The 144179-nt window shown below is 40.5% G+C and overlaps 5 protein-coding genes across 6 annotated transcripts in view; all 5 read right to left on the bottom strand.

Annotated features, from left to right (window-relative positions):
* Positions 1–28008: 28008 nt before the first annotated feature.
* cat (catalase) lies at positions 28009–55591 on the bottom strand. Its single transcript, XM_062993691.1, has 13 exons — positions 55463–55591; positions 51099–51270; positions 50885–50995; positions 50415–50545; positions 49000–49104; positions 48376–48501; positions 48112–48303; positions 46861–47013; positions 33138–33276; positions 31793–31923; positions 29890–29997; positions 29727–29810; positions 28009–29642 (listed from the first exon to the last, which is right to left on the bottom strand). Exons 1-13 carry the CDS (start codon positions 55526–55528, stop codon positions 29583–29585), a joined length of 1578 nt encoding a protein of 525 aa, XP_062849761.1. The 5' UTR covers positions 55529–55591; the 3' UTR covers positions 28009–29582.
* A 4090-nt stretch (positions 55592–59681) lies between these two features.
* Positions 59682–88746, bottom strand: syt12 (synaptotagmin XII). Its single transcript, XM_063003768.1, has 8 exons — positions 88676–88746; positions 71971–72027; positions 71650–71843; positions 71200–71565; positions 64667–64882; positions 63479–63599; positions 63079–63212; positions 59682–61019 (listed from the first exon to the last, which is right to left on the bottom strand). The coding sequence occupies exons 2-8, from the start codon at positions 72014–72016 to the stop codon at positions 60846–60848; spliced, it is 1251 nt and encodes a 416-aa protein (XP_062859838.1). The 5' UTR covers positions 72017–72027; positions 88676–88746; the 3' UTR covers positions 59682–60845.
* A 4634-nt stretch (positions 88747–93380) lies between these two features.
* prc1a (protein regulator of cytokinesis 1a) lies at positions 93381–112128 on the bottom strand. Of its 2 annotated transcripts, XM_063003750.1 has the most exons (15): positions 112006–112128; positions 107095–107227; positions 105574–105696; positions 105235–105468; positions 104625–104795; positions 104378–104527; positions 104079–104226; positions 103205–103341; positions 100956–101051; positions 100683–100829; positions 99806–99916; positions 99614–99712; positions 97698–97862; positions 96062–96099; positions 93381–93923 (listed from the first exon to the last, which is right to left on the bottom strand). In XM_063003750.1, the coding sequence occupies exons 1-15, from the start codon at positions 112014–112016 to the stop codon at positions 93875–93877; spliced, it is 1812 nt and encodes a 603-aa protein (XP_062859820.1). In that variant the 5' UTR covers positions 112017–112128; the 3' UTR covers positions 93381–93874. The 2 variants fall into 2 exon arrangements, with proteins under 2 accessions (XP_062859820.1, XP_062859828.1); XM_063003758.1 differs by lacking the exon at positions 96062–96099.
* Positions 112129–116299: 4171 nt separating this feature from the next.
* ubap1la (ubiquitin associated protein 1-like a) lies at positions 116300–126208 on the bottom strand. Its single transcript, XM_063003740.1, has 6 exons — positions 126192–126208; positions 124930–125062; positions 123909–124523; positions 122625–122804; positions 119165–119266; positions 116300–116534 (listed from the first exon to the last, which is right to left on the bottom strand). Exons 2-6 carry the CDS (start codon positions 125059–125061, stop codon positions 116400–116402), a joined length of 1164 nt encoding a protein of 387 aa, XP_062859810.1. The 5' UTR covers position 125062; positions 126192–126208; the 3' UTR covers positions 116300–116399.
* Positions 126209–138379: 12171 nt separating this feature from the next.
* The window catches only part of peak1 (pseudopodium-enriched atypical kinase 1), a 17100-nt gene continuing 11300 nt past the window's right edge, over positions 138380–144179 (bottom strand). The window contains exons 3-4 of the mRNA XM_063003731.1: positions 140522–141231; positions 138380–139530 (exon numbers count right to left, since the gene is read on the bottom strand). Coding sequence (XP_062859801.1) covers positions 138394–139530; positions 140522–141231 — 1847 coding nt within the window. The 3' untranslated portion in view covers positions 138380–138393. The remainder of the gene's footprint in view (positions 139531–140521; positions 141232–144179) is intronic.

The raw sequence follows: 144179 nt of genomic DNA, 5'->3' as shown, positions 1-144179 counted from the left end.
GGGCTTAGAAGGTACCCCCAGGCACTGTATAGTGGTTGGGGGCGTAGGTCTAGAAGCCGAGGTAAATAGGATTAGTATTTTTGGTTAAATATAGCTGGGTGCGATTTCGTGCAGTCCTTGCGCTGCAGTTTGTTTGGTACGCGCAGTTTTGCCGTTCGCCGGTTAGCCACTGGCTAACGATAGCGCTGCTTCCCAAACGCAGCAGTCTCTTAAAGCGCTTCCGGATCCCCGGGATCATCGCGGCGTGTTTGGCTTTATATATATAGAGCCGCGCTACTACCGGAGCGACCCGGGTTCGTATCTGCGCCTCGTCTTTTCACGTTGCGCTCCATTGTTTATGCGGCCGCTTCCCAGTCTACCGCTGGTGACAGTGCCGCTCGGGCTCTCCTGAAAGCCCGTACTTTTCCCGTTTTTTGGTCTCAGTCTCGCGGGCGCTTTTTCCCGAGACCTGCAGCGCTCGGCGCGCCTCTTAAGCGCCAGAGTCTTTTCTGTTCCCAGCCTCGCCATAGCGAGGTGTGTTGGTCTATGACCAGGGAGTTAGCGACAATGGTTCGCGACTCGCGCTTTGTGTTTTTTCTCTTTGTGTTCTCTGTTTTTCTTTCAGTTGCCAGACGTCTTCGGCTGCGTTCGGGATTCCCGAATTGTTTTCTGTTCATTGTTTATCGTTTGTTTATATTGTTTGTTATTATTCATTAAATAAAATCTCTTGTTTTTCTCTGCATCTTGGGTCCTCCCTCTCTCGCCTTGTAACAGTAAATACTACTTTTAAACAGAATAATGATACCCTCACCTGTTATCAATTCACCTGCTTTTTCTTTTATTTTGCTTGTCACACCTTTTTTTTCTCAGTGTGTTGGAGAGATCAAATTCAGAATTTGTTTATGGTATTTTAAAAATAAATTCAGTGGGTTTTTGTCAGTTAAATAACGGTTTAAGAGAATGAAAACATCACAGATTCTTGGAAATAAGGATTGTATAAACTGTAAAACGGTACTAAAATACGGCCACTCAGGTGGCGCAGCGGTAAAAACACATGCTGCAACCAGAGGTGCCACAACACTCGCCAATGTGTGGGTGATAAGATGCATACGGCTTGCTGCTCACGTGTCGGAGGGGACGTGGGTTAGCTTCGATCTCCTCGGTCAGAGCAGAGATCGGCATAGGCGGAGAGGAAGCATGATGCAATTGGGCAATTGGACGCGCTAAAATGGGAGAAAATGCATTTTTAAAAAAAGGTACTAAAATACAGAAACTAAAATATAATGAAGGTTATGAAAAACGAACAACACTGCTGCATGAAAATGTATTTCAAACTAGAGAAGTGCATTTCCTGAAGAAAATCTGAGTGTGTGAGTGTAATTGCAGCTCAGTAGTGGTAAAGAAAGTGGAAAGTTAAATACTTTTAGGTTTTCCTTCATAAGAGCATACCTGTCAAGTTTTGGATTTAAAAATAAGGGAAATTTTCCACCGCGCGCTTCGAGCCGTCCCACCAGCCCAACCGAGGTTCAGTATCCATTACATTTTAAGACAGGTTCACAAGAAATCTAAAATAACCACCTGTGAACCACTTACAAACTACAATTAGATGATCAGAATCTGATAGGCCTACCTTTGTTGACACTGAAATGCTGTGGACATTCCTACATATGTAATTCTTATAATACAGCCTAAATGAAAACACAAAAGGGAATTGAAGCACATTTATTTATTTTACATATTTTCAGCATATTGTAGTGAGTGTGGAGGTGGGGCTTCTGATTGGAGCGAGGCTGCACCTGTGGGTGATAAAAGAGGAGCGTGTGGGAGACGCGAGAGAGAGGAGAGAAGCCATTGTAGTATACGGATGAATGAGCGTCTGGGCGGCTGGAGGAGTTCGGTGCTGGTTCGGGAGGGTGTCGTTCGCTGTTGTTAGAACAGCCGGCGATGAAGATAGTTAGCTAGGTGGTTTAGCTGTTCCTGTGTGAGGAGGGGAGGCACAGCTGCTTCCTGTAGAAAGATAGGTCGGGGGTTAGGAGTTCCGCCGCCTATTATTCAGAGTCCAACCTGTGTGATTTCTAGACAACGGACAACGCTACAACCACGGACCTTAAAAAGGGAAGCTGGTGAACGGGAGTCCAACTTGTATGATTTCTTAATAACGGACAACGCCACAAGCTCAGACCCCGGGGGAGGGTCTCGCCGGCGGGCGAGTTAAGTAACGTTTTTATATTGTCTTTAGTGTTTGTGTTATGTGTATTTTAATAATTAATAATAGGGGAGGTAGGATTGTTGGCGGGTAGGTTCGGGGATAAGTTAAAAGACCCGTTGGTGTTTCAGGTTTGCCTTTAAATGAATTTTGTAGTGGTGGTTTTCTAGAGTGAATATTTATTAACTCCTTAAGTGTCGTGGATGTGTTTTTAGCGTGCAGTGAGTTACACGGGTGGGTTAGCTTGGCTATCTTCTGGATAATACTTGTCCGATTTACCTGAACCTCTTTTCCTTGTAATTAAGTGGTTAATAAAGATGAACTGAGTAACTTATCTCCGTTGCGTGTGTGGTTGTTCCAGTCCCTGATCCGGACCTTACCGGTTTAATAAAGGTGGTGGCAGCATTACGCTACCTAGTTACATCTAAAGTTTATTACATTGGTGGCAGCGGTGGGATTGTATAATTATTAATGATGTCTGAGGCTGAGAATAACCACCCTCAATCCGGGGTTGGTGTTATACAGGAAGAAGGAGGTAGGGTGAGTGGGGCTTCACGGTTATTATCAGTTTCCCGACCCGTGTTTATGCCAGAGATATTTTCAGGAGTAGGGCGTCAGTGGTCAGACTGGGCCGAACAGTTTGAGTTAGCCGCAGATGTTAATAATTGGGATGAGTCCCTTAAACTTAAATTTATGTCCCTACTGTTGTCAGGTCGTGCTCGTGAGGTTTATAGTGGTCTTTCAGGTGAGGCTAAGGGTAACTATGCTCAGTTAAAATTGGCTATGTCACGGTGTTTGGAGCCTTGTGATAGTGAGGATTGGAGTCGGGCAACTTTTGTAGGGAGGAGGCGGCTTCCAAATGAAACTGCCCGCGAGTTTGGTAATGCTTTGCGACGATTAGTAGTGCGGGCTTACCCAACAGCTGATGAACATACTCAAGATTTATTGGCTAGGGATCATTTCATTACACACTTTGCCACTGGGGATTTCCGTATTAGTCTTCGCAGTGCTAAACCCCGTAATCTTGAATCGGCTATAAGCTTGGCTGCTGAAATGGAGTTGCTAAAAAATTTAGAACATGCTCAGATCGCCTCGGGGGATACCCGGGTGAGGGAGGTTACAGAGCATAAGGTTAGAACTGATGGGCTTGATTCTCTAGTAGGGGTGGTACAGGAGTTACGGCAAGAAGTTAAAGAGTTAAGGAGTGCAGTGCAGGTTTTGAAAATTACTCCAGCTAAGCCCCGTTTTGGTACTTCAGAGAGTCAGGAGAGTTTAGGGGAGCCTCAGGTTGCAGTACCCCCCGCTAGTCGTTCTTTGAAATATGGAGCTCGTAATAATGGAGGTGGTTGTTGGGAGTGTGGGTGTGATAGGCACATACGTCGCAACTGCCCTTATTTGCAGGGAAATTAGGGGGGGTGGGCACAGTGGGCCAAATGCCCGCCCCCTCTTTTTCTCCATTTGTGGCCTCTGTTGGTGATGAGGGTAGCTCTGTCTTTTTGGCTGTTAAATTAGGTGGGGTTGATTCTGTAATATTGGTAGATAGTGGAGCTGCTCAGTCTGTGATCCCTAAGCAGGTGTGGTTAACCCTCACAGGAGGAGGGTCTGAACTTGGTGAATATCAGGGGGTTGTGTCGGCAGCTAATGGCGGTAGTATGGGGATTATGGGACAGTGGCAGACTGTGTGTCAATTTGATTCCCTGGCTTTAGTGATAGATTTTTTGGTGGCCGATATACCTTCTCAGGAAGTTCTTTTGGGATTTGATTTCCTTTCCAAATATGGGGTAGTCCTTGATTTTGCAGAGAAGATATGCCGCATTATGGGGAAGAAATTGTCCCTTTTAAACTCTGAGGATGTGAGATCTCCTCTGGTTGTGGTTCAATCGGATATTACAGTTCCCCCCCGTAGTGAAGTAATTATTCCTGGATCGGTTAATTGTGTTAGGAATGGTTTGGAGGGTATGTTGGAGCCATCTGCCTCCTTAATGAATCATTATAATGTTTTGGTAGCTCGAGTTATGTGCAGGGTGATTAGGGGGACCCTTCCAGTTCGTGTGATTAATGTTACTGAGGAGGAGTTATTGTTGAGGCGTGGGATGAAAATAGGTACCCTGTGTACCAGGGCTAAAGTAGAACAGGAGGGTAATGGGATTAGTGGAAAGAAAAATGAAGGTAGTTCACAGTGGTCTGTTGACTCTTTGGCTGAACAGTTGAATATTGCGCAGAGGAGTTTGGGGCAGTCAGAGAGGGCTGCTGTGTTTGAGCTACTTGAGCGCCATCAGTCAGTCTTTAGTATGGGTGAGACAGATTTGGGTCGGACCCATTTAGCTTGGCATCAGATTGATACTGGTGATGCAAAACCCATTAAGTTACCCCCACGGCGAGTTCCCCTTCATTTACAGGAGGAAATGGCAGAACAGGTAAAGAAAATGCAAGCAACTGATGTTATTCGTCCTTCAAATAGTCCTTGGGCCGCACCTGTAGTGTTGGTCAGGAAGCCTGATGGCAGTTTGCGGTTCTGTGTAGATTACCGCAAATTGAATGATGTTACAAGGAAGGATGCCTATCCCTTGCCTCGTATTGACGATGCTTTAGATAGTTTAAGTAAAGCTTGTTGGTTTTCCACACTGGACCTAACTAGTGGGTATTGGCAAGTGGAGGTGGACCCAAAGGATAGGCATAAAACAGCATTTAGTACACGGTATGGGACATTTGAATTTAATGTTCTGAGTTTTGGCCTCTGTAATGGTCCAAGCACGTTTCAAAGACTAATGGATGTTGTATTAGCTGATTTACAGTGGAATACTTGTCTAGTTTATTTGGACGATATTATTGTCTTTGGACGTACATTTCAGGAGCATTTATCTCGTCTGGATGAGGTTTTGTCCAAATTATGTCAGGCCCATTTAAAGGTAAAGCCCTCCAAGTGTAATCTTTTTGCCACGCAAGTGCATTATTTAGGCCATGTGATTTCAGCAGAGGGAGTTAAGGCCGACCCTGCTAAGGTTCAAGCTATACGTGAGTGGCCAGTCCCTAAAAACCAGACTGAGGTAAGAAGTTTTGTGGGCTTGGCTTCTTATTATAGACGTTTTGTAAAGGGTTTTGCAGAAATGGCTGCTCCTTTGCATCAGCTTACCGAGAAGGGAAGGCGATTTAAATGGTCTGAAGCGTGCCAAAAGTCCTTTGAGCGGTTGAAGTTAAGTTTGATGTCGGCACCCGTGCTGGCTTACCCAGACCCTAACAAGATGTTTATCCTGGATACGGATGCCAGTGATATGGGCATTGGGGCAGTGCTATCCCAGGGGGATCCAGGGTCTGAACGAGTGGTGGCTTATGCTAGTAGGGCACTGACTAAGCAAGAACGTAAATATGCAACCACCAAGAAGGAGTTATTGAGTGTTGTTAGTTTTACTAAGTACTTTAAGCATTACCTTTTGGGAAAGGAGTTTATGCTGCGTACTGATCATAATTCGTTAAGGTGGTTGCATAATTTTCAGGGCCTGGAGGGACAGATAGCTAGATGGGTAGAGCAGCTGGCCAATTTTCAATATAATATTGTTCATAGGCCTGGAAAATTCCATACTAATGCTGATGCCCTTTCTAGGCTCCCTGGGTATGTTGCTGATGCACCCTTTTTGGTGCCAGAGGATAGTGAAAATGCCTCGCCTGTAGTAAAACCAATAATTCGAGCAGTTCAAGGTTATGAGGTTGGGGGAGGAGAGTTGGATGAGATCGCCAAAGCCCAAGCAGAGGACCCTGAATTACAGAGAGTGATTCAGTTAAAACAACAGGGGGATGGAGGACGGGTAGAATTTTGGCAGAATCCTGTGTTGCAGAAATATTCTGCAGTGTGGTCCCAACTACAGGTTCAGGGTTCTAGGTTGGTGAGGGTATTGCCAGCTCACTCTGATGCTGCATTACAGGTTCAAGTGGTTCTGCCTCAAGTATTGGTGCCTAAAGTACTAGCTCAATTGCATGATTCAATAACAGGGGGACATCTGGGAGTACAGAAGTTACAGGCAAAAGTAAAAGATCGTTTTTACTGGCCTGGGTGGTTTGGAGATGTTAGACAGTGGTGTAGGGAATGTGTGGATTGTGCTTCTCGAAAAAGCCAGGGTGCCAAGCCATGTGCTCCCCTCCAGCCTTGTGTAGTGTCGCGCCCTTATGAGCGAGTTGCGTTGGACATACTTGGCCCCTTGCCTGAAACAGGGGGGAAAAATAAGTACATCTTGGTGGTGAGTGACTGTTTTTCGAAATGGGTAGAATCGTTTGCCCTTCCTAATCAGGAGGCTATTACGGTGGCCAAAGTATTGGTGGAGGAGTGGGTGTGTCGCTTTGGTACTCCCCGTAGTATCCACTCAGACCAAGGTCGGAATTTTGAGTCTCTGCTGTTTAAGGAGATGTGTGGGATGTTGAACATTAATAAAACACGCACGTCCCCATACCATCCAATGTCTGATGGCTTGGTAGAGCGGTTTAATCGCACACTTCTTGCAATGTTGTCTTTGTTTGTGGAAGATAACCAGGCTAATTGGGATCTGTTGTTGCCATATCTAATGATGGCATATCGCAGCAGTGTGCATGCTAGTACAGGATTTACTCCCTATAAAGTCGTTTTTGGGAAGGAGATGGTGTTACCTGTCGATGTAATGCTAAATTTGGATGGAGGGGAGAAGTTTTCTTCTGCTAGTGAGTATGTCTCTCGGTTGTCTGAAATCCTTTCTACGGTAGTCCCTGCAGTAAAAAGGCATCAGATCAGGGCTTCAGGTCGGCAGAAGATAGAGTTTGATTTTAAGGCCACCTGTCAATATTTTTCTGAAGGAGAGTTGGTATGGGTTCAGAATAAAGCTAGGAAAAGAGGATTGAGTCCTAAACTCCAGAGAAGATTTAAGGGCCCTTATAGGGTTTTGGAGAGGATTACTGATGTGTTGTATAGACTGGTGCCAGTGCAGGGAGGACCGGAAACAGTGTTGCACTTTAATCTGCTTAAACCATATCTCTCTCCCTGTCCAGAACCTGCTAAAAAGCGCGAGCCACAGCGACAACCTTCCAGGCTACAAAAGTCAAGACATCAAGGAGAGATGTCCTGGGGGTCTAGCTGGGTCCAGCGCAGACAGCAGATGATGGAAGGACAGAATAATGGAGAGTCTGCCCAAGAGGTTATGGGGGAGAGATCTCATTATGGTGGAGTGGAGGAGAGTCCAAGCGGAGGTCCCCAAAGAATGGATGAAGGAGGGCCGTCAAGTGGTGGAGCTGAGTTAATGCCTGTGACCGAACCTCTGCTGGGACAATCAAATAATGCACAAGAGAATTCGGGGAATAAGGAGTGTATGATGACTGAGGGAAGACGTCAGAGAAGGGCACCTGTGTGGGCTAAAGACTATGAAATGTTATAGTGGTGACTCGGGGACGAGTCTGTTGCGTTAAGGAGGGGGAGAGTGTAGTGAGTGTGGAGGTGGGGCTTCTGATTGGAGCGAGGCTGCACCTGTGGGTGATAAAAGAGGAGCGTGTGGGAGACGCGAGAGAGAGGAGAGAAGCCATTGTAGTATACGGATGAATGAGCGTCTGGGCGGCTGGAGGAGTTCGGTGCTGGTTCGGGAGGGTGTCGTTCGCTGTTGTTAGAACAGCCGGCGATGAAGATAGTTAGCTAGGTGGTTTAGCTGTTCCTGTGTGAGGAGGGGAGGCACAGCTGCTTCCTGTAGAAAGATAGGTCGGGGGTTAGGAGTTCCGCCGCCTATTATTCAGAGTCCAACCTGTGTGATTTCTAGACAACGGACAACGCTACAACCACGGACCTTAAAAAGGGAAGCTGGTGAACGGGAGTCCAACTTGTATGATTTCTTAATAACGGACAACGCCACAAGCTCAGACCCCGGGGGAGGGTCTCGCCGGCGGGCGAGTTAAGTAACGTTTTTATATTGTCTTTAGTGTTTGTGTTATGTGTATTTTAATAATTAATAATAGGGGAGGTAGGATTGTTGGCGGGTAGGTTCGGGGATAAGTTAAAAGACCCGTTGGTGTTTCAGGTTTGCCTTTAAATGAATTTTGTAGTGGTGGTTTTCTAGAGTGAATATTTATTAACTCCTTAAGTGTCGTGGATGTGTTTTTAGCGTGCAGTGAGTTACACGGGTGGGTTAGCTTGGCTATCTTCTGGATAATACTTGTCCGATTTACCTGAACCTCTTTTCCTTGTAATTAAGTGGTTAATAAAGATGAACTGAGTAACTTATCTCCGTTGCGTGTGTGGTTGTTCCAGTCCCTGATCCGGACCTTACCGGTTTAATAAAGGTGGTGGCAGCATTACGCTACCTAGTTACATCTAAAGTTTATTACAATATATACACATTGCTTGTCTTAAAGTGAAACACATTTTATTTTCTTCTCCTCTTTAGAAAGGTAAATTCGATGTCCCATTTCTCTAGATATTTACATGCAGTCTTTACTTTTTTGGCAGGAATGCCCTCTCTCTCCTTGCATCTATCCATCTCTCCCTGTTCCAGGTTTGTTCCCGCTGTCCGCACTAACTTCGCGAGAACTGCCACTTGCAGCAGCCTGGGTGGCAGTTCTCGCGAGGTTAGTGACATTTCAGTTTGGAGAGGCACAGGAATGTTTTTTAAAATTATAATATAATACGGGAAATTTACGGAAAAATACTAATACGGGAGGACGGCGGGAAAGAGGGGTAAAATACGGTAGTTTCCCGGACAAAACGGGAGACTTGACAGGTATGCATAAGAGATGTTTCTCATACTGTGGCTTGGGGGAGTCCTCAAAAAAATCTGTGACCCTGTCCAGATGGATTATTTTATGTGAAGTTGGATAACTGGTTTTTTTTTATGTTGTCTACAACTACCAATCAGCAACAGTATGGAAAATGTAAATGTAAAAAACCACAGTGTTTCAAACAGGTGGTGTGTGCTTTCAAACAGGTGGTGTGTGATTCCAGACAGGTGGTGAGTGATTTCAAACAGGTGGTGTGTGATTCCAGACAGGTGGTGTCAACAGGTGATTGTAATAATGATGTTTAAAACAGTTCTTTGAAAACAATCTTCCTCAAAGTAACAAATAAAAACTGGCCTTAAGATGTATTTTTAGAAGGAATGGGACAAAATAACACATTGGTTGGTATCCTCAGTGACAAAATTTTAAAGTGTTCTTTAAAGAATTCTTTACTGCCCTAAAAAAATTAAAAAGATCTTTTAAAATGTGTTGCAGACCTTAAATGCATGAATTGAATTATATAAACAAATAAAATAAAGTTGATCAGACAAAACATAAAAAAACTTGGGAATATTTAATTATTTGCATTTTCCATACTGATTTGGTATTGTAATAAAAGATCTACTTCACTGTATGTGAAATAGGCAATCTGAGACTTTGAAAAAAGATTTGTATTGTATGTATGTGCAATAAAACCCCATAACATCTGTAATATTCTTATTTCTTGAAAATATTTTAGTAACTGTAAAGTATTGTGGGTGGTTTCAGAGAACTGAGATCATTTCTGGTAAGTATCCTTAAACCTGTGGTTTTTGTGTGTGTGTGTGTGGGGGTTAAGTATGTGGTTTTTAAAAGTAACAAAAGGCACAAAAGTAGGTTAAACAACATGTATTGCCATTTCCTGTTTTCATCTTGTGCGTCTGCCATGAATAACAGCACAGCATACATTATTTATTGCTATGTGTGAAAGCCAGGACAGTCATCTGACAGTTCTAAAATAAAAATACTTATTTTAATTACTACAAATAATCTATCACAATGTCATTAATGATATACCCAGGCAGCACGGTGGCTAAGTGGGTAGCACTGTTGACTCACAGCAAGAAGGTCCCGGGTTTGATCCCCAGGTGGGGCGGTCCGGGTCCTTTCTGTGCCAAGTTTGCATATTCTCCCCGTGTCTGTGTGGGTTTCCTCTGGGTGCTCTGCTTTTCCTCCCACAGTCCAAAGACATGCAAGTGAGGTGAATTGGAGATACAAAATTGTCCATGACTGTGTTTGATATAACCTTGTGAACTGATGAATCTTGTGTAATGAGTAACTACCATTTCTGTCATGAATGTAACCAAAGTGTAAAACATGACGTTAAAATCCTAATAAACAAACAAACATAATGATATACTAAAATTTGGAAATTCAGTATTTTGTTCATATGCTGATGTATTCTAAACAGACATCTTTTTCTTAATACTGTTTGTATTGGTTATTGTTATTCGCCTGTTAGCATCTTCAACATGAAGATGGTTATGACGTTATTATTTACAGGAGCAAAAGCCCCCTCTGACACGTGGGCAGCAGCCGTATGCATCTTATCACCTACACTGTGACGAGTGCAGTGCAGCTCAGCGTTGTGTACAGAGAGACACACCCTGAGAGCACTCTTTTCTCATCTCTGTGCAGGCGCCATCAATCAGCCAGCAGAGGTCGTAACTGCACCAGTAATGAGAGAGAGAGAGACCCGATCCGGCTTAGTCCCGCCTATATCTGAACAACAGGCCAATCTTTGTTCATGTGGCCGCTCAGCCTTAGCCGGCAAGCAGAGCTGAGATTCGATACGATGTATTCGAGATCCCAGCTCTGGTTCCAGTGTGTGTTTTCTTTTTTTTACCGCTGCGCCACCTGAGCGGCCCACCTGCAACTTCAACATGAGGATGGTTATGACGTTATTATTTACAGGAGCAAAAGCACCCTGATTTTGAAAAGTCTACACAGCAATCGTCTCTATTTGGCCACCTAGCTATTGCAGGTAGTTTGAACAACCAATTGTTTTAATAACAGCCCAATCTCTGTCTCCTCTATTCTTCTCTGCTTTTTGAAGGACTCTAAAACATGTTTATATACACAACAAAAGGTCAAGGGGTCTGAATACTTTCAGAAATTACAGGAAATTTGTTTGCAGTACTATTTATTTTTTTATTTATTCATATATTAACATCATATTTGGTTACATTCGTGACAGGACAGGTAGTTACTGGTTACGCAAGTCTTCAAATGTCTTTTTTTAATATTTTGTTTATGCATTTTCTCCCCTTTTTCTCCCTTTTAGCGCGTCCAATTGCCCGATTGCATCATGCTTCCTCTCCACCAATGCCGATCCCCGCTCTGATTGAGCAGAACGAAGCTAACCCACGCCCCCTCCGACACGTGGGCAGCATGCCGTATGCATTTTGTCACCTACACTTTGACGAGTGCAGTGCAGATCAGCACTGTGTACGGAGAGACACACCCTGACAGCACTCTTTTCCTGTCTCTGTACAGGCGCCATCAGTCAGCCAGCAGAGGTCGTAACTGCACCAGTTATGAGAGAGTCCCTATCCGTCTTTTTAATATCCCACCCCAATCTGAACAACAGGCCAATCGTTGTTCATGTGGCTGCTCAGCCCAGCCGGCAGGCAGAGCTGAGACTCGATACGATGTATTCGAGATCCCAGCTCTGGTTCCAGCATGTGTTTTTACCGCTGTGCAACCTGAGCAGCATCTTTAAATGTCTTTAATGTCCAACACAGTCACGGACAATTTTGTATCTCCAATTCATCTCACTTGCAGGACTGTGGTAGGAAACCGGAGCTCCCAGAGAAAACCTACACAGACACAGGGAGAACATGCAAACTCCACACAGAAAGGATCCGGACTGTTCCACCTGGGAATTAAACACAGGAAAAAACTGCTTCTATAGGCTAAGGCAACAGAAGGAGCCTGGCTCTCTTAAACCCAAATTTAATGGAACCCTAAATAATGTCCCTGCTCACACCTGTATTTGTCCTACTATTTTAAATCTTGTATTTGTCCTCCTATTTCATGTCTTGCATTTGTCCTACTATTTCATGTCTTGTATTTGTCCTACTGTTTTATATCTTGTATTTGTCCTCCTATTTCATGTCTTGCATTTGTCCTACTGTTTTATATCTTGCATTTGTCCTACTATTTCATGTCTTGTATTTGTCATGTATCTATCCTACTATTTCATGTCCTGTATTTGTCCTACTATTTCATGTTATGTATTCGTTCTTATATTTCATGTCCTGTATCTATCCTACTATTTCATGTTATGTATTCATCCTTATATCTCATGTTCTGTATTTGATCTACTATTTCATGTCCTGTATCTATCCTACTATTTCATGTTATGTATTCATCCTTATATCTCATGTTCTGTATTTGATCTACTATTTCATGCCCTGTATCTATCCTACTATTTCATGTCCTGTATCTATCCTACTATTTAATGTTATGTATTTGTCCTTATATTTCATGTTCTGTATTTGTCCTACTATTTCATGTCTTTACAGTTTTTTTCCTCTTCCTTAACTCTGTACAGCAATCTTGGTTATGAGAAAGGCACTAAATGAACTAAAGTTTTATTTATTATTATATTCATCTTTCATGTTACAATGCTGCAAAAAAGTATTTGCATCTCACTCGAGTTCTTCTTTTTTTTCCTCATTTGTCACATGTTAATGTTTCAGATCTTCCAACTAATTTAATTATGAAAAAGGCCAAAATGAGTAAACACAAAATTAAATGTAATGCTCTTATAATTTTTTCAAGATAAAGATTAATTTAACCTAAATGGCCTATGTGAAAAAGTGATTAGTTAAAATTTAGTTAAATTTTCAGAACCTGAAACAGGTCACACACACTAATATTTGGTTGGACCGCCTTTAGCTTTGATTACGGCACACATTCACTGTGGCATCATTTCCACAAGCTTCTGCAGTGTCACAACATTTATTTCTGTCCAGAGTTGCATTAATTTTTCCCCAAGATCTTGTATTGATGATGGGAGATTTGGACCACTGCGCAAAGTCTTCTCCAGCACATCCCAAAGATTCTCAATGGGGTTCAGGTCTGGACTCTGTGGTGGCCAATCCATGTTTGAAAATGATGTCTCATGCTCCCTGAACCAGTCTTTCACAATTTGAGCCTGATGAATCCTGGCATTGTCATCTTGGAATATGCCCGTGCCATCAGGGAAGAAAAAATCCATTGATGGAATAACCTGTTAGCCTCACTGACAAGTGGTTTTCTTAAGGCTACACAGCTGTTTAGTCCCAATCCCTTGAGTTCCCTTCACATTGTGTATGTGGAAATGCTCTTACTTTCACTATTAAACATATCCCTGAGTTCTACTGTAGTTTTTCTATGATTTGATATCACCAAACGTTTAAGTGATCGCCGATCACGATCATTTAAGATTTTTTTCCGACCAAATTCCTTCCTCGAAGATGATGTTTCCTTACTGTCCTTCCACTTTTTAATAATGCGTTGGACAGTTCTTAACCCGATTTTAGTAGTTTCAGCTTCTCCTTAGATGTTTTCTCTGCTTGATGCATGCCAATAATTTGACCCTTCTGAAACAGATTAACATCTTTTCCACGACCACAGGATGAGTCTTTTCACATGGTTGTTAATCATAATACTACCCATGCAGTAATTATCCAATGGGAGGCTCTTACCTATTTGCTTAGTTAAATCCAGTTGGTGACCTTTTTTGGCCAGGCAGTGTATATTATATAATATTTAAATAAGGCTATGTGACAGACAGATCTGTGTCCAAACGTTAGTTTCACATTGTTACAACAAATTGTGCAAAGTTAGTATGAAATAAACAATATGAAACTACTCAGCAGTTAAAGTACTGGAAAAGTAATCAAAAGGTTGTTGTTCAGGCCCCAACTGTGCACCGTTGAGCAGCTGAAGTCTCATCAAGCAAGGATGGACAAAAATTCCACTCGCAAAACTGCAACAATGTGTGTATTCAGTTCCCCAACCATATCTCTCATTTGTATAACACATGGGTTAACATGCCTCTGTCCCAATATTTTTGGAATGTGTTGCCGCCATCAAATTCTAAATGTTTTTATATTTACAAAATATACAAAAACAAATATTGAAAACATTGGATTTTTACTTTTATCAGTTAAATAAGGATTTTATATATATATATATATATATATACACAGTATATACACAGTGTATCACAAAAGTGAGTACACCCCTCACATTTCTGCAAATATTTCATTATATCTTTTCATGGGACAACACTATAGACATGAAACTTGGATATAACTTAGAGTAGTCAGTGTACAGCTTCTATAAATAACTCAACACACAGCCATTAATGTCTAAATAGCTGGCAACATAAGTGAGTACACCCCACAGTGAACATGTCCAAATTGTGCCCAAATGTGTCGTTGTCCCTCCCTGGTGTCATGTGTCAAGGTCCCAGGTGTAAATGGGGAGCAGGGCTGTTATATTTGGTGTTTTGGGTACAATTCTCTGATACTGGCCACTGGATATTTCAACATGGCACCTCATGGCAAAGAACTCTCTGAGGATGTGAGAAATAGAATTGTTGCTCTCCACAAAGATGGCCTGGGCTATAAGAAGATTGCTAACACCCTGAAACTGAGCTACAGCATGGTGGCCAAGGTCATACAGCGGTTTTCCAGGACAGGTTCCACTCGGAACAGGCTTCGCCAGGGTCGACCAAAGAAGTTGAGTCTACGTGATCGGCGTCATATCCAGAGGTTGGCTTTAAAAAATAGACACATGAGTGCTGCCAGCATTGCAGCAGAGGTTGAAGACGTGGGAGGTCAGCCTGTCAGTGCTCAGACCATACGCCGCACACTGCATCAACTCGGTCTGCATGGTCGTCATCCCAGAAGGAAGCTGACGCACAAGAAAGTCCGCAAACAGTTTGCTGAAGACAAGCAGTCCAAGAACATGGATTACTGGAATGCCCTGTGGTCTGACGAGACCAAGATAAACTTGTTTGGCTCAGATGGTGTCCAGCATGTGTGGCGGCGCCCTGGTGAAAAGTACCAAGACAACTGTATCTTGCCTACAGTCAAGCATGGTGGTGGTAGCATCATGGTCTTGGGCTGCATGAGTGTTGCTGGCACTGGGGAGCTGCAGTTCATTGAGGGAAACATGAATTCCAACATGTACTGTGACATTCTGAAACAGAGCATGATCCCCTCCCTTCGAAAACTGGGCCTCATGGCAGTTTTCCAACAGGATAACGACCCCAAACACAACCTCCAAGATGACAACTGCCTTGCTGAGGAAGCTGAAGGTAAAGGTGATGGACTAAACCCAATTGAGCACCTGTGGCGCATCCTCAAGTGGAAGGTGGAGGAGTTCAAGGTGTCTAACATCCACCAGCTCCGTGATGTCATCATGGAGGAGTGGAAGAGGATTCCAGTAGCAACCTGTGCAGCTCTGGTGAATTCCATGCCCAGGAGGGTTAAGGTAGTGCAGGATAATAATGGTGGTCACACAAAATATTGACACTTTGGGCACAATTTGGACATGTTCACTGTGGGGTGTACTCACTTATGTTGCAGCTATTTAGACATTAATGGCTGTGTGTTGAGTTATTTTCAGAAGACAGTAAATCTACACTGCTATACAAGTTGTACACTGACTACTCTAAGTTATATCCAAGTTTTATTTCTATAGTGTTGTCCCATGAAAAGATATAATAAAATATTTGCCGAAATGTGAGGGGTGTACTCACTTTTGTGATACACTGTATATATATAATTAAATTAAATTAAATATATACTGTATATACTACTGTATATACTGTATATATACACCGATCAGCCATAGCATGAAAACCACCTCCTTGTTTCTACACTCACTGTCCATTTTATCAGCTCCACTTACCATATAGAAGCACTTTGTAGTTCTACAATTACTGACTGTAGTCCATCTGTTTCTCTACATAATTTGTTAGCCCCCTTTCATGCTGTTTTTCAATGGTGAGGACCACTACAGAGCAGGTATTATTTAGGTGGTGGATCATTCTCAGCACTGCAGTGACACTGACATGGTGGTGGTATGTTAGTGTGTGTTGTGTTGGTATGAGTGGATCAGACACAGCAGCACTGCTGGAGTTTTTAAACACATCACTGTCACTGCTGGACTGAGAATAGTCCACCAACCAAAAACATCCAGCCAACAGCGCCCCATGGGCAGCGTCCTGTGACCACTGATGAAGGTCTAGAAGATGAACAACTCAAACAGCAGAAATAGATGAGTGATCATCTCCGACTTTACATCTACAAGGTGGACCAACTAGGTAGGAGTGTCTAATAGAGTGGACAGTGAGTGGACACGGTATTTATAAACTCCAGCAGCGCCACCATGTCAGTGTCATTTTTAATGTTAATGTTTAATGTGTTTTGTCACCATCTGTGAGGAATTTGGCATGATCTCCCTATTTTTAATATGGCTTTTCTTTCATGTAAACACTACAAACATGCATAGGGTCAACTGGGTTCCTCGATATTGCCTCTTTGTGCAAGTGCATGTGTGACAGTCAGCTGCCATGTTTAGGGTGTGTTACTGAAAATGAATTATTAGTTGTTTTTAATTATAATAATAATAATAATACATTTTATTTATAACGCACTTTACATTTGAAAACAAATCTCAAAGTGCTAAAACATTAAAATCAGTTCAACTATGCAACATTTAACAAATAATTAACATACATACAAAACAACATACATACGCACCAACATATAAACATGTAAATCAAATAAAACCACAAATGGACTCAAATGCCAAAAAAACAAACAAATTACTTTTCAAATTTAACTTAAATGCATCTATTGTGTGGGACTCCTTTATGAAAAGTGGAAGACTGTCACCCTTGAACCTCATTTTGAGAGCGTGGAATAGGTAAGCTGGTTGGAAGATCGTGGAGCTTGTGGAGTGGAGTGAACACAGAGAAGGTCTGCGATATAGCTCGGAGCCAAGCCGTGTAAAGCTTCCAGACATGCAAATGCTGCGGCGGGATCCCGATAGATGTAACATGGGCGTCGTACTGTTCCCATAGCAACACAGCGTGTGTAAACCTCAGTAGGCAGGCGAGTGTTTGAATTTAAGCGCAGCAGCTCCGGTCCCGAGTAATAAGGCATATCACCGTATATGTGAAAGTATATGGCAGACTTTGAATCATTACCCGAGGCAGGGTAAAGTCCATGAATAAATCCAAACAGGACTAAAATTGCCACAGCAAATTCAGAGTTGGAGCAGGGCAGCAACGGCTCGTGTTAGGCAAGCGATAGTACAGATTAAGTCCAGAAAACTCCGGGTGCAATAAAATCCAATTCAGTCCAGACTGAATGTTGTCCTCCCGTTCCTGAAGGAGTAGCGATAATCCACCAATAAGATCATTTACTAATTAAAATTCAAAAAATAATAAAATACGGTAACGGTAGCGGCAGCCAAATGCGCCAGCGTTCACCATCACCATCCAGTACCCAACAGACGCCGAGACCATCCGATGAAAAACAGGAGCGGCAGAGACCACAAAAAGACGAAAACAAAAGAAAAACATGACAAAAATACAACAAAACACGGCAAAACATGACAAAATACAGCAACGGCAGCCAAATGCGCCAGCGTCCACCATCACCATGACAACCCTCACGACCTAATTAACACCAATTACAAGAACCTTACAATTTATGTGAGCATAGAAATAACTTATATTAACAAGATTCTAAAATGAAGTTTAAAAGTTTTAAAACAAAGTTCACTTAACTGCTCTAATATTATTATGATTTTGTTTCAATGCATTGTCTATTTGATAGTCTTACAATATGTAATATTAAATTAAAGTCAACAGTTACATATGCTGTAAGGGACATGTGAGTCATGATAGTCTTAGGATTCCAAATATACCATTTCACTTTTAGACAAAGTAGTATGTTACAATTATTCAGTAACAGAAAAAGAACAGTAAATTTTAAGACTTTTTTTATGACAGAGCTTTTACAACCTGCTTTAAATGTATCAACAAGGTTTTTTTTATTTATTTATTCATAACAACAACAAAAAAAAAACAAGGTTGGTAAATGGTTATATGCAAAAGTGCTTTTAATGTTGCTGGTTCTTACGATTCAAAGCACATAAAGACCTTATAAATTCTGACCTGTTAATCAGCTACAACACATCATTCTAACAATGACAAAAATCATTGCTCATAAAATATTTTTATTATCAGATTGTTTTAAAATGTGTTCGTTGCCTTCAATGAAATAACAGTGATGATGAAGACAATGGTGAGCGCAACCACAACACTATTAATCCAGCAAGCCTTCGTGGCATGTGACTGTGCACCGCTCAGGTCTCCCACCATCTTCCTGTCCCTTGACTGAAACACACACATATCATGCAAAATATCTCTTAAACATAATTTTACAACCACACATCTGAAGTCTATTACCATAATTCAGCCTGTAACTGTGAACTGTTTTCTAACATACTATTAATGGAAAACCTTTGATTATCAATTAAATATTTAGACTGAACATTTTCAAAGAAAAGGCATTTATACATTTATCCATTTAGAAAAATCTGATTTTATTTTTCTAATACAATACTTTTTTATTTCTAATGATTTTTAAAAGCAATTCAAAGAATACTCCTTTCTGCATTTTGTTGTTGGAAATAAGCTAAAAACTTTATATTACTTATGTTCACTAAAATAAAGGGGGAACATGGGATTTTGTCTTGTAAAAAAGTTAATTATATATATATACAGTGTATCACAAAAGTGAGTACACCCCTCACATTTCTGCAGATATTTAAGTTTATCTTTTCATGGGACAACACTGACAAAATGATACTTTGACACAATGAAAAGTAGTCTGTGTGCAGCTTATATAACAGTGTAAATTTATTCTTCCCTCAAAATAACTCAATATACAGCCATTAATGTCTAAACCACCGGCAACAAAAGTGAGTACACCCCTTAGTGAAAGTTCCTGAAGTGTCAATATTTTGTGTGGCCACCATTATTTCCCAGAACTGCCTTAACTCTCCTGGGCATGGAGTTTACCCGAGCTTCACAGGTTGCCACTGGAATGCTTTTCCACTCCTCCATGACGACATCACGGAGCTGGCGGATATTCGAGACTTTGCGCTCCTCCACCTTCCGCTTGAGGATGCCCCAAAGATGTTCTATTGGGTTTAGGTCTGGAGACATGCTTGGCCAGTCCATCACCTTTACCCTCAGCCTCTTCAATAAAGCAGTGGTCGTCTTAGAGGTGTGTTTGGGGTCATTATCATGCTGGAACACTGCCCTGCGACCCAGTTTCCGGAGGGAGGGGATCATGCTCTGCTTCAGTATTTCACAGTACATATTGGAGTTCATGTGTCCCTCAATGAAATGTAACTCCCCAACACCTGCTGCACTCATGCAGCCCCAGACCATGGCATTCCCACCACCATGCTTGACTGTAGGCATGACACACTTATCTTTGTACTCCTCACCTGATTGCCGCCACACATGCTTGAGACCATCTGAACCAAACAAATTAATCTTGGTCTCATCAGACCATAGGACATGGTTCCAGTAATCCATGTCCTTTGTTGACATGTCTTCAGCAAACTGTTTGTGGGCTTTCTTGTGTAGAGACTTCAGAAGAGTCTTCCTTCTGGGGTGACAGCCATGCAGACCAATTTGATGTAGTGTGCGGCGTATGGTCTGAGCACTGACAGGCTGACCCCCCACCTTTTCAATCTCTGCAGCAATGCTGACAGCACTCCTGCGCCTATCGTTCAAAGACAGCAGTTGGATGTGACGCTGAGCACATGCACTCAGCTTCTTTGGACGACCAACGCGAGGTCTGTTCTGAGTGGACCCTGCTCTTTTAAAACGCTGGATGATCTTGGCCACTGTGCTGCAGCTCAGTTTCAGGGTGTTGGCAATCTTCTTGTAGCCTTGGCCATCTTCATGTAGCGCAACAATTCGTCTTTTAAGATCCTCAGAGAGTTCTTTGCCATGAGGTGCCATGTTGGAACTTTCAGTGACCAGTATGAGAGAGTGTGAGAGCTGTACTACTAAATTGAACACACCTGCTCACTATGCACACCTGAGACCTAGTAACACTAACAAATCACATGACATTTTGGAGGGAAAATGACAAGCAGTGCTCAATTTGGACATTTAGGGGTGTAGTCTCTTAGGGGTGTACTCACTTTTGTTGCCGGTGGTTTAGACATTAATGGCTGTATATTGAGTTATTTTGAGGGAAGAATAAATTTACACTGTTATATAAGCTGCACACAGACTACTTTTCATTGTGTCAAAGTGTCATTTTGTCAGTGTTGTCCCATGAAAAGATATACTTAAATATCTGCAGAAATGTGAGGGGTGTACTCACTTTTGTGATACACTGTATATATACAGTGTATCACAAAAGTGAGTACACCCCTCACATTTCTGCAAATATTTTATTATATCTTTTCATGGGACAACACTATAGACATGAAACTTGGATATAATTTAGAGTAGTCAGTGTACAACTTGGATAGCAGTGTAGATTTACTGTCTTCTGAAAATAACTCAACACACAGCCATTAATGTCTAAATGGCTGGCAACATAAGTGAGTACACCCCACAGTGAACATGTCCAAATTGTGCCCAAAGTGTCAATATTTTGTGTGACCACCATTATTATCCAGCACTGCCTTAACCCTCCTGGGCATGGAATTCACCAGAGCTGCACAGGTTGCTACTGGAATCCTCTTCCACTCCTCCATGATGACATCACGGAGCTGGTGGATGTTAGACACCTTGTGCTCCTCCACCTTCCACTTGAGGATGCGCCACAGGTGCTCAACTGGGTTTAGTCCATCACCTTTACCTTCAGCTTCCTCAGCAAGGCAGTTGTCATCTTGGAGGTTGTGTTTGGGGTCGTTATCCTGTTGGAAAACTGCCATGAGGCCCAGTTTTCGAAGGGAGGGGATCATGTTCTGTTTCAGAATGTCACAGTACATGTTGGAATTCATGTTTCCCTCAACGAACCGCAGCTCCCCAGTGCCAGCAACACTCATGCAGCCCAAGACCATGATGCTACCACCACCATGCTTGACTGTAGGCAAGATACAGTTGTCTTGGTACTTCTCACCAGGGTGCCGCCACACATGCTGGACACCATCTGAGCCAAACAAGTTTATCTTGGTCTCGTCAGACCACAGGGCATTCCAGTAATCCATGTTCTTGGACTGCTTGTCTTCAGCAAACTGTTAGCGGGCTTTCTTGTGTGTCAGCTTCCTTCTGGGATGACGACCATGCAGACCGAGTTGATGCAGTGTGCGGCGTATGGTCTGAGCACTGACAGGCTGACCTCCCACGTCTTCAACCTCTGCAGCAATGCTGGCAGCACTCATGTGTCTATTTTTTAAAGCCAACCTCTGGATATGACGCCGAACACGTGGACTCAACTTCTTTGGTCGACCCTGGCGAAGCCTGTTCCGAGTGGAACCTGTCCTGGAAAACCGCTGTATGACCTTGGCCACCATGCTGTAGCTCAGTTTCAGGGTGTTAGCAATCTTCTTATAGCCCAGGCCATCTTTGTGGAGAGCAACAATTCTATTTCTCACATCCTCAGAGAGTTCTTTGCCATGAGGTGCCATGTTGAATATCCAGTGGCCAGTATGAGAGAATTGTACCCAAAACACCAAATTTAACAGCCCTGCTCCCCATTTACACCTGGTACCTTGACACATGACACCAGGGAGGGACAACGACATATTTGGGCACAATTTGGACATGTTCACTGTGGGGTGTACTCACTTATGTTGCCAGCTATTTAGACATTAATGGCTGTGTGTTGAGTTATTTTCAGAAGACAGTAAATCTACACTGCTATACAAGCTGTACACTGACTACTCTAAGTTATATCCAAGTTTCATGTCTATAGTGTCGTCCCATGAAAAGATATAATGAAATATTTGCAGAAATGTGAGGGGTGTACTCACTTTTGTGATACACTGTATATATATATATATATACTGTATATATATACAGTGTATCACAAAAGTGAGTACACCCCTCACATTTCTGCAAATATTTTATTATATCTTTTCATGGGACAACACTATAGACATGAAACTTGGATATAACTTAGAGTAGTCAGTGTACAACTTGTATAGCAGTGTAGATTTACTGTCTTCTGAAAATAACTCAACACACAGCCATTAATGTCTAAATAGCTGGCAACATAAGTGAGTACACCCCACAGTGAACATGTCCAAATTGTGCCCAAAGTGTCAATATTTTGTGTGACCACCATTATTATCCAGCACTGCCTTAACCCTCCTGGGCATGGAATTCACCAGAGCTGCACAGGTTGCTACTGGAATCCTCTTCCACTCCTCCATGATGACATCACGGAGCTGGTGGATGTTAGACACCTTGAACTCCTCCACCTTCCACTTGAGGATGCGCCACAGGTGCTCAATTGGGTTTAGTCCATCACCTTTACCTTCAGCTTCCTCAGCAAGGCAGTTGTCATCTTGGAGGTTGTGTTTGGGGTCGTTATCCTGTTGGAAAACTGCCATGAGGCCCAGTTTTCGAAGGGAGGGGATCATGCTCTGTTTCAGAATGTCACAGTACATGTTGGAATTCATGTTTCCCTCAATGAACCGCAGCTCCCCAGTGCCAGCAACACTCATGCAGCCCAAGACCATGATGCTACCACCACCATGCTTGACTGTAGGCAAGATACAGTTGTCTTGGTACTTCTCACCAGGGCGCCGCCACACATGCTGGACACCATCTGAGCCAAACAAGTTTATGTTGGTCTCGTCAGACCACAGGGCATTCCAGTAATCCATGTTCTTGGACTGCTTGTCTTCAGCAAACTGTTTGCGGGCTTTCTTGTGCGTCAGCTTCCTTCTGGGATGACGACCATGCAGACCGAGTTGATGCAGTGAGCGGCGTATGGTCTGAGCACTGACAGGCTGACCTCCCACGTCTTCAACCTCTGCAGCAATGCTGGCAGCACTCATGTGTCTATTTTTTAAAGCCAACCTCTGGATATAACGCCGAACACATGGACTCAACTTCTTTGGTCGACCCTGGCGAAGCCTGTTCCGAGTGGAACCTGTCCTGGAAAACCGCTGTATGACCTTGGCCACCATGCTGTAGCTCAGTTTCAGGGTGTTAGCAATCTTCTTATAGCCCAGGCCATCTTTGTGGAGAGCAACAATTCTATTTCTCACATCCTCAGAGAGTTCTTTGCCATGAGGTGCCATGTTGAATATCCAGTGGCCAGTATGAGAGAATTGTACCCAAAACACCAAATTTAACAGCCCTGCTCCCCATTCACACCTGGGACCTTGACACATGACACCAGGGAGGGACAACGACACATTTGGGCACAATTTGGACATGTTCACTGTGGGGTGTACTCACTTATGTTGCCAGCTATTTAGACATTAATGGCTGTGTGTTGAGTTATTTTCAGAAGACAGTAAATCTACACTGCTATACAAGTTGTCCACTGACTACTCTAAGTTATATCCAAGTTTCATGTCTATAGTGTTGTCCCATGAAAAGATATAATGAAATATTTGCAGAAATGTGAGGGGTGTACTCACTTTTGTGATACACTGTATATATATATATATATATATATATATGTATATATTTAATATGCTGGACTCACCTTGATTGAGAAGTGAAAGGCAATCAGGCCTAAGCAAAGGTTTCCACACAAATGCTGGCCATGGACCAGACAATATAATCTGGTGGATGCTCAGGCATGGCCACCACTACTACACCACCCTGCCCTCTTTGATCAGCTAAGGGCATGTTGTCGGGACCAGTCCAGTTCTGCATCTTGATTAGTATCAGACCTGTCTGCGCTGTTTAGGAAGCTGTTTGAATTTTATCTGTTCAGCAGGACAATAAGTGGCAAATCGAGTACAAATTGAGTACACTGAACAACCACAATGTTTTTCGGTTGGGTCATGTGACCATTTACAAGTAAACCAACCAATTTTAGACCTAATGAGTTTTTAGGTTTAAAAAAAAGCAACGCCTCTTAGTATTTGCCCCTCACCTGATTTCTTTGACTTTTACTAATTTAAACTGGCGGTCTGGGTCCTTTCTGTGTGGAGTTTGCATGTTCTCCCCGTTTCTGCGTGGGTTTACTCCGGGTGCTCCGGTTTCCTCCCACAGTCCAAAGACATGCAGTCAGGTGAATTGGAGATACTACATTGTCCATGACTGTGTTCAACATAACCTTATGAACTGATGAATCTTGTGTAAAGAGTAACTACCGTTCCTGTCATGAATGTAACCAAAGTGTAAAACATGATGTTAAAATCCTAATTAAACAAAACAAAATACTAATTTAAACACACATTTAAATGATTCAGATCTTATTTTAAGATAAAGACAACACAAGTAAACAAAAATGCAGCTTTTAAATGATAAGATAGAAGTCTTTTGTCAAAACCTATATCACCAATGTGAAAAAGTAATTGCCTGCGTAAACCTAATAAATGGGTGTGCCTCTTTGGACAGTGACAGCTACAATCTAACATATGCTATATCTTGCGATGAGTTTTTTACATTGCTGTGGAGGAATGTAGGCTCACTCTTTTTTGCAAAATTGAGTTTTTGAGCATGAACTGGTCATTTAAGGTTTTGCCACAGCATCTAAAAAGGATTCAAGTCAGAACTTGTACTTTTTTTGGCAACTTCAAAACATTATTATTATTTTGAGCCATTCAGATGTGGATTTGCTTGAGTGCTTCTGATCATTGTCCTGCTTCATAACCCAATTGTGCCTGAGCTTTCAACATTCATCTACAAGGTTTTTTGACAGAGAACAGAATTCATGCTTCCATCAAAAATGACAAGTCTAGACTATAACACTACCTCTGCTATGTTTAACTGTTTGTATAATGTTTTTATGGTTGAATGAAGTGTTAGCTTTACACAAGATGTAACCACATCCATGTCTTCCAAAAAGTTTTACCTTTGTTTCATAAGTCAACAGAATATTTGGGTCATTTGGATATTTTGTCATCCAGTCTATTGTGGAACCATGTAGACTGATATTTACTAAGGCAAGTACTGCAGTTCTTTAGATGTTCATCTGGGTTCTCCTGGGTGAATCATTGATGCATTCTTTGAGAAATTTTGGTAAGCCAGCCACTCCTGCGAAGGTTCAACAATGCTGGAGTCCTAGAGCATTAGCAATAGCTTTTTAAACCTTTTCCAGTGTTATATAAACACCATCAAGAGATTCAAGTGTCCAAGGTGTGTTGCAACCATGGTGAAAACAAAGGAGCTGTCACAAGCTGAGAGAGAAGATCATTTTATTACATCAAAAGGGCAATGGGTATAAGAAGGCCTTAAACATTGAGACACCATTGTGTTTAACAGTTTGTTGCATATGGGGTTGCATAGCCGCAGACCAGTCAGAGTGTCCCTGACCCCTGTCCACAACCGAAAACGCCAACAATGGGCACATGGGCATCGGGCACAGAGCAATGGAAGAAGGTGACCTGGTCTGATGAATCACGTTTCATTTTACATCACGTGGATGGCCAGGTGATTGTGTCATTTACCTGGGGAACACATGGCACCAGGATGCACTATGGGAAGAAGGCAAGCCGGTGGAGGCAGTGTGATGCTTTGGGCAATGTTCTGCTGGGAAACCTTGGGTCCTGCCATCCATGTGGATGTTACTTTGACACGTACCACCTACCTAAGCATTGTTGCAGACCATGTACACCCTTTCATGGAAACAGTATTCCCTGATGGCTGTTTCCCTGATTCCCTGATTCCCTGATCAGCAGGATAAAAAACAAAAATGGTTTAGGAATGGTTTGAGGAGCACAACAATGATGGCGCCACAGAGGTGGCTGCCTGTTGCAACAGTCCCTGCTCACGTTTGAGTTTTTTCTTACTTTTTTCCCTTCTTGTAGGTACTTAAGTTTTACTTTTGGTAGCGAAGTGTTTTTACTTGTTTTTTCAGATTTTTTCTGACTTTTTATTATTATTGTTATACATTGTACTTTTTATTGTCTATCTTTTGTACTGAGTGCTTTACTGTCCCTTCGCTGCTGCAACAATGTGAATTTCCCCACTGTGGGACTAATAAAGGATTATCTTATTTTATGAGTTTGGCCTCCAAATTCCCCAGATCTCAATCTAATCGAGCATCTGTGGGATGTGCTGGACAAACAAGTCCGATCCATGGAGGCCCCATCTCCTAACCTGCTAACATATTGGTGCCAGATGCCACAGCACACCTTCAGGGGTCTAGTGGAGTCCGTGCCTTGATGGGTCAGGGCTGTTTTGGCAGCAAAAAGGGGACCAACGCAATATTAGGAAGATGGTCATAATGTTATGCCTGATCAGTGTAGAAGAAACTGGACAGAGGGAAAATACTTTTTTACAGCACTGTACATAAATTGCACCTTAATTGCTGTGGAGGGGGAGGAGTAACAAACAAATGACAGACAGATACAGATACAATCTTACATTTTTAACCCCCAAAGAAAATAAGGATTTATTACTCTAAATCTTTCTGCATGAGCTAGATTTTGCTTCAATTGAACAAAGTAAATAAACACTGCCATGTCATAATTATTCAAACCTACATAATATTGCTAGTTTATATGACCTATAGCTGGGTTACGGCATTGGGAAATCACAAATTTCCCTTAATTTGCTTTAGCTGTATTGTGTTATATAAACACCATCGAGAGATTCAAGTGTCCACTGTGTGTTGCAACCATGGTGAAAACAAAGGAGCTGCCACAAGCTGAGAGAGAAGATCATTTTATTACATCAAAAGGGCAATGGGTATAAGAAGGGCTTAAACATCGAGACACCATTGAGAATATTGTCTAGAACTTATGGTGCAACAGCAAACCTGCCTGGATTCCAGAATTCATCCAACAGCCTTTGCAAAGTCATCAAAACAACAAAGGAAAAAAAAACCTGTGTTCCTGCGAAAACTTACAGGCTGGCCTAATGGAGGCTGAGATCAATGTCCCGAGAGAGCTCTCATTGCTGTGGTACCTTCTAGTTCTCCCATTTAGTTATGGTAATTAGAGATGCCAAGAGTGCTGTGCTTTTCTCCACACAAGTAACTACTTAACAGTACATATTTTGTTTGACTTTTTTTTTTTTTTTTACCCCATGGTAGTTCTGATGTAAACCTTTTCACCTAACTGAGACTAAAACCAATAGGTTTGAGGCTGCCATGCTAACAATGCCCTTCCTGCTTGATGTAATGGGTAACCGGAGAGATTGCGTTCACAATGCAACTCACAACTTACTATCCAACTTTACCACAGACTGAAAAATTTATTATGCCTAATTTGTTATAATTTTCTTTTATAACAAATAGAGAGAGAGCTTATAATCCAGATTTAGCGCCATCTGATTTCCACCTTTTTGGACTGCTCAAAGAAGCTTTAAGGGGAAGAACATTTTCATGTGATGATGTGAAAGCAGCAGTACATCAGTGGCTACATGCTTAACCTAAAACCCTTTTTTCTGATGGCATTAAAAAGTTGGTACGACTCTGGGAAAAATGCATCAAAAGGTGACTTTGTAGAAAAGTGATAATTCTTAATAAATAGAGTTTAAAAAGTGTGGAAACATTTTGAAGAACCCTTGTAATATTGTAGTTTTTCCTCATCACTGTTGTCCCCAGCTTGATCATTAGGAGTTTTCGGACATTAAAGCTTTGAAGTTGTTGAAATTGTCCATTGTAAAAAAAAAGTGATATTTTTAAATTAATTTGACTTGACCTATAGATGCTTATTCTTAATTTATCTTTTTAGTTGGAAGAAGTCAAAATATTTATTATATTATACCAACCAACATTTTAATTGAATGATTTAAAAGTTGACTGTAGTTGGCGTTGGGTTGTGGTTTAAGACACATTTATAATTCATATGATGAACACTATTACTTAAATAAAATTTTTACCAGTTTTAAAAAAAGTTTAACCGGTTTTACTGAATTGAAATAAAATAACCACAGGTTAAATCATTATGATTTATTTAATAGAGTTAAAGAACAGAGTTCTGTCAGCAAAACAAACATTTATTTTTAGTCACTTATATGCAGTAATAAACTGGACAAATTAAACAATTTGGTGTTTATTAAAAGCATATAACTCAAGAATTAAAGTAAATACAGCATGTTAATCCATAAAACATTCAACTTTGCTAAGGCACAATCACACTGCCAGCTGTTATTAATTCTTAAACAATACACACCAACAATATGTACGTCTCATTTTCTTCTGATTATTCAAAATAAAAACAAAAAAAAAATCAATAATTAATGGATAATTTGGTTATTGTTGAGTACTACAGCTTGATGTAACTACATGCATGCATTTAGGGAATGTCCAGCTAAAGCCAAACTTACATGGTCTCTAAACCATAATTATGCGAAGCTTATTCAAACGTTTTAACATCTGCTATTGCACAGATGGTTCTTGGTAATGTCATAGTTGTGCTTTATTTTATCTACTTGTTGATGACCACAGTGTTCTGTGAGATTCCTTGTAAGCTCTTTGTAGACCATGGCTTTTGCTTCTGTTGTTAATTAAATGGGAAAATCCTTAATTTAAACAGCTGAACTTTATATGGGGTTCATCAAAGTTAGTTTAATTGAAACTTGAGTTTAAATGTTCATTCTGAACACAGCCACATCCCCGTTTATAATTTCAGTTTGCTTTTTAATTAAATTGTACATAATATAGGTCACATTAAAGTGGGAAATAAACCTGAGGTTACTGATTTTTCACATGAAAAAAACCTGGCATTTTTACAAGGGTGTGTAGACTTTTTTATATTCACTGTTCTAATGACTTAAATACTGCAGTTTGTGTTTGTAATGATCTTTTTGTTCTGTATTACATTTTGTATAAAGACTTGAAGCCATTTAGCATGACAAGTGAGGTCGCAATCGCACCAGTCATGAGAGAGAGACCCCATCCGGCTTAGTCCCGCCCATATCTGAACAACAGGCCAATCGTTGTTCATGTGGCCGCTCGGCCTTAGCCGGCAGGCAGAGCTGAGATGTATTCGAGATCCCAGCTCTGGTTCCAGTGTGTGTTTTTACCACTGCGCCACCTGAGTGGCCGCAATTATGAAATTTTAATTATAGCAAAAAGCTTTTACAACTACAATTACAAAACCTCAGAAAGTCTGTTTACTTAAGAGGAATTTACCAAATTGTTTAAGTTTAAGGGTGATTATGCAGATATAAGCTGTATTAGTGTTTGGTGTTCCAAACCTGCAAAATACTGGGCTGAGTGTTTAGCACCCAGTCATTAAGGTAAAACTATTAAAAGTGCTGTGTAAATTACTGTATGCAAAAAAATAGAAGGTTTAAGTTTTATGTTTCACAGATTATTTAATTGTCTAAGAATTTTGTTAGCATTTCTTCAAAACAATTAACAGAACAGGACTACTAACTTCAGATCATGTTCAATTAATAGCTTTTCCTAGATGGATTGAAACTATAAAGCATTCATGAGCAAAGCAGTCCTCCAACAGCATGAGTGTTAAATTCAGTGAAAGAGAATCAACACGCCCTTGTTCATTACATCTTAGAGGCAGCCAGGGCAGATGCACCACCTTGTGTATACACATGCACAGAGTTCTAAACAAGAGACAAAAAAGAAAGATATAAATATTTATATATAACTATAATAAATTGATTTGTAGTTTTGGCATAAAGCCTTACCTTTTTGCCCTCTGCATTGTACCTGTCAAGCAGTGCTTGAACGCGGGAGCCATAATCCTGATGCACCTCCATAAGACGCTGCACCTGTAGGGTGAGAGAAATTCAGACTCGAATCATCCTGAATAAATTAGAGATAAACAATGATGCTTAGAAATGACGTTACCATGCGTTTTTGAATGAAGAGCTGTGCTCCCTTCAGATGGCCGGCCATATTCTGGCACAGGCGCTCACGTTCAGCCTCGTTCAACACTTCAGTGAAGAAAGTGCGAACCTACAGGAAAACAAACAATAAATGGTTAAAAAGTGGCATTCACCTATCACAAATCTACAAAATCAACTGGCCTAAGAATAAGAATTGTAATCCATGGTACATGGTACAATAATCTGTAGATTAAGTCACCTCACACATGTAGAATAAATAAGTTTATAGGTAGCTCCCCTGCATGCCTAAGACAATATATTTATTTATTTTTTAGGATTTATAATGGCATGTTTTACACACTTACATTCATGAAAGGACAGGTAATTCATCAGTTCACAAGTTTAATGTCGAACACAGTCATGAACAATCTCCAATTCACCTCACCTGCATGTCTTTGGACTGTGGGAGGAAACCGGAGCTCCCGGAGGAAACCCACACAGACACAGGGAGATAGGGCTGGGCGATTTTCACGATTAATTCGGTTAATTTGAGTGACCGTTTTCTCCCGATGTTAGAAATGTGACAATCGCGATTGTTTACATACTTTATATTTGAATTAAAATACTAACGTCACGAGGCAGAAACTGACCAGACGCTCGCGGAATATAAATCAAATAAGGTTTAATATCAAAAAGGCAAAAACAGTGTACAAAGCCAGAGGATAAAGTAAAACAGTAAACGGAAGACAACAAGGATTATACACGCTAACGGTTAGATTCAGAAATAAGGACCGCAAACACGATCGGCAAAACGAGACATAAACAGAAGAGTTTAATTAAGATTCACTGAATCGAACACAGCTGAAATGAATCAAAACTCCGGAGCCGATGAGCACGATCAGGATTGGCTGACCGGGGACATGTGATAGTCACGTGACACTCCGTGGGAGCATGGGAATTGTAGTCCATATTGTTAGAAGCAGATCTTAAGACCTCCATCCACCCCCCAGTCATAAGAGGACAAAATCAAAGCTGAGCAGACTGCTTACTCAATGTCCCCCAGTGTAGATACTGATACAGACTCACTTATATGGTGAAAACAGTAAACAGACTCGTGTTCCCTTTAAGAAACCTGTAAAGAACTTATGTGGTTTTGCACTTTTCTTAATGTAAGGAGGTTATGCTGCACATAATTTAAAGTGAGTTGTTTGTGAGTTATAGGATATAGCTAATTAAGATTTCTATTTTGTTTTAATTATTGTTATTGTTATAAAGTTTGACTCTGAATGACACCCAAATTGGTATAGCCAGATTACTTAGTTAAAATATCTCAAACATCAGTGACTGCTCACAGGCAGCCATGGTGAGTGCCCACAGACAGTGGTCCGAGAAAGGGCAAACCACAAACATGGTGTTGAAAGACTCATTGATGCCAGAAGACATGAATGATATGAAGTCTGGTAAAGACCAACAGAAGTGCTATCGTGGCTCAGATTGCAGCTAACTGTAATACTGCTGATGAGTTAGCATGGGCAATTTGACTTGCCTGTGACACACACAAACAGGTTTGATGTGCTGGTGGACAGGTGAATGTATCACACAGTGCATCAACCCTGCAATGAGCACACAGAAGTAAATGTGGATGGCTGGGTATGTGTACACTGTTTACCCGTGGAAGTTTATATGGGGTTAATTAGAATTACTTTGACTGACGGCTGGTACTGATTACTGTTTAACGTGAGTTTGAATGTGACTGGTTCATTCTGGTCACATCAACTGTAAGACACACTTATACAACCACATTTAATTTTTTCCCCTCTAAATGATTTGTACAGATATGTCAAATAAAAAGGTGAAAATATATTTAAAAACTGCAATTTTAACCAGGGTGTATAGTGTTTATCTAACTGTATATGGACTCCTACCTGAGTCACATTATCATCGTCTGAGCTGTTGTAGCGCCCAACATCAGAAGACACTTTAAACTTGGACTCCATAAAACGTGGCAGAGTTTCTGGGGCACTGAAGCTGTTAGGGAAGTAGTTGGGAGCTCCTCCTTCAGGAGTTTAAAGAATTTAGTCTTCAACATGACAGACCTTACTTTCAGCCAGATAGTGAGTCATTCACAAACATATTTGATTTTAAACTATTTGCTGTGCTCTTGTCTGGAGGATTCGAAAGTAGCTCATACTAATATGAAAACGGTACTGTAGGGTGAAAAAGAATGTAAAATATTCACAGAATGACTAGAATCATTTATAAGCATGTGAGCTGTTCTGACAAAGACATCGAAATGAATAGTTACTCATAAAGAGTAAATTAAGGCATATACAGGCACTGGAAGTGTGAGGCCCTGGGTTACTAAGATCCCACAATAAAAATTGCATGTGTACAATTGTGCACAGTTAAAATAAGGTAAAACTAAATTATTATGGAATGGTGGTGGGAATGGTCATATAGCCAAGCCACACGAAGGTGACACCAGGAAGGGTGTTCGGTGTAAACCTGTGCCATTTAAGTTATGAGGACCAGATTGATCCGTTGTGGCAAGCCCTGAACACGGAAACAGCAGGGGAAAAACTTTGTGTAATGCTCACAACAAAAATATATCACTTACGATAAAATAAAATATATTGGCCAGGTGGCGCAGCGGGATATTCCGCTAGCACACCAGTGCTGAGATTCTGAACTCCTCGGTTCAAAACATGGCCTTGCCACCGGTCGGCTGGGTGCAACCTAGAGAGCATAATTGGCAGTGCCTGCAGGAAGGGATGACCGGAATATGTGGGCGGGGTCCTCAAACGCTGTGTAAGGACCCTTATTGGCGGATAGAGGTGTCTAAGGGATCCGTTAAGGGCTGCGCGTGGGTCAGAGGAGGCAGAAATATTCCCTCCTCAACTGCAAAAAAAATAAAATATCGGGGATCCCCAGCAGCGGAAGACAAATTGACTACAATAAATTGGGAGAAAATGGGAGAGGGGGAAAAAAAAAACGCATAAAAAAATAAAATAAATAAATAAATAAATTATATATGTATATATATATATATAATATTTATAATAAAATAAGCCAGCATGACATGGCTCTAGACCTGTGGGAAATTTTTTGCAAGAAAAACAAACCAGAAAAGCCAATGAGTTTTATAATTGTAGGTGTGTAAATCAAATGAACAAAACAGGCATATTATTTTGCTCAGACTGTAAATCTGATAAACTGAATAATCTGATAATCTGAGTGTGCATGTTGATGTGTAGAAATAAAACTTCTTACCTTGATTGTCAGACACACACATGGGCCCATCTCTTTGATAGTTGGCCACACGGGCACGGTAAGGGCAATTAACAGGCAGCTGGAGGTAATTGGCTCCAAGTCGATGACGGTGGGTGTCAGGGTAAGAAAAGAGACGACCCTGTGCAGAATGTCAGATAAGACACTACACATTAGTGCTGCAAAAAGGACAGCTAGTTAGTGACAAAACTGGAAGATACAAACAAAGGAATTTTGGGTTCTTTTGGACATTTCATGCATAGAAGACCAAAGTTTTATTTAACTATATACAGTGTATCACAAAAGTGAGTACACCCCTCACATTTCTGTAAATATTTTATTATATCTTTTCATGGGACAACACTATAGACATGAAACTTGGATATAACTTGGAGTAGTCAGTGTACAACTTGTATAGCAGTGTAGATTTACTGTCTTCTGAAAATAACTCAACACACAGCCATTAATGTCTAAATGGCTGGCAACATAAGTAAGTACACCCCACAGTGAACATGTCCAAATTGTGCCCAAAGTGTCAATATTTTGTGTGACCACCATTATTATCCAGCACTGCCTTAACCCTCCTGGGCATGGAATTCACCAGAGCTGCACAGGTTGCTACTGGAATCCTCTTCCACTCCTCCATGATGACATCACGGAGCTGGTGGATGTTAGACACCTTGAACTCCTCCACCTTCCACTTGAGGATGCGCCACAGGTGCTCAATTTGGGTTTAGTCCATCACCTTTACCTTCAGCTTCCTCAGCAAGGCAGTTGTCATCTTGGAGGTTGTGTTTGGGGTCGTTATCCTGTTGGAAAACTGCCATGAGGCCCAGTTTTCGAAGGGAGGGGATCATGCTCTGTTTCAGAATGTCACAGTACATGTTGGAATTCATGTTTCCCTCAATGAACTGCAGCTCCCCAGTGCCAGCAACACTCATGCAGCCCAAGACCATGATGCTACCACCACCATGCTTGACTGTAGGCAAGATACAGTTGTCTTGGTACTTCTCACCAGGGCGCCGCCACACATGCTGGACACCATCTGAGCCAAACAAGTTTATCTTGTTCTCGTCAGACCACAGGGCATTTCAGTAATCCATGTTCTTGGACTGCTTGTCTTCAGCAAACTGTTTGCGGGCTTTCTTGTGCGTCAGCTTCCTTCTGGGATGACGACCATGCAGACCGAGTTGATGCAGTGTGCGGCGTATGGTCTGAGCACTGACCGGCTGACCTCCCACGTCTTCAACCTCTGCAGCAATGCTGGCAGCACTCATGTGTCTATTTTTTAAAGCCAACCTCTGGATATGACACCGAACACGTGGACTCAACTTCTTTGGTCGACCCTGGCGAAGCCGGTTCCGAGTGGAACCTGTCCTGGAAAACCGCTGTATGACCTTGGCCACCATGCTGTAGCTCAGTTTCAGGGTGTTAGCAATCTTCTTATAGCCCAGGCCATCTTTGTGGAGAGCAACAATTCTATTTCTCACATCCTCAGAGAGTTCTTTGCCATGAGGTGCCATGTTGAATATCCAGTGGCCAGTATGAGAGAATTGTACCCAAAACACCAAATTTAACAGCCCTGCTCCCCATTTACACCTGGTACCTTGACACATGACACCAGGGAGGGACAACGACACATTTGGGCACAATTTGGACATGTTCACTGTGGGGTGTACTCACTTATGTTGCCAGCTATTTAGACATTAATGGCTGTGTGTTGAGTTATTTTCAGAAGACAGTAAATCTACACTGCTATACAAGCTGTACACTGACTACTCTAAGTTATATCCAAGTTTCATGTCTATAGTGTTGTCCCATGAAAAGATATAATAAAATATTTGCAGAAATGTGAGGGGTGTACTTACTTTTGTGATACACTGTATATACTACAGTGATATCATGAAAGTAGGTCATTTAAGTAGAAGCATGCAATGGTGATCTCAAACAATTTATTGAAACAAAAGCCAACAACAGTGGTGGGTATACCCCAACAAAAAATGTCAATGTGTCAATAACTTGTCATGTGCCCTTGAGCATCAATTACAGCTTGACAACGACGTCTCATGCTGTTCACGACTTATTGTCTGCTGAGGCATGGCATCCCACTCTTCCTGAAGGGCGGCCCTCAGGTCATTGAGGTTCTGGGGTACAGCGTTACGAGCCTCTACATGGCGACTCAGCTGATCCCATAGGTTTTCTATGGGATTCAGGTCTGGAGAAAGTGCAGGCCACTCCATTTGAGGTACCCCAGTCTCCAGAGGCACAATGACTGGATTAATGATGTTATTCAAGTAGTATGGGCTGTGTTATTCAAGTGTAGGGCAGTTCTGTATTGACTAGACACCTGGCCACACTGTAACACCAACACCACAAAAGGCTCATCTGGTGACAACAGTGGCCGATGCGTAGCGCTCTCCTTGACGTCTCCAACATCGTTATTTTTTTATTTTTTACAATAGTACAAAACATTTCCTCTTAAAGGCATTAAAATCATTAAACAACAACACCTTATGGAGAATTTAGGCTGAAAATCGTTTAAGATAACATTTAATATAAGTTGTAAAATCAGAAGTCTAGCAATGTGCACCTCAAACACTTAAATTTTTTAAGCTGCAACTCATTTATAGTAAGGACCAAAAACCCCAAAAGCACATACATGTTTATCCCCTATTGTTTCGTTCTTCACCAGTCAAAATTATTTTGACTGTGCCACTCATGGACATCAATGTTCTTTGTTGGGTATTGCCCACTTAACATGGGAAATGCTACTACTGTAATGTAGGGATTCTTTGCAAGCAATACTTTGTCCCCTCCCCCATACCCTCCCACACACACACTGCAACTTAGTCAAGTGGTGTCACATCAATAATTTCAACAATATCTTGTGTATCGGTGTAAAGCTTCTGAAATATACAAATATCAGCTCAGACAGTAATAATAATAATGCATAATTTTTCCTCGTGTCTAAAAAAGACAATACAGGTCTTATTTTGGCAATGTTTAAAAATGTTTCTTGAAGTGTCAAAAATAAAAAGTCAAAAATAATACTCAAATTTCTGAGATGAAGCTTAACATTACTAGCTAATAAAACCAGAGCAACCTGCAGGCTGGGGCTAACCTGCTGATATGTTCATAAGAATTTCTGTCTTAGCTTTTTATATGTTAAATGAGAACAAGAGATAATCAGTTAGACTGGCTAATCTACTGGTGTCTGTATGTTTTGCATACAAATATCTGAGTGTCATCTGCATAAAAATGAACTAAAATGTTCTAATGGAAGCATATACATTACAAATACAATTGGCCCAAGAACAAATTCTCATGGTAACATTTTCAGTCTCTGTAGGTGGCTGTTACCACAAATGTTTCCTATTCTGTACAGCAACTGTTTGGTCAAAGTTGAGGTTCACTGACATGCACTCAGTTCCAAACTGCTGATGCTGTTTTTCCTTTGCTTATTTTGCCCTGAAGTCAATGTGCTCTTTAATAGCTGATAAATCAATATAATGATAATAATGACAGAACAATGATTTAGCAACTTCAAATCAGGTGATTCTTTTTCCCCCACCTCTGAGCCGTCAGGTTAGTCTGAATCGATTTTGATAAATACCTATGAACCTGTGGTTTTATGCAATGTGAGCTCTCTGAAAAAACACTACACCACAAAGCAGAGGAAGTAACACTAACCAGTAAATTCTACAGAAAAAGACATAATTGTGGATAAAGTGTTTATCTTTTTTCATTAAATAGTTACATTCTCCCATGAATACAATTTAGAGTGTTTAGCAGATGTCCTTATTCAAAATGAATTTGTGAATTTGTGTTCTGGACAGTTGTCTTTTTGTATTAAGTAAGGAAATGTTTACTAAAAGGAAACACTTCTGTAATAGCCAGTAAAAAGAAAAGGTATTTACCTTTGTCAGCAAAAACAAATGCTCTAATACACACAGCAGAGACCATTAAGTGGAACTGACGTGAAGTGGATTTGTGCTGTTGTCTGAAAAACCTGGCTTTAAAATCAGAATGGTCCTTTTTCTCTCTGGCCCAGTGAACATATAGTTCAAATGCCAGTGTCTAACATGCTATGGAGGTATGGAGGGAATGTTAATGGGTGGATGGGGCATGTCTAATTATCTGAGGGGCAAAAAGATTCAGGGTATAAGAAAGTAGCATTAATATTGCTAATTTAGTACAGCAGAAAGAAGCACAAAGGTGGTCCAGACCAGTAATACTGATAGTATTTAATATGTACCCATTCATGTAAGTGTGAAAACAAGCAACATTTTAGACCAAATAGAAAAAGCAATGGTAAAGAGTGAATTAAACTCAGAAAAATCAGTAAGCCTTAGTAAGGTGGTCGGCAACTCAATATAATAAAAACTGTAATATTTCAACCAAGTTTAATGGCCAAGTACTCAAAAGATTTGCCTTCAAGGTGGTAGACACCAGTTAGACTGGAATTTCAATCTTTGTATTTTTATAGCATTTGATTAAGGAAGCTGCGAACTTCGTGCTCTTGTTGAAACTGTGCAATGACATACATGTTCAAATAAAAACTTAAACATGCTAAAATAAAACTGGAGCAAGACCTCCACCCTAGGACCCTTGAAGTCCTTGAAGCCTGGATGAGAGTGTGTGTTCAAGTCCAAATAGCTATTTGGCTGTTGCCACATTTCACAGAGAAAGTCTTTATCCCTAATGTCTGCATTGAGCAATGCAGCTTTCTTTGTGAGTGAACAACAGTGCAAAACACAATTTATCAACAGTCTGATTTAGCTGGGAAAGGGGGGGGCTTCAGAGTGGCACAATGTCTAAGCAGGAATAATACCACCCAGTAGAAACTTAGGATGTACATCCTTTCATCCATACTTAACATTCATTTATTCATTGTCTGTTTTACCACCGCTTTATCCTATTTAGAGTCCCATTACGGGTAAAATTCACCGTCTGAAAGGCTAAAAACACCCTGAAGAGGTCGCCAATCCATCACAGCGCACACACAAACACACCTAGGGGGCCTTTTTTTTTAGCCCCAGTTAACCTGACTTGATATCTATGGACTGTGGGAGGAAACCAGAGCACTCAGAGGATATTCCACATAGAAAGGACCCAAACCGCTCCACCTAGGAATCGAACCCAGGACCTTCTTGCTGTGAGGCGACAGTGCTACTCACTGCACCCACATTTATCATGCTCAGCAAAATTAGAAACCGTGTTAGTTTGCCAACCACAATCCAGCTGAAGCCAGTACTTAGCAGTTTGGCAGTTGAAAATACTTAAGTAACAATAAACCTTAAAAGCCTATAGCTCATAGAGAAAGAGGAGACTTACTCACAAGATGTGTACAAGTGAAAAACACAGGGAAAGAGCAATCCAAGGGAAGTTCAGGTAATCCAATTTGCTTTTGCCAGTTGACATTATACAGTTCAGTAGTTTAGTCAGCAGGAGTTGCTAAGTAGTTGCAGTATAAGTAGCCAACAAACAGCAGCTGAAAAGGGACTTGCCAGAGGTTTCAGAATTGGTGGAAAGACCTTTAGCAATCTCAAGTATGCTGATGACATTATATTACTGGGCACATTACCAGAAAAGCAACAGAAGCAGGTGTGTTGTATCCAGAATGTGGCGAAGGAATACAACTTGCTGATAAATGCAGAAAAACAAAAATGATTCTACCCTCCACCATAATCTCCAGTATTTGTTCAGAGTATTAAATACAGCAGAATGTGCTGGCAAGTAAAGTCAAAAACGGCAATGAACATAGCAGTGATAGTAAAATTACCACGGATATGAAAAAAACCAAGTCAATAAATACCACTACCAAAGTACGTCTGGCCAGCAGCCACATATGGATGTGAAACCTGGGCACTGATAAAAATGAATGAAAGACGCATTCAGGCTTTTGAGAACAAATGCATCTGCTTACAATGAAGGAAGATGATTCCAGAACAGAAAAGGAGCTACTAAACCATATTAAGTCCTAAAATATGCATTGGACTTGTGGAAGGATGGATTGCAAAAGTAAGATGGATTGACAATCAGGATGTGGATTGCATTATCATGGGCTAGTCTGCTATAAGCAACATGAAACAGAGAGCATTGAAGAAAGCTAACAATCTGTGCAGCCAACCGTCGCAATTCATAGATGGCGTAGTGACGTGAATAACAGTATTGATCTAGCAGAATGGGTGTGTGTGATGTAATAGAAAGGAGAGATTAAAGGATGAACAGAAAGAGTAATACTCCTTGTTCATCTTTTACCTGGGTCTGTGTAACCACTTTTTTTAAAACTGTTGGAAGTAAAACTAGCCATAAAAAACAGAAAAAGTTGTTCTTTTTTGTAGTCTCAAAAGTACTTTAGTTGGTGATGATTCATAACAACTAAAGAATCATAAAGTTAAGCTAAGACTCTGTCTAAAGATTTTTTGTAGAAGTTCAATATTATTACTTCTCCTAGCCTTCCCATTAGGGCTTGCCAAAGCGGATAAATTGTCGCTAGTTACGAATGTAACTGTGGTTATGTGAGTAGTGGATGACCGCCAGGGCGGTACTTACGTAGTGGATAATGCCGCGCGTGCGCGCTCAGATCGAGATATTTGTGTACCAAATTAGTCACACGTGACCCCTGCAGTGATGTCACCCATGGTATATGCACCTGTGACCACTGCAAAACTTCCTCAGGAACCTGGAACGTCTCGCATACTCTGAGTGACCAGGAACCCTGGCGGTCATCCACTACTCACATAACCACAGTTACATTCGTAACTAGCGTTATGTTTCGTATCTCCTGACTGCCAGGGCGGTACTTACGTAGTGGATGACTTATGCCCACGCCGTCACGAGGAGTACTTCTACAACATCTACTCGTGGGAAGGAACAGGACAGCCGGTGCCAGGCTAGATGAGGCTGCAACATTCACATTGTAAAAACGTGAAAAAGTACATGGCGAAGACCAAGTGGCGGCCTCACAAACCTCCGCAATGGGGAACCCTCTTAAAGCGGCCCAAGATGTAGAAACTCTTCTGACAGAGTGACCAAATGACCATGCGGGTAAGGGACGGTTGGATGCCGTGTAGGCCATCCCAATGACCTCCGCCAGCCAGCGAGAAACTCACTGCTTAGAAAGGCGATGACCACGCTTAGCGTCCGAGAAACCAATGAAGAGCTGATCTATCTTCCGTATGGACGCAGTAGCAGATACATAGCATCTCAATGCTCTGACAGGGCACAAGAGCTGATGCCTGGGGTCGGACTGATCGCTATACGACACCAGACTAATAGACTGGTTGATAAATTCTGACCTGAGAATTTTCGGAAGAAAAGCTGGGTTTGGTCTCAGGGTAACGGATGCCCCATCCAGGCCCCACCTGAGACACTCAGGACTAACCGAAAGCGCATGCAACTCGCAAACACGCTTCGCCGAAACAATAGCCAGCAAAAACGCTGATTTTAAGGACAACCACTTGAGACCAACCTGGTCCAGAGGCTCAAACTGAGCACTGCAAACATATTCCAGCACCAAGGGAAGGTCCCAGGGTGGTGGACGAATCACACGGGGGGGAGTGTAAGCCTCCTTGCACCTTTTAAGAAGGCCACAACAAGCTTGTGTGAACCCAGAGATGAACCGTTATTCAGGGTCAATCGGCTCGATAGCGCAGCCTCGCAGACTTTCAGAGTGGACACAGATCTACCAGAGTCCAGCAACGCTTGCAAAAAGAAGAGTACTGTTTCCACCAAACAGGAGAGAGGATCAACCAACTGTTCCGTGCACCCGTTCACAAAAGACTGCCATCTACCATCATACAAAGCTCGAGTAGATGCAGCCCTAGCATTTAGGATAGTGTTTTGCACCCCAGGAAGACACGAGGAGAGTTCATTGTTGGCCCTAAGGGCCACAACCAAAGCTGGAGAAATTCTGGTCGTGGATGCCACACTTGACCTTTCAGCTGTGAGAGGAGGTCCTTTCTTAGGGGGAGCTTCCATGGAGCACCCCGAAGTAAAGACAGTATCCAAGGAAACCACGGCTGTCTTGGCCATCGTGGGGCCACCAGAAGAACCTTGTGGCCCTCCTCCTGAACCCTGCCCAGCAGTGCGGGCAGGAGAGGAAGTGGAGGGGACGCAAACAGCAATTCTCTCGGCCAGTCGTGGGCTAACGCATCCTGGCCGAGTGGGCTGTCCCACTGGTGTTCCGAGAACCATAGTGGACAATGAGTTGTGTCCGATGAAGCGAACAGATCCACCCGTGCCTGGCCGAACTTCTCCCATATTAGATGAACTACCTCCGGGTGAAGTCTCCAATGACTGGGGCTCAGAGACTGCCTTGAGAGAGCGTCCGCTGTCCCATTGGCCGTCCCTGCCAGGTGAACAGCCTGCAGAGAGAGGAACTTCGGATGCGCCCATGTCCACAGCTTCTTTGCCAGATTTAAGAGCATCCGGGACCTGGTGCCACCATAATGGTTTATGTGATAAACCGTGCTTAGGTTGTCTGTGCGTACCAACACATGCCTGCCCTGCAAACTTGGAAGAAAGAATTCCAAGGCAAGTTTCACTGCACATAGTTCTTGAAAATTGATGTGTTCCTGAGCTTGGCCTGCTGACTAAGTGCCCTGAACCCACCTGTGCTTCCACACGGCCCCCCAGCCAGAAGCTGACGCATCTGTCGTCACCACTTCCCTGCGTGTGGGTATTTGCCCCATGATCACCCCTGACAAGATGAACTTTTGAGAGCGCCATGGTTCGAGAGCTGTCAGACACTCTTCTGAAATGCGGACCAACACACGTCTGTGACGTACAGGATCCAGTTTGAGAGAAGTGAGCCATATCTGAAAAGGCCTCATGTGGAGTTTCCCCAACGTAACAACCTGTGCAGCTGCCATAAGGAGGCCCTGGAGACGCAGTAGCTATACAAACGGAACTCTAATGCTGAGTTTCAGGCGGCACACATGAGACAAAATTGCTCGTGCGCGGGTTCTGGGAAGCGAGGCTGTCATTGACAGGGAATCTAGCACCATGCCAATAAACTGGATTTTCTGGACTGGGAGGAGGATGCTCTTCTCCCATCTTACTGTCAGGCCAAGCGCCTGGATGTGACTCAGCAGCCACTGTGTGTCCACGAGTGCCGGCGCTCTGGAGGGGGCACACACAAGCCAATCGTCTAGATAAGGGAGGATTTTTAATCCTTGCTCCATGAGGGGTGCCAGAGCTGCTTGCATGCACTTGGAAAATGTTCTTGGTGCCAGAGATAACCCGAAGGGTAGAACTTTGAACTGGAACACCCTGCCTTGAAATGCAAACCGCAGGAACCGCCTGTGTTCTGGTGCTATTGGAACGTGGAAATACGCATCGCATAAGTCTACTAGGGTGAACCATTCGCATTTTTGTACACTGCGAAGAACAGTCGCTGTGTGTAGCATTCGAAAGGGAAGAATCTTCAGGTAAGAATTCAACCGACGGAGGTCCAGAATTGGTCAGAAGCCTCCGTCCTTCTTTGGAACGACAAAATATGTCGAATAGAAGCCCACTGGTTGAACATGAGGGTCTACAACCTCTATTGCTCCTCTCCTCAGGAGGGAACAAACTTCCTGAGAGAGAGTGGAGGCATGAACTTTGTTTGCCACTGAAGTTGCCCTTGGCGAGGAACTGAGGGGTGGCCGGTGATGGAACTGCAGTCTGTAACCTGATGACATGACTCTGAGAACCCACTGATCTGTAACCATACTTCAACATGTCATGCGCTAGGCCTTCAGCGGTTCCTCCACCGGCTGAAGCCCGTCAACGGCGGTTATGGGCGGCACTCCCCTTAGAATAGGGGTGGCGCGGCGTTGACCTGGTCCCACAAACAGATGGCTTTGTCTGGCGTGGCACATTCTGCACCTTAGGTCTTGACTGTGGCACTGAGCCCCGCAAGTATGTACCTTGTAGAGAAGACTGCAAGGCCAGAAGTAGAAGAGAGAGAGAGTTGACTATTTTCGCCATCCTAGTGGCAGTGTCATGTGCCTTAGATAATAACCCATCAGTGCGTCTACACTCAGCACTGGGACAACGTGGGTCTGGGCGTAAAGCTTCATCAGCAGACACCACTTTAGACGCCACACAAGCGTCCACCGCTGGCATCTGGCTCAGTCCCATGGAAGCAGCATCTGCCATGGATGCTAGTGCCAGCTCTGCGGCACTTGCTCGCAAACGCTGGTTACTAGTGTGGAACCCAGCTGTGAATTCAGCAGTAAAATCTTCTCCGGCAGGAACAGAGAAGCTATCGGGTGGTACAGCCCGCGTAAAGAACTTACTAGTTTTTGGGGCTGTTGGAGTTGGGGCATCAAGTCCCAGTTTGGCTAAGGCCAACTTTAAGGCACTGTGCACCTGAGCAGCGTGCGCAGGTGTGGTCGTCGGAGCACTGGCTTCGGAGTTCCGCGAGTGCGAAGCAGAGAGAGACCCCGACCGTGCTGAAGCAGTCGGCGGGGAACTCCCCGGCTGCAGAAATTCCTGAAAGAATTCACCATTTGATGCTACTGTAGAAAGTGCGTCATCCGCTTTTTCTGAGGCACCATCAGGATCCTTAGGTAACTTTAACCCAGGCTCTGGAATACTACGAGCATCTAGTTTGTCACTAAGCTCCATAAATAACGACTTCAACTGTGACAACTCATCGGAGAACGAGCCCATGCGTTCCGACAGCGCCATGGACCGTCTCTTTTTCTTCTGCATAGGCCCTTTGCAGTATTGCTCGTGCCGCACTGAGGCGCTGGTAACGCAGCCTCGCACCCAATCTCTAGCCCCGCTAGCCGTTCTCGGCGGCGGTCTAATGGAATAATCGCACAATCCATGCACGGGTTCACCAAGGCTTCACGAAGGTGATCCAACCCAAGACATGAAGGGCATTGGTCATGCCCGTCGTAAGACTCCAAGGCAGCAAAGCACTGGTTATAACCGTTTTAAAACATGACGGCTCTGCATTGTTGATATCGCTGCTTCACTCCTAGTATCGAATAGTGCCAAAAGGAGTAAAAAACTGCACCGAGTACAACTCGAGGTGAAAGCGGTGTGCCACCACGGTACACACGCTGAATGATGCTGCCGCTATATTATTACGAGCCGTCAGCTTCACCTAACACCGAGTGTGAAACTCTAGGTAAAAGAGCTGTGCTGGTAGGGCTAGCGATTAAAAATAATCCACTCGCTGTAACGAAAGAGTAACAACTTCACATCGAGTACAGAGCTCTAGATGAAAAGCGATTTAGAGAAAGCACACGTTAAAGCAAATGAGTAAACTCTAGGTGAAGAGAGATGCGCTGTTAGCGCTCGGAGTTATAACTTTGAGCAGCATGCTCCACTCAAAACCGAGTGAAAACTCTAGGTTAGAGCGAGCTAACTCCGCAGTCACTTACCTGAGTTCCACGCAGACTGTTATCCAGTAACAAACACGGCTTCTCTAGCTCATTCTCACACCGAGTGCACTCCAGGTGAATGGACTGCTAGATCCCGCTGTGGTAATCCCAGCCCGTAGAGGACGAATAATTCGTAGCTCTGACAATGTGTCACCGGGCTGTTCCTTCGATCAAGAGGCGAGACGAGAAAAGAGGAAGTTTTGCAGTGGTCACAGGTGCATATACCATGGGTGACATCACTGCAGGGGTCACGTGTGACTAATTTGGTACACAAATATCTCGATCTGAGCGCGCACGCGCGGGATTATCCACTACGTAAGTACCGCCCTGGCGGTCAGGAGATACGAAACATAACTCAGTTTTGTGCAGTCCTGAACATCCTTCTCGGTCACATAGGGCTGTCGCGCTAACCGCAATTTTGAAATATCGCGGTATAGACCAGCCAACCGCAGGGCATGCCAAGCAACCGCAACACTGCGGTGTTCACGCTTTTTCTTTCTTTCTACTCTTTTTTTTTTTATTATTGTTGCAGGGTCCATCTTGTTTTATACGCTTACATTTGGGCGTAATAAATGTTAAATCAATTCATAATGAAAATGAGCTAAGAGCGACATTTTCCCGCAACCTGTTCGCATGCGTTGCTGCTGAGTGTCAGGCTTTGTATTTTAAAATGTAAACAATCGCAACAGAAATTGTAGGCAAGTTTATTAATGATTAAATTGAGTTCACACTCAATAAATACTTGTAATTTAGACTATATTCAAACAGCCTTGGCGTACTAAAACACTTAATGACAGTTAATATGGAATTGCAGCCTGCAAATATTCTCTTGCTGGCTTGCTGGAATAATTTAAATGTATTTTTTTGTTGAATAAAAATGTATTGAAACGAATAATAACTTGAAATGTAGTATATATTGTTATGTTAATTATACCTACTAAATAGATAGTTTGTCGCATTGTAAAGTCGCATGCAGGTACAGTACACGTGTATTAGTGTAACGAGCCCCATCAGAGAGAGTTTTAGTACCGAGGGGTTCTTCTAGCGCGCATGATAACGCAGGTTTAAACTCTTACAGACTTTATTAACTTTTTTTTTTAAACACTTTTTTTTCGTTTCACAGTGTATATCTAGCCTAGGCTAGAAGCTTAATTTAAACCTTTTTTAATAGAGAAAAGATGCGCATCCCTGCTCTGTTCTGTATTTAACAATAAACACGCATTTCATTGGTCTTAAAGCTGTCTCATCTTTGTCAATATAAAGCAATAATATACCGAATCATAGCCTAACAATAAAGCTTGTTTATATAGCTCTAAAATCCAGATAAATTAAGTAATTTTCAAAAATGGCGATATTACCGCATACCGCGATATTGAGACAGGCTGAATATCGCAAGGGGAAATTCTTTCACCGCGACAGCCCTACGGTCACACCAATAACCTGCATGTGCTCCCTCTCCGCATACATAAATCTCCTCTTTGACCTTTTTCTCCTCCACCTGTCTGATAACTCAGTCCTCAGCACCCTTTTTCTGACAGATCATCTCAATCTCACCTCCCTAACTTTATCTCAAAAACATCCTTAACATTATCACTCCCAATGAGAATCTCAGCATCTTTATCTCTGCTACCCCCAGCTCCAATTTTGAAGATTCTGATTTGTATTTATTGGTAACTTTCTAATTAAAAGGCATCAAACTCAAACAGTTTCATATGGTCAGTCTGAACAAAACACGAAATGAATTCTGTTTTTTTTTTTATGCCATTATCTCCTAATACATAAAAAGCACTGTTCTTTTCTTAGATATAACACATACAAACACAAAGCAGTCTTACCCCTACTATCCATATGCTCTTGTTTAACGTGCACATCTCATTAAATTTTCAAATATTTTTTGAAAAATATTCTATTAGTCTATTATTGTCAATTAGGCCTTATGTATAGTATTAAATCAAACTTCAAGTGACATTTTGTCTCCCCCTTTAAATCAAAGGATGTAATTGCAATGGTTTCTGAACCAAACATACTAATTTTTAAAATCAGCCTCTCTCAACAGAGGTGCATTCAAATACATATTGTGGCCAAATAAAATGAATTAAATCCCTAAAATGAAGTAGAAAAACAGCCACCTCATACTTACATACCTCATGTCCCTTTTTACTCTGTGTTTTTTTCCATATTGCAGTGTCAGTGATTGAAAAATTCTACCTGACAACAACCAAGACTATTACAATTTTACCAGGCACTACATGTTTACACTGGGAAACCTCTGCACGGCCATTCTGATTTTTTTATACATGAAAAGTAGAGCGAGAGAAAGAGTATGTCTGCAAAGGTTTTACCTGCAGCATCTTGTCAGGGCTTGGCTCAACGCCTGGTGGCATGTTGCTGGGGTCAAAAGCCAGTTGCTCCACTTCAGCAAAATAGTTGACAGGGTTTCGGTTCAACACCATGCGACCCACTGGGATCAGGGGGTAGTCCTTATGAGACCACACCTGAGATAAGAGCAGAGTCGACAATGCATGATTAATTCCTGATCAAGATGATTTCTAGTGTAATAGATATCTGTAGAATTTTCAGTAAGCAACATTTAATAATGCAACGGTAGTAGTAAATCCAAAGCAGGGCCGGGGCAATGTGTATACATACCTGTCTGGAAAGCATATACAAAGCTCATTTCCAAAAAAGTTGGGAGATTTAATAGAAAGCATTAAAAAGAATCAGTGATTTGTTAATTTTCTTTCTTTATTTAACTGACTAGAAAGTAGAAAGAAAAGATTTCCAATGTCTTCACTAATCACCTTTAATATAATTTGTAAATATAAACAAATTGAAAATGTTATGCCACTCCAAAAAAGTTGAAACGAAGGCAAATTAAGATGAAAAAGTTTATAGAATATTGAAATTATAATGTTTTGAAATATTCACAATAAGCAGATGAATTAGTGAGGTGAGAAAATCATGATTGAGCCTTTGATGAATCCTCCTTTTATACCCAGTCTTTGCAAGTAAGAGTTTTGACTCATTACTTTATGAGTTCAGTTCAAAATAAACCTTTCCTAAAGGAGGAATGGAAATAATGTTGGTATTTTACCATCTACCATACATAATATTGTAAAGGATTTGTTAATTTTGGAGAAATCTCAGTATGTGTAGAGCAAGGCCTGAAATTACTGTTTAATGTGCCTGACCTTGGAGCCAGTATTACAGTAGAAATGGTCAAGCTAAAACGATAAATATAGCCACATGGGCTCAAAAGTACTTCAGAAACAATTACTCAACTACTCTAGCCCACTACTGCCGGGCTGGAATCCCTAACATTGCTATCGGCGGGTCAGGCATCTGCATTCAATCGTTTCTGAATGCAGAAAGGGGTGTGGCCAAGGCCCTGCCATGGACTGGCATCCTGGCGTAAAGCACCAGACAAAATCTGATTATATTATTGTGGTGTAACTGTTATATATCATATGTGTATACCAAAACAGTAATAAGTAAGCACTAGCACAGCTGGTCAGAGAAAAATGAGTTTAGGCTAAGGAGTTAGATGTTTTATTGATGAACTAGAATTAGATGAATTATTGTTTTTTCATCACCTTGGTCAGGTCGAATGGATTCCATGGGTACTTCTCTGCCTGCTCAAACGTCATGACTTGGATGTAGAACGTCCAGGAAGGGAAGTTTCCATTGGCAATGGAATTGTACAGGTCACTGATGGCATAGTCAGGGTCAGTGGATGCCAAACGATCGGCTACATCCACAGTCAGATTCTTAATACCCTGATCAGTCTGGCAGAGAGAGTGCTTTGTTACACATAAATAAAAACAGGCAGACTATCGCTTAATCTAGTACACACAAACCTTGTAGTGGAACTTGCAGTAGACAGGGTTGCCCTCAGAGTTGATTAGTTTGAAGGTGTGGGATCCGTAGCCATTCATATGGCGATATCCATCGGGTGTTCCACGATCACTGAAGAGGAAAGATACCTGCAGGAAAAAAGCAGGAAGAGCAAATGATCAAATGACAGACTATTTGTCTAAATAAGAGTACACACTTCAGTTTTATCCTGAAATAACATTTAATACCAAGTGTACTTTATCAAGTCTCCAAAACTACATCACCTCCATGCCAATAGATTATTTGGATGGAATGCTTGCAAGGAAAAAGTATTTTCTGTCATCTAACCACCTCAAATATCTGGAATCCGTGTTAGGGTATATCGCATCATAGACTCCATGAAATACCAGGACATTATAAATCAAAATTTGTCTGCGTTGTCAAGACCTGGAAGTTGGTAAAGTAGCCATTCTCACAAGTACCCCTCTAGTATATTGAGTATATAATATCTAGTATATATTATATATAAGTGTGTTAGGCATGCTTGACATGAGATGCATCATCTTTAGAACAGTGCTTCAGCCCCTGGGCCTCATCATTATATACCAAGCAAGTAAATATTACCTATGAAAAAAGATCCTACATACCTGATGCAGAGACTCTGGTCGCAGGCTCCAGAAGTCCCACACCATGTCAGGATCCTTCAGGTGAGTCTGAGGATTTCTCTTCTGAGAGTGGATGAATGATGGAAACTAGACATGTACAACACACAGGGATCATACAAAAAGATTAAAGCAGATTGTCAGAGTCTCTAAAACAGTACTGGCCTAGTGCAGACAATGTGACATTAAAGAACTAGAATAAAAAATAAAAATGAGAACTGTATTAACAACAAAATAGTGCATAAAGAAACAGGGAGATATACAAGTAAAAATTATTTAATATATTGAGATTATAGTGAGACGCTGGTCTTTGAAAAATAAGTAAATGAATAAATAAAAAAAAATGATAGACGGACTTGTTTAAATTACACTTTTGTCTGTGTTTTTTAGGCAACAGTGGAGCAATGGTAAAAGGTCAACTAAGCCGGCAAATCCTGCTTTCTCCATTTACATTTTAGGCATTTTAGCAGACTTACATTAGTTACAGTATACAGTCTGAGCACTTGTGGGTTAAGGGCCTTGCTGAAGGGCCCAACAGCAGCAACCTGGCAGTGGTGGGGCTTGAACCAGCAACCTTTTGATTACTAACCCAGTACCTTAACCACTAGGCTACAGCTTGCCCTCAAGATCATTTTTTACACATGAAAGAGATGGCATCGGGGGGGCACTGTAGGAACGATCCACCTTACAATTTACACAAGGTTAAGACTTGCTGGTAATGTCCTGGCACCATATACCACAAAACTCTGTTAGATAAGTGGTTGAACTCCACTTACTGTCGGACTAGACCTGTTATGACGGCATATTAGGTAGATTATTTTAATGCTATGGGTGATCTGTTTGTTTAAAAAAAGTTCGAATTTAGACAAGAAATGAAATAATCACAGCATTAATTGCAGAACGTATATTCAAAAACTACAAACTTAATGAGGGGAAAAACATGAGTATTGTGTATTTGTACCTTTTTACTTAAATATAAATTACAAAATTCAACAAAAACTTTGAGTCTAGTCCCTCATGTTATTTCCATACAGAATACATATGACACTGCTGCCACCTACAGTATGAGCTGACAAGGCTGGGTTCCAAACGTCACACTATTTACTCAGTCAAAATAGAAAAGCCATTGTATATAATAAGCAGTTTAAGATAGACATATTTGTTTTTTCACTTTAACACCAAATAACAATGCCAATAATTTAGAATGTATTGCAAATCACTGAAGCCTGGGATCGAAGAAAATAGCATCACCAAACTACTCACAGTGCACAAGTGCTCATAAAAGACAAGCAAAAAGCTAAATTAACAATATTTGGGAGGCTTCCCCTCCTTCCAAAATTTGTTGCTTACTCAAACATTGAGCTAAAATTCTTGTATGGATATATTGGGATGTCTCTCACCAGCATTGCATCCCTGATAAAGAAGATGGGCGTGTTATTGCCCGTCAGGTCCCAGTTGCCCTCTTCAGTGTAGAACTTCACTGCAAAACCTCTGGGATCCCGCACTGTATCAGCGGAACCTGACTCGCCAGCTAGAAACACACACACGCGCACACAGACAGACAGCAACATAATTAGCTGCCAGTATCTGTGGGGTAATGTGATTTTGTCAAGGGAAATGGTGGGAGAAAGCCTCTATCAAAACAGAATAATTTACCATAGTGTGTTCCTTAAGACTCTACACAAGCTCTGGCTCCATTTTAAAGTGGCAAGAGATCAGTTTAGCACTATCATTCTACCAGTCAGTATATACAGTCAAAAGTCCTGCAGGTCACTGTTACTTATCAAACTTATGCAACAGTAATTAAAGTTTACTGCATAATTACTAGTCTATTAAGGTGAAATTTGTGAAGAGAGGATATTTGTCTTACCCACAGTAGAAAACCGCACAGCAATGGGTGTTGTCTTGCCAACATGCTCAAACACCTTGGCCTTACAGAACTGCCTGATATCATGGGTCACCTCAAAATAGCCAAATGCACCTGTAGAGCGTGTAGAAGAGTGTCCACCTGAAGTTCCAAAACTTTTCTACAAGTGAAATGTCCTTCCTAATAACTGGATGTGCGTTTTTAGATTTAGACAGACCTGCTCCTTTGGCATGCACCACCCTCTCAGGAATGCGCTCACGGTCGAAATGAGCCATCTCATCAGTGAAGACGACATCCTGCACCAGCAGAGGCCCTCGTGGCCCCGCCGTCTCAACGTTTAGTTTGTCACCTACTGGAACGCCAGCTCCCGTAGTCAAAGCATCAGGTCGCTAAAATAGAAAAAAAAAAAAGCTTCAGTGGAAAAGGTAAACCAGCTTTAACAAACCCAGTCTTTTGTAAAAATGTGTACAATCCCTGTCAAATTCCATGTACACTTTGTTAATGAGAAGAATGGCTAGACTGAACCTTGTGGCACATAAGGTTTTTAAAGCTGTGAGCCTAGAACAGGAATCTAAGGTTACAGTAGAAACAGGCTTATAGAATCTGTACAGTTGAATAGTGAAAATGTAGTTTGGTGTGATTTATCTCTACTTCACCTGCAACAAGCACATGGTCTGTTGCATAAACAGGGGACTACAGATTGCTTATGTACAACTGGAAATTCACTTCATGAAATCCATGCCACAAAAATTAAACTATTATATGTGCATAAGAGGGTCTAACCCAGTAGTACTGTAGTGTTTCTAGCAACAGGCCAAACCACATCCAATTCTTCAATAGTGTTACACAGGCTTGGTTAATGTGGTCCTAACCACACAAACCACAACTTACCACAAACATAAATATATTGGACAAGCAACTGCCACTTTAATATTAGACTTTTTATTTTTTCAACAAAGAAAAAAAAAAAAAAAATCTACTACTTAAAATACAGTATGTATCCCCATTATTTAGATCTTTGCTGGCCACACTGACACAGTTACTTAAATTTTCAAGATCTGTCACATTAGGTGGAAATCTGCTCTTGTCAAAGCAGCCATTCAAACCAATTTCATTAAAGTCACTAGTTTGATACTACCCTTAGAAGGATGTCCAGATCTGGGCAGTGTGACTAGTTTTATAGGTATTTACATTTTCAGCATTTTTGGCATTCAGCAGACGCTTTTATCCAAAGCAACTTAGTTACGACTGAATTGGGATTTTGAGCAATTGAGGGTTAAGGGCCTTGCTCAGGGGCCACAGTGGCAACTTGGCGGTTGTGGGGCTTGAACCGGCAATCTTCTGATTGCTAGTCCAGTACCTTAACCATTGAGCTATCACTGCCCTCAAAGATTTAACTGAGCTTTGATGCATGTTCAGCCTTCAAAAGGTTTTTTTTACAATCTTAATTCATTACAAAGTTGTGACAGTATGGAAAAGCAAATAGAAAGCAGTGTTCCTTACATTTACCCTGACTATTCTTTTATTGCAGACAGATTTTTTTCATGTTTTGTCTGGTCAACTTAATTTTATTTGTTAATATATACCCATTTCTGCATTCCAGACCAGCAACACTTCAAAACAGGAGCAATTTCAGGCTAGTAATAAAATAAAAAACTAAACAATTATGTGATTTCAAACAGGTGATGTCAACAAGTGATTGATTTAGTATAAAAGCAGTATCTGCAAAAGGTATGTCGTCAACAAATGTGAGAAAATTATTGACGAAGAAATTTTGGCAAAGAAAGATTAGAAAGAACTTGCATATTTTCCTCACTCTACAGTGCAACCTTCAAGATGATATCGTTTCCAGAGACGTTCCATAAATTTTTAACAAGATAATTTATTGTTACAGTTTAGTGTTGTGTTTCTGATACTGTATCTTTTGTTTATTTTATTTATTTATTTATTTATTAGGATTTTAACGTAATGTTTTACACAGTTTGGTTACATTCGTGACAGGAACTTCAGTTAGTCATTGCACAAGGTTCATCAGTTCACAAGTTTTAATCTCAAACACAGTCATGGACAATTTTGTATCTCCAATTCACCTCACTTGCACATCTTTGGACTGTGGGAGGAAACCTGAGCTCTCGGAGGAAACCCATGCAGGCACGGGAAGGACCACGCTTCACACAGAAAGGACCGGATCGCCCCACCTTGGAATCGAACCCAGGACCTTCTTGCTGTGAGGCAATAGTGCTACCCACTTAGCCACCGTGCCGACTTGCATCTTTTGTAAAGCGTCTGAGTATTCTGGAAAGCGCTCTATGAAATGAATGTACTATTTTTATTATTAAGACAATGCCAAACCGGGCGCCCAGGTGGTGCAGCGGGATATTCCAGCACCGAGTTTCTGAACTCCTCAGTGTTGCCGCCGGTCGGCTGGGCGCCATCTGGCGGGCATAATTGGCAGTGTCTGCAGCAGATACTAATTGGCCACCGTATCTCCAGGGTGGGGCCGAACTATGTGTGGGTGGGTGGGTCTTCATACGCTGTGTAAGGACCCTGACTGGCGGAAGAGACGCCTGTGCAGAAAGCAGGGGTGAGAAGAGGAGGGCTGTACACGTGTCGGAAGAGGCGTGTACAGCGACATGCTCTCCTCGGATGCAATCTGGTATCTCTGGTAGCAGCGGTGCAGCAGTGCGCTAAATCGGGAGGAAAATGGGGAGAAAATGCATTAAAAAAAAGACAATGCCAAACCACATGATGCACATATTACAAAGGCATGGCTGAGGAAAAAAAGGGAATGGGTACTGGACTGGCCTGCCTGCAATAGAGGAAATAACGAATTTTAAAACGAAATATACAGTAACAAACCCATACAATTGCACAATTTAGGTAGTGTTTGCAGGAAGAATGGGACAAAATTTATTTTAAATGTGTTGCAGGGCTGAAATGCAGGAATGGATGTTTATAAATAAATAAAACAAATAAAAGTTGAGCAGACAAAACATGAAATATCTTGGGTTCATACTCTTCTTCTTCCTCGGCCTTTGTCCCGTTCGGTTGCAGGGTCGGCTCTCGGCTGATCATGATCCGCATTGATTTGGCACAATTTTTACGCCGGATGCCCTTCCCGACACAACCCTCCCTATTTTATCCGGGCTTGGGACCGACACTACAATGCATTGGTTTGTGCATCTAGCGCCTAGCTTTCTATAAGACAATTCAGTGTTTTCAATTAGCCTGGTGGCATGTTTTCGGACTGTGGGAGGAAACCGGAGCACCCGGAGGAAACCCACGCGGACACGGGGAGAACATGCAAACTCCGCACAGAAAGGACCCGGACCGTCCCACCTGGGGATCGAACCCAGGACCTTCTTGCTGTGAGGCGACAGTGCTACCCACCAAGCCACCCTGCCGCCCATCTTGGGTTCATACTGCCTGCAATGAAATAAAGTCAAAATAAATGTAAGACGCCCTGCGTTTTTTATTTGCATTTTTCAAACCATCCCAACTGTTTCTGATTTGGGGTTTTAGATTTGTGCTTCTCTATGATTTAAACCAGTCTATTACAATAGGTGTAAATACTTGTTTAAATGGTAGTAAATGTGCCTTTCTTTTGATAGAACTTAATGCATAGCTTTTATAGATCAAATGAGAAAATGACCAATTAAAATTTCATGTAATGTTATAAATTAGTGGACCGAATCCTATTCCTGTTATTTTATTATTAGCATATTTGGGCTTTATATGGGCTATTTATATAAGCTATGTATATGGGCTTATTTAAAAATATTTAAAAACATAAAACCTATTTGTGCACCTTTGTGTACTATATTTACAAGATTAATTACGGCAATTATATAATCTCCATAAAAATGGTCTCTGATTTTGGAACTTTGACCATCAATCGGTCATCGCCCTTGGTTGCATAACTTGGGCATTCAACTAACTCAGACGGACAAATAACACGGACCTCGATAATCCCAGCTTCTGATTGGTTATCTTAAAACACACCAGGCGAGCCAATCACGTGTGCAGAATGGAACAGGTGATGCTCGGTTTGCGTCCCAAATCACACATACTACATAGCACTTCCAAACAGTAACTGCACAATTAGGGCAACTACGTTCTTTTTGGTGCGCTAGAGTGAGTGGAAATTAGGACACAACCCGAGAACTGGATTTTGTACTTTGGACCTGTCGTCCCTGCAAACAATGTGCTTCGTAATGCTACTTAGCTTTTATATAATCTGAACGACGCCAGTTTTGCTATGTTTAAAGTTCGTGCAAATAGAAAGCGTTTACATTGACACTTAACTAAAGTAGCTTTAGCACATGCTAGCCTTGCTAACGTGAAAGTCAGCTCGCTACTTGCACCCCCAAACTAAGTACTTACAACTAAACGGCTTTTAAAATGTCTAAACAAAAAAAGAATAATAATGCATAAAAATATGCACGTTTAATGACAATAAGAGCCGCTATTTTTTCCTAACCTCTGCCCCAATTATGTTTGGCAGCTAGCAGGTGCGCACAACAGCTACACCGAGTGGCCAAAACATTGACATTTCCAAGAAGAATAATTCCCAGTGCAAACCTGAGCTCCTCTGCCTTCCTTCCATAATTTCATCTGATCCACAGCTTTTTCTCTACTGTCAGCCATTCTTCTTGCAGCTTCACACAGCACAGGTTAACCAGTACAGAGAAGACGCGTTAACACTGACAGCAGGCCAGCCCAGCTCTGGTGCTTTTGTTCCCAAAGTTCAGCACGGCCCGCCTCCCACTGAAACACCGCATTCTGATTGGTCACTGCCAGAAATGTTTTTCGATAAGATAAACTTGTGTGAGAAGAAATAATAACAAACAACTAAGCTACTGAAAAATCATATTTTGCAAATGATGTGTGTGTGATTTACATTTATTTTCGACATTACCAGGTACTCTTATCCAGTGCTATTTACACAAGTGCTTCCACAGTAAACATTTCTCTACTCTAGCTCAAGAACTCAACAGTACAAGGATCCAAATATGCTGAAACCCTGATAGAACAAGGGCACAATATATATATTTTTTGGCAGATAGTATAGAAGATATAGAAGATAGTAAATGCATGTTGGTTCTCAACTTAAATGCTTAGTAAAGAAGTTCTAATATTATGTGATTATATTGAAGATATTTTTTTATGCATTTTCTTCCCCTTTAGCACGTCCAATTGCATCATGCTCCCTCTCCGCTCATGCCGATCCCTGCTCTGACCGAGCAGATCGAAGCTAACCCACGCCCCCTCCGACACCTGGGCAGCAAGCCGTATGCATCTCATCGCCCACACATTGACGAGTGTTGTGCCACCTAGTGTTGTGTACAGAGAGACACACCCTAAGCGCACTCTTTCCTCATCTCTGCGAAGGCGGCAGAGGTCGTAATTGCACCAGTCTGTCAGAGAGAGCCCCATATCCGGCTTAGTCCTGCCCATCTGAACAACAGGCCAATCGTTGGTCATGTGGCCGCTCAGCCTCAGCCAGCAAGGACTTAACTTGTCTGGAATTACAACCCCAAATCAGAAAAAGTTGGGACAGCATGGAAAATGCAAATAAATAAATAAAAAAAACACAGAGTTTCCTACATTTACTGGGTTTGATCCACAGGTGATGTGGTCCGGGTCCTTTCTGTGTGGAGTTTGCATGTTCTCCCCATGTCTGTGTGGGATTCCTTTGGGTGCTCCGGTTTCCTCCCACAGTCCAAAGACATGCAAGTGAGGTAAATTGGAGACACTAAATTTTCCATGACTGTGTTCGATATAACCTTGTGAACTGACTAATCTTGTGTAATGACTCTAACGAGTAACTACCATCTCTACATTAATGTAACCAAAGAGTGTAAAACATGACAAACAAACAAACCAAGTGATTTAGTGTTTCAGTTTTTATTTTGTCTCATTCTTCCTGCAAACACGTCTTAAGATGTACGGGTCGTCATTGTTGCATTTGTCGTTTCAAAATTCTTCACACATTCTCTATTGGGGACAGGTCAGGACTGCAGGCAGTGCCAGTCCAGTACCCGTACCCTCTTCTTCCACAGCCATGCCTTTGCAATGTGTGCAGCATGTGGTTTTGCATTGTCTTGTCCCTGAAAAAGATGATGTCTTGAAGGCAGCATATGTTGCTCTAACATCTCAATGATTTAAAATACCAAAATGTGGCGCTCAGGTGGCACAGCCGTAAAACACGCTAGCACACCAGAGCTGACATTTCGAACTCGTTGTTTTGAATCTCAGCTCTGCTATTTGGCAGGCTGGGTGCCTACACGAACAACGATTGGCTGTTGTTCTTACATAAAGTGGGAGCCGGAAGGGACCTAATAACTGATGCAATTATGACCTCTGTTGGCTGATTAATTGCACAGAAACAAGGGATAATGTGTTGATCAGGGTGTGGCTCTTCATCATGCTCTTTCTGGGATTAAAACCAGGCTGATTATCCCTGCTGCTGTGGGTTTTTAAAAAGGGAACCATGTAATAAATATATAATAAATATGTTATCTAGTGTTAAAAAAGCATTGTTTGATCCTGCTCCTTTTAACATGAATAAAAAAATTAATAAATAATAAAATCATTATTATTCCTCAGGATGCTGTTAAATGTGTTTTAACATTGACTTTTAAATGGATTCTTTATTGGTTTGTGTTTTACAAGGATAAACCACAGATACACAAAACGTTTATATCATGCTCTGTGCCAGATGCTAACTTTGAACTACAGTTCTGGAGTACCAAATGGTAAACAGCAGGGTTCATGTTTTCCTTACTGGGTTGACATTAATCAGTGACAGTAAATGTTGCTGTTTGTGCTTTAGGGATATCAGAGACTTGGACGTTTAATATTTCATAGATGGTGGGTTCAGTGCTGTTTTTGCTGATTGTATCCCACATAGTTGCTCTGGTCTCCAACATGAGCGGGGTTGATTATAACAGGGTAAGACTTCATTAGCGTTTAACCCAAAGCACTAATAAACTTGTGCTGAAATTAGATATCACTGTTTATCAGTGAGCACAGCATTCTCAATTCTGTTAACCCCTTTCTAAAGGCTCAGAAACATTATGACCCCTCCACAATCAACCTCCTTACTTCCCGCCCCATCAGCTAATAGTTTCATTACTGATGTTTGCACATAGCGTATCCCATCACGTGCAAATCAGCTAATCACAAAGATGATTACATCACACTGAAAGAAATGTAATTTCACGTCTGAGATATGGTCAAAGCAAAAAAGAAACATATCTAAGTGAACAATATGCTAAATGTTACATTATTATTGATATAAAAATCTCTTTTGTAAAAATCTTCTATGAGCCATCTGCATCTCAGGTGAAGGTCCAGACCCCAAAGAACCTCTGACTGGACCTATGTTGATGTTTTTTAAAGGAGTGCATTGGCTTTTAGGAATTTAGGAATGCATTTGTTTATTTTAAATTCTCTTTGCTGGCACTGCAACACACAGATTTGCACAGCATCATTTTGGTTACTCAAATTGTAATCAAGGTTTTGTGTTCAGGACAGAACTTAAGGAGTTTATGAGACATCACCGACTTCCAGTGGTGGTGTCTCATAAACACACGAAACAAAGTGTTTGACCATCTGGAAAAAATATACAATGGCAGATGCTTTGATGAGCAAGGTATTTGAAGCGAGCTGCTTGAGCCCCTCAAACGGTTGTGGTTATTCATTTATTGATTACATTTATACACCTGATATGACTGAAGGTACAGTTCATAATTTCTAGACCTTATACTTTAATGTGCAGGTGAACATATAGACAGCATAATGTGGCTTGGGTGGCTTGGGTTTTGTCCTTGCAATGCAATGTAAATTGTGGGTCCTTATAGACACAGGTGTGTGTGTGTGTGTGTGTGTCATTCCTGACTATAAATACAAATTGCAACATTTGGGTTCCAACTGATTTTAAAACACATTTCAAAGATAGTTAAAGTAAACCGGATGAACCTGACCACAATTTGAAATGGTTTGAATATCACAGGGGCCATGTCACAAAGTTTAAATGACATCACAGAACGTTCAACACCACTAAATTCATAATTTTAGTTGCTCTACATGCTGTATATTTGTGACATGTGATATTGTGAATTTTCAGTCAACTCACTTAGAGAGGTCATTTAATTATTTAGTTACAAAAAACTTGCAGAAATTTTAGAAATAAGGAAGGAACAGTGTTAAACCGGCGACAGGGTCATGGGTGGTCAAGGCTCATTGATGCACGTGGGGAGCGAAGGCTGGCCCGCGTAGTCTGATCCAACAGACGAGCTACTGTAGCTCAAACTGCTGAAGAAGTTAATGCTGGTTCTTATAGAAAGGTGTCAGAATACACAGTGCATCACAGTTTGTTGTGTATGGGGCTTCATAGTCGCAGACCAGGCAGGGTGCCATGCTGACCCCTGGACCACAGAGCAATGGAAGAAGGTCGATAGCCGGGTGCATGTGCGTGACTTACCTAGTGAACACATGGCACCAGGATGCACTATAGGAAGAAGGCAAGCCGGTGGAGGCAGTGTGATGCTTTGGGCACAGTCTGCTGGGAAACCTTGGGTCCTGCCATCCCTGTGGATGTTACTTTGACACGAACCTGACCACTATTTGAAATGGTTTGAATATCAAAGAGGCCATGTCACAAAGTTTAAATGACATCACAGAACATTCAATACAACTAAATTCATAATTTTAATTGCTACATGTTGTATATTTGTGACTTTGTGAATTTTCAAAAAACTGCAGAAATCATAGAAACCCCATGAATTTGACAAGAAAACATGTCATGTATTTATTTAAAGAGTTATATATTTGAACATTACTTTACCATATCCATAATAATGTCATGCATTGTAAAAGGTTTTTTTACCTCTTCAAAGATCACAAACATTTAATAGAGACTTAAGCCTAAATGGAAAATATTGCTTCTCTAGTGTGTTTTGGCACGAGATGATAGTGGGTGCACAATGAAGTTAGTCATGAAACACCTCATCGGCTGTGATCAGACACTTGATATAGTAGTCAAGATAGCTACAGCATAAAAAACATGAACCTGATTGTTTAAGTACTATTCACCATGTCTTGATTAGAAAAACTGGATTGAAGAAAATGAAAGCAGGATTGGAAACTGACAGAACTTTGTATGTGTATGTGTTGTGTTATCAGAGTATAAATGTGCAAACTGGCTTTCTGCTAAAGGAAGTTTATTGCCAGACTATACACTGTTGTCAATAACAGCTGAAAGCAAGCCTTCTTTTTAACCCTCTCTGGTAATAATGCAAAGGAAAAGATTTTCCAACTAATAAGAAATGCTAGGAATAAATTCTAGCACTCAACTTGAAGATGTCCAAAGTTTAAATGCAAGCAAACATAAAAGCAAAGTATTAATTGCGTTTCAGGATTATGCATTTACATTCCTGGACAGCACTACACCAAAAGTCCTGCTGTCAATACCGCTGTTGCTAAAAAGCTCTGCTCAAAGGACATATAAAACGTCAACATAGTCACATTTTAATTAAGTAATAAATAGGAATCTGTCTACCATATGTACATAAAGATGTTCTATTGCTTTTTACTGAGCAGAAGAAAGAACACATAAAACAAAATAATAATAACAATAATAGTTTTCACTTGAGTAGAATGTGGCTACACTAAACCCTACTGAAAACACGATTACAATGCATTGCTGACTGGTGCTGTCCAGCCTGCTTACTTAGGTCAGCCACCCTGTAATAACAGCTACAAATGAAGATCAATTTAACCTGGATAAAAAGACCTGGAAATGCAGAAACAGACAGATTTGCTTTGTGCCTCTGGCTGTGCAACTGCTTTAAAAATGTTTTTTTTCCTGAAAGACGCCTGCTGGACCGACGAGTCTTTATGGATGTGTCACAGAGAGAATAGGCACCATGCAGGCTGGAATAGGAGGGCAGAAATCAGATTAGGTCCTCCTCAACGGATGCCACATGGAGACGGGTTTGCGTAGTGTCGCCAGCATTTGGTTCCAGTGAGTGATGCCCATGCCGCTTGCCTCTGGACCAATGATCACATGACCTACATTCTCACCGCGCCCGTCATCTGTGTTTTCAGCCACAGTAACTCTTAGACAAAGGTCCTGCATGCAGAATACAACAGTGTAAGTAACACACAAAGCTAACAAAAACTATGACACAGCATCAAAGTTTATACTAGTTCTTACTAGTTGATACTGATGTTACAAATTCTACTTACAATCAGGTCAATAAGTTTTGCTTGTTTTAATTGTCTACCACAGCATTTATTATACTAGTTCAGATTAATTGCTTATCCCACCCCATTACAGAATTCCGCTATATGTAGCTACTGTTTAAAATATTAAACATAACAATTATGTTAATATGTACACACAAATGAGGAAGGAATTTTAGTAATATTTAAAACAGTGCTAGATAATAAGGAATTCCATAATGAATTCCAAGAAAACATGTTCTAAGAAAAAGGGGAAAGAACAAAGTGGGGACAGCAATAAACTGAGTGGGACAGTCAAACCAGCGACTGGTGCCGCCTGTGGCCAGCGTGGATTTAGACTTGGGGCCCTTCAGAAAGGGTGCACCAGAAATGTTCAAATCTCTTTATACATTTCTCTCACTAAACATGAAGCTTGGACACTTTATTTTATGTCCAAACTGCTCTATAAGCTACCAAAACACTGTGCTCAATGCTATGGCATAGCATTATTTGATACTTTAACACTAAAACATTTCTGTGGTTTACTGTAAAATCCAAGTAAAATGTTTTTTTTATTTTTTAATCTCAAAACAATACAACAAACTTTATTCATATTTAAGTGTACAAAAACTGAGCAAATTACAAAACCCCAAATAGTATAAAAAATAAGAAAATAAATTAATAGTCATAAATAACTATTAAAAACATAAATAAAAAAATAAATAATAATAAAAAAAGGGAAGAGAGGGTGAAAGAACAATCAGCTCAATCAACTGTTTCCTAACATGTTCTAAGAAAGGGTCTCAAACTTGGTAAAATGTTCTAAATATATCTATTTTTTCCAATTTCACTCACTCACTCACTCACTCACTTTCTTAACCACTTGTCCAATCAGTGTTGCGGGGAGGATGGGGGCGGGGGGCGTGATAGGTGCTGGAGCCTATCCCAGATGGATGCCAGTCCATCGCAGGGCATACACACATACACACTCATACACACACCCATTCACCTATAGGGCAATTCAGTGTCTCCAATTAACCTAATTGCATGTCTTTGGACTGTGGGAGGAAACCGGAGCTCCCGGAGAAAACCCACCCAGACATGGGGAGAACATGCAAACTCTGCACACAAAGGCCCCGGACCGCCCCACCTGGCGATCGAACCCAGGACCTTCTTGCTGTGAGGTGACAGTGCTACCCATTTAGCCACCGTGCCGCCCCCAATTTCATCACATTAATGATTTTTCTAATACATAGACTATGGCACTGAGGTATAGGTGATTTCCATTTAGGAAGTATAAGTTGTCTGGCAAGGAGAGTGACAAATGTCATAAGCTCAGCCCCCCCTGGGGGAAATAGGCGCTGATATGGGAGTCACCCCAAACAAAGCCATGAGAGCATAAGGCTCAATAGGTTTTCCTACTATCTCTTATAAAGACTTAAATATCCCTAACCAATACAGGAACAAAGAGGAGCAGGACCAAAATGTGTAAACTTGGTCCGCTGGGGCTTGACGGCATCTGTCACATATGGGGTCGATGTTCTTATGTATGTGAGAGAGTGTCATGTTTACTTAATCTGACCACATGTCCTAGTCAATGTTCTCATTTTATTACTTTTTTCATTAACCACCTTATCCTGGTCAGGGTTGTGGCAGGTCTGGTTCACCTTGGGTAAACTGACGCAAAATGAAAAAGTGTGCTGTGGTCTCACAAGTCCACCTGTCAAATTGTTTTTTGAAATAATGGACATTTGGCGCTGGGTTTTGCTGGGCAAAGAGGAACCACCCTGATTGTTACTAATGCAAAGTTTAAATAAGAGGCACATTTGCATTTTAGAGCAGCATACAGTATGGTAACAATTAGACATCATCCTTTCAGGGATGTCCCTGCTTGTCAGAAAAAGGACGCTAAGCCACACTGCATGTGTTACAACAACTGATTACAAAAGTAGAGTAGTGGATGTTACCTGTAGCACAACAGCAGGTACAGAGAAGATCATGGCCTCATTAAAGATAGGGTTAGTGTCGTCTCTCTTTACGGAAGTTTTCTTCTTACTGATCTTCCTGCCATCTTGGAGAAGGTATATCTTCACAAATGGATCTGTTCAAATTTACAGCAGGCGTAAGATAAAAATGCATAAAAAAGGCAATGAACAGTGTAAATATCAGTGGTAGCTCAGCGGTTAAGGTACTTGACTAGTCATTCGAAGGTTGCTGATTCAAGCCCCATCACTGCCAAGTTGCCACTGTTGGGCCGCTGAGCAAGGCCCTTAACCTCAAATTGCGTTCAATGATAATTGTAAGTCGCTTAAATGCAGAAAATGTCAATGGATATCTATACGACCAAACTGTCATGGCTATGCTGACCTGCAGTGGTTTTTCCATTAGTCCAGACAAGGTTCTTTGCTTTAGCCACCACCACAGTTAAGCGCTCTGCAGTGGGCAGGTAGCTAAGTGAGAGCAGAATTTCCCCAACAGCGTCCACAGCCTGCGGAAACAATACAATAAACACAAAATGTCAAAAGCCACGGAGTAATGATTGCTAATCAATTTAAAACCGATTAGGCACATGTTAGTTACAGTTTTAAGTTTTATTTCTTTATTAATTTATTAAATCAATTAACTTATATAATAACTACTTTTCCTGCTTAGTGTGGATACTGAATACTGGGCTGAAAAACACCCTGAACATTTGACTGCATGGCACTACTTTTACAACTTAGGAGTTAGTATGGACGCTTCCACAGAAGAGTTCGATGCACTGTGTTCTCTTTTTAAAAAAAATCTAAATCTAGTCATATCCAAGTACCTGATTGCATTACGCTTCCTCTCTACTGATGCTGATCTCCACTGCTGACTGACACACGCCCCCCCGACACGTGTGCTGTAGTTGACTGAATCTTTTCATCTACACAAGGCGAATTTATATGTGGATCAGCTTTGTGTATGGAGAGCCACACCCTGATCAACACATTTTCCTCAACTTTGTGCAGGCGCCATCAATCAGCCAGCAGAGGTAGTAATTGCATCAGTTATGAGGACCCTATCCGCCTTCCCACCCTGTATGAACAACAAGCCAATCGTTGTTCATGTAGCCGCCCAGCCCAGACGGATGGCAGAGCTGGGTTTCGAACTGACGAGTTCGAAATGTCAGCTCTGGTGTTCTAGCGTGTTTTACCGCTGCACCACCTGAGTGGCTCACTGTGTGTTCTAACACATTCCCAAATCACCAGTATTAAAATGCCACAGTAGCTCTGTCCTCTGGCATCAATGAGTCTTGGCCACCTAACAACCGATTGGTGGGTACTGACCCCGGCTGCCTGTGAGCACCCCTTGCTGTATCAGACCCCATTTATCTGGCCACAATGATTTGACCCTAATCGAAGTCGCTCAGGTCTTCATGCCTATTCATATCTGTTGCATTCAACACATGTAATGTGATTAATCACCATTATCCCAGCAATGTGCATGTAATCATGTTTTATTATCAGGTCAAAGGTGTTGACAAACAGTAATGTATTTGGTGGTTTTATGTGCTTACGTTTATGGCATTACCTTGTTCATGTCCTGCAGGTACAGCCAGGCATTAAAAGATCTTATAGACAGGTCTAGATCAGACATTTTAAGTTCTGCCAGCCCTGCACTGATGCTCCTTTCATCTGAGTCTACTCCGAATGCTGAGAAACGTAGGCTGTATTCATCTAAGGCTGCTGTTTCCACTGGAATGGAGAAGTGCTCATCAAACACCACGGAGAACGCATTACTTTGAATCTGCAAGAAAAAAGCTATATTTTAGAACATATTTCCAGCCATGGCAGAAAAGAGAACAAGCTTTTAGATTTGTGTTTCCACACAGCATAAACACAACCGGGCTGTAAAACAGGATAATCATAAACATAAAAAGCAAGTTCACATGGAAATGGGTGAAGCTTTTGGCCTAGTTAAAGTCCACTAGCGAACCCAATAGAGATGCTGTGGTAGAAGCTAAAAAGTTTATGTAAAATATAAAGCAATCCATCAAAAAATTGACCAAAATTCATCCACAAGATGAAAATGTATAAAATGTAAAAAATGTATAAAAATTATATAAAGCATTTATTTGCAGTTGTTGCTGCTAAAATTAGTGTATGTTTTATTAAGTATTTTAATAATTACTACATTATTGTTAAATGAATTTAATTCAACTGAATTTTCATCTACTCCTATTTTTAGGGGTCTCCACTCAGTTCATTCTGGTCTGTATACCTGCGGATCTCAGTGGTAGAGGAGTGGGCTAGAGTGTTTTACCGCTATGCCCCTAGGGCACCCTTAATATAGGTGTTGGATAACTTTAATAAATCAATTAAAATAAATAATAAATTATGTTTTACAAATGATGTTAACTTTTATCTTGTTTACTTAATCTGTTCTTTATTAATCAATTTTTATGTTCTGACTTTTGCCAGAAGGTCTAAATGTAATGGGGCGAGGCGCCTCACTACTGAAAGCCCTGCACCTGCAAAAAACGAAAAATTAATTCAATAGCAAGATGCTTAACAAAGTTGGAGCAATACTGCGGCTAAAAAGCCACTAACAAAAAGGGGACAATCGCAAAAAAACTAGGTGACCAAAATAACGGAAGCCTGCAACGGAGAAAGGGGACAGAAAAGGGAAAGAGCAGAAATTTACAATATGACAGACTGTTACGGCCATCTACGACAACCCAAAAAAAGGAAAAATAGGAAACCCTTAACACAAGCCAGGAACAGCAAAACACAAGCAGTAAGCCCATACCATTAACTGGTGCAGTCCAGATCCAGCATGGTTCCACTATGTGGGGATCGATCACAAAAAGTGGTCAGCACACCACCTTTGGGGCTCAGTTTTAAAGAAACACTTTAACCTGGATCAAATAAATGCAGTACATGGTGCCGGTGTCTGGAACTGACACATCAATCATCTGTCGACCAAATTTGGGAAGGCAGAAAGACATTATTTCGTAACCATGCCACACTGGCAATCTCCATGGCAGGAGGACTTGTTACACTAAATGTACTGCATCTGGAACATTTCCACACAAACAAGTGCTTGCTTTCTGAAAATACAGGCACATAAAACTCAATACAGATACCTAGCACAAATAAAAAGGTTGACAATAACTGATTGTCATCAACATTTTTCTTGGCATGGTCATTTTTGTCATTGCTTTTCAATCAGCTGCTACTAAAACTATGTTTATGATGCTTAAGCCATTCCATATGCTATTCTGTTTATAATCAAATAAGGGATATGTTTTTAAAAGCTTCTTTCCAATCTACTTCTATCCAATTACTGCATCGTATTTCGCTTCCTCTACTACTGCTGACCTCCACTTCTGACCAAAGAGTGCTGTAACTAACATGCCCCCTCTGACACATGTGCAGTAGCCAGAGGCTTCTTTTCACCTTAATGAGTTGGTTTCACACGAAGATCTGTATTGCACATGAAGAGTCACACACCGATCTCCCAATCTCTATTATCTCCCGTACCTGTGAAGGTGCCATCAATATGCCAGCAGAGGTCGGAATTGCAGTTATAAGGAATCGCCTCCAGCCTTCCCACTCTTTGAATCAGCCAATTATTGTTTGTTTAGGCGCCTGGCCTATTAAAACTTGAGATGTCAGCACTGGTGTTTTACCGCTACGTTTTACCGCTGTGTCTAATGTCTTTAAATTAATTCTAATATTTACTTAAAATTTACATCTATTACTAAAAAGGCTTTGGTTAGTCCATTATAGTCTTAAAATACATGTTTTAAGCATTTTCTTTATACAGTATATAATAACTTTAATAAATCAATTAAAATAAATAATAAATTATGTTTTACAAATGATGTTAACTTTTATCTTGTTTACTTAATCTGTTCTTTATTAATCAATTTTTATGTTCTGACTTTTGCCAGAAGGTCTAAATGTAATGGGGCGAGGCGCCTCACTACTGAAAGCCCTGCACCTGCAAAAAATGAAAAATTAATTCAATAGCAAGATGCTTAACAAAGTTGGAGCAATACTGCGGCTAAAAAGCCACTAACAAAAAGGGGATTCAATATACAGTATATATATACACACTGATCAGCCATAACATTAAAATCACCTCCTACACTCTCCTACACTCTTTCTACACTCACTGTCCATTTTATCAGCTCCACTTACCATATAGAAGCACTTTGTAGTTCTACAATTACTGACTGTAGTCTGTTTCTCTACATACTTTTTTTAACCTGCTTTCACCCTGTTCTTCAATGGTCAGGACCCCCACAGGACCACCACAGAGCAGGTATTATTTGGGTGAGGGATCAGCAGCGCTGCTGGAGTATTTCAATACAGTGTCCACTCACTGTCCACTCTATTAGACACTCCTACCTAGTTGGTCCACCTTGTAGATGTAAAGTCAGAGACGATCGCTCATCTTTGCTGCTGTTTGAGTTGGTCATCTTCTAGACCTTCATCAGTGGTAACAGAATGCTGCCCACGGGGTGCTGTCGGCTGGATATATTTTCGATTGGTGGACAATTCTCAGTCCAGCAGGGAGAGTGAGATGTTTAAAAACTCCAGCAGCGCTGCTGTCTTATCCGCTTATACCAGCACAACACACACTACAACACTTATACCAACACAACACCACCATGTCAGTGTCACTGCAGTGCTGAGAATGATCCACCACCCAAATAACACCTACTCTGTAGTGGTCCTGGGAGAGTCCTGACCATTAAAGAACAGCATGAAAGGGGGCTAACAAAGCATGTAGAGAAACAGATGGACTACAGTCAGTAATTGTAGAACTACAAAGTGCTTCTATATGGTAAGTGGAGCTGATAAAATGGACAATATGTGTAGAAACAAGGAGGTGGTTTTAATGTTATGGCTGATCTGTGTATATATCTTTTTGAAGAACATTTAGTCCATATTACTGGATTGACCATAGCACAAACTCTATCTATAGCTAAATTCCAACAATACAAATATATAAAGAACAAGCTTATCTGAACACATTTACTGCCAACAAATGTACAAGTGCTGTTCTAAGCTCTTCTTTTTCACAAGGCCAAAAGACACTAGCCACCTGCTCAAGCTGAGAGTTGCCAGAAAATGTCAGTAGGAAGCATGAATAACGGCCAGCTCAACTGATAATGCTTTAATTATAACACTGTGAACTGTGAATATACATTTCATGTTATTTCTATGATTAAAATGTTCCTTGAAAACAAAAATGGAAGAAGGGCAACAGAATCATGGCTTAGTGACAAACATTGAAAAGGCCATGTTAGGAATATTAGATACAAGCGCATTTTAAAGCTGCAACCACACAATGTTCTATAATCTGATTAAACTTTCACTTTCTTTGATCCAGTTTGTTTATATGGGAGGGAAGCAAATTGCTGTATTCCATTTTTTCCCCCCAATTTTCCCCCCTAATCTAGTCATGTCCAATTACCCTGAGTGCGTCCTCTATACTGATTCGACCCTTCACCGCTGATTAAAGACGCCTCTCCCCCTCCGGCATGTACAGTCAGTGAAGACTGCATTTTTCACCTGCACGAGTTGAGCTCATACACTTGACGGGCACCCTGTATGGAGGGCCACACCCCCATCAGCATTATTCTACAGCCCTGTTCGGGCGCCATCAGTCAGCCAGCAAGCTGAGAGGCTCTTACCCTCTAAGCCTGAACAACAGCCAATCGTTGTTCATGCTGCCACCCAGCCCAGTCGGAAAGGCAGAGCTGAGATTCGATAAGATGTATTCGAAACCCCAACTCTGGTGCGCTAGCGTACTTTACCGCTGCGACACCTGAGCGGCTGCTGTATTCCATTTTTAAGTAGATCTATGGCATTGTGAGAAAATACAGCATCACAACTTGAGAGTGATCTGTGTAATGTGAAAACCGGATTTGCAATTTAGGGCATTTTCACACCTATAGTTCATTTGCTCTAAATCAATAAATCAATTGATAAATTTGGTACCTTGAAGCATTTTGCCCTTGGTTCAGTAAATACAGGAAAAAGTCCTGAATTTTAGAGTATTTAATATGTCTATGCCATTAAACATAGAGCAACTACAGCAGGATGCAGAATTAACTTTAAAGGCACCTCTTTAAAATGTTGTACTGCTTCAGACTTTGCAAAGAACACATGCTGCATTCAGACGACTGAGCAGATGACGGGAGCTAACATTGAGAATTGAGGTCAGACCACCCTGTCACCGCAAACGAACCAGTCCAGAGTTCCTTTGAGGCCAGACTGATACCATCTTCTCTCAAGGGCCTTGGTGCAGTAGTTTCGGTCCACACCCAAGCACGATGACTGGTCTAAAATGCTGGTGTGAAAACATCCTTAGACAGCAATTACATATTTACTAATCCTGGAATAGCTTTTATTTTATTTTAGCTTTATTCTTTGATTTTAGCAGTTTCATTTACACATTACCTCTTCTTAACTTCTCATGTCTTCAAATGATGACTATTGTTAGAGTCTTATTATTTTTATTTTTTTTAGAGCGAGCAATAATCTGTCAATTCTGTCAGTTATTACTCTGGATTGTTTTCAGGCTTGGTGCTCAGTGGCACAGCCAGCAAAAATGGGTTTTGCTGCATATAATGTGAAAGCAGCCAAGGAGGCCAGGCTATTAACTGCAAATATACAATCTCTCAGGGATTTCTGTTCCAGGGATTTAAATGTTTTACAGAGACTCTATTATCTTTTATCCTGCATTATTTTCCTGAAAGCACAGTATTTTCTCGCACACTATATGTATATAGATGAGACGGTAGTAAAAATTGACCCGATTCAAATTGCAGTCTATGTGTAACCCTGCAGGAATCCCCTGATCATCAGTCATTGTGTCTCCATTATAATGAGCAGCAGCCCTGCTGTAGATGAGACGTACACTGGGAGTCGTAATGCAGTGTAAATGACCCTCATTCAGCCTTTAGAGCAATGAAACCGTAATAGAGAAAGAGAAAGAGAGCGAGTGAGTGAGAGAGAGAGAGTGGTTCCACTTAAAGAAGACATGGACAGAAACCAATTTCTTAAACAAGTGACAAGCAAAAACAATAAGTATAAATATAATTTATATGCACAAAATAACTGAATAATCACAAAAGATCAGATGTTGGAGATAATCTGAATAAGTTTACTTGCAGTTCACTTCACATAAGTCAGCTTTATGTGGTACCAGGTAAAACTGATTGCGTTATGAATCATGTTTGCTCCACCTTGCAGCCCATTATTAATGTAATTTCTTCTAATTCACTTAATGAATATTAATACATATTATTAAATAATATTAATCAAATAATTTAATTTTAAAATAATTCCCCTTTTTCCCCCAATATGTGCAAAGGTGGACCGGCTACTCTAAATTCCCCATGGGTGTAAATAAGTATGTAGATAGGTGTATGATGCCTTGAAGGAATTCATGCCTTCCAGGTTCTGTTTCTATAAGCCCCCACATAAACTGGTCATAGATCTTTATGGTGAAAAATAGTGCAGAAATGTTTATAATCAAATACCTGCGTGTTTGGATTATTAGTGTGCAAGTAAATATACTAATTCATAAAGAGGGAATTCATTTATACTACACCCATTTCTAGAAAAGTTGGAACTTTTTGTTAATTGTTTTGTTAATTCTCTTCAACCTGTCTTTAAGTAACAAACATCCAATGAAAAGACTTTGGGAATGGGAATTAGTTTCCCCCGAAATGTTTTGGCTATGTCATATGAACAATTTGTCTCACTGATTTTCAGCAAATCGAAGTTCAATCAAGCCGAAGCAGTAAAAACAAGCTGCACAACGAACTTATAAAGGACGTTTAGAAAAAATATTTTGGACAAAGAACCATGTGTGACAAACATTCAGTCACGGAAAAAAAACAATTGCTAAAATCATTAAGTATGTAAATAATTGAATTCAACTGCATATGCCTATTGTAATAGAAATATGACTTTGCATCAAGATGATTCATTTGACCATACCGCTCTAATATTCAGAATCAACAAAGTTTGATTCATGTAAGCACAATATTTAAATAAAACACTACTAAACTCTGCTGCTCCACTTTGCCTCTTCCTTACCTGTGTGGCGCCCACAGTGATCTCATCAGGCAGAAGTGTGACCATTATGTAACATCCAGGAAAGTTCTCCTCTTCCTTCTCCAGCAGATCCTTGCCCTGATGTAGGGTGACATGCAGCAGTGAGGCCCGAGCCTCTAGTTCCAGTGTCACCTCCAGCTGACCCACAGTGACATCATGGCCAAACGTGTGTGCTATGGATGAGATGGAGCACAGTGAGTCTGCAGAGACTGAGCGCTTAAGCTCTGGCTCCCGGTTCAACAGCTCAAGAGGGCCGAGCTCTCGAAAGCTGTCAGGAGTGTCAGCCAGCTGCAGGCTGGGCTTACGGCTGGCTGATGATGCCTTTCTGTGATTGGAGGCCGCAACACACTATAAGAGGAAGCGGATATTCAGAGCACGTCAGTAACTGACAGGAAGAATCCCTGTCCACATTAAACAAAATAAGCTCATTACCTTCTGTCGCACTTCAGAGTAGGAGGTGCCATATTTCTCCTGCAAGTACTGGTAGTTAAAGTTGGGGTATGGTGAGGGAGCGGGGAATGTGCCTGATTTCCATAGCTTCCACAGGTTTACACCTACAATGCACAGGAGGAGCAGAAACCCCAATAGGTACACACCTACCTCCCAAGCAGGTGGCTCACGGACCACTGCCACACACACACACACACACACACACACACACACACACATACACACACACACACATCCTCTGTTAGAAAAACTGAACATATGAGAAGAATATTAGGTATTTGTAATTGGGTTTGTTTCTCTCACCGCTGACATGATAGTCAGAGATGTCCGGGCCGTGTGCTGAGGACATGGTCCCAGCGCCTGGAAGAAAAGATCAAGTTCAGAAAATCAGAGACATTTATTGTGTTCCTACAGACTGGTAATTGCATGCATATATACGAATTCCTAGTTCTCCCTCAGAGAAGGACAGTAGAGGCACACAGAGCATAGAAATATGAATTTATGAATACATATTTTTTTTTAAAAATTTTTTACACATACATAAGACAGCAGTACAGAATATAGAGTTGGTGGATAACATAACACATAAGACCTAATATTGTGTTGGTATCCTTTTGCTGCCAAAACGCCCTGACCTGTCGAGGCATGGACTCCACTAGACCCCTAAAGGTGTGCTGTGGTATCTGGCACCAAGATGTTAGCAGCAGATCCTTTAACTCCTGTAAGTTGTGAGGTGGGGCCTCCATGGATCGGACTTGTTTGTCCAGCACATCCCACAGATACTCGATTGGATTGAGATCTGGGAAATTTGGAGGCCAAGTCAACACCTCAAACTCGTTGTGCTCCTCAAACCATTCCTGAACCATTTTTGCTTTGTGGCAGGGAGCATTATCCTGCTGAAAGAGGCAACAGCCATCAGGGAATACCGTTTCCATAAAGGGTGTACATGGTCTGCAACAATGCTTAGGTAGGTGGTACGTGTAAAAGTAACATCCACATGTAATGGTTCTGTGGCGTTTGTGGGACTTACCACTCTTCCCCGACGTCACAGGCCTTACAGAGCAGTATTGAGCTAGGCCTTTAGTAAGAGGCCAGCTCGTTAGGGTGACGACCTGCAGCTGCGGCTCCCTTATTTAAGGGTACGCCGCCTGGCTGCAGGTGTCGCACCTTTTGTCTTGTTTGCTCCTTTTGTTTTGGGCACTGCGGTGTCCGTGGGGACTGCTGACGGCTCCCCCACGCTTCTTTTGTAGTTTTAGAGGTACCCCCGGTGGCATTAGGCCATCAGGGTGTGTAGACTGCAAGGTTGAGGTAATTAGCTTTTCTTTTACCTTCTTAGAAGTAGCGTGGTGCGATGTCGTGCAGTCCTCGTACTGTGTTTATTTTACCCGTTAGCATTTAGCATTAGCGGGTGAAGCCAGCCCCGTGACACGGCGCTGGTCCTCTCCCCGCTAATGTTTACCTAGCTAACCTAGCTGTGTTATTCGGCAGCCGGTGGGTGGCGTCTCGGTAAGACACTCGGTTGGTCTGCCAGCACCTCCGGTTCGAATCCGCACTAGGAGCTTGGGTAACTGTTTTGTTAACCGGTTTTCTTTACTCTGTTTTGTGTGCTTTAACAGATTGGCTCTAGCTGCGGCTGATGAAGGAGCCGTCTGTTACCCCGAACTGCGCCTGAGGCGATTTCGGGGCTTTGTAGCGTAAAACAAGTATTCTGGGATTCAGCAACCGCTGGGTGGCGACACCGCTAAGTGCGCGGCTGTCCTGCCAGCCGCCCCGGTTCGAATCCGCACCCTTTTGTGTGCTTTAACAGATTGGCTCTAGCTGCGGCTGATAACGGAGCCGTCTGTTACCTCGAACTGCGCCTGAGGCGATTTCGAGGCTTTGTAGCCGAAAATAATTGTAGCGCCTTAAGCGCATGAAGTCATCTGCTTTCCCCCGCGGCAGCAGCGCGCTGGTTACGCGCCCGGCTCTCACCCGAGCGGCCGGGGTTCGCGCCCAGCGTCTTTTAGTTTTCTTCTTTTCTTTTTGTTGCTGCCTGCATTCCCCAGCGGAAGTCCATCGGGGTTCCTTATGTTTGTTTTTGAGTTCTGTCTTGTGTGTGATGTTCTGTGTTTTTCTGTTAATAAATAAACTTTTATTTACTTTAACTCCGCGCTTGAGTCCTTTCTCTCCCACGTGACAGAAAGGTGCGACCATTTCTGGACTCAGTGGAGGACCCCCATTCTCTCCCAATAATTTTTTTGGGGGGGCACTCCCTGGTTGCTTATAGCAACCTGGGGGAATCCCCCGGTTGCCTGTAGCAACCTGGGGGAACTGGACCGCTGGCTAGGGACCTCAGGAGAGGTCCCTTTAAGGAGGGGGTACTGTAATGGTTCTGTGGCGTTTGTGGGACTTACCACTCTTCCCCGACGTCACAGGCCTTACAGAGCAGTATTGAGCTAGGCCTTTAGTAAGAGGCCAGCTCGTTAGGGTGACGACCTGCAGCTGCGGCTCCCTTATTTAAGGGTACGCCGCCTGGCTGCAGGTGTCGCACCTTTTGTCTTGTTTGCTCCTTTTGTTTTGGGCACTGCGGTGTCCGTGGGGACTGCTGACGGCTCCCCCACGCTTCTTTTGTAGTTTTAGAGGTACCCCCGGTGGCATTAGGCCATCAGGGTGTGTAGACTGCAAGGTTGAGGTAATTAGCTTTTCTTTTACCTTCTTAGAAGTAGCGTGGTGCGATGTCGTGCAGTCCTCGTACTGTGTTTATTTTACCCGTTAGCATTTAGCATTAGCGGGTGAAGCCAGCCCCGTGACACGGCGCTGGTCCTCTCCCCGCTAATGTTTACCTAGCTAACCTAGGTGTGGTATTCGGCAGCCGGTGGGTGGCGTCTCGGTAAGACACTCGGTTGGTCTGCCAGCACCCCCGGTTCGAATCCGCACTAGGAGCTTGGGTAACTGTTTTGTTAACCGGTTTTCTTTACTCTGTTTTGTGTGCTTTAACAGATTGGCTCTAGCTGCGGCTGATGAAGGAGCCGTCTGTTACCCCGAACTGCGCCTGAGGCGATTTCGGAGCTTTGTAGCGTAAAACAAGTATTCTGGGATTCAGCAACCGCTGGGTGGCGACACCGCTAAGTGCGCGGCTGTCCTGCCAGCCGCCCCGGTTCGAATCCGCACCCTTTTGTGTGCTTTAACAGATTGGCTCTAGCTGCGGCTGATAACGGAGCCGTCTGTTACCTCGAACTGCGCCTGAGGCGATTTCGAGGCTTTGTAGCCGAAAATAATTGTAGCGCCTTAAGCGCATGAAGTCATCTGCTTTCCCCCGCGGCAGCAGCGCGCTGGTTACGCGCCCGGCTCTCACCCGAGCGGCCGGGGTTCGCGCCCAGCGTCTTTTAGTTTTCTTCTTTTCTTTTTGTTGCTGCCTGCATTCCCCAGCGGAAGTCCATCGGGGTTCCTTATGTTTGTTTTTGAGTTCTGTCTTGTGTGTGATGTTCTGTGTTTTTCTGTTAATAAATAAACTTTTATTTACTTTAACTCCGCGCTTGAGTCCTTTCTCTCCCACGTGACACCACATGGATGGCAGGAGTTAAGGTTTCCCACTGGCTTGCCTTCTTCTTGTTCCCCAGGTAAGCGACGCACACGCACCCGGCCATCCATGTGATGCAACTACATTTTCTGTTGTTTTACCCCGAGGTGGTTCTGACGGAAACCTGTTTACCCTCTCGAGGTTAAAGACTGCAAGTTGAGACTGCTGTGCCAACGATGCTGCTTCTACTGGATGGGATGGGAACCCAGCGTGTTGGCACCAAAAATGTCCAGAACTTACAATGGACTTTATCACAGACTGGACTGAATAATGAAGAACTCCAATTATTTTTTGCTAGTTACAACTGTCAATTTAATTATGTGTTTGTATGATTTGCGTAAATCCTATTTATTTGAAGTATCCTCCAGGCCACCCAAGAAGGATGGGTCCCTGCTGAATCTGGTTCCTCTCAAGGTTTCTTCCTGTGATTTTAAGGGAGTTTTTCCTTGCCACTGTCTCCCTCGGCTTGCTCAATAGGGGGTTTTGGTCTGTTGGTCCTGGATTCTGTAAAGTTGCTTTGAGACAATGTCCATTGTAAAAAGCACTATATAAATAACTTTGACTTGACTTGACAATCCTAACAAACCAAAAGCATGACAATCATAACAATCCAAATCAAAATAGCCTCCGCTGAAGGATCCACAGCTGCTCCCTTAAATGTCATGAGCATTACACCTGAAATGAGGAGCAGTGGATCATTAGCTTCAGTGACTGATCATTGAGAAGAGGCGTCAACTTTGAAACATAAACAAGACCCTCTCCAACATGTGCTCCTGGAAACCTGGAAAGGGGGACAGGGAGCACATAGAGGCTGGATTCGTGACATTCCAATTTTAATTAATTGGGTCTAGTGTGGAAAGGCACACACTTGGGTCCATAAGACCCTGCAGTTTACACTGCATTGTCAAGACCAAAACCAAGCCATGAAGTCCAAGTAATTGTCTGTAGATCTCTGCAATTAAAGTGTGGCAAGGCATTGGTCAGGGCAAGGATATAAACCTACGTCTTAGGTTTTGAGTGTTCACAGGAAGCTCAGTAATTTTGAATTGGTAGAAGCTGGCACAACCTTGAATGTTTTTAGAATTGGACATCAGAAGAGCTTGGTCAGAGAGGTAAAAAAGAAACCAATTGTCACTCTAAAAGAGTTTTAAAAGTACATTATCTTTCAACACAACAGTGTCCCAAAGCATACAGCCAAAACAACACTGGAGTGGCTTGGTGGCAAGTCATTGAATGTCCTCGAGTCAAAGCCCAGAGTTAAACCCCATGGAACATCTGTGAAGTGACCGAAAGATGGCGGTTTACAGATGAATGGGATAAACTGCCCAAATCCAGGTGTGGAGAACTTGTACAGATGTATCCAGGAAAACTTGCAGCTGTAACTGCGGAGTTGAATAAATGGTCTCCAATTCACCTCACTTGCATGTTTTTGGACTGTGGGAGGAAACCGGAGCACTGGAGGAAACCCACGAAGACGCGGGGAGAAAATGCAAACTCTACACAGAAAGGACCCAGACCGCCTCACCTGGGGATCGAACCCACAACCTTCTTGCTGTGAGGCGACAGTGCTACCCACTAAACCAGCGTGAATCTATGTACATAACCCTCATGCTACTAAAACTGATAGATACCGATAGAGTGATTAAACGAAAGAGAGCGTGAGAAAGGAAAGAGAGTAAAAAAAGAGAAAAGGGTGGTATGAGTCACGCTTGCTTTTTTGGCTCAGAAAGCAGGAACATTACACTAATGAGAAGAGGAAAGCGATGGAGGCTGAGACGATGGAGATGAAAAAGGCCTGCATTCTGAAAAGTGTAAAGCCAAGTCAGACTGCAGCACAATGACAGCAACTTAGACCTACCACCCACTCATTGCTCTCTCCCTCTCTCTCTCTCTACTTAAAGTCTTGTATTCATTTTGTAGAGTACTGCAGAGGACACCAGTATGCTTACAACTTAATTGAGCAGTGGTATCACTGTTGAGTATACTTAATCATTAAACAAGAGCATTTAACAAAATAATAGCTCAAATTTACTACACATACTAGTTTACTTCAATTAATTATTACATGTGGAAACAGACATAACTAAAGCAGATTAAAAGTCATTGTTGTGTTACCAAAGGTTTAATCATGTTGGAACCCAACTTAAGGTCATACAGACTAGCAGACTAGGTTTTAAGATCATTAATATTATGTAGAGGTTAAATAATTGTGACATGGCAAAATGTATTAAAATATTTGTCTACCATAATTTATTTTCTTTTTATAGTTCATCTGCTGCATAATTTAACTGATAAACACTTAATTTAAAGCAAAATATAGCGCTGCAGAAAAGCTATACATCCTTATTTTCTTTGGGGATTGGAATATTTCAGATTGCAACTAATTCTGCCAATTCTGCCAATTCTCTCATGTGAAATATCACATGAGAGAATTAACTCCAGTTGAACCACCACCCAACACTATCAATTCAATACTAAAGTACACATCTACTACAACAGCTTTGCCTGTCAGTCTCCGATTGTCAAAAAGAAATATACTAGGAAAATAAAAGTAGGAATATAAAAAAAGAAGGAATCATCAAACTACGGCCCGTGGTCGTATACGGCCTGCTGCTTTCATTTGACCACCCCCTTTACCTACAGCACCAATGCATGTTGTCTGGCCACTGTTTATCTTTCAACTTATAGTATTATAGTGGAAAAAATAACAGTGAAAACAAAAATTGGCCACCCATTGATCCATAGAATATATGGTGAATAATGTGTTGCTACTGATAAGTTCGAAGTCACAGAGGAGATTGCTGCACTACAATGTATCAAGGGAACTACAACGTGAAAGGACATCTATGAAAAAGTTCAACAAACTGTGGCTGATTTTGGGTCTCAACTGGGCTAAGCTAACAAGTGTGACAACCGATGGTGCTCCAAGCATTGTGGGTTCTGCGAGAGGAGTGATTGTGCGCATCAATAGAGAAATAAGTGACCGCGGCCAACCTGACGTTGACTGTCTCATCAGCCAAAAGCAGGTTCACAGTTCATGTTTACTTTTTGATTAAAAAGTCTGAGGACCCGTGGTTTAGACAGTGTCCTCTTTTTCTTAACAGATCATTGCTGATCCTTAAAAATGTGCATCATTATAGGCTACCAATAGGCAAGGTAACAATTAAGATGAAAAGCTGACTGCCTAAACCTAAATAAGAAATGACATGTCTGAGTGTGCTCATTAATATTACCTAAACTGACATGGAATTACGCAATGGATCATTATGTATTTACTGTGAGTTACTTAAAATTAATTGTGTAAAGCTTAATTCCCTTAAATGGCTTTACATCATCTGTACTGGGACAATAGAGTAACCATGATTATGACTGGCTCACACCACCATAGTTTTAAGGTCTTTATATATAAGCTTTCTTCATAAATAAATCTTCAATATGAGTTTTAATTAGTAGGTATGTTTGGAAAGCACAAGGTGTTTGTCTTTATTTTTATTAGTTTTATTCCTGTACCATATTCCAAAAAGATTATATTTCAGCATTTGAACCACATACAAAACATTTTATTGTTTTTATCCCCTAACACCATTTTTATAAATATTATGATATCTTAAAATTCTGTAAATCTTCATCATGTAAATTTTGATCATTTAAGTAATGTCTCAAACAGGTAGCATTATTTTACTCAATTATCGTACTGTAAATACTGTTTTTTCACTGCAAGAGCTTTAATTGCTATGAAATTTCTGTTTATCCGGAATGTCTGCTGAGGTAAAAACTTGAAGGTTATGAAACCCAAACTAAAGTAAGCTCTCAAACTGTGAATACTGATAAATAATGTGATGAATAAATAGCACAATGACGCACATAACTGCAACAAAGCTGTGTGAAAGTGTGTCTACTTGAGAGAGTGAGTCAGAGAATGTGTGCGTGTGTGCGAGGGTGAGGTGTGAATTAATGTCTGATAGAACCTACGTAAAAGCCTTTGCTAGGGAACTGATTCAATCACTATGATCATACATCCAAGTTATAAAATTGGAATGTCAGCTCTGCAGAGAAACAACAGAATACAGAAAAGCATTTCACTTATTTCACCTCATTTGCACCAAAAGGTGATTCTAAAAAGATACACAGAGGTCTAACATGTCTACTTACTTGTAAGTGACATGTACTGTATATTATGTCTTGGGATTTTAACGGTTTCTGCAACCTTCTAAGAGTAAACCATTGAAACTTATTTATCTTTCATACATTTACTGTGGGGTCTCTAAAGTCTGACAAACAATATATCTGGTTAAAATATTAATCATTTCCAATGATAAAAATTTCAATTTTACCACTGGTTTATCCTGGTCAGGGTCGCAGCAGGTCTAGTCTCCACCGGATTCAGAGGGCGCAATGCAGTAACTGTGAATCAGGGGGTGGCAGCAGCATGCTTTGGAGGTGCTTTGCAGCAGGGGAAACTGGTGAACTTCACAAAACAAACAGCATTATGAGGAAGGAAAATTATTTGGAGATATTGAAGCAACACCTCAAGACATCAGCCAGGAGGTTAAAGCTTAGGCGCAAATGGGTCTTCCAAATGGACAATAGATAGATAGATGGATGGATGGATGGATGGATGGATGGATGGATGAATGGATGGATGGATGGATCACTTTATTCATCCCAGAGGGAAAGTCAAGTATTACAACAGCTCAAGGTACATAAAAAAAAAAAAAGTAAATGCTCAAGGTACATAAAAAAAAATAATTAAGTGAATAAAAGAAATTATTAATTAAATAGGCTCAAGGTACGTGAGAAATATTAAGTAAGCATTGCAGTACAATGTTGGTAGGTAATATACGGTATATATATATATATATATATATATATATACAGTGCCTTGCAAAAGTATTCAGCCCCCTTGAACTTTTCAACCTTTTGCCACATTTCAGGCTTCAAACATAACGATATGAAATTGTAATTTTTTGTGAAGAATCAACAACAAGTGGGACACAATCGTGAAGTGGAACGAAATTTATTGGATATTTTAAACTTTTTTTAGAAATAAAAAACTAAAAAGTGGGGCGTGCAATATTATTCAGCCCCTTTACTTTCAGTGCAGCAAACTCACTCCAGAAGTTCAGTGAGGATCTCTGAATGATCCAATGTTGACCTAAATGACTGATGGTGATAAATAGAATCCACCTGTGTGTAATCAAGTCTCCGTATAAATGCACCTGCTCTGTGACAGTCTCAGAGTTCTGTTTAAAGCGCAGAGAGCATCATGAAGACCAAGGAACACACCAGGCAGGTCCGAGATACTGTTGTGGAGAAGTTTAAAGCCGGATTTGGATACAAAAAGATTTCCCAAGCTTTAAACATCTCAAGGAGCACTGTGCAAGCGATCATATTGAAATGGAAGGAGTATCAGACCACTGCAAATCTACCAAGACCCAGCCGTCCCTCTAAACTTTCAGCTCAAACAAGGAGAAGACTGATCAGAGATGCAGCCAAGAGGCCCATGATCACTCTGAATGAACTGCAGAGATCTACAGCTGAGGTGGGAGACTCTGTCCATAGGACACAATCAGTCATACACTGCACAAATCTGGCCTTTATGGAAGAGTGGCAAGAAGAAAGTTATTTCTCAAAGATATCTATAAAAAGTCACCTGGGAGACACACCAAACATGTGGAAGAAGGTGCTCTGGTCAGATGAAAGCAAAATTGAACTTTTTGGCCACAATGCAAAACGTTATGTTTGGCGTAAAAGCAACACAGCTCATCACCCTGAACACACCATCCCCACTGTCAAACATGGTGGTGGCAGCATCATGGTTTGGGCCTGCTTTTCTTCAGCAGGGACAGGGAAGATGGTTAAAATTGATGGGAAGATGGATGGAGCCAAATACAGGACCATTCTGGAAGAAAACCTGTTGCAGTCTGCAAAAGACCTGAGACTGGGACGGAGATTTATCTTCCAACAAGACAATGATCCAAAACATAAAGCAAAATCTATCTACAATGGAATGGTTCACAAATAAACGTATCCAGGTGTTAGAATGGCCAAGTCAAAGTCCAGACCTGAATCCCATCGAGAATCTGTGGAAAGAGCTGAAAACTGCTGTTCACAAACGCTCTCCATCCAACCTCACTGAGCTCGAGCTGTTTTGCAAGGAAGAATGGGCAAAAATTTCTGTCTCTCGATGTGCAAAACTGATAGAGACATACCCCAAGCGACTTGCAGCTGTAATCGCAGCAAAAGGTGGCGCTACAAAGTATTAACGCAAGGGGGCTGAATAATATTGCACGCCCCACTTTTCAGTTTTTTATTTCTAAAAAAAGTTTAAAATATCCAATAAATTTCGTTCCACTTCACGATTGTGTCCCACTTGTTGTTGATTCTTCACAAAAAATTCAAATTTCATATCGTTATGTTTGAAGCCTGAAATGTGGCAAAAGGTTGAAAAGTTCAAGGGGGCTGAATACTTTTGCAAGGCACTGTATATATATATATATATATATGCAATATGTAATATAATAAAACATTTTCAAAAGTGTCTTGGGCATTAAATACGCTTCATGAGTCTGTCCTGATAGTCCTGGTATTAACTCAGTGAGCAATGATGTCCCGGCACAGTGGGGATGAGTTATACAGTGAGATCGCTGTTGACCCCAAGAGTACCTCCAAAGTTCTGGCAAAATGACAACAAAGTGAAGGTAACAAAGCCCTGACCTCAATACCGTAGACAATTTGTGGGCAGAACTAAAAAACTGTGTGCCAGTACTGTCAGGAGGAATGGGCCAATGTTCCAGCAACTTATTGTGAGAAGCTTGTAGAAGGCTACCTGAAACAATTCAAATGCAATCATACCAAATACTAACCATTTGTATGTGAACTACTAAGCTACTGGGAATGTGATGAAAGAAATAAAAGCTTAAATAAATTGTTTCACATTCTTAAAACATAGTAGTGATCCTAAATGACATAAGAAAGGCAATCTGTACTATGATTACTATGATGTGCTAGGATGTCAGGAATTGTGAAAAACTGAGTTTAAACAAATATGACTATGGTGTATAAACGTTTAGCAGTATTTGTGCTCATAAATGACATTTTAAACCTTTGAGTAACTCCAAAAAAGCACATGTAACTATATGTTCCAAAGATACTTATAATATAGTATCCTATAGTATATTAGGCTGAAATAATCCTTTTACCAACAACTTCTTTAAGAGGTTAAATACAATAGTGTGAATACCCTGGACAGGGCACCAATCCTTTGCAGGGCTTCAGTCACCACCGCCCATCCCCCAAGTCATAATCAACCATGTCTGTGTAGATGCCCCGCTGGACGATAGCACAGCTAGGATTCGAACCCAGATCTCAGACATGATGGGTTAGCGTCATAAGGTACTTTTAAAGCCATTATTGTTTTCTTGTTTGTGCATATGGACACATAACCATGTACTAGTTAGAAAAGTAAGCCCTGCTCTTAATTAAAATTTTATTCATTCATTCATTCATCAGGATTGGGGAGAACATGCAAACTCCACACAGAAAGGACCCAGAGCGCTCCACCTTGAAATCAAACCCAGGACCATCTTGCTGCGAGGCGACAGTGCTACCCACAGAGCCACCATGCCGCCCAAAAATGTTCATGGCTCTGTACATATCACTGGAGTTTCTCCCTACTAAACATGTAAAACAATTTCTTTATGGACCTTGCTAGGTGCACAGGGGAATAGAAAAGGGCATTATTTAACTGTTGCAACAAAGCTATTATCAATAATTAGAAGGTGTGGCCGCTCAGGTGGCGCAGCGGTAAAAACACACGCTGGAACCAGAGCTGGGATCTCGAATACATCGTATCAAATCTTAGCTCTGCCTGCCGGCTAAGGCTGAGTGGCCACATGAACAACGATTGGCCTGTTGTTCAGATGGGTGGGACTAAGCCTGATGGGGTCTCTCTCCAATGACTGATGCAATTACGACCTCTGCTGGCTGATTGATGGCGCCTGCACAGAGATGAGAAAAAAGTGCTGTCAGGGTGTGTCTCTCCGTACACAACGCTGAGCTGCACTGCACTCGTCAAAGTGTAGGTTATAAGATGCATACGGCATGCTGCCCACGTGTCGGAGGGGGCGTGGGTTAGCTTCGTTCTCCTCAATCAGAGCAGGGATCGGCATTGGTGGAGAGGAAGCATGATGCAAACGGGCAATTGGACGCGCTAAAAAGGGAGAAAAAGGGGAGAAAATGCATAAAGAAAACATAATAAAAAAATTATTAGAAGGCGTGTCCGAGTACATCTGGCCATATACTGTAGGTGATGCAAACTCAATCTATAGAATCCTATTTGGTTTTATATGTAACCCTATTTTCTGCTGTGTGGGAGTATAAAGCAGCCACACATTTCACACCAGCTTGTGGAGATCACAAGAATACAGATGGAGCCCCACAACAACAACTCAGTCATGCACAGAGAGCAGGGGATATTACTTCCTGAATAAGTAGATTTTCCCAGTGTAATCATATTATATGCTTCTTGTGTGAATGTGTGTGTGCTTTAATAAAGCATTATATATATCTCACGGATAGCCTACAACACTGGGATTTCCACTAGTTGTTTAAAAGAACCATGGCTACTGTCAGCTAAATCCCCTACAGTTCTACTGGAAAGAAAAAAACAGCGACCTCCTCATGCCAATAAAATGCCTTCGAATGTTGATGAATAGGGACTTAATGGAAAAGGATAGATGCAGGTTGCCTTTGCGGAGGAAAAAAATGAAAATGTGTACTTAACTTTATTGGTCATTCATTCTAAAACAGCAATGATCAATAATAATGGGCCTTCGTTGAGGCTGCAAGAAAAGCAAGAGAAGCTGATAGGGGTTTACCCTGCACTGTCAGCTAATTCCGACACAGCTAGTAAGCACACACTAATAAATCAACCTTGCTTTTAATCTCCAGAATGAGTCATGATAACATTAACTGCATCGTAATGGAGTACACACACTTCATCACAACATAGTGGCAGAGTAATGGCACAGTGCAATCAAGCTAGTACATGTGCACAGTTTTGGTTTAGCATACACCAACAGGCTGAAGAGATTGTTCAATTGAGAGATGCTGGAAAATCCCTGTGCCATGAAATTCTCTGGGTCAGATTCTGCAATGACGCTTGGATAAAGATCACATCTGCTTTCACACACAGTGGTTGGACACCTTGATCAATCACACTGACAAAAACAACACTCAAGCAGCATTTGCTGTCAGAGGTGTGCCATAACCTGAGCTGAATGACCACCCTGCAACAGTTTGTAGCTAATAAATGATCTGCTAGCCTCTTCCCATTCCCCCACAAACAATAATGATTCACTCAATGAAAGGAATGGGGTCACAGCATGATGGTGACCATGACAACTTTGTCATCAGGTCGTGCAAATACTCAGAACAATATGTCTTGGGGGGGGGTTCTGGCAGCCCCAGCACAAAAACGCATGCAGGTTGTATAATATGCTGATATTAATTATGCGTGTGTCTGCAATAACTATGTAACTGAACTGAAAACTGGAAATTCTTCCCAGCTTTAATAACAGCCACTCTTTTGAGAAGGCTTCTCACAAGTCTTTGCGCCCATTCTGTCAAAAGAGCATTGAAACTATAACTGGGCACCACCTCCTAATCTTCAGAAGGCCAAAGAAAGCTGAGACTTTTAATCCATACCTCCAAAATGCAGCAGTCCCCAGCCACATCTTTTCATTTGCCAGCAGTGTAGCTTCAAAGTGGATTTTTCATATCAGCCATGTTATAAACTCTGTGACTACCAAACCACTAGTGTAGGTGCCTCAACCTAACAGCAAAGGTTGTGACTTCAAATTGGCAATAAAACTCATTCAACCTTTCCCACCTCAGGCACAGCCAATCATAGGTGTTTGAGAGCACCACCTAGGATCTTGACATTACACCGCAGAGCTACTTAAGTGCCCTATAATTTTAATGTCTTATGATTGTAAAGATTCTGGGTATAAATTATTTTATTTACAACTGTATATTAATTTACATTATATATTAATTTTAATGTAATTTTTGATTGATTATTTTGTCTGCATACACCGATCAGCCGTAACATTAAAACCACCTCCTTGTTTCTACACTCACTGTCCATTTTATCAGCTCCACTTACCATATAGAAGCATTTTGTAGTTCAACAATTACTGACTGTAGTCCATCTATTTCTCTACATAATTTCTTAACCTGTTTTTACTCTGTTCTTCAAAGGTCAGGACCCCCACAGTACCACTACAGAGCAGGTATTATTTGGGTGTTGGATCATTCTCAGCTCTGCAGAGACACTGACATGGTGGTGGTGTGTTAGTGTGTGTTGTGCTGGTACGAGTGGATAAGACACAGCAGTGCTGCTGGAGTTTTTAAACACCTGACTGTCACTGCTGGACTGAGAATAGTCCACTAACCAAAAATATCCAGCCATCAGCACCCTGTGGGCAGCGTCCTGTGACCACTGATAAAGGTCTAGAAGATGACCAACTCAAACAGCAGCAATAGATGAGCGATCGACTTTACATCTACAAGGTGGACCAACTAGGTAGGATTGTCTAATAGAGTGGACAGTGAGTGGACACAGTATTTAAACACTCCAGCAGCGCTGCTGTGTCTGATCCACTCATACCAGCACAACACACACTAACACACCACCACCATGTCAGTGTCACTGCAGTGCTGAGAATCATCCACCACCCAAATAATACCTGTACTGTAGTGGTCCTGTGGGGGTCCTGACCATTGAAGAACAGCATAAAAGGGGCTAAGAAAGCATGCAGAGAAACAGATGGACTACAGTCAGTAAATGTAAAACTACAAAGTGCTTCTATATGGTAAGTGGAGCTGATAAAATGGACAGTGAGTGTAGAAACAAGGAGGTGGTTTTAATGTTATGGCTGATCGGTGTATATGTGTAAGATCAGCTTCTCAAATACAGAAATGCCAAAAAAAAAAAAAAAAAAAAAAAGAACACAGATACGATGTATTTATTTAATTGTTTTAATGCACATCATGTCACATCATCACATCAGGTGTTTTTTCAGTGGAGCTGTGCACATTCTGTGTGGAAGGTGCTGAATGAACAGCTCCCACCAAATAAAGTGCTAATGCGTATGCTTTTGCAGTGCAGAGTGTGCTGAACACTTTCTGTACACACAACAGAAAAGAACAAGCCTTCACCAACCAGCCAGGTGTGATAAACAATTGAAGGGTGCAAAGCCCTAATTGGGTTTAAAAATTTCCCTTTCAGATTTGATAATAATAAAAAAAATCATTATATGAATGTGGGTCTGTGCAGTTGTAACTAATGCCACCGATACACAATTTGACCTCAAAAGTCATTAGATCACTGTACTGTTCACACTACACTAGAAACAGAGAGTCTTTAAGTCGTTGTGGATTGTGCACTACATGACTGATCAGCAATAGGGGGTCACATATTACACAATCTTTCACCAGGAGGAATCACAGACGAATCTGTCTGGTCTCCCAAGCTACATTTTGTCACAAAAACACACGCCAGAAGTGACAAAGCCCTTTGCTGACCAAAATGGCAATGCATAGGACCACAATTCCAACAGGGCTGACTTCCGAACTATTTCAGCAACTGTGCGACGGTATAACAACAGTGGCATGATGTTATACCACAGACTAATATTTACATATACAGCCTAGTAATGAAAAGAAACATTTACATAAATGACTATGTTTTTAAAATTGTAAATTTATGCAAATTGATTTAATTTGGTATTTTTAACAGTACAGTGGTACCTTGTAACTCAACGTCCCCTAAACTCAAAATCTTTGAAACTCAACGCCCTTCGTCGAGAAATTTGTACCTTTAAACTCAATGTTTTTCTTAAACTTAAAATGTTCAGTTTCTTTAAAAAAAAATTATTTATTTTATTTCAAATTAACAATAACCAGCCGCATTGTTTAGTGCTTCGCTTGCAGTAAAACGTCATCAAAGTGTGGAATAACCGTCAAATCCACTCTGAAAGCTCCACATGTATGTGTTTAGCTGGATTTTTCTCCTGTTTCACTTTTAAACTTGTATATAGCTCAGGGCTCTGAGAAATTGTAAGGATCAGCTTTTTTCGAGAGAAAGTCCAAAACGCTTATCGTAAAAAGCAGCGCAAAAGCTAATGTGCCGCTTCTCATGTGAATGCGCCTTTACTGAACGGAATATGGTATTCCAAGATCAAGCATCTCCACGATTAAGAAGCATGAGGAAACAATTAAGAAATTTTAACTGTTTTTATATAGTATATAGAGTTTTTGTATAGTGTATTTGTGTTATTATCAGTGTATAAGTGTCAAAAACAACCCCATTATTTTACATTAGCGTAAAATATATGCAGTTCCACAGGACCATGGAACACATTAACAGGTTTCCCATACATCCTTATAAAAAAAATACCCTAAAATTCAACGCCTTTTAAACTCAACACCACTCCCAGAACCAACTGACGTTGAGTTTCAAGGTACAACTGTATTCCACTTCCAAGTGATGCTATGTCTATGTAAATTAAGCTTTTCAAAGATTATTCTTGTAGATTTTGAATTTCTAAATGAACAAAAAATATCTATACAGTGTTTATTGTATTTATATAACAAGGACAACAAGGGCATCTTTTTTTAAAAAGGACACATAGTGTTACTGATGTAAAGCACTAGTGCAAGTGCACATAACTACTGCAGGGCCCCCTCTTGTGGGAAAACTTCCACCTGCTGAATGTGAGTCAATAAATGAATGTCAGTGATGTGAAAAACCAGAGTACTTCATCCTGACACATAAACTACAGCAGTGCCCCCCTCCCCTTTGTGCCAGCTAAATGGGAGTTAGTACAATTATACCTTAGGCCATGATATCTATGTAATGCCTTGCATTTTTGTATGGCACCTGTCTGCGTGGTCCTGATACTAAATGATACTCAACCTGCTAAGTGTGAGTGAGCAAGTGAATGAACTACAATTCAGGTCCACAAGGTGCTTTGTATTGTAAAAAGAAATGGATAGAGATTTTATTTGTCAGAAAAATGCCAAGGATTTGGAAGGCAAAATGCAAAAATCTGGATATCCATTATATTTTAAGCTCTGCTGTTGCTATACCACTTCATTCATCAGGATATCTCTGTTCAGATAATGAGCCCTATAGATTGAGCTGGATAGCATGTATAGTGTATGTATGAGGTGCGAAAAGCTGAACACACACACACACACACACACCAAAACAAGACTATGTGCAAAAGATGTTCTGCACCAGTGCACGTCGAGAAGCAGTGGATTTCCTTCCATAGCGATCTGAGCCTGGACTGTCCTGTACTCTCTATAATAACATGACAGGAGTCAGCGGGGCGGACCTGAGCAGACGGTGAGGAGAGGAATGGCGGGTTAAAAGCTTACCTTGCAGGAGTTTCTCTTCAGTGTAACCAAGAGGAGCAACTCCACTTTCCGTTCACTGTTCTTACGCTCCTCTCGCCATCAGCTTGAAGGCTGTTATGGCCAAACCAAAAGCAGAAGCTGGATTGTTTTGAGTCGGAGCGATTCAGCACATTGTGAACGCTGGTGTAACCGGTAGGTTTTGCGAGAGGCATTCCATCTGATAGAGAGAGAGAGAGAGAGAGAGAGAGAGAGAGAGAGAGAAAGTCCCACCCCTGCAGTGCAACTTCCACTGCTTCACCACAACTCACAACAGCTCTGTTATTCACCACCATCCTTCCCTAATCATGAATGTTAACTATACGCATACCACCACACCACTGTGCCCTATCTTCCCTCCACATCGTGTACTTGGGGTTGGATCGACTGGCATCAGTTTTTGACTGTCTGGTTCCCAGGTTGCATTGAAATTAAACATTATAATAAAAATAAAAAAATCCACAAAGAGAACATGCAAAACTCCTCACAGACAGTGATCTAATGAAGGGTTTAAGTACAGGTTCTGATGATCCCACTACCAGCTGGCCAAATACCAGAGGACATGTTTTACTAACGTCATCTCAGAATCAGAAGCTTTATTTTCGCCAAGTACCAGGTGTACAAGGAATTTCTTTTGGTGCTGGTGTCAACATACATACTGTACATCTAATTAAATTAGGGCTGTCGAAGTTAACGCGATAATAACGCATTAACGCAATCTCAATTTAACGCGATTAAGATAAATAGTGCCATTAACGCAAATTCTAGTTCATGTTGAGACTTGACTAGTAAAACAAACGTTTTAATGTCGGACATGTCACCGTTTTTCATTTGCGGTTTGTTAACATAATGTAAAAGAGCGTCGTAGCATCTGCACTTGCATAATAAAGAAATAAATACACGCTATATTCACAAGTTGTCGGGAGCAGAACACTTTATTAACTTATTCTGTTACGGTAAGGAATACCGGACAGCTGAGTCAAGCACGTTGTCCATGAACTATGGAAGCCCCAAAGGGTCAAAACACACTCACTTCGTGTAGAAACGTCCATCAAACCATTGGATAGTATTACTGCCTAGTATGTGAGTGAATAAAACTCCCTTACAGTTTTCTCTTGTCCCAGCAGTTTTTAACATAAGTACATTTAGCATAAAATGTGTTCACCATTTTAATTGTAACATTTCACTTAAAAATCCTTGTTTTCTATAACATTTACACAGATTTTTTTTTATGCGATTAATCGCGATTAACTATATGAAATTCTGAGATTAATCGCGATTAAAAATTTTAATCGTTTGACAGCCCTAAATTAAATAATAGAAAGTTGTACTATATGTAAACATAGAATAAAAAAATATAAAAAATATAACAGCAACAACAACAGTATAGCATCCGATGAAGTGTGCAATAGATGTATAGTACAGTACACTGCTAGACTTCAAGTATAAAAAAAATTGTGCGGAATGTTCTCATTGTAATTAATGATAAGATAATTATGCTGTGTTGTTTTTACGCTTTGTTTATGAATCTGACATGCGCTAGTAAATAGCAGTAATAATAATAATACTGTTATAATTACTGTAATAAATACAGATGCTCATGCCATCCTTTCGATAACCTACATGCAGGAGCCAATCTTGTATCATTTATATCTTTCATCTTCATCTGGGCCTTTTTTGGGAGTTTTAGCTGGTGCTTGGGTGATATCAGATTCTTTGCAGAAATTGTTTACTCTGAAATGAGTGCTGGGCAGTATGATGGTTCATTCGGTATACCAGCTTCAATTCTTCGAACGGTGTGGATTTTTCATATACCGCCATACTGTAGCACAGTTTATACAACAACTGTAGGCTTCAAATAAAGGCAAAATGTAGGCAGCAAATTATAGAATATTGTTCGCTGCTAGAAGCGTTGTGGGGTGCTGTGCAGATTAGATACAACTCAATAGTTGGGCTATGAACTGAAAGGTTGAGAGTTCGAATCCCGGCTCTGCCATGCAGCCACTGCCCTTGAGCAAGGCCCTTAACCCTCTCTGCTCCAGGGGCACCGTACAATGTCTGACCCTGCGCTCTGACCCCAACTTCTAAAGAAACTGGGATATGCAAAGAAAGAATTTCATTGTACTGGACATCTGTACATGTATATATGACAAATAAAGGCATTCATTCATAGTTAGCCAGGTAGCGTAAGCATAACAGTGTTAAAAGAATAGAGGCTTTGTCGCTACGGTGGAAAAAAAAGAAAGAAAAACAGAAAACAGATGGAGGATGAAGAGATAGAGAGCAGAGATGTGCTGTGTCTACAGCTTAGAAGTTCTTTGGTTTTAATAAAAATTCGACAGACCAAAAGACTATATACTGTAAGGTTTGTCGAGCCACGGCTTTTGCAAAAAAGGTGGGGTGACATTATGAACGCAGGAACTAACCACCTGAAAAATGCTAAAACATCTAGGATGGACCATCACACAGTGGAAACGTGTATTGTGGTCAGATGAATCAGCATTCCAGGTCTTTTTTTGGAAAAAATGGATGCTGCGTGCTCCGGACCAAAGACGAAGAGGGGCATCCAGACTGTTATCAGCAACAAGTCCAAAAGCCAGGGTCTGTCATGGTATGGGGTCGTTTCAGTGCCCTTGGCAAAGGTCATTTACACTTCTGTGATGGCAGCATTAATGCAGAAAAGTACACTGAGATCTTAGAGCAACATGTGCTGCCTTCAAGACATCATCTTTTCCAGGGACGTCCATGCATTTTTCAACAAGACAATGCAAAACCACATGCTGCACACATTACAAAGGCATGGCTGTGGAAGAAGAGGGTACGGGTACTGGACTGGCCTGCCTGCAGTCCTGATCTGTCCACAATAGAGAATGTGTGGAGAATTTTAAACCGACTAAACACTAAATCACTTGGTGTCATCGGTGCCAAAACGTGGTGAAAAGGAATGGCAACATTACAGTGGTAAATGCTTGACTGTCCCAACTTTTTTTTGAATGCGTTGCAGGCCTGAAATGCAGGAATGGATGTTTATTAATAAATGAAATAAAGTTGAGCAGACAAAACATGAAACATCTCAGATTCATCCTGTCTGCAATCAAATAAAAGTCAAAGTAAATGTAAGAAACACTGTGTTTTTTATTATTTGCATTTTCCATGCTGTCCCAACTTTTTCTGATTTGGGGTTGTATTACCATATGAAGAAAAGCTTGGTTTAAAGAAACTTCAGTGCCTGCACAGAGCCCTGACTTAACTGAGTGGGCACAAATTCCCACAAAAATATTTTAAAGTTTTGTGAGGAGCTTATTTTTTAGAAGAGTGGCTGTTGTTATAGCTGAAAAGATCACACAGATGTCACTATTTTAATACAATTTGTTTTTGAAATGGCATGTCTGACAAGCTCAATGACAGGTGTCCAAATATTATAGCCATATAGTGCATTTCAGCTTGCATACTGCTCTTTAGCTTTTCTAATCATTGGTGAATTTTCTATGTTTGATTTATATGTAACATTTAACCTCAGCTACAGAGTAAATACTTTGTCACTACATCTGCGTAAGATTACAAAAGGCATTAAGTAAAACACTGAGGAGAAAAGAATACAATTAAAATATTATTTGTAGTAAAGATTCAGGAATTCATTAAACTTGTTTTATGTACAACCCCAACTCATAAAAAAGTTGGAATAGTATGAAAAACACACATACAACATAGTGTTTCTTACATTGGCTTTTATTCCACTGCAGACAGTATGAATCCAAGATGTTTCATGTTTTGTTTTAATTTCATTCAACAATTTCATTTGTTAATATACATCCATTCCTGCATTCCCGCAGGCCTATGCTGAACACCCGTAACATCTGATTCCCCAGATGGCACTGCAGCAAGAACCATAATTCATCAATAGCTAATTTAACCACAAGGGCAAGGGATTACTTTGACAAACCTTTTTTCAAGCACGACAATACAGAGTTACATGCACAAATGCCACTTAAAACTTAACTGTGTAAAAAAAGAAGCCTTATGTTAACCATGTCCAGAAGTGGTGTCAAGTTCGAGTTTTCTGGACTTGGGGGGATTTGGGATGGACCGTCATGGACAATGTGAGCTTCAGGTCAAAGATGAAAAGGACCATCCAGATTTTTATCAGCAACAAGTCCAAAAGCCAGGGTCTGTCATGGAATGGAGCTGTGTCAGTGCCCTTGACAAAGATCATTAACACTTCTGTGATGCAGCATTAATGCAGAAAAAGTACATTGAGATTTTAGAGCAACATATGCTGCCTACAAGACGACATCTTTTCCAGGGATACTCATGCATTTTTAACAAAGCACATGCTGCACACATTACAAAGGCATGGTTTTCTCCCATAGCTAGGCAGGTTTGCTGCTGCACCATAACTTTGGAACTACCATACAATACAATAATTCAAATGGTGTCTCTAGGAATGTTCAAGTTCTTATAAATATTCTTATACCTATAGTTCTTTGATGCAATGAAATGATGAAAGCCTTAGTTTCATCATGGTTCCAATACACCTTGAACAGTTTTTGGTCTTTCTATATAACTAAAACAAGAAACCTTTACAGTACTTGCACTTGGAGGCTGCCGTATAATATACCAAGAGTGTTACCAAAAGTATTATTGTTTTTCGTTCCCCAAGCTCTGCTGACACCATTAAATAGAACAGGTCTCGTGTTGAAGACTTTTATTTTACAGGTTGTTAAGTCTGAAGGAAAGGAAACATATTAAAACTGGAGTAGTCTTGGTAAGGAGTAGAAAGTGAAAATAAATACAGACAGAACAGATCATACTAAAACAGCAAAAAGTCTTCATAATGCCAACCCAGTGGATACTGTACACATTACCCCCCAAAAAGAAAGAATTCATAGCAGTTTTTATAAAAACTACCTTAATCTTGACAGGATGTCTATAGAAAGTAGATTTGCATGTAGGACTGATTTGTTCGAAGCTCGAATGAGTGTTAAAAACACAAACCATTAAAACAAAAAGTAAAATATTTACAAAGGTTGTCGCATAAACATTTTTTACTTGTAGTTTACATTCAGTATTTTCTTGAGAAATTTCCTTCATCTGGAAAAGCACCATCACCAAGCAAAGACAGAAGTGAGAACACAGTCACGGACGGCGTCCTCTGTAGAAGCACTCAGCGGGTGATGGTGGAGTTCAGAACTCCAGTCTTGCTGTTGAATTTTGAAGCCTGTGAGAGTTCTCGCTGAAAAAGAAAATAAATATAAAAATCAACATGATTCCATGCTGCCCTGTTTATACAGTACAACTTTAAAAGGAAAATTAATTGAATTTAAAGTTCTCCAGAACACATTTTAAGCCTATCAAAACAGCCATCACATCACAGTGGTTTATAGTGGTAACTATTCCTTTCAGGTACATAATCCATAATCTAGAGGAGCAAGACAGAAACACACCCCTTATTAATGTCACCACCCATTCACTCATATCTGATGGAAATTAAGAGCAGAGCATTCCACATTATTACTCATCTATTTTCTGTACACTATGTCACCTTCCCAGCACTACATTTATAAAGACTTCCGGAACCCTAACGTTATTCATTACCCCAATGACACTAACATGGTAATAACATGGTAGATTGTATAAGCTATTTATTACCCCAATGACACTAACATGGTAACAACATGGTAGATTGTGTTGTACTTTAAGTGTATGAGGTGCAGCAGTTTTTTTTTAAATTTTTAAACACCTCTGTGTCAGTGATGAAAGGACAATAGTGCTCTAACTAAAAATATAAAGCCAACAGCATCCTGTGATCAGAAAGTGTTAACAGATAAAAGGCTAAAGGAAGATTACTACAAATAGTACATTGAAAAAAGAAAATAGCTCTAGTCTTTAACTGTACAACTTCAACCAGCCAACAGACAATGTGTTCCTAATAAAGTGCCCAGTAGGTTTAAACAGTATTTAAAATCCCAGCAACACTGATGCATTTTCTACAACACATCAAACCATGACATTACCATGTTAGTGTCATTGTGGTGAGAAAGTTGATCAGTCAAATTAAATTGTCAGTGGGGGTTCTGGGAGCCCTTTTTATTAATAAATATGGTACAGGAAGAGTGACAAAATGTAAAGAAAAAGAATATGGGCTACAGTCAGTAAGTGTAGAACGTAAATGCTAGGTGCAGTTCAAAAAATAATTGATAACTATACATAGCAGATAGGTGTATCTTATAAACTTCTGGGTGAGTACATATTGGAGTAATGCAATTTGATGTAGACAAGACTTAGCTATCAGCTAATTAGCCTAGCTTGTATAGAGCACAGGTAGAAAGCCAAAAGGTTTACAGGGACTGCATATTTGACATGTTGAGGATGACAACTTTAAGATCTAAAAATACAAGACGATGAGGCTAGCACCTGCTTCCTTCCTGACATGGGGAATCTTCAAAAAGTTTCCGCACTTTTAGATTTTGGTTGGAAATGGTGAGGGTAATTAGTTGTGTCTAAGAGACTGAGAGAGCTTATAGTCCGGATATAGCACCATCTGATTTCCACCTTTTTGGACCGCTCAAAGAAGCTTTAAGGGGAAGAAGATTTTTGTGTGATGATGATGTGAAAGCAGCTGTGCATCAGTGGCTACATGCTAAACCAAAAAAATTTTTTGCTGAGGGCATTAAAAAGTTGGTATGATGCTGGGAAAATGCATCGGAAGGTGACTATGTACAAAAGTGATGCAATTTGTTTTTGTAATTCTTAAATAAAGAGTTTTAAAAAGTGCAGAAACTTTTTGAAGAACCCTTACATAAACATAAAGACAGCCACTGCCTCTCATGAACTAAGGTTCATTTTACGAGGCAGATTAACCTTCCACGTACATACAGGGCCATGAGGTCGAACACACCAGAGATTAGCTACTGTCGAATGACGGAAAGATGAAAAGGAATGCCAGTCCACCCAGCTTCCATCCACAGGTGGCTTGTGGCATGGTCTGGAGTCAAACGCTGGTAGAGAAATCCTATTTACCTTACCACCAATGTGTGTAGGAAACAATTACCGAAATGCCTTTTGTGTTTGTGCTTACACACACACACAGGTATTCAGGTTTAACTCCTTTCTACATGAGTGAAAAAGCAGCAGAGCAGAGGGTTGAGAGTGTATAGCACTTAGAGTTGAGCAGCCTGACACAGTCATCAGCACAAAGTCCAGGTAAACAGAAACCCAGAATAAGACCCACATGCCTTTCTTAAGCTTCCAGCTGCTTAAAGGCACATGTGGTCATTAGTCAGGTTAGCAAAGGCATGTGTGTAAAAAGAGTTATTAAGCAAGCTTGGGAAGTGGAATGTTAATACAGGTCAGGGTGAAGCTTATACAGACCTGGAGATGGTTGTTGATTCAATGTTGACACAATCCCTCTAGAACAAAATGCACAGTTAGACATGTGGGCAGGCAGCTGGACTGGCAAGAAGCCAGGTATAATTGGATTTTAAACCAAATGAGATTAAGTAATACTTAAATCAAATCACTGCCCAGCTCTCTATGTTTAAGTGGTTAATAGGCAGTTGAGGCTTTTGTAATTACTACGCAATTGCTTAATTGGAATTATTTTCCCAGCTGAGTGTTCCAATTGTTCCCAGTGGATTGGGGGTGTTATTATCAGTTAGGCCCAGGCAAGCAAACTAAGGCACTTGCCATCATTATTTAAATATTAATTGTTTATTATACAGCCTTGTATTGAGAACTAATTAAACCAATGGTACAAAGATCAGTTATGTTTTCCATTATTAGTTAATCCAGGGTGCTCAGGAGGTGCAGTGGTCTATTATGCTAGCCCACCACCACTGATATCAGGATCAAAGCTCAGCAAGTGCTACCTAGTAGCCGAACGGCTGAAGCCTCACGATAGACTAGAATGAAACCAGACTGGCCGCAACACTGACCAAGATAAAGTGATTACAGACAGTGAAATGCATGAATTATGTAACACCCTTCCCCCTCAGACACGTGGAGAACTCCACACAGAAAGGACCCGGACCGCCCCATCTGGGGATCGAACCCAGGATCTTCTTGCTGTGAGGCGACAGTGCTACCCACTGAGCCACCGTGCCGCCCCTTTATGAAAATGACAAAAGGTTTATTACTGCAAATTCAGTGTAGGAGCTGGCAACCGAGTTGATAGAGCAGTTTCTATATGTGCTGGACGTCGTGGTGCGCAATGCCCCTCCCCCTTTTTATTAACCACTTCATCCTGGTCAGGGTTGTGGCAGGTTTCACCAGGAACCACTGGGCACAAGGCAAGAATACCCTGGACAGGGTGCAAATCCATGGCAGGGCTTCAGCCATCCTACACTCAGTCATGACTGTGGGGACACTCGAACCCTAATCTCAGTGGTAGTCAGCCTGCATAATAGACCGCTACGCCACCATAAAAACACTTTTTTAATCATTACAAAGAAAGGCATTAAAGATGATTATCTTAAGCTGCACATAAAACAGAATGGAGCACAAAATGTACCGAAACAGGCTATTTAAATAGCAAATTATAAGACTGTCAGCTAAAATTTTACATTATTTAAAAGTTCAGGCAGCAGCCAGTTTGTTTTTATTCTTGTATTTGTATTTAACTGCAGCATTATATTATCTCCTGTTAAACACTTCCTTTGTCTCTGTAAGACTGGACTTTGTGCTGCTGGGTCTCTGCTGCTGCTGCGTTATAAAAATGTATTTATTTATTAGGAATTTTAACGTCATGTTTTACACACTTTGGTTACATTCATGACAGTTGTTGTTAGTTGTTAACTACCTAAATTGGTATCTCCAATTCACCTCACTTGCATGTCTTTGGGCTGTTGGAGGAAAACGGAGCTCCCAGACACGTGGAGAACTTGCAGACTCCACACAGAAAGAACCCGGAACACCCCACCTAGGGATCGAACCCAGGACCTTCCTGCTGTGAGGCGACAGTGCTACCCACTGAGCCACCCCTTTATGAAAATGACAAAAGGTTTATTACCGCAAATTCAGTGTAGGAGCTGGCAACGGAGTTGATAGAGCAGTTTCTGTATGTGCTGGACGTCATGGTGCGCAATGCTCCAGGCAGCTTAGAAAGATTCTCCTTATTTTTCTCCAGAGTACGTGGGGTTCGAGAACGAGATGGAGTACGCAAACCTAAACCAATCTGAGAGAGAACAAAAGAAAATGAGAGCACACAATGACATTGAGGAAAAGCGCCAGTGTGATTAGTCTCAACAGTGGATTTACTATAAAACCTAGAAGATTAGCGAGAGTCAAGATTAGCGTTGGAACATTTTTTTGTAAAATATAATAGAAACAAAATTGTGTGATTATGTTCATACTCTTGATTGTTTATTTAGCACCAAGACAAAAAATTCCAACATTTTTTAATAACCAACCTTTGTATATTATGAATATAAACACATTTAGAATTTGACATCTGCAAAACACCCAAACAAATTGAGACAGAAGCATGTTTAGCACCGTGTTACATCACATATCCCATTACTTGCACTTTTTAATGGTTTGGGAATTGAGGATACTGATTTTTTTTAAATTTATTTATGAATTTTCTCTTATTTTCCTCCAGATTTAGCATAGTCAATATGGCTATTGATTGCGTTCAAGGAGGGTATATTTTCTGATCACACCTCCTCCAACCTGTGCGCAATCCTTAGCGGACCGCTTTTTTCGCCCATGCATTCTGCACAGGCGCCTCTATCTGCTAATCAGTGTCCCTGTACAGCGGTTGAAGACCCCCGGTCATCCTGCCCTAGCAGACACAGTGGCCAATTAGTGTCTGCTGCAGGCACTGCCAATTATGCTCGCTAGATGGTACCCAGCCTAGTTTCGAACCGAGGAGTTCAGAATCTCGGCGCTGGTGTGAGGATACTGATTACAGTTTTGCAAGGTTACTTGGTTGATACAAGACATCCGCCGCTGAACAATCACTGGTGCCTGTTGCTTGATATTACCTTTTATGATGAAGGCAGGTCAGTCAAGCACACACACATTGTATCTATAAAGCCATGCTGTCGTAGCACGTACAGAATGAGGCATTATAAGTAATTTCTTTGACTTTTTGTAAATTAAAAAAAAGGTTTAATAGAATCAACAAATCACATATTGTTTTATTATATTTCACTAAAATATTTTTCATGCCTTTCCAAAACTGTAATAAATCAAAAAACAAACAGCTGCATTTTAAATTTTAACTATGATAGCTCCACAACAGTCCGAATGTACATTTATCTTTTACAAAGGCAATAACTTTTCCTCGTTTCAAAATCAACTAGGTTCAAGTCTATAGGGCACTATACATCTAACAGTATTGTGGAATAAAGATGTACAGCAACCTCTTGAGCATTTAATTAAGCAAGTGCTTAAAGCACTTTAAGAGTAGACATATTACTAACCCAGGCACCTGCAACAAGAAAATTGTCAAGTTGTCTTGTTTTTAAATTTGTACTTGCCCTGCAGACAAGTGACACAGCAGGCTGCTAAACACCGACTTTTTTCATTCAATTAACTAGTCATTGCTATTGGCTTTTCCATGTTAAACAATAACTTATTATGCATAATGAATGCAACATTCAACTAGGTCCAGTTTCTTTGTGGAGCCAAAGAGAAAATACTGGTATACAGGAGGAAAAAAAAAGTACTGGAATACCAGGTAAGCACTAGGAATTTGGTCTGAAACTGACACTGTGAAACATCGAACAATGTCTCAAATGCCTGGATTGGATTTCTTACTAAAAACGTATTGGATTTCTTGGATTCCTTAATGAATCAGATGTGGAAACTAATGACCAACAAAAAGCATTCAAAACCACTGAGTGCATTATTCTATACTGGTATGAGAAATCAATACATAGCACAAGTGGAAAGTCAAGTGAGTCAGTGAGTGTATCATACCTTGCTAACAGAAAGAGGCGGTCTCATGGAAGGGGAGTGACAGATGGAGCGCAGTGTGGTATTAGGAGTGGAGCTACAGACACTGGAGGTGGAGTTCAACTGTAAAAGAGAGTACAACACATAGATTATAGAAACTACTATATTGGGATTTATAATATAGCCAACTAAAAAACTGCATGTGTGGAGCAATACCTTGCGTGATTTTCCAGGTGTAGGTGTTCCTGCTATCCTCCTTTTGGTGGGTGTTCTTAGTGTTGTGCCATACAGCATGTCCTCCTCAGTCTGTTTGCTCTTTTTCATTTGCTAAAAAGAGATTAGAAATATTGCATTTTAAAAATTGGAGCTGACAATTGTGGTTAATATATTTTTTTTATTACTGCCGTTTGAACAACCAATCAACAACTAAAAGTGATGCAGGACATCAAACACATAGTGAAATAACTGAATTACGCCCTATGCTGTTTAAAAAATGCCATCACAATGTTTTTTTTGTCTACGCAGGTTTTAATCTTCACACATTTATATCAATTTGATTCCCAACGCATCGTTACAGCCCTAAAAACATGTTTAAATGGTAATTACTACATTTGTTTGCAGTTACTGCTGATAAAGTTGGCATAACCAGTTAAGTTTTAAGGGGGCAATCACATTTTCCATGTAGGTAGTATAGGTATTGCTTAAGCTTTAAGGTCTTTTTAATAACACAAATATGCAAAACAAGGGAAAGATGAAACGCCTTTTTATGGCACCATAGCGCAAATGGTTGCGATTAGTCGATTATGTAATAACTGTGACAGCCCTAATACTAAAGAACTTGCAAAACATAGTGAGAGTCAGGGGTTTGTTTATAGAAAGTGGAATTGAGTTCGGTAAAAGGCTTTAACCATTCTTTAAACCATATTAAGCTATTATTTTATATTAACAGTGAAAATGGTTTTTAAAGGGCCTCTTAAACACTCACTTACATTCCCATTCCACTGTAATTGCAATCATAATAACAACCTGAAATATTCCTGCCACCCACCCCCTTGAGCTGTACTTATAGTCATTATGATTTGAAGCTAATTACCCTCTCGAGTTTCTCTCTCTCTTTCTCCAGCTGGTGCAGGTTCCACTGCTCCTCCACATACCGCATGAAGTGCTGCCCTTGTACACGGAACTCAGAACCATGCTCTGCCTCCCACTGCTCAATCTGGACCTTCAGACTTTTCTCCAGCTGAGCATTCACATGGATTTACAGGTCAGTATTCAATCAATTAATAAAACCAATATATTAAGAACAAATAGCAAAATGTGTGTGCATGTGTGTTATGTTATTGTAACAGTGTGGAAGTGGACTGACCTTGGGCAGACTCTTCTGAAGATCTGCTCTTTGTTTCTCTTCCCGCAACAGGTTGCCTCCTCTGTTGTGAAAGCGGGATGGATCGTTGGCTTTTTTCTGAACACAAAGAGAGGAAACTAATGTCACTTTACATCACTGATCAGTAGTAGGCAAGAGCAGCAAGTTTAATGCCAGATGCCCTGCCTGAATCAACCCTCCTATTTTTACCCAGGTTTGGGTCTGGTACTGTATAGCGCAAAAAAATAGCATAAACACATACTGTATACCTCTACTAGTATAAATATGCCACTTTAGTACTGGCTTCAACAAACCCTTAAATGTGGGAACATTTTGTAATATGCAATAATAAGAATAATCTGTGATTTGTTCATTAGTTAACAAAAGCAAACGTATGCCTGTATACAGTGGTGTTCAAAAAAAATAGCAGTCCAACACCATTAACTTGATAAATCACTGTTTTTAGTAGAAATGCTATTTCTACATAGCAAAAAATTTACTTGAAAGTGTAGTAGAGTATTGAAAACAAAACAAACCCAACAATTAGGACATGCATGCCACTCATTCTGAGTAATCGAAACATTGATTGAAAGGGGGTTGTTCAAAATAATAGCAGTGAGGAGTTCAATTGGTGAAGTCATGCATTCTGCAGAAGAACGGGTGTCAATTTTGGCCCTTATTTAATGTAGGAGGGTGGCAAATGTTGCACAGGTAGCACATTTCCTTCTGAAATACTGGGTGAAATGGGTCGTTCCAGACATTGTTCTGATGAACAGCGTACTTTGATTAAAAAGTTGATTTTAGAGGGATAAAACATACAGAGAAGTGCAGCAAATTCTAGGCTGCTCAGCTAAAATGATCTCAAATGCCTTAAAGTGACAACCAAAACCTGAAAGACGCAGAAGGAAGCGTGGAACTACTGTTTGAATGGATCAAAGAATAGCCAAAATGGCAAAGGTTCAGCCAGTGATCACCTCCAGAAAGATCAAGAAACATCTGAAGTTCCCAGTGAGTACAGAAGATGATTAAGTGAAGCCAATTTACCAGGAAAAACTCCTTGCAAAGTCCCGTTGTTAAGAAAAAGACGTGTCCTGAATGGGTTCAAATTTCCCAAAGAACACATTGACTGTTCCAAAGAGAAATGGCTCAACATTTTGTGGACTGGTGAAAGCAAAATTGTTCTTTTTGGGTCTAGTGGCCATAGACAGTATGTCAGAGGACCCTCGAGCACTGAATTCAAGCCACAGTACACTGTGAAGACAGTAAAGCATGGTGGTACAAAATGATGATATGGGGATGTTTTTCATACCATGGTGTTACGTCTATTTATCACATACGAGGGATCATGGATCAGTTTAAATATATCAGAATACTTGAGCAGATCATGTTGCCCTATGTCGAAGAAGAAATGCCCTTAAAATGGGTGTTTTAACATGACAATGACCCAAAACATCTTGGTTACAGACAAACAAGATTGAGGTAATAGTGGCCAGCCCAATCCCCTGACCTCAATCCCACAGAGAACTTGTGTTCTGATATCTGAAACACGTTTTTTTGAGGCAAAACCCAAAATTGCAGAAGAACTGTGGAATGTAGTCTGATCATCCTGGACTGGTATACCTGTTCAGAGGTGCCAGAAGTTGGTCGACTCCATGCAACACAGATCTCAGAAACAATTGTTATGCCACTAAATATTAGTTCAGTAATTTAAAGTAAAGTGAAACCTCAAACATTTTCAGTTTATAGATAAATTTTTTGAGTTTTTAAAGAAAAATGCTGGCACTGCTATTATTTTGAACAGCCTAATATTCATTTTTCTTAACTTTCTGTAAAGGATTAACACAAACTGGCTAAATGTTGTTAATGTTTTGATTTAGAATTGAAAGTGTAGTATTTTCAGTGCATTTGCATTTATGGAAATAAAAGTTATTATAATGATTTTGTGCTTTATTCACTTTTTTAAAATCACTACTATTTTTTTTAACACTACTGTATGTGAAGTTTATCAGTGAAAACAAAATGTGAATGAAGGGGTTTGTAATAATGACCATAAATAGAAACACAAGCACCTATTCGTAGACTGGTTTAACTGTTGTCAGACAGAATAAAACGACATGCCATCACCACTTTCTCACCAGAGTCTGAGTACTTGCTTGTTTTCTCTGCCACGTCACCAAGCTGTCATTATGACCATTTAAAATATAGACTAGCAGCAGAATGACTGCAATAATAAGATCTAACCTAACTCTTACCTCCAGTTCCTGGTATGTCACCCAGTTGTTCTGCCAGTTGGCCACTCCATTATACAGCTCTTTATGCTGCTCATACTGCTGCTTTAGTCTCTGTTCCTCTTGTTCATGTGCTGTTAGCAGCTCCTCACTGAAGTCATCTTTAAGAGTATAAAATGCCATTATTAATTATCGATCATGCATATGTTTACAAAACATTAAAGATTTAAGAAAAAAATAAATCATGTGTGAGCTTATTACAGGTTGTGTGTGACAGCATTGGTAGATGAGAGAGGCCTAAGCTCCAATTGGTCATAACTGGCATTTACTATATCTTTGTAGTAACTGAAGCCTTAATAACATATGTAATGTAGGGAAAACCTGATATGTAATGACCTGCAGGGTTTTGTACTTATGGACTATTTTCCAATTGACTAAGTGCTAAATTTCTGAAATGGTTCCTGATTACAGAATAATTACTAAGCTGCTTATTATCATCTTGGCAAAGTAACTGCAAAATCTGTGCCATGTTTACAGACTGCTTGTTTTGAATAATACATTGCAGCATATTTTTGCCTTTCATAAAACTAGGCAATGAAAACACAGAGTATCTGCTACCTGGGGGTATGTTGAAGATTTTCCATGTGAGATTAAAAATTATTCAGTATAAAGACACTAAGAAGCTCATTTTGTATTGTATCCTGTAGTGTCATGTAGGAAATGAATTTGTCTGTCCATTTGTACTACTGTTCTTCAACAGATCAGCAGAGCTCTTCAAAGACCAGAAAGCTTACATGCCAGTGGGCACGTTGTTAAAAAGGTATTCATTGTGTTTACTATTGTAGAATTAGGTGGGTGCTTATTAATGGTTTATTTTTGTAAGCAAAAGCTGACATACTACTGTAATATGAAATGAAGGCTTGTGTTTGGTCCTGGCTATAAAAGCATTTCTCCCAGAGGCACGCAATTTCTGCTCTGATCGTTTCAATCACACTCTTGATGTTCTTCATTTTCAGCTCCTCCAGACGCTCCAGTTCAGTGTGCAGCTATAAGAGAATGAAGGGAAAAAGCACATTTTAATTAATAAAAAACAACACAAGAAGTCACAACATGTTCACATAGAAGAGTAGTGTCATCACTGTACTCTTCATACCATCATTTTATATGGCTGTCAGATAAGGGAGTATGTGCACTCACCGAGTCCATGTTTTTCTTTCTGCTGCTTTGCATGTGTTCAGCAACAGAGTCTCGTTCCTCCTGGGGAATCTGCAGTCTCTCCCATAACTCCACAATACGACCACGGTAGGACACACAGACCGCTTTAATGTCTGCTTTTTGATTCTCCAACTGAAACCCAACCGTAGGTCAAACATAAATCAGTAATGACTCAATGACTCACATACAGCAATATAGAAAGGATTAAAAGCTTAAAAAGTGAGTTTACCTGACTCTGTAGCACTTTAAGTGCTGCAATATTGTCTGTTGAGAGGCAGAATGTGTCCTCCTCCTCACATACCACGTCTCTCTCAAAGCTGGTTTCTGGCATCTGCTCAAGTTCCTCCATGCATGTGATGATGCAACGTTTGATGGCCACAAACTCAGCATATCGACGCTCCTAATCAAACCAAATCTCAAGTCAGCACAGTTGCAACACTCATAGAAGTTTAAGACAGATTAACCTCTTCATCAACACAGACCTGTCAGCAAGTCCAAGATTTGTGATACAGGTATGTTTTTAAATGAATTGTGATTATAGAAGCAGCATAGCAAGCTCGACGTATACTCAGTTGTGGTAAGTGAATCTTAGATACATCACACTGCCATATACCAGGCAATACCCACATTTATTTTTCAAAAAAAAGGCTCACATTCAAACACTCAAGCTACCATTTCTTGCCATTTTCAATACTGACTGAGAAGAGTTCAGACTAGCAAACGTCCCATCCGACACGCACATAGTTGGTAGCTGCTTCATTTTACCTGCCAGAGGTTACTACACTGCCATTTAAAGTAATATATTCATGTTCTGTTTGACATTTTCTCGATTTGCTAACCTTTTCCTGATTGCGGATGGCAATGTGCTGGCGGTAGTCCTCCAGCTGCTGGGCAGAGGGCACGCAGTCAGGATCGATGGTGTACAAGTTATCACACAGGATATCACACAGTTCACGGTCCTGCTGTATAAGACTCTTCAGCTCACTCAAACGCTGGTTCTTCTGCTTCAGCATAACCTTTAGGTGTGTGCGGATCTCTTTTTCCACTTGCAACATAGTCAAACCTTCATCCTCCTAATAAACAAAAAAAGGCACGCAGCACACATTATATGAAAGACCCAATTTTTCTAAAACTCTGGACATTTTACAGCAAGGTCAGGTTAAGTGCATGCAAATTACCTCAAATGGTGGAAGTTGAAGCTCCTCACACAAAACATTCAGCTCTTTTCGACAGGACTCGATGCTGCTTAGCAGCCTCTTCCTAAGCCCTTCCTCCTCTGCAATCATCATGTCCAGAAGATTCTGTTACAAAGAGACATTTGTCAAAAAAAAATATAGTAAATCAATGCGTTTCATCTCTTATCATCATAAAGTCTCAAAATCAAGATCTATCCATGTCATGCCTAACATGCTATTGTCCAGTGTGCTTGATTGCACTAGTCAAGTTTGTTTATTAGGATTTTAACGTCGTGTTTTACATTTTGGTTACATTAATGACAGGAACGGTGGTTATTCATTACACAAGATTCATCAGTTCACAAGTTTAATATCAAACACAGTCATGGACAATTTAGTATCTCCAATTGACCTCACTTGCATGTCTTTTGGACTGTGGGAGGAAAACGGAGCTCCCAGAGGAAACCAACGCAGACACGGGGAGAACATGCAAACTCCACACAGAAAGGACCCGGACTGCCCCACCTGGAAATCGAACCCAGGACCTTATGCTGTGAGGTGACAGTGCTACCCACCGAGCCACTGTGTCGCCCCAGTAGTGATTCTAATGACTGCAATAAATCAACAGTCTGCACCATTCCTTGCTCCACCTGTATGGCGTCTGTATTTTGGATTTTCTGTGACTGTGGGAATCTGTGATCATTCAGTAAAAAGAACATTTGTTCAGTCAGAAGGTGGTGTGCAAAATTGTTCCATGGGGTTAGGTTTAGAGTTTTGTGCAGGGAACTGGAGTTCTTTTACTTCAAACTTGTCCATATACTTTTGGCCATATGAAAAAAAGCACAGATATTTATTAAAGCCAACACACTGTTGTCCTGTGTCAGGGTCTATGGAAGCCTGTATTACTTCACAACAGAGCTATAATATGGTAAATAAATCAGTCTGTTTCTGATTACGCATTAGTGTTTTGGTCACAATAATTTATCTACTGCATCTGTTGTGTAGAAGCACTTACTACAGATAATGTAAATGCTTTCCTGTCTTACAACAAGATATCAACATTGTCCTCAAATATAACTGGAATTAATATTGGCTATCAATGTTCATAAGATTAGGGGCAGCACAATGACACTGATGAGGGGGTTGATGCCACACTGCAACACAGTTCTCGTCCTCACTCATACTTAAATAACAAAACATTAATAGCAGAGGTTCAATTTAATACAAAAAACATTGGTTTTGTTGTCCTACATTTCATTGATTAGCTTCGCCTATGGATCCTGGATGCTATAAAGTTGCCTTGAGACAAGTCTGTTGTAAAAAGCGCTATACAAATAAATTTGACTTGACTGTGCAGTGCAAAGACTGTAAGAAGATCGATGTTTAGACTTTGATATGGTATGAATACACATACACCAGAATACACATTCTATTATTTGCATATTATGTCTGTGTTAATATTAGAGATAAATAAAGACTGGGTTAAGAAAAGGCTGACTTTGTCCGCTGGCACATGTTGCATACCTTTATGTGCATTTTAACAGCCTCTGTGCGCTGCATTCGTTGGTCCTCAGGAATGCCGATCTCCTCCCAGATGTCTCTCAGGTGATTCAGTGCTTTATTCAAACATGCCACCGACTCAGCAGCATGTAGCTCACTGCAAAACAAACATGCCAGCGTTAGTTCAGTTAGCTTAAAAAAGCTTAATACATCCCATTTCCGGAAAAGTTGGGACATTTTGTAAAATGCAATAACATGAATATGTGATTAGTTAATTTTCCTGAATCTTTATTTATATATAAGTGGCATGTTTACCACTGTGTTACATCATCTTTCCTATTAATCACACGGTTTAATGGTTTGGGAACTGAGGATACTAATTGCTGCAGTTATGCAAGTAGATTTTTGCCCATTCTTGCATGATACAAGACTTCAGCTGTTTAACAGTCCATGGTCACAACTGTCTGATTCTCCCCTCCATGATGCACCATGCATTTTAAGAGAGAGAGAGAGATCTTGATTGCAGACAAAACAGTCAAGCACATGTACTCTTTGTCTTGGCATGGTCTTTCTTAACTAATCTGAACTTCCCAGGAAAATACATTTCATGGCACCATATGTCTCTCTAAAATCCAACACCTTCACACACATGCAAGGCACCCATGCTGTGAGTGCTGATGCACCATCCCCACCCAGCATGGCAGATATTGGCGTTAGCACATGTCGCTGATTACCTGAATGGTTCTTTTCATCTTTGGCATAGATAACCTGACGTCTATTTTTCCAAAAAACTAAAATATGGACTCATCTTACCACAGCGTACAAGTCTTTCAGTCCATCTGAGATGAGCACAGGCCCAGAAAACCCAATATTGTTTCTGCACAGAAATTATATATGGCTTTCTTTTTACATGACAACATTTCAGGTTGCAGTTTTGATGCCGCAGTGGACTGTGTTCCGTGACAACGATTTTCTGAAGTAATCCCAAGCCCAACCTGCCTATATTTGTGACAGTAGCTTGACACAATATAACACTTTTACATATAATACATTTGTTGAAATGAAGGTTTAACACCCTTTAGAAGATGCACAACAGCACATTATCCAAGTGAATTAGCAGGGATTTACACACAATTATTTTTATGATTAACCTACTGCTGTGTTACGGCACTTTCATTTCTTAGTTTTCTATTATCCTGTTAGAGTATAGTACTGCATATAATTACTTTTACATGACTAATTAAGGGCAAGTAAATACATGTTAACACTTAGCTGACACCAAGTGTCTACATATTGAGACACTCCCTCTACAAATTGCTGTTATATAATCTTTCATATAAAAAGGTGTAGAAATAATTATGTGTAATGCAGAGTTTGAACTGACAATAATGTGACAACAAGTTGAAAAGAACCATTTAAATTAATGTGCCTCAGTATATCTTACCCTGCAAATAGATTTGCAATATCTGTTGTTTTATAGGTGAATTTTTTCATAACGTCATCGCAGCTAATAAAAGGATGGTCGATGACTGACGATCAGGCTATTTTTTTCAAATACTACTTACCTGTGATCAGTCATTAGACAGTAGAAACTGACTTGCATTTGAAATTGTTCCCTGCATTATATACTTTTATTTAAGTGGAAGAACAAGCTTTAGGAATTAATTGCCAATCAGCTACAAAAGAACATTTCTCAAGATTGCAAATTAATTAGCCTTTTAGCATCTACCGTTCATAATATTGTAAAAAGATTCAGGGAATCTAGAGAGACCTGTTTGTGTAGTCCACAAACCACTGTTAAATGTGCATAACCTTTTAGCTTTCAGGCAGCACTGACGGCAACAAGACATGCAACCTGAAACTCTATTACACAACGAGAAAACCATACAATTACAATTAGGGCTGGGCGATATGGATCAAAAATAATATCTCGATATTTTTTGCTGAACGGCGATATACGATATATATCTCGATATTTTTTTATCCCATAAGGTAATAACAAAAAGACACTTCTGAGACAAAGCTACATGTTCCAATTTTTTTACAGGCACTTTTATTAATATTCATGCTGGGGAAGCTTCACACAAGAATTATTTTTCCTTAAAAAAAAAAAAAAAAAAAAAAAAAAAAAAAAAAAAAAAGAGCTATTCTAAGAAAGAAAAAAAAAAGTTGTTTCTAAGGCATCTCCTGTCGTCTAATGTGAATTACAAATATATTGTCTGGCCCTTTAAGAATGTTAAGTGTACTATAGGGCGCAGGGAGCGAGTGTGTAGGGAAGATGTTGGAATGACACGGTTTCCGGCTGAGCTTGTGTGACATTAAAAGTAAAACCCCGTTAAAGTAAACCCCTCGTTAACCCCCCACCCCACCCCCAAATGTTTGGACTTTATACATTATTTTATGTATATGTCGCCATAACATTTACATTAATGTTTTTTTACCGTATAGAACTCAGTTCTGTAATACAGGTATAACTAATCGTTCATGTTACTGTGTAACTATTACAACATTTCATGCATTTTAATCAGCGTTCTGCTTCATGCACTTTATTATTACTTAACAGATTTATTTGTTGTTTAATTGCTGTTTGCTCCTTGTTTACTGCAGAGTTAGTTCATGCAATTTAATAATGTTTGGTTGTTTATTGGCCGACAACAAGAAATACTATAATAGAAGATAAATAAATAAATGACGTGTCGGACGTCGGGCGATCGTCCAGTATAAACTAACACAACCACGTACAACATCCAGTACAGAAATCACTCCCCATAATGTTTGTTTTTACAGATAGAGCAAGTATATGCACATCACATATACAAACACAAGAGTCAGAACAACAGGAGACGCACCGCTACGTTATTATTACTTTCTCAACACTTAATGTGAAGTAAATACGTGCATGTCAGCGCGTGCATGCGCTTGTGTTGGTTTTTAAAACAAATAACGACTCGTTTTCTTGTTATTTAACTTTGGGATTTGAAGTGAAAACGAATGAAGGTACACGGAGCTGGAACCTTTTATCTGGACTTGTTTTCGGCGTTCTCTACAGAATACGTTATTCTGCTGCTCATCTGACACTTTGAATTCGAACCATCTCCAAATAATTCCAAAAAGAGCCATTATTTTTCTTTTCAGTAAGCAGCTCCTCCTCGATAGCTTCTGTCATGTCTTTATCCGTCTCCATGCTACCGCTGCCTGCAGGACTTACTGGTGAAGCGGTGGGGGCGGGGCGAGTTGTGTTCAGTGAGGGAGAGGGGCGGGGCGAGTTGTGTTCAGTGAGGGAGAGGGGCGGGGCGAGTTGTGTTCAGTGAGGGAGAGGGGCGGGGCAGTGAGGGAGAGAGGCGGGGCAGGTGAACATGTGCAGAGACAAACTGGGAGAAGAGAAAGTCGAACTGTCTGATCTAACTGGAACGCAACATCTATATCGATATACGCGATATTGTCTTATCTTATATCGCGTATGAAAATATATCGATATTTTATAAAATCTCGATATATCGCCCAGCCCTAATTACAATCAATTATACTGAGAAACACCTCAGAGTTCTCTGGGCCCAGGCTCATCTCAGATGGTTCTTTAGACACTGGAAACTTGCACTGTGATTTGAACAATCCAAACTGCAATCAGTGAAAGATCCAAAAGGCATGGGTGAATTGATTATGAGTGAAGGTACCATTAATATATTGGTATTTTAAAGAGAGAAATGCTTCAATCAAGGTGACTTTTTTTCCCAGGAAGTCAATAATTACAGTCCTCATTCTGCATGTACTACAATCTCAGATGCAAAATGTTTTGTTTGTTTATATCAGGATTTTAACGTCATGTCATGTTTTACATTTTGGTTACATTCATGACAGGAACGGTAGTCACTCATTACACACGGTTTATCAGTTCACAAGGTTATATCGAACACAGTCATGGACAATTTAGTGTCTCCAATTCACCTCACTTGCATGTCTTTGGACTGTGGGAGGAAACCCATGCAGACACACAGAGAACATGCAAACTCCACACAGAAAGGACCCGGACCCACCTGGGGATCGAATCCTGGACCTTCTTGCTGTGAGGCGACAGATCTAACCACTTAGCCACAAGATCTGTCTTCTATCAAAAATGTATGGTGCAAGATAGAAAGGAAAATCAGACAACGGAGATAACAGACTATTGGAAAGCTAAAGTCTCTTATGAATGGGTAAAATTCCATGTTTAAAACTGAAATAATTAGTATCCTCAGTACCCAAAGCATTAAAAAGTCTCATTAATAGGGCAGTTGTGGCCTAGTGGTTAAGGTATTGGTCTAGTAATTGAAAGGTCGCTGGTTCAAGCCCCACCGCTGCCAGGTTGCCACTGTTGGGCCCTTGAGCAAGGCCCTTCAATTGCTTAGACAAAATATACTGTTACAGTACTGTAAGTCGCTTTGTATTGAAAGCGTCTGCTAAATGCTGAAGATGTAAATGTAATAGGAACACATGGGTAAACATAACATGCCTCTGTCCCAACTTTGAGTGTGTTGCTGGCATCACATTTTAAATGTGTTTATATTTACAAAATACAATTAAGCTGATCTGTGGAAAAGAAAAAACTGGAAATCTATTCATTGTACTTTACTCAGGTAAATAAAGATTAAAGAGGTTTAACAAATCATCAGATTCTCCTTTTTACAAAACGTCCCAACTTTTCTGGAAATAGGTTTTGTAGCTAGAGTAAATATTTAACCTCGTAAATGGCTTACTAGCTGATTATCGACTAACTTAACACTAATCCACGATACAACAAGAAAGCGAAACGACTTAAGTATAACAGATATAACCACCAACATATACATTAAGTATAATCTAACAAATACCCGGATGAATAAACTACGCTTGACCAACATCTACACCGTTTACATTCTCAATAACACCGCAACCAAATTACAGATGTAAACACATTACCTCTTCCTCATGGTGAAGCTCGTATAAAATCCGTTTAAATAGATAAACCTAAGCGTTCGGTTTAACCTGAATTTAGAACTACAGATGATCTCAGTATTCAGTATAAATACACAGCACGGAGTGAAGCTCTGATCTCTGCGGATTCAAATCCTGCAGTGAAACGCGTCCTTAACACTGATTGGCCTAAACACACATTACGTCACCGAAACTCAGTCCGAGCAATCTGATTGGCTGAATAGCTGTTTGGGCGCAAACAAGTAATCCTTTTGTAGAAGATGAATGTGTTTTGTGTGAATGTGTGCACTTTAATCAATGTGCACATTATTTAAACTAATATTAGAACTAAATAAATGTCTTTTAGTATCATAAAATACATGCATTAAATAATAATTCAATAAATAAATATTAAGTAAAAAAGTGTTACTATTATGTTGTGATTAAAAATGCACTAGTTGATATTCAGTTTAATTCTAATTATATTAAGACTTTAAAAACAAGACAAGAACATACAGCATAATGTGATCAATATGCAACTGTATCTATAACATATATAACAAGAAAACAGTATTTGAACTACACACAGTCAGACTGGCTTGTTTGCATTCCTCATGTTAGTTATATTAAGGACATGCTTCTAAAAGCCTTTCCATCATCCCCAATGAACTTTCTGACCTGAATAGTATAGTTGGCTACAAAATGTGATTATGATAATGGTTTAGAAACCCCACATTCTTTAATTACAAATACAAACTATACAAAAGTATAATATATTATATTAATGGTTTTATTTACTTGTTTTTAATACAAACCTTACTTTTTTAATATATATATATACACATAATATAAACCAACTTAATTGTATTTTGTAAATAAACTAGGGCTGTCGAAGTTAACGCGATAATAACGCATTAACGCAATCTCAATTTAACGCGATTAAGATAAATAGTGCCATTAACGCAAATTCTAGTTCATGTTGAGACTTGACTAGTAAAACAAACGTTTTAATGTCGGACATGTCACCGTTTTTCATTTGCGGTTTGTTAACATAATGTAAAAGAGCGTCGTAGCATCTGCACTTGCATAATAAAGAAATAAATACACGCTATATTCACAAGTTGTCGGGAGCAGAACACTTTATTAACTTATTCTGTTACGGTAAAGAATACCGGAAAGCTGAGTCAAGCACGTTGTCCATGAACTATGGAAGCCCCAAAGGGTCAAAACACACTCACTTCGTGTAGAAACGTCCATCAAACCATTGGATAGTATTACTGCCTAGTATGTGAGTGAATAAAACTCCCTTACAGTTTTCTCTTGTCCCAGCAGTTTTTAACATAAGTACATTTAGCATAAAATGTGTTCACCATTTTAATTGTAACATTTCACTTAAAAATCCTTGTTTTCTATAACATTTACACAGATTTTTTTTTTTATGCGATTAATCGCGATTAACTATATGAAATTCTGAGATTAATCGCGATTAAAAATTTTAATCGTTTGACAGCCCTAAAATAAACACATTCTGAATTTGACAGGGGCAAATTAGAAAAGTTCATAAAACTGGTAACAGGTGAAAGCATCCAGCTTGGGTATAAAAGGAGGATCCACCAAAGCAAAGATGAATCATGGCTCACCTTTTGTACAAAACTTTATGAAAAAATTGTTAATCAGTTCAAAAAGATAAGAAAACATACATGGAAAGGTTTTCATGTCCGCTTTTATTTTATTTTATATTATTTAAGGATCTTGTTTTCTATTTTGACTTTACTATTAGATCCATGATAAATCACTACATAGCAATTAATTCAACCATGTTATTGTAATAGTTTAATTTAAACATTTATATAATTTAAAATGACTTTTTAAAGAATTTGCTCAGTATCTAAATCAACATGTGTTTTTGTCATATTCCTTGGTGCATCACATAAGGTCATTAAATACAGAAAGTGTGAAATAAATCAATAGAGCTTTAAGTTCATCAATGTTTAACTGCAACTTTAATCAATATGATACATCTGAGAAGAAACATATTATGCTAATTTATACATATACAATTTATTCAATTTATACATAAATTATATACATACAGTGTATCACAAAAGTGAGTACACCCCTCACATTTCTGCAGATATTTAAGTATATCTTTTCATGGGACAACACTGACAAAATGACACTTTGACACAATGAAAAGTACTCTGTGTGCAGCTTATATAACAGTGTAAATTTATTCTTCCCTCAAAATAACTCAATATACAGCCATTAATGTCTAAACCACCGGCAACAAAAGTGAGTACACCCCTAAGAGACTACACCCCTAAATGTCCAAATTGAGCACTGCTTGTCATTTTCCCTCCAAAATGTCATGTGATTTGTTAGTGTTACTAGGTCTCAGGTGTGCATAGGGAGCAGGTGTGTTCAATTTAGTAGTACAGCTCTCACACTCTCTCATACTGGTCACTGAAAGTTCCAACATGGCACCTCATGGCAAAGAACTCTCTAAGGATCTTAAAAGACGAATTGTTGCGCTACATGAAGATGGCCAAGGCTACAAGAAGATTGCCAACACCCTGAAACTGAGCTGCAGCACAGTGGCCAAGATCATCCAGCATTTTAAAAGAGCAGGGTCCACTCAGAACAGACCTCGCATTGGTCGTCCAAAGAAGCTGAGTGCACGTGCTCAGCGTCACATCCAACTGCTGTCTTTGAAAGATAGGCGCAGGAGTGCTGTCAGCATTGCTGCAGAGATTGAAAAGGTAGGGGGTCAGCCTGTCAGTGCTCAGACCATACGCCGCACACTACATCAAATTGGTCTGCATGGCTGTCACCCCAGAAGGAAGCCTCTTCTGAAGTCTCTACACAAGAAAGCCTGCAAACAGTTTGCTGAAGACATGTCAACAAAGGACATGGATTACTGGAACCATGTCCTATGGTCTGATGAGACCAAGATTCATTTGTTTGGTTCAGATGGTCTCAAGCATGTGTGGCGGCAATCAGGTGAGGAGTACAAAGATAAGTGTGTCATGCCTACAGTCAAGCATGGTGGTGGGAATGCCATGGTCTGGGGCTGCATGAGTGCAGCAGGTGTTGGGGAGTTACATTTCATTGAGGGACACATGAACTCCAATATGCACTGTGAAATACTGAAGCAGAGCATGATCCCCTCCCTCTGGAAACTGGGTCGCAGGGCAGTGTTCCAGCATGATAATGACCCCAAACACACCTCTAACACGACCACTGCTTTATTGAAGAGGCTGAGGGTAAAGGTGATGGACTGGCCAAGCATGTCTCCAGACCTAAACCCAATAGAACATCTTTGGGGCATCCTCAAGCGGAAGGTGGAGGAGCGCAAAGTCTCGAATATCCGCCAGCTCCGTGATGTCGTCATGGAGGAGTGGAAAAGCATTCCAGTGGCAACCTGTGAAGCTCTGGTAAACTCCATGCCCAGGAGAGTTAAGGAAGTTCTGGGAAATAATGGTGGCCACACAAAATATTGACACTTCAGGAACTTTCACTAAGGGGTGTACTCACTTTTGTTGCCGGTGGTTTAGACATTAATGGCTGTATATTGAGTTATTTTGAGGGAAGAATAAATTTACACTGTTATATAAGCTGCACACAGACTACTTTTCATTGTGTCAAAGTGTCATTTTGTCAGTGTTGTCCCATGAAAAGATATACTTAAATATTTGCAGAAATGTGAGGGGTGTACTCACTTTTGTGATACACTGTAACTTAGTGTGATGTCACTGTAGCATTGTTTAAAATAGTGGCATCAGTCCTGTGGTCCCTCAAGCAAAGTCCTGTACAAAAAAGAAAGACTTAATCTTCTATTGTCTATTTTATGATGTTATGAACACCATGAATGTGAAAGGGCAGAATAGTAGTGCAGCTGGTAGCATATGTCTCGCATAACAACTTGGGTCATGGAGATCTGGGTTCAGTCCTTATTTCCAGTCACTGTTAGCGAGAAGTTCCACATTTTCTTTCCATACTAGTTGGTTTATGCAGGCTAGTCCATTTTCCACCCACTTCCTAAAAGCATGCAGAAAACATGGGCCCTGGATGTAGGATAGTGCATAAATATATGTGTAATTTTATGTGATGGATTGGCGCCTTGTTCCTGCCTTGGGTGTTAGGGTGAAGCAGTCATTAAAGATGAATTAAGAAATACTTTAATAAATAAGATGCCTAATGTCTTTCTTATTTATAAAGACATACTTTAATAAAAAGATGCATAATATGTTTCTCATTTTGTAAGGGCATTCCAGATTTCATATCTAACATATTAATCTACTTTATCATGATTTATTGATTTACAATAGTAAGTTTTGTTCGGAAAGAATAGAATATAAAAGATATGACTGTTCTGATCCGACTGTAGGTGTTTGAGCAGTTTAGATGAAGCGTGACATGAGTTCCTCTAGCGCACTCTCTCGGTGGTTCTCATGTAACAACAGGACCTCTTTAATGGTGCTCTGCTGAAAGCCCATCTCACAGAACTGAGCCAGCAAATGCAGGAACTCTGCAGCCTGACCGACAGAGAGAAACACACACACACATGTAACCATGAAAAATTATCACGATTTTCTGATTTACTCTATATTTGTAACACTTATAGTCTTTTAAACCTTAATGCAACATTCATTATAAGTTAAAGATAACCTGAGTAAACAAAAATACAGTTTTAACAGGAAAAAAGGTACCCAACACCAACTGGCCCTGTGGGAAAAAGTATTTGATAATTGGGTTTAATTCGACAAAATACTTCAAGATTTTATTACTACCAGCTCTGTTGACTCTAATCACTGCTAACAAAGCCATTTGACTCTGGACACCAGAAAATCGCATTGACAGATTGATTGATTTATCTCCAAACTTGGAACAATATAGAATCTTATAGAAGTGGTTGGATTATCATTGATGACTTAACCAAGAAATCACAAAAAAACAAGTAGAAATGACTGGACAAAATGACTGGAGTTTTAGGATAGCATTCTGTTGATTGATAAAACAAAAATAAAACTTTATGAAAGCTTTGTTACATACAGAACTCCAAAAAAGGCCATGTATATTTTTTTGGTAATCAAATGCATAGGCTGCCTCTGTTGTATACATCACATCATAGATTCACATAATTGTTTTTCTTTTTTTACTTTGATAGGACACTGACACAAAAGGAAATAACTGTATGTTTATCAGTGCTAGACAGTTTCCAAATTAGTGTTTGTCCCTTACGTTTTGCCAGCTTTGGTGGAGTGTATGCAGCATTTGTTATTGCAAAAACACAAGAAAATAAGTTGTGATCTCAAGAAAACAACTTTTGTTAACTTTTCAACATGGATTTTTGGCCGTCCGTAGTAACACCTTGTATTAAGCTAGCAATCATTCAACAATAAGTATATACAAACAGTCAGACCTGGTGGTGTCTGATAGGATAGCGTAGAAATGATTTGTTGCTTTAAGGCTGGGGCTTTTGCCAGAACTGACAGAATCTGTCTGTGTTATATTGGTTTATATTGGTATGGAGTAAGCCCACCTCTGAAAGGCTTAAAAGAAACAAATCGCTCAAAAGAAACAACGAAAAAGGTTACCACAGGCTCTGTAAAAATGGTGCCCGTCAAAATTAACTTCATTTGTTTTGATATCATGACTTTCCTGAGAAAGAATAATGGATTCTTCAGTCTAGCTGGGAGTGATGGCATTCTTTTCTCTTTTGCTGATTTAATTGGCTCAAGCCAATCTATGTGCACAGAATGAGCATTTATTGCTTCACTAAAATTATTTTATGGTAGTGGTGCCAGCTGTACCTGCTTGCAAAATTATGCTTGGACCCAAATGATTGCTTGTGGTTGGAAACCACAACTCCATAGCAAATCCACATCCATAAAGACCTTATAACCCAAGGCCAAGACAAGACCAAGACCTTGTTATGGCCAAATGCAAGCCAAAACCAGGACCCATGCCACCCAAAACAAAGATAATACCAAGATCTGTACCAAGTTAAAAATCAAGACCAAGACCTTGTAATGGTCAAGAGCAAGACAATACCACGTCCAATATCCCCCAAGACTTAATGGTCAAGAACGAGCCAAAACCAGGACTCATGACACCTAAGATCAAGATGAAACCAAGGTCCATACTAGCCAAGACCAGGGCAAGACTTTGTAATGGCCAAGAGCAAACAAGACTGAAACCCATACCATCCATATATAGATCAGCTTTGTGTATGGAGAGCCACACCCTGATCAATGCATTATCCATCGTCTCTGTGCAGGCGACATCAATCAGCCAGCAGAGGTCGTAATTGCTTCAGTTATGAGGTCCTGTCCCGCACCCCCCTTGAACAACAGCCAATCGTTGTTCTGCTGGATAGCAGAGCTGACTTATGAACCGACGAGTTTTGGAGTTTTTGCCTAACCCTTACCACCTCTGTTTAAGCATTAACTCTGGCTATGTCTAACTAAACATTTTTGTGTTTTGTTTAAAAATAATACAAAAGACAATATAAAGAGGATTTATGCTGCATTGTAAACAGTATTATACCACACTAAATATTGTGTCAAATCAGAAATGACTCCATTAATTATGCACTAAATTGACATCACATCTACAGTGACTGTCTGTTCCCATTACAGACCCACAACCTTGTGTTCAGAATTTTTACATGTAAAACTTTTTATGGTTTACCAGTTTTAAACTGTATTAGACAAGAATGCAGTCACTGCTGAACTAATCAGGCTGCAACATAATGACACCTCAGAGACAGAGCTAGAAGAACAGAAAGCTACAGCAAGAAATATAAACATGACAATTAATAAAGGAACCTAATTGCATAGGTTTTGCATTGAGATTTTGAAAGTCTTAGACAAATAGGGCTTGAGATCAATAGGCTGCTAGACCATGATTAAAATATAATATGGAATATTAATTTTAAATATTAAATAAAAATATGAAAACTGAAAATATGAATATGAAAAAACATGCAAATAAAAATTTATACGGAATTGGGAATAGTTTGGGTTTAACAAGATTTTAAGCACCTCAGGGTTTAAAAACAACAATAGTGGACATTCTAAATTTTTTCTTCTCTTTATGTTGTTTTTTCATAGCATGATTAGAATTCATTTGTAATTCCTAAATTACGATTGGAATTTCTCACCTTGCTTTCACAGTACTGAAACATCTCTAAAGCATCCTCCACCTGAGTCCTGTCATATCCCAGAGCGCAGAGTCGATCACAGGCTAATAGATAGTTCACAATCTGTAAAAATACAAAATGTAGATCAAATATGGTACATTTATTTTATTCAATCAATGTGTTGGAAGAATCTGGTTTATTCTGGCCCTCTAGTGGTTTGATTCTGTTACAGCAATGTGTGATTTAGCAATGTCAGAATATTGTGTCCAAGGACCAAAAGTGCTGGAAGTACCCAGACCTGGGTAGCACTGTCGCCTCACAGTAAGAAGATCCTGGGTTTGATCCCCAGGTGGGGCGGTCCGGGTCCTTTCTGTGTGGAGTTTGCATGTTTTCCCCGGAGCTCCGGTTTAAAATCCCAATAAAACAAACAACAAAAGCATAGAGACAAAATTCCTTTTTCCCCTGATTACCTGTTTCACACCCTACTTAAAAGCCTCAAGTACTATATCGCTCTGCCCACTTAGATTTCGAGATCATTTGCATAATCACACACATTTTTGAACATGAATAGTCACAAATATGGTATCAAGATAACCCTAAGAACTTTAATAATGATTTCTACACCATGTAATTCCCAAAAACATGGGTGGAGCAAGCCAAGAATAAAGCACAAATACGCTATACCTTCTGACGCACATAGCATGAGAGGTTCTTATACAAGGGCAAAAATATGGTGTAACTGCAGTGCAAGGTGGCACTATAACATGCAAGATAATGTTGCGCAAACAAAGATTGTCTGATTGACATAAAATTTGCTTTGGTGTTTTTCTGTTCTATCCCCCTTCAGGAATGGTCCCATACCCGTGTATTGGTCTATATTGGGCTAATTTGTACTTGGAGCTATTTTGTATTGATTACCATAGTCATGCTGGTGTGTTGGTAACTGTATTAAAATTCCTCATGCATATAGAATTCTTACATATTCCTGAATAAACTAAATTCCTTATCCCCCCTATTTGAATGAAATATTTGTAAATCCATTAGATTTACAATAGGTTTAAGAAAGCAGTTACACTTGGTCTAAAAAATCCATTATAAAACGGATAGTTCCGGTCCTAAAATCTGATTGGCTGAGCCGCGTTCGAAGCCGTTGTAAAATCCCCGATATACGCACACCTATGACCACGAGAGACTGTGTGTTACCAGGGCTGGACTGGGAACAAAATTCAGCCCTGGACTTTTTTCTTGACCAGCCCACTACAAGCACATCGCGCCACACATATCACCCCATACTCAAATGTTAGATGATTTATATTAATAGTTTTCATCTATCTTACCACTAAAGTTAATAACTCACTATAATAAAAATTAAAATAATAAAAAAATAACTACAAAGAAATGAATATATTTCCAACACTTTCCTTTGGGATTAATAGTTCTATCCATCTATCACACACATAAAATTTACAATTTCTTAAATGGTTCTATAGGATTTCCCCATCCTGTCTCATTAAACCGCAAGAAATAAAATTAAACTTTTCTTTCATTAAACCTTTAACACTGGTAAATACGCTTTTTTCGCACTTTTATTCACACGTGATTCACGTTTGTTCCAAATTAGTGCATTGCTCCGATGAGCAGAGAAATAAATACTTTATATGTTGAGAAGGGAAATTAACCATGTGAGCTATGCACATAATCACTCTAAAAAAATGTCCTGAACAACTGCATTTTGCTTTCTGTATTATAGAGGACAAGATAGTGTTTACTTTTTCTGAACAGCAGAGACTAATGGTACCATCTCAAATTATATCCACCGCCCTATGTAGTGCACTATGTTGGACATGATATCATAGATCTTTTACAAAAATCGTCCTTAAAACGGCTGGTTTAAAGTCCCTGATATCCAACAGTAGCTTAGATAACTACTTATTAATCATTCAGTGACTGTTAAAAGAAATGGTTTGTACTGTTAGGAAGTACACTAAGTAGGGCATAGGCGACATTTGAGATGGGCCCACAGTCTCTTCTTAAACGGCGTTACTAACGAAGCAGAGTCACTGAACACTAACTTTTCCTTTTCTACTCTTTGGCTGTGCTGCAGTTCCTCACTGCCAAACAGGTTGTCCAGTTTCCTGCACTTTTCTGCATCTGCTTGCAGCTTTTTCTGTGTTTTATCACGGGCTTTTTCTGCACCTCCTTTACGCTTTTTCGGCCCTTTCTCCATCTCGCACTCATTCATAGTTTTTTTTGTACTGGTGGTTGTGATTACGGTTTATCCTGGGGGCGGGACATTTCTGTGATTGGCCAATGGACATGCAGCGAGGATACTGTGGTGGGCCAATGCACACTTCAGGATTATTATTCAGAAATATTTAAAACAGAATTTAGTTTTCACTCTCTCAGCGGCCCACATACAGAGCAGCCCACCGGGAAAACTCCCGACCCTCCCGATGGCCAGTCCATCCCTGTGTGTTACTGCTATGATTTTATCACGGGGAAAGACGTTTTAGAACAAAACATCCTTCCCCGTGATAAAATCGCAGTAACGCACGGTCTCTCGTGGCTTATTGCTTTTATAAAACGGCGTTATAAAACTTTAATAAACCCATTCAATTAGTGTAGCATAATGTTAAAAAGCTACAAAAGCATTGTCAAATACCTGAGTGTTTACCAGTTCACAAAAAGATCATATAGGACAATAATCTATCTAGAAGTAGGTGCCATACCAGGAGCAACTTGTACTGTTAAGCAGCCAAATGTAACAGCGAAAGACATGAACCTTTGTTTATGTGTCTATGTAACAAAACACATGTACACTCTCTCTAAAGAGCATTTGTGTAATGATCCTATAATAGAGGTGACAAAAATTGAACTTCAGGGAAAGACCAGGGAAAGACCAGGGAAAGCAGGTATTAACTGAGCAAATCTACATTTAGAATGGTTGAGTTTAATTCCAGTTAAAAAGCTTTGACATGACTTAATCAAAGCAGTTTTCTTCCAATTATTAAGCTAGAGAAAATGCTGTTGCTGTCAGGCAGTTCTACCAGTTATCAAATAATATTGGAGAAGATTCATGGCATCATGTAGGAGTAATTTATGCAAAACTACAGGAAATTCTACAAGTGTTCTTCAAAAAGTTCCTGCACTTTTTTTTAACTCTATTTATTGAGAATTTCAAAAACAAAATGTTATTTTGTGGTAATGCTTACCAATCAGCAAAATGTTTTTGACCGAGCACATAGCCAATGATGCACTGCTGCTTTCACATTATCATCACATGAAAATCTTCTTCCCTTTAAAGCTTCTTTGAGCATCCAAAAAGGTGGAAATCAGATGGTGCTAAATCCGGACTATAAACTCTCTCTCAGTCTTTCAGACAGGACTAATTACTACTCCTCCCACCCTCACCGTTTCCAACCAAATTATAAAAGTGTGGAAACTTTTTGAAGACCCTTGTATATATACTATATTATGCTACCTGGTCTGCACTGCGTGTGCCAGTGCGCTGTAGAGCAAAGATGACAGAGCGAATCGAATGTCCCTGAGAGGTGATGGTCTCCACCAGCTTCCTCTCTTCCTGGCTCAAAGCGTAAAGTAGCTCCACTGATGAGTCAGCCACTGAGCTGCAACCTCCGTGAGAAGTGCGAGGACGGGCAGCCTGACAAACACACAGTTGTTTGCAAAAGTTGGCCAAAGTATGTTGATATTTAAAAGTAAAAAGTAATTTTTTGTTGACAGCGCTACCTTGTAAAAGTTCTTGGGCATCTTCCATACACAGCATGTTTCAGATCTACCCTCAGATTTTAAACAATGTCAGGAGACTTCAAATCACATTCCAAAAGATTCAGTTTGTGGTTCTTGGGTGATTTTTACGTAGGTTTTGGATTATTGTCCTATTGTAGAAGCCATCCTCTTAAGTTTACTTTCTTGACTGTCACATTTTAATCAAGAATTTAATGAAATTGTATTTATATATGAAATTGTATGTATTTATTTATTAAATTATGTGCTGAAATAGATTTTGACCAATAACGAGGCTGCTATTTTACTATTTTAACAAGTCAATTAAGGCCCAACAAGATAATCATGTTCCTAGACTTTGGACACTTGCTGTGAGTGTTTCTATTGATACGTAAAAATGTAAAAATGGTTAAATGACATTTTAAAAAGTTTGTCTGTATCCTCATTAAAATCGTACTGAGACCAAAATTAAACCTTTTTTTAATGCATTTTCTCCCTTTTTCTCCCGAATTTTTAGCACATCCAGTTTTTACCCAATTGCTCTATGCTTCCTCTCTACTGGTGCTGACCCCCGCCCCGATTGAGGAGAGCAAACTGCAACACGTGCGCAGTAGCCGATGGCATCTTTTCACCTACACGAGGCGAGTTCATATGCGGATCAGCCTTGTGCATGGAGAGCCACACCCTGATCAGCATTATTCCTCAACTCTGTGCAGATGCCATCAATCAGCCAGCAGAGGCCGTAATTGCAACAGTTATAATGTCCCTATTCGGCATTTCCCTCCCTGGATGAACAACAGCCAAACGTTGTTCATATAGTCACCCAGCCCAGCCGGATGGCAGAGCTGAGATTCGATACAATGTATTCGAAATGCCAGCTCTGGTGTGCTAGCGTATTTTACCTCTGTGCCACCTGAGCGGCCTTTACTATTTGCTAAATTACTATTTGAGAGAATATATAATGATTCAGCTTTCTAAAATAGTGAATATTTATTTATAATATTGTATTAAAATATTGTACCTGCAGCGAAGGCTTGTGGGCTGGCCGTGCAGAGGGCTGTGGGCCGGCTGAGGAAGGTCTGGGTTGCAGTTTACAGTGTGCTGCAGGCGACCTGTGAATGCCAGAGTGACGTTTTCCACTGGAACCCCCCGAGCTTTGTTTCTTGCGTGAGGGTCTCTGGCTCTGTGGACTGCTTAGCTTCTTTAAAGAGGCTGAAGAGCTCGTCTGGGCTTGGATTAAGGATCGTGGCTTTTGAGCCACATGGGACATTAAGAGGGGTCGTTTTGGTCTTTCTCCACTTCTATAGCAAAAACCTGCATGTTCTTCGCCTGAGGAACACTCGTTATCCTCACTGTAGCCAGCAGCCTCATGCTCTGCATCGCCATTGAGGAAGTGCACAGCACGGGGCAGCTGGTGTCTGAACTTGTCCACTGCACTCAGGCTTAGACTGCGTGGTCGCTGACCATTCTCCCACAATCCCTGGCTGCACTGATGTGCAGGACATCTCTCCGGAGGACTGCTAAACAGCAGCCAGTATGGCGGGCAGGATGAAAGAACACCCACACACTCAGACACAGGCTTAGTGGAACCTGCATGGAACCCAGTTAGAACCCAGTTTTCCAGAGAAAACTCATACTAAAAAATAAAACACAGAAGTGTGTGAAGAGCAAATTTGTAAAATGCAAATAAAAAAAACAATGTATTAAAAATATTAAATATTAAAAACTATGTCACTGTCCAAACTTTTATCAAATTGAGGTTTTTATTATAGAAACAGTACAACAATAATGTATACAGTTTAATAAATTAAATTATTCTCTGAAAATAACATAACACAAGAGAAGCCAGTGGACCTTACCAGTGAAACTCCTATATTTTTTAACATGTTATAAAATATACTAGTATTTTTTATAGAGTAAATATAATTATAATTGTATTTGTTTACTGAAAATTTACTTCAATATTAACTTCATTAAAACATGAATACATTTTTCATGATTACCCTGTATATTTTGCTAAAGTAGGTGTGTGTGCAAGAAACCTTTGTATCCTGCAGTATTTGGTGACAGTCTGGAATCTTAATTTCTGGTGCTGTGACTAGTGCCATCATGTTCAGTGGTTCGTCCAGGGCACCCAGTGGAACCTTAAAAGGAACATCATCCAGACTTCCCATTCTTTCACCACACAAAAGCACATACACACAAATGTTGTTGCATTAACTCAGTGAATGTAACTAGTGGCACAGTTACTAGTAATATAGTTAGTAGTAATACAGTAAATACCCAGGCAGTAATACAGGTATCAGGATTTAAAAGGAAAAGATCAAGAGAATGCATTAATGATGATGGTGTTAAGGATGTTTGGTATTCATTGGTATTCTTAATTTACAATTCTTTTTTTCAGTTGTTTCCTGGTTAAATACGGTTGGTTCCATCACACATATTTTAAAAAATTCAAGCTGAAAAAGTCTTCCCAGACCACAAAAGACAAAAAATTGGATCCTTAATTAAATCAAACTCAACTCCTTACTCAAAGCCTGAATAGCCAAACTAAAGCTCTCTTATTTTAGACACATAATGAGAAGAAGCAATTCATTAAAAAATATATGCTTGGAAGGTTAAAGAGAAAGAGCACGGTCAGCAAGAAGATGGATGGGTACAATTAAACGGATAATGAACCCAAAAGGAAGACAGGAGTTGGAGAAAACAAAGTAAGTCTGGAGAAACACCATTCATATGGTCAGCAAAGTCAAAATCAACTTACTTGCTGACAGTATATTAAATAACAAAAACAAAAGTAGGTGGATATTTTTCTTCTACTGTATATGTTACATATGAACAGCCATTAATGAAAAAGCCCTTACAATGATAGTTAAAGTCTGCATAAGTAATAAAGGAATTGTAGCAGAGAGATTTGATTTTACTGAGTAGTGACTATTATTAAACCTTGTTTTGGCAATGCTTGAAAACACAGTATAGCACTGTGGAATCTGATGAATAATTCTGGTTCATTTACATTATCAACAATTAACTTGAATAATTGCTGATTTAGTAATCATGTCTATCATTTTTATTGGCCTACCACCAAACGGCACTTATTATGGGTATCCTCAGATTTGGATCAGAGAATTTGCCAATATAGTCCTCTAAATAAAAAGACTTTGGAGAATGATTTAACATTCATTTAACTTATTTAAGACTCTTATTCAAATTTAATTGTGTATGCTGTAGTAAAATAGGAACCCAAATATATTTACATTACACACCTTTTAAATAATTAATACTATGTATAAAAGTAACTTACCTAAAGTATTCCTGAGTACTAATGAACTGTGCAGGTTCTTCTTTGTACTGGCACTGGTTCTTCTTTGTGCAGGTTATAGTGGAGAAACACTGGGCGCATTACATTCATTGAGTCACACAGTAAGCCTACATCATCACTTGTTTTCCAAAACACAAGCACACACACACACAAGCACACACACACACACACACACACACCGGATTTAGAAAGTATTCAGACCCCTTTCCTTTCTGCTTACTTCACTGTATGGTGGATTTAAATTGATATCACTGATATCCGTCCACATCTTATCACCCATAATGACTAATTGAAAACACATGTTTTCCATTTTTAAGTTTTTCATAAATGAATTAAACAATAAAGCATTTATTCACAAAAGTAATCAGACCCTTACTGTAGCACTCCAAAGTGTTGTTAGGTGCATCCAGTTTGCACTGGATGTGCAAGGGGTGCAAGGGGTGCTTTTCAGTTACAGGGATGGAGAGAATTGAGAGACTGATGAATGCAGCTAAACACAGAAACATCTTTAAAGAAAAGAGAATGGGAAGGCAATTCACATTTCAAAACTTCAATACCCAAAGCAGTCATTCAAAAATGATAAACAGAAACACATAGTGGCTTCAGATCAAGTCTCTAAATGTCATTAAATGGTAAACATCTGTTAAACATCTGTGGAGAGATTTGAAGATCGTGGTTCTTAGACGCACACCATCTAATTTGTCTAAGCCTAAGAAGCTCTATCATTAGGAATGGGATAAACTGCCTAAATCGAGTTGTGCAAACCTCGAAGTAAAGTATCCAACAAAATGTTTAATTTTATGTATAGTCACAGCAGTCTTTTCACAATTCTTGCATCTAAGCCATGGCCAAAAATACAAAAATACACCTGAACATGGATTTGTTAAAAATCCTGTTCCGAAACCATAGGCATAAATATGCCCCCTTCACCATTTCTAAAATATAAAAGCATGTCTTTTATTTGATATTGATTTCATACAGCAGTTCTCAGTGGGTAAGGCTGAACTCAAGAATTAGGAGGGGGGCTTCCGAAAAACACCCTAACATCACAATTATTCTTATCAGTGCACTAGAAGGAGGCACTGACTGTCTATACAAATGAAGCACACATTTCTCTTAGTGCAGTCCACATATTTTTGGAGTGAAAATATGTAAATTTTACTATGTAAAATTCATTTCAAAGGCTTATTTTTAGCCCAAGCTAGCAATTCTAAAACTGTTTATGATTAGGTTCTATGTATAGGCTTCACACTACCTGCAACCATCACCAGGATAAAGCAATCACTGAAGAACAAATAAAAGATCTAAGCAAGCTTCACAAAGAAGGAGTCATTACATTCACAAGCCACTGCTGCTGTACAAATGAATACTGTAAGAGACAGCAGGAGTTGTGCATTACAGGTCTTAGTGCCAGAGTCCTGGGGATTGGAAAGCTCAGTGCATGTGTACAGCTCAGAGGGGGGTTTAAAGAGCATAATGCATTTATGGCCTTTACGCAACTGGAAGAGGATCAGAAAAATGCTGATGTCTAATTCATTGGGATGGATTAGATAGCCACAGATTACATACTGTACGTCCACATTGCTGAGGTTAACAAAACACAGTCATGCACACACACTTGTAAGGAGTCCAGCCATGTTACCATAATAACTGAGGCTTTAACTCCTGCCTCCTGCTGGTGTTTTACCTGCATTACAGATATTTATCGTTTATGAATTAGGGGTTTTAAGTTATTTAAATATAGTAAGACATTATTAACGGCATTGTTTGCCTGTTTAAATATTAAATAGGAAGAACTTAAGCCTATTAAAGCTTTTCAATGGACACACACACACACACACACACACACACACACACACACACACACACTCATTAAGTGGCTTACATGCTGTTATTATATACCGTACATAATAAAATTATGATTATTTTGACAGGTTTGTCTAATATGTAATGAACTGGTAGCTCATTTGTACTTGTTAGAGCTCTCTGTAGGAATCCTCAGTGCAAGGAACTGTAAGTACTTCGAATGAAGACCATTTATGTTTTCTTGACCTTTTTTTCCTTTTTAATTATTTGGTGCTAAAAAAAAGTGCTAAAACCTTTGGATTGTATCTGTACAAGGTGAATTTGTTTTGGCGCTCTTGATGTTGCTAGTACTAAATAGCTGCCACTCAAAAAAAACACACACACACCAAATGAGTTTCATTCTAAAATGTAACATAATATTATGCTAAAAGTATGTAGCAGGAAGAGATCAAGCGACAAATTAAAAGATGTGTTTTTCTATACTTTTTTGATTGTAGTTTTAGTCAACTATAAATTATAAACTGTAACTGGAAAAAACAATACATACACCTAAAGTCCAATACTAACTAGGCAGTTTTCTAAATCTCTTGAAGACCAAGCAAACTCAAAACTGAAATGAAACAGTTTCCTCTTTTTATCATTATCTATCATTATCGATTTTCATGTTTAGTCTTTTTGGATGCATGTTGTTAAAATGGGTATTAAATCCCTAAATCCGAAAAGTTGGGACAGTATGGAACAAATACAGTGTTTCTTACATTTACATTGAATTTTGTTTCATTGCAGACAGTATAAATCCAATATATTCAATATTTTGTCTGATCAACTTTGTTTCGTTTGTTACATCCATTCATGCATTTAACCAAGGCTTTTATCACTTTGTAACATTGCCATTAAAAGACAACACTTAAGACATTTTGGCACTAAATATACCATGTAATAAAGTGTTTCAGGTTTTACTTTGTCCCATTCTTCCTGCAAACACATCTTAAGATGTGCAACAGCACAGGGTTGTCATTTTTCATTTCAAAATTCTCCACACATTCTCTATTGGAGAAAAATGTACATCCCTAAAAAGATGAAGGCAGCATATGTTGCTCTAAAATCTCAATGTACTTTTCTGCATTAATGCTGCCATCACAGAAGTGTAAATTACCTTTGCCAAGGGCACTTACACAGCCTCATACCATGACAGACCCTGGCTTTTAGATTTTGGTTGCTGATAAAGGTCTGATGGGTCCTTTTTGTCTTTGTTCCAGAGTACATTGGGTCCATTTCTTCCAATGATCTGGACACATCATTGTCATACATTTCCACTGTTATGGTCCATCCCAAATGCCTCTGAGCCCAGAGAACTCGATGCCTCTCCTGGACGTGGTTAACCTAAAGCTTCTATTGCAGAGTTAAGTTTTAAGTGGCATTTGTGAATGTAACTCTGTATTAAAGTGCCAGACAAAGGTTTGCCAGAGTAATCCCTGTACCCACGTGTTTATATCAGCTCAGGATCGGAGATCACAGGTGTTCAGCTAAAGCTTGTGCCTTTGCCCTTTATGTATTAAAATTCCTTCAGATGTGTGGCTATGTTATTATGGACTATGTAATCCTAAGTCTGTGAACTTCATGCAGGTTTACAGTGGAATTGATGTGTTTTCCAAAAATCTCATTAATAAACCAATTTCTCATAAACATCAGAGCTTCCAAAAAAACCATGGAAATAAGCAGTAAATTGAGGAGAATCCAATTTAACAACTGTGTAGCTGCTTAAACTCTGTTTGTCTCTAACAATATGTTTTAGCAAATGTTGTACTCACCTTGGATGTTCATACACAAATATATTTCCTTCCAATTAAATGTTAGATAAAACAGTAATTTGTGTTAATTATCAGTTTGTCTGAGGCAGGTTTAATGTAACCTCAGTTTTTAAATTAGTTTATGTTAAAGGTGTGCTGCTTAATATTGTTGTTATTATTGCAAATAAAAAGGAATTATTTAAAAATCATGATAAATGTATTATTATTCAAAATATATAGAGCCAGGTTGCCTTGTTTGCTAGTCTTTTAGCTCTTTAGTTAACTAGTCTTTATTGTTCATTAATAAAAAAGTCACTTACTAAATGGCAAAAATGTAAAATATTATTAGCAATTGGTGCATCTAAAACACCTAAACTTAATCATTAATAGAGGTGCCCACAATACTTGACCATATAGCAAGCAGCATATTGGGTGCAACAAGTAGATTGGGCGCAGCACCGCAATATGGAAGCTGGGTTTAATTCTCACCTCAGGTCACTGTTTGTAAAGTGTTTTGCATGGGCCTGCAAGACTAATGTTACTACACGACTTTCAAGTTGTTCAGATCGCTGTACAGTTCACACTACACAACTGGATCTCTTGCAGTCGGGAGTCTTTTAAGTCGTTCTGGTTGTTACACTACACGACTGATTGGCGATAGGGGGTTTCACACTACACGATCAGTAGGAAACTCAGGCGAGTCTATCTGGTCTCCCAAACTACATTTTGTCACGAAAACATACGTGAGAAGTGATGAGGGGTTTAATGATACCATGTCCAAAAATGCACGTCAACAATAAGCGAGCGATCAAAGTTGTTTGTGCGCTGATGTGCAGCGTAAAATCAAAGACAAAATAAATGAATCTGAGTGGATTTTGGGTACGCGACCAGCAGAGATTGTCTGTTCTGTAGTGAGTTGGAGGTTAATAAATATTTTTTGTAATGCAGTGTTAGTATTATGGTTTGGAGTGGATGATAAGATCACAAAAACTGTAAAGCCTGTGTGTGTGCCGATGTATTCTGATAGAAACTATATTATACCCCGTCGCATGTTTTTTTTTAAAAAAATGTAAAAATTTTTTCCCTTTTTCTCCCCCTTTAGTGTATCCAATTGTTCAATTTGCATCGTGCTTCCTCTCTGTCTATGCCGAACCCTGCCCTGACCAAGGAGATCGAAGTTAACCCATATCCCCTCCGAAACATGGGCAGCAGCCGGATGCATTTTTGCCACCCACACATTGATGAGTGTGGCGCCACCTAGCGTTGCATGCGGAGAGACACACTCTAAGGGCACTCTTCCTCATGTCTGTGCAGGCCCCTCTAATCAGCCGGCAGAGGTCGTAATCGCATTCTGACAGCGAGACCCACATCCGGTTCTTTGTCCCGCCCCCCAACTGAGCAACTGGCCAATCGTTGCTCATACAGCCACTCAGCCTCAAACCGGTAAGGCAGAGCTGGATTCGATATGATGTACAGCCACCTGAGCGGCCCGTCACATGTTTTTACATCTCCTCGCCCGAGTTTCATTAGCTGTAGTTCCACAACGTACTCATTGCCAGTCGCCCGACTGATCCAGATATTTAACATGCTAGATATTTTTTATATATTTTTTTCGGTGAGCCACTCGGATCAAGTCCGTTCACTCATAGCAATCGAGAGCCGAGTTTTGATCCGAGTGAACGCAGAGTTACTCCCGAGCTGCCACATCTAGCAGCGACCAGTCTGCGAGCAAAAATTATGTAGTGTGAACTAGGCATTAGTCTGACTTGCAGAGTTTTAATAAAAACACATACAAAGAATAAAACAAATACAAACATATAAAAACATATATTTATAAATTTATTACTATTACATAAAGAAAGCCAGTAGAGCTCTTTTGTATGTTCATTGGCTATTAAAGTACACGGGTAAGCAACAGTAAAACACACTGTAATAAAACTACTAAAACAGCACAAATAATAAAACAGAATTATAGGGTGATTCTGCATGAGGTGGTAAATAAAGTTTTCACTGATATACAACATGGACTGTACAGCCATGCTTAATGATTCCTTGACTGATTTGGGCATGAGCATATGGACTGCATGAATGAAAACATTAATAATGTTATGCCTGTAACAAAGCTCTGTTGATATGGGAATTATTCTGACAGTGTAATTTAAAGTCCATATAAAACAGCATTCTACACCGGTGGAGCAGCCCACAAACGTCTCCAGCAGATCAACCAGCTCAGCACACACATTCACACAATACAATCATTTCATTACAACTAAAATTCAGATGATATTGTCAAATGATTTCTTTTGTCAAAGTTGAACTAGATCCATGGTGTAATTGACACAACCAGCTCAGTAGATGTTACTGACGGTAATCTGCACTCCGCTTCAGAGCAAGCTGATGACTGAAAAAACCTGTACCAAGCTGCACAACCACTAGACGTCTTACAGTTTGGTGTTTTACTTTGCAGCTTTTACAGGATTTACTGAATAGCTTTTAGGATTTCCATATAGTGACCTATGCTATATTTGTTTCAACACACAACAGATGTTATCTTATAACTTGAATACACATCTGGAGAACAATTTGAAGACATCTAGGACCACCCACCTAATATGCTGTCAAAACAGCTCTGACCCACCGAGATATGGACTTTACAAGACATCTGAGGGAATCCTGTGGTATCTGGTACCCTGACATAACCAACTCCTTCAACCTCTGTGCGATGTGAGGTGTACGTTTCCTCTTCAACAGGTATATGAAAGTCGACCTTCTTTTATTGCTCTGATGCCCAATTCCATCACATCTTAGACGCCCATTGTAGGTGGTCTGAATAGTAAAAAGGAGTTAGAATGGACACTTTCACTGGTCTGTGGCTATGCAGCTTTATACACAAAAATGTTTGATGAACTGTGTGATATGAACCTTCTCCTCATCACCATTACAATCATCTGCTATTTAAGCCAAAGATGTTCTCCCTGTGTCTGCTTGGGTTTCCTCCAGGTGCTCCGGTTTCCTCCCACAGTCCAAAGACATGCACGTGAGGTAAACGGGAGATACTAAATTGTCCATGACTGTGTTCGATATAACCTTGTGAACTGACAAATTTTGTGTGATGAGTAACTACCGTTTCCTGTCATGAATGTAACCAAAGTGTAAAACGTTAAAATCCTAATAAACAAACAAAACAAATAAGCCACAGTAGCTCTTTTACCAAACACCATAGCCTTCATGTCCTCTTGTTTTAATAAGTCTTGGCTGCCCAGCTACCTGTTTGGGGTTTGTGGCTTGTCCCACCTCAGACCGCTGTTGATGGTTACTCACCAAAGCCACCTGTCAGCACCCCTTGCTGTTTTGGAGATACTCCAATCTAGTCATAAAACCATAGGGATTTGACCCTTTACAAGGTCACTAAGGTCTTTTGTTATGAAATAGGCCTTGCTATGCACATTTTTAGTGGGTGGTCCTAATGTTTTTGTTTACCACTATAGACTATTTAAGGCAGTAACTGAACCCTGAGCAACAAATCTATAGTCGTATGTCATAGACATGTCAAATATAACATAACTGTGTGGAGAAATTCAGTTCACTTACATCACATCATAATAAAATAATCTGATATATTCAATTAAATGAATGTAAAAATGAACAGGAAACCAGTAAGTTCTTGATATCCCTTAAATACATTTAAAACCAGTAAAGCAGAAAGACTGTTGATAGTCATTGTTGATTATACATACGTATATGGAAGCCCTTTTCTCTTTTTTGTTATGTTTTATGATCTCAGCTCCTGACTTTTGAAATTTCTACAAAGCTTTTACTAATTGGTCTCTTAGGTGCCTTATGTTGCCTTATGACGGACTGAACTCATAAAATGAAATGCTGGTGAGCTTTTTTACCCTGTGGCACTGTTTTGTGCAGTTTTCAATGCAAACAGAATACAGGGCTGAAATTCTGAGAGCAAATCTGGATGTATCCTGCACTTTTCACAAGCAATTGGCATTATGTTTTACAAGACTTTCTCCAGATGTGTATTCTAGTTACAGCACAAACAATTAGCTGATTAAAATGGCCTAATCTGTGGCTGCACAAGTCTCAGTCGATGCATTAAACGCATTGTTTACAAAGTGCCGTGTAAACTGAAACTGTTCAGTCATACCGATTCTCCATAGTCACTGCTTTGAGTGTGCTCAGTGTCCTTTTTATATTAAGACCCAGAATCAAACACACAAAGTAATACAACAAAAATGATTAACGTATGTGCACTACCTTACAAACACTCTAACATATTTACTTAAATTTAAATGTGTACACACAAACACACACACACACACACACACACACACACACACACACTAAAAGCTTCACATATACACTTGTGAACATTAATTATAGAAATAATGGATATCAAGAAAAAAAAAAACAACTACAAAAGGCTGTGCTGATACAGGCATTGTCATTATTTATGTGCCAAACAAAAGTGAGAACTGCATAATATCAAGCATATACACAAAATTTAAATACTGCTTCCATAGGTAACAGGTAACACTTACAATGATTGCACATCAATCCATGAAGGTACATGATATCTGTATCTCAAAACGGTATGTCATTCCAACCCATGAGACTCTGGGGCTAATCTACCCAATCTAGTTCACTCTGATTTAAGTGCAGGAGATTCTCATAGCCACAATGCACTTTTACCCAACTTTCTCTGACCTCATCAACTGCTTATTCTGACATCTGCATAAGGACACTTCAGTAACACAGAACCTTAATATTATGTTCCGTTAATAATGATTAATTAACACATTTTAAAATACATACTGTTAGCTTTTTACTTGTTTAAATTTTAGAACAGACATGTCTTTGGTAACCAGGTAAATCTAAAAACATTATAAAAATATCTTACCCTGGCTGCTTTGGAATATATGCATCATTTCTTTCACATAGAGAAAAAGTTTTGATCTTAAATGAGCTATATCTCTTGCTCATATAAATGAGAGATGAGGTAAAGCTCAGTAGAACATGAATTAAAAAATACAGGGTAAGAGTTACAGTTGAGTATAAAAGTTTGCATACCTTAACACTCCATTTGAAAAACAAAGAGAGATCAGGTGTATGATATTTCATTAATGTAACAAGGTTCAAAATGGTGTGGGTAGTACATTAGTGCAATATTATTAGTAACAGTAAATGAAAATAATACCAATTCAAAGTCTGTATTTTGCTGTTTGGATATACAGGGGTTGGACAAAATAACTGAAACACCTGTCATTTTAGTGTGGGAGGTTTCATGGCTAAATTGGACCAGTCTGGTGGCCAATCTTCATTAATTGCACATTGCACCAGTAAAAGCAGAGTGTGAAGGTTCAATTAGCAGGGTAAGAGCACAGTTTTGCTCAAAATATTGCAATGCACACAACATTATGGGTGACATACCAGAGTTCAAAAGAGGACAAATTGTTGGTGCACGTCTTGCTGGCGCATCTGTGACCAAGACAGCAAGTCTTTGTGATGTATCAAGAGCCACGGTATCCAGGGTAATGTCAGCATACCACCAAGAAGGACAAACCACATCCAACAGGATTAACTGTGGACGCAAGAGGAAGCTGTCTGAAAGGGATGTTCGGGTGCTAACCCGGATTGTATCCAAAAAACATAAAACCACGGCTGCCCAAATCACTGCAGAATTAAATGTGCACCTCAACTCTCCTGTTTCCACCAGAACTGTCCGTCGGGAGCTCCACAGGGTCAATATACACGGCCGGGCTGCTATAGCCAAACCTTTGGTCACTCGTGCCAATGCCAAACGTCGGTTTCAATGGTGCAAGGAGCGCAAATCTTGGGCTGTGGACAATGTGAAACATGTATTGTTCACTGATGAGTCCACCTTTACTGTTTTCCCCACATCCGGGAGAGTTACGGTGTGGAGAAGCCCCAAAGAAGCGTACCACCCAGACTGTTGCATGCCCAGAGTGAAGCATGGGGGTGGATCAGTGATGGTTTGGGCTGCCATATCATGGCATTCCCTTGGCCCAATACTTGTGCTAGATGGGTGCGTCACTGCCAAGGACTACCGAACCATTCTGGAGGACCATGTGCATCCAATGGCGGTGCCATGTATCAGGATGACAATGCACCAATACACACAGCAAGACTGGTGAAAGATTGGTTTGATGAACATGAAAGTGAAGTTGAACATCTCCCATGGCCTGCACAGTCACCAGATCTAAATATTATTGAGCCACTTTGGGGTGTTTTGGAGAAGCGAGTCAGGAAACGTTTTCCTCCACCAGCATCACGTAGTGACCTGGCCACTATCCTGCAAGAAGAATGGCTTAAAATCCCTCTGACCACTGTGCAGGACTTGTATATGTCATTTCCAAGACGAATTGACGCTGTATTGGCCGCAAAAGGAGGCCCTACACCATACTAATAAATTATTGTGGTCTAAAACCAGGTGTTTCAGTTATTTTGTCCAACCCCTGTATATGGAACATTACATACACATATATTCAACATCTCCAGAAATAATGATTTATAACTCTAAACTTTTCAGCTGAGCTAGTCACATAAAATCTTTATTAGTTGAATGATCAGCAAATAAACAATAAAGAATGATTTATGTATTTTAGGGTAACAGGACATTTTGTTGAAACGGCCACATAATTATTTAAATTAATTGCTAGTCTGTATGACCTAAACTTGGGTTACAACATGATTAAACCATTGGGAACTCAATAACGACCCTTAATTTGCTTCAGCTGTAATGTGTTAAACAACACCCAAAGATTCAAGTGTCTAAGTTGATTTGCAACCACAGTGAAAGCTAAAGAGTCGTCACAAAGGCTGAGAGAGATGATCAATATTCATTCGACCATAAGGTCAATGAGTTATAGGACGCTTTCCAAAAATGTGAAAACTCCCATTGGGAGACACCATTGGGAGTATTGTTTGAAAGTTCCAAATGTATGGTGCAGCTGATAACCTGCTTGGCCGTGGCTCTCTGCAACACCATTTTAATTTAGTTTATTTTGATTTACGCCATTACTTGCTTTGGCAATTAATACTCATGTCTGGCCATACACCAGCAAGAAAACCTGCTGGCAGAAAAGCAGAGCTGTCCCCACTTTGGGAAAGCCAAGAGGATGTAGTTTTATTGCAACAGAATCAAGCTAAATATTGGTCAAATCTGAGTTGTCTATGTGAACTGCATCTATTAGTATAGACTTGCCCTATACAAAGATACACAGCTTATCTAGCTTATTGAATTGTGGTTCATTAATGGCTCTGGACATTGCCTCATAATACAGTAGTTGGTGAACTCACTTTCATTGTGTGTATTGGGAAGATACTAAAGTCACACCCTCTCTGGTTTAAAGTCAACCTGTGTGAGGTTTTGGTTAAGGGTACCTATTAAGATATCTACATTTTTGGTAAAAATGTGGTAAAAATTCAATTACATCAATAAAGTTATATGCTTACAGGTTTAGAAAATTAAGCTTTACCTCTGTACAACAAGCAAGACCCAGGAAGACGTTTCATCGAATCTAATGTGAAGGAACAGAGCCAAGACCTCAACCCCACTGAACTTTGGGATGAATTGGAACACTGATGGCAAGCCAGGCCTTCTCATCCAACACTAGTGGCTGAACTCACTCCGCTCTTTTTACTGACTTCGGTCAAACTCCAAAATTTTAAGTCAAAGCTGTTATCTAATAAGATTATGGCTGGATATCCACAAACCTTTGCCCATATAGTGTAGTTAAGTAGTGGGAAGAATTGGCAGGTAACTGCTAGATCAAAATTATTTAGTTAAATGTAGTATAAAAAGTGTATAAACGTGCTGGGTTATAACAAAAGCTTGGGTTGAATTTGTGTATTCAAATGTATTGGTGCCCTAGATGGAAACTTAGATTTAATCCCCAGACCAAATACAATAAGTCAGCATTAGTAGTGGATAGCAATGCTGGGTTATAATTATGTAAAATTTTGTGTAATAGCTAGGGGTTCTCACCCTGTAACACTTACCATGGAATGCAAACTTTTAAACACAACTGTATATGATAGAGATTGTCTAAATTATGGGCATTAAATTTGATCTCTTATGCTCACACACAGCTTTAAGACATACATATGTGTCCTCACTGTTTTCTGCACACCTCTACATTCAACTATGACATACTTTTCTAATCTAAGCACTGAATAAAAATAGTTGCAAGCTGGTAAAATACAGAAAAAAAACATTGAGAGTGTAGGTCTATGTCACAGCAAAGGAGACATGCAGCTGATGCCAGATCAGTGCTCTCCCAAAAAGCTCAAATGAATACAGATTGATGGGATTGTCAAGACTGAATGTCAATATTTGTTATCTCTGGCTTGGTGAATGTCAGGATTCCAAAAAAGAGGTAATCCATTGACATGTTCGCACCATAAAATCCATCAAGCTCTTTTAAAAGCAAAAGCATTAATAAGTGGGTGACTTTCATTTACAAAAAAAAACAAAACCGTGTACAGCGCAAAAATGTGCAAGTGCCAGCCAGGGCTGATTGACAGTCGCGGTGAAGATCCCACACGAGCACTAAAGCTCAGAGCTGCTGAAGAATACGTACAACCCTGTCGATGGAGTCTATGGTGGCAAAAGCCAAGTACTGGCAGCACAGCCAGTCTTCAAGACTAACCCCACCTCCACCACCATGGCCTGCATCAAGCGAGCGCTCTGCAAACTTTATCATCATAAGTGTACGCTTCAAATCCAGCCAGTTCTGTAACGCGGCATGGCGCTGGGCAGGAAGAGGTGAGGCGCGCAGAAGGTCGTCACGTGGCCCCCAAAGCAGACACTGCAGGCAGGCACGAGCCTCGCCGATGCCAATGCGCTCCGACTCGGCAGGGTGGAGGAGCAGGACGGCCAGCCTTTGCAAACCTTGAGAGTAGAGGGAACGCATAGGCAGAGGTGCCAGGTGCTCCCTGTCTTTCAGACCAGGTGCCTCCTGCAATGGGTTGGGCTGGTGCAGCATTTCATAGATGAGCAGGCCTGTCTGGAACTCATCACCCTCGGAATACCTCACGGCGCAATGCTGCTTTGCTTGAGAGAAGTTGCTGATTATGAGGCGTGCAGGACAGGCAGAAGAAGTGGCAGATGTGGTGTTGTTGTTGGGCTCTGGAAGCTCAAAGTTCCAAGGGTCACCTGGTTGACAATGCACCAGAAGCAGGTTCTGCAGGCGCAGGTCGCAGTGGGCCACGCGGAAAGGCTTCATGTGCTCCAGGCCTGTGCAAAGCTGCAGCAGCAGTAGGCAAACCTGCCTCTCGTACAGCTCTGGGTTGCGTGCATGCCTTGTTGTACCGTCTCGCACAAAGTCGGCTACCGTTTGGAACGGGACCTCGCGCGTTATCACCACCACTCGGCTGCGCAGCTTGCCACCCTGACATGCCACATCTGCCTGCAATGCTGTGGTCGCAAGCCCTTTGTCGGCCTCCTTCTTTCCATCCGTAATCAACTCTTTGCTTCCCCATTTCTTCTGCTCCTGCTTTCGTTCCTCTTCATCCATTTCTTCCGTCTCTTCTTCGATCTCCCCCTCGACCTCCCAGGGCAGCAGTCGGGATGGAACATCTGCCAGGAAGTGACCACAGTCCTGCTGGATGTTAAAGTGCACGGGCAGGCTCTGCCGGACAGTCAGGCTGTGGAAAAACTGCTGCTGTGTCTCCTTCACCTTGTACCTGCAGATCTGGTAGAAGGAAGAGCAAGAAGATTTACATTATTAGATACACAGATCACAACATGCAGAACAATCCAAAGCCCTATGGCCATAAATGCTGGTATTTTGTTTTCCTACAGCTGCTCCTAGTTTAACCTAGTACGCACACCTGACTGATTGGCACACTTTCATGCCCTTCCTGACACAGCCCTCTTGAGAGGGCTCAGAGTACACCGACAAGTGCACCTCTCAATGGATAGAGTGTTCAGCCTAAAACTTTTTGTCTTGTAATATGCAGCACTGCATATTACATATCTCCTATATGCCTCGGAAACCTGGAGAACCAACAAGAACACAGGAGACGAGACATCCACATGCTGCACTCAGATGGGCACCACCAGGGAAGAGGAAGAGAGGCAGGCCATTGGGCACATGGTGGAGAACAGTGGAGTAGGAGGTGGCAGCGGAAGGCAAGAAGTGGGATGAGATACACTGGCTTGCCCAAGACCACGACGGCTGGAGAAGATATGTTGGTGCCTAATGCTCCAGCCAGAGCAAAGAGGATTAACTAACTAACTAACATACAGCATTTACTACATTATTGGTCTAGCATTTAAACAACTTGATATGGAAGCTTGGGTGGCACAGCAGTCTCTAGCCCAAAACAGCTGAGACGGCTCCTAAGAAGTTTGAATCACAACTTTCTATTGACCTGCAAATGCAGTCTCTGCTGGCTAGTCAAGGCACCTGCACGAGATGCCTTGCATGCGTGCCAAAGGGGCATGTGATAGTCTGGTGCTCTCCTTAGACAGGGCAGGTCTAGAGGAAGTTACACTTGGGGAACTGGACTCTACTAGATTGGGAGGGAAAAGGAAAAAAGGAAAAAAAAACATTCACCCCCTTACTTTCATAAAGTTTGCTTATAATTTCAGTACTTAGGAATACTAATCACACTGCTCTAGTGTCAGTCTACATCGGATAAAAGGAATTGTATGTTCAAATAAAAAGGAAAAGGATTTACCTTTACAGCATAGTTGACAAGTGGATCCTTGGCAAAGGAGGCCGTGTAATACACGGCGTCTTCTGCCTCACAGCATGGCTTGCCTGTGGTCAGCCTGAAGTGGGACCAGCTGTCTGTACCAAAGCGGACATGGTCTTTCTGTCCGGCCATGAAGCGATCCTCGCAACGGCCTGCCAGTTTGCGCAAGGTGTCAGCGTGCAGGCTACGGATGCGTCCGGCCACCTCCTCCCAGCTTTCCAGACCTCTGTAGAGAGCAAGTTTGTGAGGCTTACTGGTTGCTTGGCCCTCTTTGCTGTCGCAGCCTCGCCTCTCGCGGTCTGGCACTGTACTGCTTTTGGCTGAACGGGACATGCCCCGACCACCAGTTACTGGACGCTCCAGAGAGTCCCCCGATTCGTCGTGATGACGGGCGTCGGAGCTAATCGAGGAGCTCTGGCTGGCTGTGTCCCAGGTGGAGTCCAGGTCGTAGAGAGGGTTGGCAACGCTCAGGCTGGCACCACCGGGCTTGACTTTGCCTCTTGGGTGCTGCGCCAATGGCTCTCTGGTCAGCGAAGGTTCTGTATGGGCATGTGGCACCGATTTCTTGGGAAGAGGCGGAGGAGTGGCTTTATTGCCCACATTTGAAACTTCCAGATCAGAGTGAAGTGTGTCATCCGAGGATTTGGGGTGTCTGGGAAGCTTTAGGGGGATTAAACTGGCCCTGGACTGACCTAGAGGGAGAAAGAATAAGGGCCATTAATTGGTAAATTTAGATCCTGCAGTGAACACAGTATTACTAATTCAAAGCAACTCCAGTAAAGAACCTATTTTTGGTACCAGTACCAGCTCTAAAATGGTCAGTTCTATGCCGACTTATTATTCTGAAACCTCTTCAAATGCCCTTTCATTCTGGCACTTTAGCTCGGTGTTTTTGGGGAAACCATTTTTAAAACCAATAGTACTGATTACACAACTGTCAATGTCCTGTTTTGAGAATATTTCCAGTTGTTTTAATCAATGGCCTACATTTTTTTTGAACATCTTGAAGTAGCGTGTTTACTTTAATCAACACCTAAGTAACTCCTTTGTCCAAAGTGGTACACGAATGTACTAGAGCACTGCTTTGCAACTGTTTTTCAGCTAGGCCACATTGGGATGCGACAGAGGAAAGAACTGGTCCAATCAGCCAAATATGTGCATTGAAATATAGAAATAACAGGCCCAAAATACAAATGTGTGGGCCACACATCCATAGCTTTATCTACAAATTTAGTTAGGCATGTGCATAGTGTTCGTAGACATGCGTGCATGAGATGCTTAATTAAATCTCTGGTTTTGCATTCATCAAACAAAGCATAGCAAGTGTTTCAGTCCCATTTTTGCTCATATTGTAAAAAATTTTAACTGCTTTCCCACTCTTTCACATGTCCAGAAGGGTAGGGGCTTGCACATGCTTTCTCAGACACATGTGAAGCCAGCAAATAATCATACATCATAAGAACCAATTTATTTGATTACATATTTGCCCATCTCTTGCCCATCGCTACTGTAAACAAGACTAATTCCAGATTCCAGTGGAGAATCTGGAAATCTAAATATAAGTGACTTACAAGGCAAGTCTGTGACATGCTTTCCATCTACAAAGAACAATGAAAGATATTCATATGTAACTAAAAGTAAAACTGATAAAAGAAACAGTGGATTAAAGTCTCCATCAGTGCATGTTCATCTATCATTCTGTTTCTCTCTCGTTCTCTCTGATCGAGTCTGAAGGTTTTAGTTAATTTTAGCCTGATTTTTCAGCCTGCTGGGGGATGACTGATGTTAAGATTTTTCAAAGGAGAGAAAGGCAGAGCAGCACGACCAAACAGCAGGAATGTCATAACAATACAGTACTGTCTTATGAGGTTTCCAGAGCTGAAGCAGTCAGAAAGCTCTTGGGAGAGCACTTGCAAAGAAAGCGTGTATAATGTGACAAGATTAAGAGAAAAAGTTTTCAGTAACTGTCAAGATTTTTATAGTGTGGATAGATATTTAGTTTAATAAAACCTCTCTTGCTGTCTGAATTCTGGTGCACCTTCATCTCTATCTGCCCTATTTTTGTTTACCATGTGTCATTTACCCAAGCACTCCCATACACAGATGAACACTGTCCAAAGAGACAGGGCAGCCTTGTCTCATTCATCATGTCATTTTTATGTTGTACCTCTGCTCTATCCTAGTTTTCCTTTAATAAATGAAATGATCATTTAGACATTGCATTATTTTCCCCCTCATATTCTTCTCTGTACTATGATGCATTTTGTATGAGGAGCTGCACCTTTAATTACCTTCACGCTTTACAATCCTTCCCTATAATGCCCTACAGGCAAACACATGTAAGCTTAATCATTATGTAGGATAAACAGTACTACTCTGAGTATTTGCTAATGCCTGCAATCCTGCCACTTATCACTTCATCCATTACAGGCAAGCAGAATAACAGAGAAGTGAGAGCTAAAAAATAAATAAAAAACCTACTTCTGCTTTGTCACCTTCTCATTTCACACAAGTTTAGAAATGCTACAGTGGAGCACACTTACACCAATCAGCCATAACATTAAAACCACCTCCTTGTTTCCACACTCACTGTCTATTTTATAGAAGCACTTTGTAGTTCTACAATTACTGACTGTAGTCCATCTGTTTCTCTGCATGCTTTGTTAGCCCCCTTTCATGCTGTTCTTCAATGGTCAGGACCCCCACAGGACCACCACAGAGCAGGTATTATTTGGGTGGTGGATCATTCTCAGCACTGTAGTGACACTGACATGGTGGTGGTGTGTTAGTGTGTGTTGTGCTGGTATGAGTGGATAAGACACAGCAGCGCTGATGGAGTTTTTAAACACCTCACTGTCACTGCTGGACTGAGAATAGTCCACCAACCAAAATATATATCCAGCCAACAGCGCCCTGTGGGCAGCGTCCTGTGACCACTGATGAAGGTCTAGAAGATGACCAACTCAAACAGCAGCAATAGATGAGCGATCGTCTCTGACTTTACATCTACAAGGTGGACCAACTAGGTAGGAGTGTCGAATAGAGTGGACAGTGAGTGGACACGGTATTTAAAAACTCCAGCAGCGCTGCTGTGTCTGATCCATTCATACCAGCACAACACACATTAACACACCACCACCATGTCAGAGTCACTGCAGTGCTGAGAATGATCCAACACCCAAATAATACCTGCTCTGTAGTGGTACTGTGGGCAGGGGCGGAGCCAGGGGGAAAACAATTTGTTGGAAAACAATTTAATAGCAGTTAAATAACACTTCTATTTAAAAGAATATATTCCGTTTTAAGAAGCTCCAGCATTGTAGAAGGCTATTAAAAGTAAAGTCTATTTTTAATGCTGATTTGGCTTAATAGTGTTGGTCAGTCTGTATCATATTCTTGAAAGAAAATTAAATGGAATTGTTTTCCATGCATTCACACTAGCATGTTCTGGTGTTCAAATGAGTCTCATCATTACACACAAGTTGGCAGCCAAATGATAATGTATTGCAAAGGAATATCTTTGAAATTCTTCCTCATAACGTTAAGGTTATAGGCTATATTTTGGTTTTTCACTTGTCAGAGAAAATGAAGAGAGGAAAAAAAGCTTATTATTCTTCGTGATGTAATTCTACATGGCACT

This window comes from Trichomycterus rosablanca, chromosome 1 (genome assembly GCF_030014385.1).
Source record: "Trichomycterus rosablanca isolate fTriRos1 chromosome 1, fTriRos1.hap1, whole genome shotgun sequence".
Taxonomy (NCBI): domain Eukaryota; kingdom Metazoa; phylum Chordata; class Actinopteri; order Siluriformes; family Trichomycteridae; genus Trichomycterus; species Trichomycterus rosablanca.
This window is presented reverse-complemented; position numbering and strand designations above follow the sequence as displayed.

Coding starts and splice junctions, on each gene's coding strand:
- ubap1la (XM_063003740.1), bottom strand. CDS start 125,061: ATGGGAAGTCTGGATGATGTTCCTTTTAAGGTTCCACTGGGTGCCCTG. Junction 119,267..122,624: donor GCACACGCAGTGCAGACCAG/GTAGCATAATAT, acceptor GTATTTTTACAG/ATTGTGAACTATCTATTAGC. Junction 116,535..119,164: donor TTCAGTACTGTGAAAGCAAG/GTGAGAAATTCC, acceptor TCTGTCGGTCAG/GCTGCAGAGTTCCTGCATTT.
- cat (XM_062993691.1), bottom strand. CDS start 55,528: ATGGCTGACAGTAGAGAAAAAGCTGTGGATCAGATGAAATTATGGAAG. Junction 31,924..33,137: donor GTGTGTGTCTGACAATCAAG/GTAAGAAGTTTT, acceptor AAACTCCTGAAG/GAGGAGCTCCCAACTACTTC. Junction 29,998..31,792: donor ACGATGATAATGTGACTCAG/GTAGGAGTCCAT, acceptor GTTTTCCTGTAG/GTTCGCACTTTCTTCACTGA.
- prc1a (XM_063003750.1), bottom strand. Junction 104,227..104,377: donor GAAAGAAAAACATGGACTCG/GTGAGTGCACAT, acceptor ATTCTCTTATAG/CTGCACACTGAACTGGAGCG. Junction 97,863..99,613: donor CGCCTCTTTCTGTTAGCAAG/GTATGATACACT, acceptor GTTCTCTCTCAG/ATTGGTTTAGGTTTGCGTAC.
- syt12 (XM_063003768.1), bottom strand. CDS start 72,016: ATGTCCTCAGCACACGGCCCGGACATCTCTGACTATCATGTCAGCG. Junction 63,600..64,666: donor ACCTGCAGGACATGAACAAG/GTAATGCCATAA, acceptor TTGTTTCCGCAG/GCTGTGGACGCTGTTGGGGA. Junction 63,213..63,478: donor TAATGGAAAAACCACTGCAG/GTCAGCATAGCC, acceptor AAATTTGAACAG/ATCCATTTGTGAAGATATAC.